The 125,193-nt window shown below is 38.9% G+C and overlaps 2 protein-coding genes and 2 long non-coding RNA genes across 13 annotated transcripts; 1 reads left to right on the top strand and 3 right to left on the bottom strand.

The window, feature by feature from the left end:
• Positions 1-3,687: 3,687 nt before the first annotated feature.
• LOC122822965 lies at positions 3,688-80,727 on the top strand. 5 transcript variants are annotated; one of them, XR_006369253.1, is made up of 6 exons: positions 3,688-3,837; positions 4,129-4,289; positions 4,380-4,582; positions 6,779-6,874; positions 80,066-80,145; positions 80,543-80,727. It is a non-coding gene; the product is annotated as an uncharacterized LOC122822965 (long non-coding RNA). The 5 variants fall into 5 exon arrangements; XR_006369254.1 differs by lacking the exons at positions 80,066-80,145; positions 80,543-80,727 and adding exons at positions 30,154-31,176; positions 31,267-31,332; XR_006369252.1 differs by lacking the exons at positions 80,066-80,145; positions 80,543-80,727 and adding an exon at positions 30,154-31,332.
• On the bottom strand, positions 34,906-108,099 carry LOC122822964 (urotensin-2 receptor). Of its 6 annotated transcripts, none has more exons than XM_044102115.1 (6): positions 107,887-108,099; positions 95,097-95,225; positions 90,963-91,678; positions 87,978-88,356; positions 85,165-85,243; positions 34,906-36,124 (listed from the first exon to the last, which is right to left on the bottom strand). In XM_044102115.1, the coding sequence occupies exons 3-5, from the start codon at positions 91,674-91,676 to the stop codon at positions 85,200-85,202; spliced, it is 1,137 nt and encodes a 378-aa protein (XP_043958050.1). In that variant the 5' UTR covers positions 91,677-91,678; positions 95,097-95,225; positions 107,887-108,099; the 3' UTR covers positions 34,906-36,124; positions 85,165-85,199. The 6 variants fall into 6 exon arrangements, with proteins under 6 accessions (XP_043958050.1, XP_043958051.1, XP_043958049.1 ...); XM_044102116.1 differs by lacking the exon at positions 107,887-108,099 and adding an exon at positions 95,831-95,998; XM_044102114.1 differs by lacking the exon at positions 107,887-108,099 and adding an exon at positions 95,345-95,788.
• Positions 108,100-112,158: 4,059 nt separating this feature from the next.
• LOC122822963 (anionic trypsin-1-like) lies at positions 112,159-114,012 on the bottom strand. Its single transcript, XM_044102113.1, has 6 exons — positions 113,865-114,012; positions 113,391-113,583; positions 113,123-113,308; positions 112,813-112,874; positions 112,590-112,714; positions 112,159-112,501 (listed from the first exon to the last, which is right to left on the bottom strand). Exons 1-6 carry the CDS (start codon positions 113,899-113,901, stop codon positions 112,355-112,357), a joined length of 750 nt encoding a protein of 249 aa, XP_043958048.1. The 5' UTR covers positions 113,902-114,012; the 3' UTR covers positions 112,159-112,354.
• Positions 114,013-120,051: 6,039 nt separating this feature from the next.
• Positions 120,052-123,600, bottom strand: LOC122822962. The gene is made up of 3 exons (XR_006369250.1): positions 122,316-123,600; positions 121,154-121,286; positions 120,052-121,059 (listed from the first exon to the last, which is right to left on the bottom strand). It is a non-coding gene; the product is annotated as an uncharacterized LOC122822962 (long non-coding RNA).
• Positions 123,601-125,193: the final 1,593 nt, after the last annotated feature.

The raw sequence follows: 125,193 nt of genomic DNA, 5'->3' as shown, positions 1-125,193 counted from the left end.
GCCTTCAGAAGTGGTGTAGTTGGAAAACAGTGTCCATGAGTTTCACTTTCAGATATGACTGACAACAAATATTGCACTTTCATGCAATATTCAAATTTTTGAGCTGCACTGGTAAATATTCTCCGAAATGGTCTGATTAACAAGTTGGTTCGAATGTAGAAAATAGACCACTTAATGCTGCCTGCCTGTGGCCTTCGCTCATCAGCTCTTGTTCTTGAATTTTCTGGCTCAGTGTATTGATGTCCTGGTGATTTAAAGCAGCAGAGTTTTTCCTCTTCCCAAACAGCAGCTTTAGTAGACGGGGCTGAAGGCTGACAGACAGCCTAATGATTAGTGTAATAAGTGTCATATCCACAGGCAGGCTGATCAAAGGAAGACTTTAGACGAGCTCAGTGCAGCTTTTATGCTGCTCAGACCGCCACAATTTATATCCAATGAGGTACAAATATGTTATTAGTCAAAGCAGAACTTTATTGGAGCCGAGCTGGGAGCCCATTCGTTTAAGACTTCATAGTCTTATGGACAACGTTAAGTGAAATTGGTCTGCAGTGCCTTTCAAGGGTTTTCATGCCACCAAAAATTTGTCAAATTGTATTCTCAAACTTTATTGAGTCTTTTTGGTATTTGTGTTACGGAGTTCACAAATACCAAGCACAAATACCAAAGTATAGAACAGGTTCAAATTGTAGCTAGCTTTTAAAGCCACATGAATGATGCTGCACCAGAGAGATGTGTAAATGTATCTGGGTCTAGCTGTCAGCAAGGTGCCCACTGAGTCCACTCATGCATTAAGCATCGGTGAACGGAAAGGTTGGCATGAAAGGAGCTTAATGCTCACACGCCTGACTGAATAGCTCACATCGACCCCAGCACTTTGGTTTTTATCTCAGTCTAACATCATGTCACTGATCAGCCCCTAAACCCCAAATCCATCATTCTGCTCACCTGCCTACACTGCTTTCATCAGCTACTCAATCGGAGTCACTTTGATCGATATCCTGCTCGGGCCGTCGGCAAGAATTTTCCACTGAAGTCACTGAAATTCAAGGGCCTTTGTGTTGACGAGAGATGCGTTTCACCCAGTGATGGTTTCAAAAGGACTGTGTAGAGAAAAAATATTTACTCCCTTACAATTTCTTTGTTTCTTAACCGCATGACCTAAGTAAAATATAAAAGAGAGTTTCCAAATGAGTAATGAGGCAATGAGGTCCAAAAAAGTTATAGCCCCCTAAACCTTGTAACATGTTACTGACCAAGAAAGACCTGTAGCAAGAACTGTTGACAACAACCACAAAAAAGTGGTTTGGTTTAATGCTAAACTCTGCCTGACTCCATGTCTGAACTCCAAGATGTCCACCGCTACCAACTCTTATGGACCATAAAGGTCAGCTCCTGTTTGCTCACAGCTGTGTAAATAAGCAAAATAGTGTTGTGGACGCTGTTATTTGAAGAGATGAATAGTTTTCTGGAGAGTTTTAGCCCTGCCATGTCATAACAGACATTTCTGTGGTCTGGTCTCCGTAGCTTTAACCCCCACAGTTAAAGCTACAGCTTTTTTGTACACCGCCACCTAGCATCAGGTTAGCAACAGAAGCCAGCGAATGGCAAAGACAGAAATCATCCAGGAAACTGTCGATAAATTTGCGCCTACCCATAATAGATGCAAATAAAAGCTAGCCAGCTAGCAGGGGTATATTAGCAATAAAGACCTCTGTGTGCAACTCAAACTTTTGCCTGACAGCAAAGTCCCACAAGAAAACAAACAAAACCAAGAATAAATAGTCCTGCCACAACAAAGTTTTAGGCCATTAAAGTATTTAAGACCAACTTTTTATTTTAACTTTAAGGCCTTCATTTTAGATACATTAATTTAAGACTTTTTAAGGAGGGAGGGATTCAGATGAGTATGAAGAATTTACAACGGAGAATTTCATGTTGCCTGCGAGGAATCCGACTCTTGGACCTTCAGACAGGACACTCAGCCCAAACATATCTCAAAGTCCACCAAGAAGCTGGCTTCAGAAGAAACCCTGGAAGACATTAGACCGGCCATCACAGTCGCCTTGTTTGAACCCGACAGAAAATACCAGATTGGGTTTGAAACGGCCAGGATGCAGAACATAAACCCAGTAATATTCATGAAGTAAAGGCTTTCATGAATATGAAGTACGACGTAAATATGAATATGAAGTATTACTCCATGTGAGGAGTGAGCTAGGTAGGATTCCTCAGGAACCCTGCCAGATGCTGGTGTCTGGATATTAAATATGCTTGTAACAGATCATAACAACAAAGTGTGTGTATTTGTAGCTCATACGATATTTCTTGAGACAATCTGTAAAGATTTCTCAGAACAAAAGATCAGAGAGGAAAATCTCAAACTTCTGGCCAAACCTGCTACACAAGCTGTCCTTGAAACATCAACTAAATCACAACTTGTCTTCAATCTATCCTAGAAAGTTAAAGAACATTAATATTCCTCCTGACGTTTTTACCTTTTATGCTATAATGTAAGATTTTATCCCGACGGGAGAAAGTAATTTTCTGACAGGTCGGTTGTTGACCTGAAGCGAAGTCCAGTTTTGATTGATGACCTGCGTTGTTGTGGTTGTTTTTTTTTTTTAATTCACAGTATACTTTAAACCGTCGCCATGATGGATACTGCTCAGCCTCGTCTTAGAGGGCGTTCGGTCAGAACGTCCTCAGAGGAATGGTGCTGCTGCCCGCCGCATGTGTTTATGTCCAGATATTTTAGGTGAAGTTATTGAATGCAGGTAAAGCGGAGGACGGAGGCGCAAAGGTGAACCAGATTTATGGAGGTTCGGCTTCTTTGGGCTTTTAAGCCGCTGATCGTTTTCATGGGTCAGATGTTCAGCGGCTTCTCCGAACACACACACACACGCACACGCACACACACGCACACACACACACACACACACACACACACACGCACACGCACACACACGCACACACACACACACACACACACACCTTGTTTGTCACATTAAAGGCACAAACTTTTAAGTGCTTTATTTGAATTTTATGAGGTAAGGGTCACTTAAAAGCAGTAGAGTAAATCAAAAACGATTCACGGTTTTGAAAGATTTTACATTTGTACTGTCTTTTGATAACCCAGAATATAAAAACAGAAGTTTTTGAAGCAGGTTATATTATAATATAATATCCTAATCATCTCATGCAGCTCTGTTCAGTCCGTCATCTGAAAACAAAAATGTGCGGATCAACTGCAGACCTAGCAGGTCGTCGTCTCCACTGTGACATCAGATGGTAGTTATTTATTTATTTTTTCTATGAAAAATATTTTTTAGCAAAAGCACAAGAAGTAAAAATGCTGCTTCTGAAGACTTTGCAAGACATCTAATAAAAAAAAAAACTATACTGTCTTGTTATTACAGAAAAAAAAACAGTAAAGAAACACGTTGTTTTTTAAGAGTAAAACAAATAAAGAAATATTTTACTGGGAAGAAATAGCATATTTCTTATCAAATCAAAACCTGTTTCACAAAGCACTGTTTAGTGAAACAGCCACTGACTTCATCAGATGAAGTAAAAGTAATTTATTATGATGAGCCACAGATATTAAGGCAACCGTATGTTTAAGGCTCTTATTTTGAAACAACAAAGGAAGTAAATATTTCGTTGCACTGCTAACAATGTTGGCTAACAGAAACTTTCCGTTGGGCTGTACAATAACAAAGTGACAGACAAGACAGAAGTGATTTTTAGCGCAGTGTGAACGCAGCAACTGGCTAACTGTTAGCCACAGATGAAGCTAAATTTAGCATCTGCATCAGCGCTAAGCTAGCAAAGCTAAATGTGAGATGCAAAAATATGAGTTAAAAAACAAGAACAGAGAGGGGAGGTGTATTAGAGCACAATATTTAATTGAGTCTATTTTTGACAGCAGAAAAGTCAGGATGTTTAGATTTCCCAGAAAAATTGTAAATTGCCATGTCTTGTTAATTTTATGTTTAACTGAAAGGATAAAAATAGTGAGGATATTTGTCGTTGTTGGGGTTAAAATACATGTAGCTTTTTGTCACATTGTTGAGCGGGAAAACGTATTCATAACGTTAATCTTAATTCATCTTTGTCTGTTTTATCCAGGTCAGGACCTGCAGCTCAGCGTTTGCTGCTTTTCAGCAGGTGAATTTTATTCTGCTCACTACCCTCAGTGGCGTCTCTGACATTTGCTGTTTGCCATTCGTATTCCCCCGCGCGCTGTGAAACATCTGGTGAGGTTTCAAATTCATCGTGGTCATTAAAAGGTAATGTTACAGATGTGACGCGAATTCATCAGTAATGGTTTTGCATTTAGAAAAGCCATCACAGTTAACTTGTTGTCTTTTTCCTCTCAGGAGAAGTGCATCTCGTGGCAGCATTTTATTGGAACCTGCTGAGCTCCGGCAATTCAGGACTTGTTGGGTCATTACGCGTGGTTTGAGGAAAATATAAAAGATATTTTACTGGCCTGGCCAGAGGCTAGTTGGCACCTGTATCGACCGAAGATCTGATAAAATGGGATCAAGAGTCAGATTCCTGGGCATGGATTCCTAAACAGGTGTGTTCTGCCGCCAGTTTTCTACGCTATACAAATGTATTTTGAAAAATAGATGGTTCCACTTTTGAGACCATCTGGAAAATTATTTTGAAAGTACAAAATCCCATTACTGAGCATTTACTGGTCAAATTCAGGCACATTGAGCTGTGAGTAAAATAAAATAAACCCAACAGAAGTTATACCCGCTAACCAATAGCAGTTTCTGATATGGGTCAAAATCACAAACATTGTCAACTTCCTGTCTAGGGCAGCATGGACTCCAACATTCATGTTAAAAATTGCAACAAATAAAGTCTTTATTGGGCCTCATGAAATACATTTCTTTAAAAAAAATAAAATAACTGGAAGAGGTGTGGCTTGGAATATGCTGGGCTGTTAGCAAACAGGCTAACAAAAGCCTGTTTGCTAGTTGTTAGCCCCTTGCTATGTGAGTCCCTTAATCCCGTCACATTAGTTGGTCCTACATTTTTGAAACTGTGAAAAATCAGCCACTCCACCTTCAATTCTTTTTATTTGTCCATTTAACTAGGCACAATGTGCAAAAAACTTTAATAAAAGGTGCTTTGCACCAGATTTAGCTTAAGCTAATTTCCATTTGTAGTCCCAGAGCAAGTGAGATATTAAAACAGTTATTGTAAAACATACATCGGAAGTAAAAAAATTGCTTCATTGTTTAAGCTACTTAAGCTCTAACGTATCACAGCAAAATAAAAAAGTAAATTTTAATCTGATATCTCTAAATAAAATTTTGTGCAACTAGCTGCTTTCAGAAAAAAACATTATTGTGGCTTAATTTTAGAGTCATTTTCCATCTGTGTACACAAAAAGCCATTTAATTGCTGAAGAAAGTTGGAAGTAGATGCAGGAATGAACTATCTGGCATTTAGTGGGCCTATGTGGAAACTGAAAAAAAAGAGGGGAAGAGGAAATGAGGCAAACTATTTGGGAGTCATCATCACTGCAGGTATTTTAATATTAATTCCCAAAGTGATTACTTTAATTCCCAAAGTGATTACAAAGTGATTACTGCCCCCGTTAGATTAAATAAACTCAGCTCTGGGACGTGAAGTCTATATCTTCTCCATTTTCTCAGAGTGATTGAGGGGTGTGTGCCTCCATGATTTGGTCGTGATGAGGGATTGACGCGGATCAATAACGAGTCGAGAAAAGCTCAGAACCTGAACCACGCCGCCGTGCATTTGCTTTGATAGGAGCGTTCACCGCCGCCATCTGATAAAACAGCAAGCTGTCGCAACAGCGGAGACCTTCCAGCAAGTAATTGCAGAAAACAGCAACAGCACTGTTGACATTTACTTAGCTGACGGCATCAAAACTTCAAACTACCTGGAGCCATCTGGCCAATTACTGCTACTGGCTTTTATGGAAACACCACCGTTCAGCTTAGGGAGCGTTTATGTAGAAAGGTATTTTTCATTTAGGGGCTGTAAATATAAAGTAGTGTGTTTGTAAGTAATTGAGCCAAGTGTTTGCAATACACGGAAAAGTCGTTTATATCACCTTAACTTTGTCTCACTGTTCTTTGCAGAGTTGGATTTTATTTTGGTTTGTTTTGAACACAGGTTTTGTACAAAATGAGTCTGATTATAAAAACAAACTGTAAATTGAAAGCAATAAAAAAATTTATCTACATTTATTTTAGATTCTTGGGAATAATATACACATTTAAGCATCCTAAATGTTAACCTATGCAGGGATTTTTCACACATTTTGGTAAGAAGTTGTTTTGGACTTGAAACTCCACAACAAATTCTCTCTTTTTCATGGTTGAGTTTTGAACAGTGTTAATATTTTTGGTTTAAAATAGGCCTTTTCCTTAAATAACTGAAAACTTGGCTTTGTACTTATTTAGGCTATTTTGATTAAAATTTTAAATTAGTTTAATGAGCTGAAATGCTGCAGCCACAAAAAAGCAAAAGTAAAAGAAATCTGTCTGAGGCGTTGCTGGACTGAAAATTGGGCATTCACGGCCGTTGCCCACTGGGCTTATAGTGGTATCTATCTTTTTCTTTTCCACTTCTGATTTTCACGATTGACTCTGGTCTGTTCCAGGCAAACACTTTTTCTCATCACTGCAGACACGACTCCACCCAGGATAACTTGTAAAACAATTACAGGAGTCAATTTAATCACTGCAAACACTAATTTTTATTCTTTACGTTCTCCTGCTTCCGTCAGGAAGTGTACTCCGTTTTCCGAATCCACTGGAGAGTTAAAAAGGAAAGTCAACCTACAGAGCTGTGGACGTGGATCAGCTGATGGTACGACGGGATGGTGAGTCGTACGTTCACACCAAGTCTGTGGCCAATGCCCATTTGAGCAGAAGTTGCTGTTTTGTCAGCATACTTTTGCTCTTACTCACTTCTGTGTGCTTATGTAATGAACACCTGCTTCGATTTTACATGTTGCTTTTGGCAGACAGACTGAATTTGCAAAGTGTTGCCGGAGACCAACAAAGAGAGGATGTGTTGCTGTCATGTCATTTCTGTTCCATCAGTCTTGCGCTGCAGCTAATGAGGGAAATCTGGAACTCAGACCTCTTTGCACTGAAATCCATCGCAAAGAAACGAATTGAAGGAGCTTGAATTTTTGTGGAATCTTAGAATGTTTCACTGATTAAATTTTTTTTTATATAAGATTCAAATATCTTCACCTTTTATACAAGCCGAGGAATTTAGCTGTCACGTCATTATTCTCGTTTCCATTACATTTTCTCAACAAACATTGTCAACATTTCGTCTAGGTAAAAAAAACAAAAAACAATCACAATTCGCTATTGTTGTGTTTCTCCTTAGTGAAAAAAGCAATTAAAATCACCGTTAGTTACAACCCATAATGTAAAGGCCAAACTGTGGTCGTCACTTCGGCTCTCAGAATTAAGAAATATCAAAGGGATGTATTTATAAAAGCCAGTTTTATTAACTGAACCCCCTGAAATTCTCCCCTTTTTTAGTATTGCATCAAATAAAAATACAAAAATCTTCAAAGCTTATGCTCACCTAAGAAGTGGATGTATTATGCAGGAGGGTTGGGATTATATTAGCAAAAAAAAAAAAAAACCTTTGAAGCTAGAAATTGGCCGGACTCACTGCAGCTGTGATTGAAAAGAGCAGATTATCAGTAAAAGGTGAAATAAGCCCAGCTGCAGTTTTACGTAATGTTCCCCAGATAACCTGGCCTCACACTACACTCAAAACACAATCTACTACCATCAACAGCTACCGGTACCTATTTACCAGAAACTTTTACTCTTTGTATCCTACGTCAGTGAATTCTGTTTAAATACTGCAGCAGTGGTTTTTCTCTCGGTTGCTTTTCAGTTTCTGCCTCCAACAGCAGAGTGAGGATAATAAATTATATTTGATAGATTAGAGATGGGAACTGTTCCTTTATTTGTTTCCAAATGTTGGAAACATTTGTGTACAAATTGTACACTCATGTGACACTCTTCAGAATTTTTTTTAATGATCTTTCACGTCCATCTTGTTTCTCACCAGAGCTCTCATCTTTTTATTTAAGTAAAATAAGAAAGCTTATTTTACTTAAATACGTTTTAGGATTTCTATCGGGACATTGTTCGAAACAGCCAGGTTTGCGTTTTGGACTGTTCTGTCTTTTAATCCCATGTTGCGTTCCCTTAAAAGCTAATTAGTTTTTAAGGGAACTAGCTAGCTTCTTCCTCTGTCCAAAAGAACACATACCTATGTATTTTCTGAATGCACATCTAATAAAAATAAGCATTTAGTAAATATTTCCTTAATTCTTAATTATTCCAATTTAAGCAACAAAAACAATGTGCAGTGTTTAACATTAGCCTGTTTACTTTAGCACCAAAAAGTCTTACGTGAGCCCTTCGTTTATGGGAGACCGAGATGGGTTACTATTTACAATGAACTGGAAGCTAAGGGTTAAAAACGCATGCACGTTCAATAGCATGCTAAAATCACAGTGCCACCTAGTGGCCTGACAGGACAACGACAGCTGACTCAAGGTGTCTCGGTGGAGCCGTCCAAACGTGGAACTTTTTTTCCCCAATCAGCTTTGGAAAATACTGGCAGTTTCCAGGCAACGGGCTCATGTAAACATAGCCTAAGTGACCGACATGCAAAACATTATGTGTGTTAAACATCCCTCTGAAAAATCCCTCCAGTAACCCCACCCTGCAGTCAATCGTCATGACAACGCTGAGGCGAGCAAACCGGGTTCTACAAGGTAAACTTCATTAAAATATATCGATAAAATTGCTAAGTTTGCAGTTGTAACGTGACAAAACGTTTGAAAGATCCAAGGTAGTTATAGTTAACTATAGTTAACTAAAACTAACAAAATAACAAAAAAAAACAAAAAACATTTAAATAAATAAAAACGATAATTAATGTGGAAAATTTGTAACTAAGTGGAACTATGTCACGTGTTTATAAAACAACCTAAAACCTACAAAAATTATAGATAGAGTAGCCTTCATTTTCATGTTTCTGAATATATTTATTAGCCTTTAAATCTGATGTGAAATAGAGCTTTTTATTTTTCTGCACACAAAATTAACAAATTACGACAATCTACCAAAATATGAAAATAAAACTATTACTATAACTAATAAAAACTAACAAACACACCCTAAAAACGATCTAAACCTAACTGAATTAGCCAAACAGAAGTCACAATGAAATAAAACTAAACAATAATGAGAAACCCCAAACTATCATAACCGTAGGAAGTTCAATTGCTAGGATGACTCTGGCAGAGCATTGGAACGAACCTTTTCAGGGATCTGGTTTCTGATCTCAACAGACTTATCAGAGATGCACCAAGGAATCCTGAAGGACGTGCAAATAGTTTAATAAACACCTCTGGCAGTGGCTGCGGTGGTGATCTGTGCCTGCCAGTCAGTCGTTGCCACAGGCTGCATCTACAGCGCTGGGTTATGTATTTGACTGGCTGAGATAATAATCTCCTGTGTTTACTTGTGAACACAACGCTACGGCTGAATCACTGCAGGGTACGTGATTTTCTCTGTCATGGGTGGGACTGCCTGCCTGGAACTGAAAATTAAGAAAGGCCCGTGGTGAAAGACGCCGCTAAAGGGCGAAGAGTGTGATGAATGGAAATTCACCGGTGACTTTGAAGTTGTCCCAAATCATTTGAGCACATGGACTGAAACCCGAGAGATGAAACCAAACTTTATCTACTCCTATTTTGGAGGCGCGACTCCCATTTTTGAAAAAGGGGGAGTGACGCGTTTAACTTGGAAAATCTGATTTTGCTTTGAATTCAGAACTGTTAACAAAACTTTGAAATATCAAAAAAATGCATTTAAATAGCACCTTATAGGCTTATCTATCCAAATAATTCATAAAACGCAGAGCCTGCTTTTGCATGCTGCTACAATCCCCCGTATGGAGTCTTGTGTAAGTCATAATAGAAGGCAGATGGACACTACGCTTCTGCTTTTCACCACCCACAACTCAGCTGGACGCTCAGAAACATTCCCACCATATGGTGGAGACCAGAAATGTAATATTACACATGAATTGTTATTCATAAAACCGTTATGCTTTGGAGGACAACGCTGTGGAGTAGGCGACTTAAATAGTACACAGAGAGGCAATTTATTCACAGCTGAAGAGTTGAACTACTGGAAAGGGGGCATTGCAGATTCCCAAAAAGTTTGGGATGCCCAACACAGAAGGCACTCACAAGAAAGAACACCACAATCAGAAACACAGAGAGTGATGGAGATCCTGAAAAAAAAAAACAACTGATCAAGCTGGAAGGAAAGAGGCTGTAAAGCCTCCACCAAGATGAAAGCAAAGATCCTGGAATACATCCAGGACAGAGATGTCCAACTCCAATCCTCAAGGTCTGGTGTCTTGGTGATGATTGGCTTGTCTTGGATGTGCTCCACCAGAGCACATCTTGGTGCTACATCAGATGGCTGAGTGACCTCCAAACCATCGTGTTCTGCAAGAACATGCTAAGGAATAATTTATTTGATTCAGGCATGTTGAACCAGGGAAACGTCTAAAACAGGAGTCCAATTTTTAATTCACCTTGCACAGCTTTTTATAGCTTTTGTGTCCATGTCAGTGACCTACATACACCCGCCACGCACTTCACCTTCGTTGGTTCCAAACAGCCCATGAAAGAAAGGCCATTGTCTTACATGCATCACAACATTTGGTTCATTGCAAAACCTGGATATTTGAAACCTGAACATGTCCACATAGATGTCATCCTACATTACGCTAATAGCATTTAGCAAACATCAACAACTCACTGGCAGAAGTGAGAGCTCCGAGCAACACAAATAATCATCTAGCCGGCACACAACTCTAAATAGTAAAACATAATTTACTGAAGCCTCAAGGAAGATAATCTGCCTCAAATTTTAATAATTGAGGAACTCAAATCATTAATATTTACAGCACTAAAGCAAACCAAAGCTTCCAATATTGTTTTCTAACTTAACTTAAATCCTGGATGTCTGTTGTGGCCCTCGGTCGTCATAAAACTGTTTCATTAATTAATGGGGGGAAAACTATAACTACATAAAACTAAATCATACTAAAATTATAGGTTTTGCAAAGATTTAAATTTTGCAATTATAAATCTATTGACTGATGTGAAATAGATTTTAAATTTTTTTTCCAACACCAGCAGTTTTCATCAGCCAATTACAGCACTCCATACCCCTCCTGGCGGCGACGCTACAAAATAAAACTAAACCAACATCTGAAAAATCCCAAACTATTCCAACCCAGGGCTGCACTTGATGTTATTTCAGATTCAAAGAAACGGAGCACAAATTCACTGGATTTCATAATGACACTTTTGCACTAAATATGACTTTGCATTTATGACAAAACTGCAGCACTAACAATAGTCAGTGCTGCATCGTTCTGCTTCCCTCGTCAAATTTCTGAGCGAGTGGCAGGGATTAGCAGTTTGAGACGGAGGAGGGAGGTCTCCATGCCCCACTTTCTGCTGCATAACCTTAAACGGCTTGCAGCTGGCTCCGCTGGTGGCGTTTCTTTGTTCTTCAGACATCAGCCAAAGACTCACAGCGATGTCTCCCGTCAAATGAAAAAAAGCCTCAGCGTGCCGCCTTTTGGCTCTGGCTTTGGCTTTGGTTACGGGTTTTGGTCGACCCGGCTGGTTGTTGTTTGGGTTTATATGGAGCGCTGTCACGATCCTGAGGCAGACCTGACTGGTGCGTTCCCAGTCTGTTGTTCTTTCCGTTTTGTGTCGGTGTGGAAACTGAATCACGGCGGTCTTAAAATTAAGAGCGTACAGCAAAGTCCGTGAGATATACATCTCTCTGGGATCAAGTTGGCCTGAGACTGATGAAATCTAAAAATATGAAAGTCGATTAAGCTTAATCAGTGCAGTCGCGGATGTGAACCGCAGAGAAAATTGCAGTACTTGAACTCCTTGCTTGCTGATGAAAAGGAATAAAATAAAATATGAAATGGAAGGCAGATGACACAATGGGGACTTCTGAGTCATAAAACTGTCTGCCAAGTTGATGAATATATAAATGAACACATTACCCTCATTGCTCAGTTGGTAGTTCACAATTTTCAGTATCTGGAAGGTATTTTTTTTCTTCCAAACAAGCGCACAGTTGAAATATGAAAAAATTATATTTCTGCTTCAGGCAGAAATTAATGTTTTAAGCCCAAAGTTTCAAATCTCGGCTTGAATATTTTTGCTTATTTCAATTGTACGCAGTTCTTTAGTTGTCCTAAATATATTTGTCCATTTATCCATAACTGGAACTTTTAATATCTAGTATGTTATTTTGGCAGTTTACCGTCTATTAAAAGCCTCTCAGATTAATTTCAAATTACCGTAATAACCCGATATTGGCTGGAAAGCGCAACGTCTCCCCTTCCAGAAACCATTGGAATTTTCAGGTAGCGTCGCAGAATTACGATCCGATACATTCGGCCTACAAGGCTAAATGAAAAATTAAACACCCCCCTCGCTTATTTAACGTTTGTCCAGCGAATCCTCTGAAGTGCAGGTAAGTCAAATGTTGAGACACAAACGAAAGATGAACACACGGAGGACGTGACTCATCTGAGGGAAGCGGCGTGGCGACTCGTGGCTCTCGGGGCAGAGAGCAGCTGTTGGGGGCAGCACTCGAATCCGCCGGCAGGCTCCACATAATTAAAGCTCAGCTTACACACCTGCAGCCTGCACAAGCCGGAGACGCACGCTACACATCACTTGTAAATTATACGTCGGTGCCGTAAAGCTCCTCCAATCCCTCACAAATTAGATTTGTGATGAAATGTTTTGTTTTTGGATGGAATCCATCCTGCCGCCAATACGAAGGGTTTCTAAATGTCTTCCGGTCCGTTTGGCTTCACTTTGAGAGTAAATACAGGTGGAGGTGGTGGATGCCGCTGAGAGCCAGAGAATAATTAAGATGCATTTTTCAGATTGTTTGGAAGTTGGAAGAGGAAGTGGTGCATAGAAAATCCCACGGCCAGACACCTGACAGAAGATACTGAAAAATTTCAATGTCTTCCTTTGACATTTCTTCCTGTTTTGGCAGCCCAAAAAATGAGGAAAAGTTTCTTCCCAACTCCATCAGAAGCAGCAGAAAATGAGACAGATAGTCTTATAAGGATAGAAACTTTTGGTTTCTGTCCAAAAATAAAAGCTCTACGTTCCACAGATGATTGCTGGGAAGTTTTAGACTCTTCAGTGCCACAAAGTTGTGAAGTATATGAAAGTCATCACCCAAAAACCGTAGCAACTAATGGAGAGTTCAGTTAGACATCTAGGTGACATGGAACAGCAACGGAGAATTGATTCTCCAAGTTTCTTTCTACCTTGTAATAAAAATCGTTTGTTGCAAATCCACAAATATGCCGAGAGTGACACTGTAAAAACAAGAAATCATCTAAACAAAAGCGATACTGAACTAGTACTAACTTTTGGCAGCGGTTTTGACATCCGTTCGGAGGAGTGAAGAGCGAGACGTCACGCTCACGGCGCACTGCCTTGACATTTAGGGTTAGTTTAATAGTGTTAAGTTAAAGGTAGTTTGTTTTGTTTGTTTCATGTTGCCTTGGCTAATTTTGTATTTGTTTGTTTCTTTGTGGTGTTGTGCCTCCCTCGTGTGGCAGATCTAGGTACTGCACCCCTATTAAAATCCTTTTATTGTTCTTTGTTTGGAGGTCAGTTTAGTTTTTGTTCAAACTCAGTTGAGTTGGGCCAAAATCTGTTATTTGACATATTTTTTAAAATTGAAACTTGATGCTTTAACTATTTTTTGGAATTATTGTTTCTAATTTTTGAACACCTTTTGTCCTTTAAGTCTGGTCCCCTGAGTGTTGACTCATATAAAAGCATATTAAAAGGCGAAACTGAAAATAGTAGACCGGATGAATAAAATCATATGGAAAGTTATTTTCATTCGTTATAAAACTTTTAATGAAGAAGTAGCTCTCTTTCTATTTGGCATGAAATGTGTGTTTTTGCAGTCTAACTATATCTGAGTAAACTCCTTTCAGACTCATAGTTCTTTGGTTACGCGTTCTTGGGTCACTTGGGTTGATGCCATTTAATTAGGAGGATTTTCAAGGCAACATAAATAAATAAATAAAAAATAGCACATAGTGGTGATATAACATTGTTAGTCTGTTTTGATCCTCGGCTTCATTTTCCAACATTCTCTGCTCCCCAGAGTCAGACTCAGCCTCTTTTCTGGTGTTTTTTTTTTTTTTTCTTTTTCCCCTGTCTGTCGCCTGTTTTCGATTTGTCCGTCCCTGATGGTTTTTTTTTCTCCACACTAATTCCATTAAATTCCAACTTCATCCTCTGTCCTATCAATTTCTCCTTCTGCTATCCACTCTGGCTCACTCCACAACACATATCTGACCTCTGCAGACCTTTTCGTTTTCCACTGTCACACCTTTTAGACCTTTAAAACCCACCAGTCTCAGATTAACTCCTGCTTTTGCCCTCTAGCTTTCAGTTGAGACTTTAACTTTTGGTAAATTATTGTATGGTTATTCCTTTGTAGGTTTTACTGCCAAGCAGTAATTGTATTTGGATACAACACTTCATTGTAATTCACTTCATATGTAATTTTTTTTTTAAACCTTCAAAAGATAGGGCATCATGTTTTTCTTATGAAAATAAGAAAAACAATAAAAATGCTCATGTGCCTTTTACAATATGTTCCATACAAATAGCAACTGAAACATGAAGTTTCTTAAAAGGTTTCCTTTTAGGAAAGCGCTTGATGGTAGTCTATGAGGAAACTGGTGAGAAAATCACCCAGCCACCTCAACCCCTAGAGAAAACCATAGCTATGCATTCCCCAGGTTACTTTATAGAACATTTTCCACAGGTATTCTATATGTTGCAGCCAAAAGGAAACGCTCCATCTGTCTTTGTTTGCTTCAATGCACTTCCTCTCCTTGGGGTTGTCGAGCCGGTCTGTTGTGATTACGATGTGGGAGTTTAGTGAGCAGCAGCAACCTCAGCCACCGTCTCCCTTCAGATTCCACCTGCTTCCCTGCATGCTATATTTACCTGACGTTGCTGTTCATGAGATGTGACAGCCTGCCGAGCAACTGTACAGTTGTGTGGAACCGCTGTCAAGGAAATTCAGGCTCATTTTTCAAACAGTAGTGGCAAGCAAAGTTAGACTTTTTGCTGCCCTACTGTTTTTTTTGTGTATATATATATATATATATATATAAAAAGCCATTATGAGATTTTTTTAAGCTAGTGGCTTGGAAGAACATTGGCATCCTTACAATTTTGCAAGCTGTTGTGATGTTAAAATAATTTGGATGTCAATGAGACATTTAATATTCTGACGAAATAGAAAATTTAATTAGGACAAAACAAGCTATCAAACCCTTTTTGTCATGAATCGACTTGTAATTAGCCAAATTTTCCGTATTCAGGAGGCCTGAATACGTTTACAAAGAACTAAAGTTTTATAAAGTGCAATGAAAACCTTTTCCTGTAGCACTACTTACCAGCTGTGGTACTCGTCCAACAGAGCAGCTTTATAACTAAACACTCCTGTTGGTGAGGAGGGAATAAAAGTTCTCCATAGCTATAAACTTTGTCAGAAACAACACAGAAGAGAGATTCTTCAAAAATAAGAAATTATAATTAAACTACTTTCTTTTAAAAACATCATTAAAGGATCTTGATTCATTACTACAGCCAAAGCTGGACCATTAAAGTCGCCTTGAGGCACTTTGAAGTGAGTAGAAGCAGCACAGTGTCTGGCGTAGGACCACCATGGTTGGGCTTTATCCCAGCTTAAGAGCTGGCCGCCCACCAAGATATCTATTGACTGTCTGAAGAGATTATAGACAGTCTTGCAGCACTAGGGCTCAGGCTTTAAGAAACCATAACCCTTACAAAATCCTATAGTATCACTTTGGGAATTATGACTGACTTAGAGGGTTTTTTTCCCTCCAACTTGTTTTGAATTTCTCACTAAGCCATACATGTTTAATCAGAAGGAGTGATGTATTTCACAAAGTTCAAAGACTTTCACCTTTAGCTCCGTTTTTGCTGTCGGCCGTTCTTTTCATCTATGGTTTTCCTTTTAAATATACTTTCATATAGAAGTGTAGGCAATATCTTTCTACTTTGTAAAGAGCAAGTGGGGAAAGATTAAAGCGGCGGGGGTGACCTCATCCCTGCAGTTTTCACATAATTCATGCACAGCGTCCAATCACGCTACGGTAAAGACTCAGATGAGGAAATGTGGAGAGGTATCCATCACATTAATAGTTAGTTTTCACCTGCTGAGCATGGGGTGAAGTTTAATGAGCACCGTGTAGCATTGCTGATGGGCAGGAATGTATGCAAGCGGGTTTATTACCAACTAGCATGTTGTGAGAGGAATACCAACTTGGTGAAGTTGGGTATTTCTTGCAAAACAAAGAACTATTGAGGAGAGTTCCACAGTAATGAGTCTAGTTTTGTAATGAGTCCTATCACAAAAGACTTAGGGTCACACCAGCCCCATTTAGTCCGCTTTAATCAAACTCTAGTTAATTTGCCTAGAAAGTCTGGTTCTTACCCCTGAAAGACAAACATTTTTAGGATGTTGTAGGCTGGGAGATAGATTTCTGGGTTTCCTTCCGGCTGCTTATTGGACATACTAATGTTGGTGGATGGATGAATGGTCCACTAGCTACTCTACTCTAACAGGGTTCCTAGGGCCTTTGCTTTAAAAAGTCTGGTTTGTTTGGGAAGGTGTAAAAGTGCAATCGAACTAAAAAATGTAATTGTGGTCTGTCTAAGTCTTGTCTTTTTCAGAGTTTTTTGTGTTGTTCCCTTTCACTAGTTCTTCTTGTTGAACAATCCCAGGCGAGGGGGGTGAACAGGGTTTTCAATCAGTTTGGATTATTTGACACAGTGCAGCGTGAAAGCGAACCGCAGCAGTTGAAAACGTAAGAAAGGTGGTAATTTTGGTCCTCAATCAAACCGAGTCTATCAGTCTCATCTACTCATCTCTGTGTGATTTCTGAAAGGCGAGCAGAAGTCAACCCTCTGAGCCACCATGTGGAGTCATGATGTGTTTTGAGAAAGCTGTTTTTTTTTCCTCCCTCGTCCAACTGCTCCCTCAAGAAAGACTCTCTGGTTGTGAACAGCAGCGCCGTTTGAGTGTTTGAGAGCCACCAAAGGCACATGTGCATTTTGTGACTTAGTGAAGTGCAGAACACTCACTCCACCTGACCTGCCTCCTTCTGTCTGTGCACGCAAAGCATTTGGCTGCTTATTCTGGCTTTGAAATGGAGCACATCGTGTCCAACCTTGTACTGTAGAGCATTTACCTTAAACTCTCTGCGCTTTTAGTGGCTTTTACTTTCCAGAAGCTACATGTTCACCAGAGAGATTTCAATCTTATATGACCGTATTGGCTTTTTTTTGGTCCTTGTTTGATGGATATGACAAGAAGAAACATATGAATATGTAGTTAGGTGATAACTGCTGGAACTTTGAAAAATTGTTGTATGTTATTAGAGTTTCAATTCCTAACTTTGCTGTCCACAAATTTAAGTCAGCTCTCTATTTGGAGTAAAGGTCGGTGGAAATAGTGTAAAAGTTACTACTACAGATATTTCTAATAACTTGTGTATTTTATGATGATAAGTCATCTACTTATCATCATAAAATGATGATTATAATAACTGATCATTCTGTTTATAACATAAATCTCCAAAGAGATCAATACACTACCTGCTTACAAATGAGAAGTCGACTCCGTTTTCTGTGTCTTGTATGCTGGAGGGAATAATGACCAGTGCCAAATTGCTAATGGCTGGATATTTAGTTTGGTCCAGCGATAAAATAAAAAGTCTTGTGAAACAGCGGGATGTTAGTATCAACAGAACAATAAGCTAGTGCTATCATACACCAAGCTGGAGTCATTACCAGCTCTCATCACAGCTGTGTGGGGCAATCAGAGGACCAACAGCATATTAGGCAGAGGTCATGGCGTTTTGGCTCATCAGCATATTTCAATCAGCCTTTTAATGGGCCTGCTTAAGCTATCCGTTTCTGTTTTGGACTGCTGCCATGTCTCTGATGGGGAAGGCAGTCAGGCCACTTATTGCTGCTGTTGGTTTTCCAAAAGCATTTCAAAAGCTCCAAACTCAAGGGTGCTAATGAGCGCCCAGCAGGAGAAGTTACAATACAGGCTGACATAGTTTGATTTAGTTTGTCCCGGTGGGGAGGGAGGACATCACCAGAGAAATGGGAGAAATGAAGAAAGGAAATTGCCCACATTTGGTAGAAGTTTAAAATATTACCAATAATAAATTAGCTTAAATTTCATTAATCCAAAAGCGACATGGCCTAAAATCAATATTATGATAACAGTTCACTTCAGTAACGATAAATGGCTGCAAATTTTTTCTTTCAAATTTACTCCACTCTGCACCTTTTCAATTAATCGTCTCCTTTTAAAAAAGCTGAAGGTTTGAACTTCCTCTGGGATTTCCTTTGCTAACCTCTAATAGTGACTTTGAAGCTCATTTTGTTTGTCTCAGAGGATCGTCTTCAGACAGGAAAAGAAAAAAAAATTCAAAATGAAGGCCTCCAGGGCTTCATCAAAAGATTTTTTTTTCATTAACGCGGTGGAGGCTATTAGTTGTCTGACCTTCATCTTCAATAGGCGTCAATAATCCCACACTTTGTATTGAGTCACAGAATTAACAAAAGCTTTCAGGGAATTCTTGTTCGGTTTTGAAACCCTTTCAGTTTATTAGAGATCTTGAGAGAATGGTTCAGAAAATTACGTTCGGAAAACAATCAAAGGAGCTGAAAATAGTGCATAATCTCTGACTTTGGGATCAGATTTGGTGGCGGGAGGTTGTGTCAGCTCATACGTTTGTACTGATTATATGACGGATATGAAACAAGAAGGCAGGTGACATTTTATTTAAGGACATGTGTTGTAGAAAATCGTCCAGCCCTTTGTGATCCGCTGACCGTCTTATGGAGGATTCTTCCCAGAGGACACTCACAAAATATGAAAAGCTGCTGCTCTAAAAGTAATGACATTTAATGAAGAAACTGTGTTTATATCTTCCAGAGCTATTGTCCTTAAAAAAATGAACAGTTTAATTTAAGGACTTTATGATCTGAGCTTTATGAAGCTAAAACGTACCACAGTGACAGAACAGCTGCTTATTCAATGACGTCTTTTGTAGTCATCTACATTTGGATGTCACTGATAAAATAAATAATGAATCGTAAAATATTTAACATTTGCAGGAAATAAAGTACACCTTTACTTCTTTCATAATCTACACTACAGTCTGGGTTAAAACGTTTGACTGTTCTTCCGCTGACAGTTTACATTGTAGATTATAATTGTAATGATGCTTACAGTAATTTAAACCTCAAACTGAAAAAAAAATAGCTAATTCATTCTATCTTTCCTATTTCTGCTTCTTCAAAATGTTTCAAATCATCAAATAATCAGTCAGGTTTATTCGTATAGCACAATTTAAAAGTGCTTTACATCATGAAAAGATAAAACAATAAGCATAATAAACTAGTCAACAGTTGTGAAAACCAATAACAGATGTTACATTTTGTCAAGTCCCATGTTGGTCAATGCTCCATTTATTATGGCTCAAAGGCAACTCTAAAAGCAACTCTAAACCTGTGGGCTTTCTAGTCTTGATTCAAATGAACTCAGTGTTTCAGCTGTTCTACAGTTTTCTGGAAGTTTGTTGCAGATTTGAGGCTCATAGAAGCTGAATGCTGCCTCTAAGATCACTCTCTAAACAATCATGTTAAGAGCTGCTGAACAGCTGCTTAGCTCAGCAGATTGTGATTGCCGAACTCGTTACAGATCTGGCAGAACGAATATTAACTTTGACGCCCACGGCCATCAGCTGCTCAACGAGGAGAGAATAAAGAGCGAATGGCTCCCCGAGGTGTTCTGAAAGTGGTGACGAAGCAGCTGCATCTAGGTCGTGGTCGTTAGGGATCAGACAGATGTGCAACCGGGCACTCATCAAGGGATTGGAGGGAGCAGTGTTAGCATCGCACCTTGGCCAAACCTCCTCCACCCACAAGCTAAGCATCTGCCGGGATTTAGACGGACTGGATCGCGGCCATACGCTTCACCCACATGCTCATTTTGACTGATGTCTTTTCAAAGTTTACCCAGGCTGTTGGAGGAAATAAAAACAAGAGAGCTTCTGCCATAACCAACGCCTCCTATATACGGTCTAGTTAAGAGTTTCTGCTGGAACTTTGACAGTGCTTTTGTACATCAGCTGTATGATGATCATTTTGTATGATGGCCGCCGTGTCGCCCTGTCATTCCAACAATTTACATGTACAAACACTCAACACTTTGATTTTTAAAAAATTATTTTCATCACATTTCTTTTACTGTACCTCTGTTTCTGTCACATTTTTCTCTTCCTCGGCCATCAGACTGTTCAGGTCGTTTTGACACGAGGCTTTCTGAAGTTACTTTTGTTTCAAAACTCCAATCATCATCACACTGCGTAAATGTTAGTGATGACGGAGGAAGCAGCTAAATTAGTGCACTATTTTTCATATTGGGAAATTATATTATAACTTATTGTATCCATTAAAAAAAATTAATAGGGGCGTCCCGTGGTGGCGTAGGGGATAACGTGACCCATGTTTGGAGGCCTTGACTCCTCATCTCGGCTGTCGTGGGTTCGACTCCCGGACCCAACAATATTTGCCGCATGTCTTCCCCATGCACCCCTTTTCCTGTCAGCCTACTTTCATATAAGGAACACTAGAGCCCACAAAAGACTCCCTGGGGGGGTAAAAAAAATTAAAATTAAAAGTGAAAGTCTTTTTCTCTGCCCTTTTTATGGCGCCCCCAGGCTCCTGGCACCCTTACTGTTAGCCGAAACATTTCTGTCACTTCCATCAAGTTTGGTCCAGACTGATTATCTTTGGATTAATTTATTTAAGGTTTCAGTATTTAATGATTTCTAATGAACAATTTGTGGCCAAAACATCATAACAAATACAGTCAACCTTCAGGTTTAAAGTTTGTTATATGACTAGTCACTCAATAATCTTAACTTTATGGAAAGTAAAATTAAGAATAATAAATAAATATTTCTAACAGAACTGATGAACCGCATTGATGGCAGTGTAACCTGCTTGGACCGATCAGCCTGATAGATGTTTCACATGTCAATAATGGCAAACTTTATTAATTCGTGGCTCACATGAGGAGCTGGGCCAACAGTCAGAGTTTGAGGTCTCCTTTCTGCAGAGCAAATCTGCCGTGGCATCCTCAGACAAACAGCTTTTCTATGTAGTGTGGCTGAATTGCAATGACAAGACACAAAGAAAAAAAAAGAGTGACAGAGGCTTTGAGGCATCCCGAAAACCCTGTGGAGAGAGAAATGGGAAAAAGAAACACCCACACACACACACACACATGTAGCATGAACTTAGCTGTAAGAAAGCGACAGCAGTGCCAGATATACTGAGTAGTACAGTTCAGTGTTTCACAAACCTCAATGCCTCTGGTGAAAACAAAACACACAGAGGACGAAGCGGCTTCAACTTAAATATTAAAAGGCAAATATTTTTTGTTGTCAACAAGCAGCAACAAACTGAACAGAGGGTCTTAATGAAAGCTGTTCTGCCCTCATTCACCTCCACACCAAGGCACTTCATTCAAGTGTTAGTAATATTCCGAAGGGGAAGCGGGTTATGTGTTTGAGAGTGAAACTTAAATTATAAGAAGAGTTACTTGGCCCCCAGTACTCCACTGGGAGCCACTCCAAGGTAATAATGTGAGTAGACAGGTCCAAGGAACAGAGCAGGAAGGCAGGTCACCGTAACATCAGAGTATTTCTCAGAGGGCTGAATGCTATTTGACGATCAGGCCCTGACTGACGACGGTCAGTGTTTCCACTGAGCTCGATGTGTGGTGACCCACACGGCAAAACCAGAACCACAACTTTTGTCCAACTAGAGCATATGTGTCCAACTCAGGCTAAATGTGGTATTTATGTTTGGCCTGCAGGATCAAACGTCTCCGACAACTGGCCTACAGAAAGTCAGTGACCCCTGAATGCTTTAGCATTTCACTTCTAAATGCTCTCCTCATTTAGCAGTGAAATCAGTAATCTGTGCGATATAATGTGATTATTGTTAGGGATACACGATATTATCGGCATGGTAATGCAAGTTTAAAGTATCACATCATTTTCAGCCTTCTTTTTAGCATTTGCATTTGGTAACAGGCTTAATTGACTAAGAGAAAACAGTATTTTAATTCCACAGTAGAGAAAGCCATGTAGTTTCAGTAAGTAAGTATCGGTATCGGTTATCGGCTAAATGAGTTTTAGTATATCCTCACATCGGTTATCGACCAAAAATCCAATATCGTGCATCTCTAATTACTGCTAGAGCTAGAGGTTAACCAGTCCACCACTTTAGCGATGATTACTCCAACGATTACTCCGTCTTGTTTGTTCGAAGCGGTTTGGATGGATTCCACGTCATTTCTCCGAGAATGCGTTGAGCCTGAAAACATTTAGACAAGTTTAAAGTGATTGCTGCGTTTCAGACGGACCTCCTTCGCCCTCAGCTGGGCGTACAGCCGAACATGTCGTTCATTTCCGCCGCTGCCAGCAGAGAACGGTGAGAATGATGAAAGGGAGCCGGAACACCGGCTGGGTCAAGGCGGGTGGCTTTTCGTCTTCCCTTTACTTTTAAACCTTTACTCAAACAGCTCATGTGTCATTTGACAGAAACACTTTCCTTGGCCTTTCCATTTGACACACAGCACCGTTTTTCAAACCACAAATTGAGTTTAGCTTCATTGTTAGCGCTTTAGGTGGTAGATGAACTAACTCTCTCCTACATAAAGGTGTTTAAAAAAAAAAAAAAAAATAGAACTAGAGATAGTTTTATTGTATAGAAATGGCACAGAACAAAAAAAGAAAAAAAGTCAGCTCTTTATCAAACTCCCCCTCTCACCACCACCAGTATTTTGATAAGACAAAAACCTATTTGAACTTTTTAACAGATCCCCAGTTTTAAGACTCTGAACTACAGAACAATTCAAATATATTATTGAAAACTCTGTTATCACAGAGTGAATTAGACCAAAACTGATGTCTTTATTTCACCTAACCACGATTATTTCATGCTAACAACTTATGAAAACATGTTTAAAATGAGAATATTACACCAGATCAATTAAATAAACTACTTTTAAAAATTAGAAGTGTCTTTAATACTTGCTAAAGAGACTCAAATGTATAAATGCTAGTGTAAAATAATGGAACGTGTTCTCTAATTTATTGGACTTGACTATTGCACTTACCAACGTCTAATCCACACTATAAAAGAAATAAACAGTCTAATTTATGCTAAAATACCAGCAGCTGTGATTTTTACGTACACGGCAAAGTTCTGGCAACCACAGTGTCGGTATTTTAAGGTAAAATACAGACGTTCCTGTCTTTAAAGTACAGAAACTGTAGACTTACAGTGTGTGGATTTAACTTTCTTCATAACTTTTGACACAAAACTGATTTAAACCAAATGTTTCTGCTGGTTCACGTCTTATCCTCTTTCAATTTATGCCTGGAAAAAAAAAAAAAAAGCTTTTATCACATTTATCCGTTTGAAGCAGAAAAAGTGTCGTGGCCCTTTCCGCCCTCAGAGTCAGACACAGCAGATCCAACCCTCATGGCTTCAAAGTGAATGTCGGGTCAGATTGTATCAGCGGAGCGCCGGCAGACGGTCTGACAGCCAGCAGATGTCAGCCGCTACGGTTATTTGATCAGATGTTGATACTGAGCTTCTGTCCCGTGAAATCACTGGAAGCGCTTTAAACCTCCACGTTTAAACGCTCAAAGGTCTCTGAATACGACCAAAGGATGTTTAAGAACGAAGCATAAGGACCTTACAGCTGCGAAGCTCCTCTCTTCATGATAATGAACCCATGAAGACCTACTGGATACAAGCAGGAGGCAAAACTAAAAGGCAAACATGAATAAAGATAAGCTTCATTCTGTCAGTTCATAAATGACAAAAACGGATTTCTGTTCTTTCAAATAAACCTTAAAAGTTTCACCTGGAATGCACTAAATGACCTAAGAAAACTGAAATAAAATTATGAGACTAAAGTCGTATGAGAATGTAGTTGGAATATTATGAGGATAGCCGTATTACGAGAATAAAGTTTTAATACTATGAGAATAAATTCGTATGAAAATAGTCATGAAATGACGAGAATGAAGTTTTAATGTTACAATAATAAACTTGAACTAGTTCAAGAATGAAGTCGCAGTGATATGAAAATGATTCCTGTAATTTTTTCCTGAAATTTGGTTTATTTCCTGCTCCTCTGTTTTTATCCTGTTTGCCATGTAATCAGATTAAACTCTTTGATTCTCTTGTAACCTTAAACTAAGAAAACATAACAAATATATTTGTGTTTTATTTCATTTTTCAGCCTTCAGAAAATGTCCATTTGGACATTTATAAAGTTTTCTATCACATTGTTCTCCACCTCACTCTTGTTTACTGTTGAAGTATGACAGAGAAACCAATTGCACTTATTTGTTAACCTGCGAACAAATAAGTGTGTCCAGCACATGCTAACACATGTTTCTAATTCCCAACAGAACTTTGATCTGGTTTTAGCGTGTAAAACATACATTTTGACTTGTTCAACACAGGAAATGCTGTTTCCTGTTGTGGGAGAATCCCAGCAGCTTTTCAGGACAGAAAATCCACTCGATTGTTTTGGGATTCCCTGAAGTCTGAGGTTTCCATTTGGTTCTCATGGAGACTGGATCCTGTCCTGCTTCTGGGAGAAACCGACCCTTCGTGAAAGGACTTAGGAGGAATTATTGAATAGAATTCATTTAGTCGGAACTGAGAAGGATCATGAAATGTTTTGCTTTCTGACCAATCAGAACCAACCGAGCTCTCAGAGTCGTTACTGCATCAAGCTGACAAATCATGCAAAGCTGCCGTATTTTATGTAATGAGAATTTTTTTGTTGTTTTTCATTTCAGTTCAGTTCATTTCAATAAGGAGAGAACTTTTTTTAGTTTTATTATTTTTTTTTTTACTCTGCTGTCGTTGGGAGGAAAAGTGAGGCGGCACTAGGACTTCATTACTTTTCAGCTTACTCACTTCGTTCATGTAGAAGTTTTAGAAAAAAGAAAAAGTTTGAGAATGGAAAACTAAGTGCACCAAAAATATTAAATGATGTCCCTCGGATGAACTTTAACTCACGCAGTACCAGGAGGATGTAGGTGATAAATAATTGCAACCAAATCAAATGTTTTAACACTGCTCCAAAAATAAAGGCTGTTAAAGGAGTTTTTAACCCCCAACACCTCGTGTTATGCAAAGGCTTTTACAAATCTTGAACTACTTCCCAAATTAACATAGCAATTTGGGAAGTAGTAAATTTATTCTTGTAAATTGTCAACATTAAACTCAGGAAACCAAAGAATAACAATAAATAAACCCAGAATTTACCAAAGAAAAAGGAATATTCTGAATATTCTGACCTTTATACCCAGAATTTGGGCTCCAGACGTCCCCTACAGGAAGCCCCTGGGTTTGGTGGTGTTGGTTTTGGGTCGCGCTCTGCAGCGTCTTTAAAGTCGGCGGGAGCCGTTTAGCTTTGGGCTGCATGGAGGAAATGGGCCGACGGCGAAGTTCAGCTGCCAGGAGCCAGAAAGTGGAAAGAGGTAGAAAAGAAAAAAGTGTTTGAGTGTGAAAAAGAATCAAAAAGTGAATTTAGTAACGTCTCAGGACTTCTTCAGATGTCTGTGTGCAAAATTATAATTCAGAGTTCCTTTTCCTCTGCCAGAGCGTTATTAGATTTCCAGCTGCTGTAAGAAAACTGAAAATTTCTCCTGGGAATTTAGAAAAACACAGCAGGTGGAATGATCCGAAGTAAAGCATCACGTTCAGCAGCTGCATTACTTTAGAGCTAATGTTCTAAATTGTTCCAGACATGATCAAATATTTAGCGAAGGCTCTCGTGTGGCTCAGTTTGCCACGTCAGAACCAAGTTTTATGTGCTGGAGCAAAAAGAGGTAACATAGAATTAGAAATTGGAAAGTAAATAAGGGATCATTTTGAACAGATTTTACAGATCTGAAAGCGTGGCATTCATTCATATACAGACATGTTGGTGTTTCTGGATTAGCTTAGTTTTTATAGATATTGGCTTTTGCTCGACATTCTTTGCCAAATATCTTAATCTCATCTGGATTACTACTGAGAGAATCACATTGGAGGGTGAAATTAGCTGCAAATTACAAAAATTGATTTGCTTAATGGAAACACAGAAGTTTTGATGAAACCTCCCCCAAAAAGCTCAGGTTTTTTGTTTTTGATGAAACGTTTTGGGATGAGGCAGGTTTCCAGTCTTATTGAAATGACTGTTTCTGTTGAAACATTCAGTGAAAACGACGGAGACGGCAGGAAGTGGAACGAGGACGACTTATCGTTTTCAATGACTTATCGCGTAAACAAACTTATTCCTGTGATTTTAATCGCATTTCTGATTTAATGGAAGAGCCGCAATCGCAAGACTGTGTTGATTTTTTCAGACAAAGTTTGGAGCACGTCTGTACAGAAAACGCAGCTGCTGTCAGGTTGAGGCATGTTTGTGTCGTCTTCCTTTTTTAAATTTGAATTTCAGGTGTCCCACTTTTCCCTGCTTAACCTGGTGAGCCAATAGGAAGTGAGCAGACCGGCAAAACTAATAAGAGCTGGAAAAGAAAAGGATCATTTTTAAAAACTACATGTTTTCTTTTCTAAACACTGCTCAATTATCCAGAGCTTTACTTTTGTATGTCACATAAACACAAACTAAAGACACTTTTTTTCCACTCCCTCCACAGAAAGCTCAACCACATTGGTTCCCATCGCTTTTTTAATCGCTCCTGTACCATCCGTTCTGCCCGCAGCAAGCAGCCGCAGCGAAACGGATCTGCTGTCTGCAGTTTTCCTAAAGGGTCACTGAGGTTTTCTGAAGCGGCAAACAGCTGACAGATTGATGGGGAGTCCTGCTGGGTCCTGTCGTCGGCTGGTGTACCTCATCATCAGGCCACACGGATACCAGGGAGATTCATTTGTTAGTATGTGGGGGATTGTGTTGGTTTCACCAGTTCTTTATCACTCCAGCACAGCCACCTTGATGTGGCAGGATTATTTCTCTCTGTTATAAATTAAATCCTTGGGATTCCTCCGGAGAAGCTGGAAGAAGTGGCTGGAGAGAGGGAAGTCTGGGCCTCCCTTCTGAAGCTGCTACCCCCGCGATCCGACCCCAGATAAGCAGCAGAAGAAGATGGATGGATGGATGGATGGATAAATTAAACACCTTTCAGAAAGTTGAACCAAGAGCAGAGCTGAGCAGACAGACAGCCGGATTGTTTTTCCATGTTAGCTTTAAGAAATGTCACTTCCCACAATGCAACGGCAGCCTTTAGTGTTTGTTTGTGAAATTGGCTTTTGCACTTTATGTCAGGCCATAACGTTATTCATCAAAAACACACCTGGACTGTTGCGTTGATTCTCTCATGCATCTTTGAGAAATCCTTTAATAATTTCCATGGCAACCATTCAGCTGTGCACATTGCCTGGGTGGACTTGGCTCCACCTCCGAGGATGAAGATCCTCTGTGGATCTTCGTCACAAAATAACAATAAGAAGTTAGGTTCGCCCTCAGCGTCACTGCAGGGTGAGGAAACATTAAAAGTCAAAAGGCATGAACTGAATCCAACCAACTCTCTCCATGTGTCGCTTGAGCATTTCTCCACGGTTACTCTGTTTGCATTACCAGAGTAGATGTTATTCGCCAATTTGTTTTTAAGTGAGGCCGGCTTCCACAGGTGCTAGCACTGGCATCCTAAGGGTTAAAAATAAGAGAACAAAATAACCAACTAAATAAGGTAGAGCTCAGGGAGGAGGACAAAGCAGCAGGGATCAGATACCATTCAGAAACCCAGTGTGGTTTCTTGTTTATTCCTTTAATACCACAGTTTGCCTAAATACCCTGTCCAACACTCAGATCCTGAGCTAACAACACGATGAACATTTTCTGCCTCACCCACTCAGCTCCTTCAGACTAGCCAGCAGCAATTAGCTGCTGCTGGAGCTGAGCATCAGCTGAGCTCATTATACGAGCCATTGCTCACTGAAATGCTGGTAAAAAAAATAATAATTGTTGTTTCAGGGTTAAAAGAGGAGCCAGGTTGTGATGACTTCCTGAAGGTGGAGTTTCAGAAAGAGCGGGAGTTTCTTAAAGAGACAGAGGCCCAATTTCAAACTGAGAAGTAACATTTATTTTAAGTCATGTTTGATATATACAGCATTCTTATAACAACTTTCATTGTGCCACAAAATGTCGCAATATGCAATAAAAAGTATATGATACCTTTTATTATGTACTAATTATGCAATAATTAATATAATTATTAATGATAATTAATAAAAATCCCATGTTGGACTCAGTATTACACATATTGGAACATTTGTTTTTCCCCAATTTAACTGTTCAGTCTAAAAATAAAACAGACTTAACCTAACCAAGCGTGTTCATCTAAATGAACCTTTTGTTTCCACCATCTTTCATCAACTCCAAATTTATACTATTCTCAAATTGCAGCTGCAAACGGCCTTCAGGCCGCACTCAGGACACCACTGGTCCGAAATAACTCGGCTCTAACTTTGGATGATTTGTGTCATAAACACAACGGGGATTAACGTCGTCATTAATGGATGCGGACAAGGGAGGGAACAGCAGAGAGCTCCCTCCAGGCCGGGTTGATGCTTGTGCTCCCGACTGCACCAACCGGTTGCCGGGGGAGATGAGTCACCTTCCAGCAACAACACTGGAGCTAAAATAATAACAGCTTTAAGCCAAATGTCTCCGGCTCCGTCGCTTCGGACTGAATGGGCTTCCGGATGGCTCTTCACATTCAATAATGTCATCGCTTTGGGGAATCCGCCAGAGGAGCCTCAGAATTGTCTGTGTGAAAGTTGAGACAGGAAGACGTGAGGATGGAGCTCTTGAAAGGGAAAATGTGTTTTCCAGCCACACAGAATCACCCTACAGCACAATAAGGTTACTGAGTTACCTTCAGTTTTTGAAAAAACTGAAGGTAATTTTTACGTCATCTATCAAAAATAACTTAAAAGAAATTTGACTTTGAAATTCAACACCTTGAAATTGGGCCTCTGTCTCTTTAAGGAGCTGCTGCTCTTTCTGAAGCTCCGCCTTCAGGCAGTCATCACAACATGGCTCCTCTTAAACGTAATGAAATTTTGTGTCATTGCGATAAGTTTTGTGAATTTATTTTGTGACTTTTGCTTACCGAGCTCTGCTCCTCCAGACTAGTGGCAGCAGCTGTTAGCAGACACCTGGTGGAAATGCATGGCTGATGAGTTCATCACACAAACTACTGCTGCTGCTGGAAACGATGGTTAAAACAGTGTTAAAGGGTCAATATAGAAACGTCATCACGACGTACTGAAGGAAAGAGCAAGACTTTCTTAAAGAGACGGAGGCTCAATTTCAAGGCGTTAAATTGTGAAGTAAAATTTCCTTCAAGTCATGATTGATATGTGTATAGCATTTTTTATAGGAATACATTGGAAACATACTATAAAATGGTTTTGTGTGTCTGGAAAATTCGAAAAGCTTTTAGTGCCACAGTCGTTTTGGTGAAGGATGTGGGACAAAACGTACTCTCTTCTGAACTTTAAAACTTATCACAGCAGTTCATCTTCAGTGTCCCAATTTATTCTGGGATTCTCAATTATTAACTGCAATAAATTAGAATCAAAGGATTCCCCCCCCCCAACACACCATTGAATCTGACTTTGCAAATTTTTCCCCCCTTTCTTCTGCAGTTATCGTTACTGAATAATATCTGAATTTTGAATTTTGATCATCCAAAGTTAGAGCCACATTTTGACTTTCACTCTTACTCGGTTTTTCACTCTGAAGACGACATGGATTATGATGTCTATCTTTTCAACAGAAAGAATACTTCGCTGGATGGACAAATTTCACAGCAAACTGAGTTTCTTTTCCTCAGCTGAGGAAAACTCGGTTTGCTGTCACTCACCAGGCCATTGTGGTGAGTCTGAAGACTCACCATCAGAGAAAAAGGCGTCTGAAGGTAATGGAGATAAGACTGCCCGTTTAGGGAAAAAATTTATCAAACGTTCACGAAGGAGAACGTTTGAAAAGGCAGCAGAGTCTAAAGGCTCAACCTCTGTGCCCAAGGAAGAAACTTCCCCGCCTGGGGAAGTTTCCAGTGAACTGAAACAAACTACAGAGGTTGAGTCCAAAGACTGATCGAACAAAAGCGGCTTTAAAAGAACAGAGCCATAGAAAGACATCTGTTGGAGGGCATAATTACGCCAGTCGTTACAAACATATCAAGCCCACAAGACCTTGGGAAGTTTTACCTGGCTGTGAACTTTGTAACGCAGAGAAAAAATGTCCAGCAGAAAGGAGGAAACATTCACACAGACGAATATCTAAAAAGTTTTGTTGCACCACATTTAGACTTTCACCACATTACATTTGTCACGATCCTCCTGATTTCGTCTTGGTCCAGTCTGTTGTCCAGATGAACACTGAGGTGTTCATATTGTTCAGCAACCATCACTTCTTCTCCCACCTAAAAACTCAACCTCTACTTTAACAAAAGCAGCTTTAGAAGAATGGAGCCATGAAGAGAAATCTGTCCCAGGGATCAATTTCTCTGAGCCCAAAGGAGAAACTTCCCCGGCTGGGAGCGGAGTTACGCCTGTGGCTGTAACTCCGCTCTCGCCCACTCCCACGGATTCTGCTCTCTGCCCCGATCGTGTATGACCTCCGCCCGTCTGACTAGGATTCAGGATCTGGATTTGGTTCGTCTGCTTCCCCCACAAGTTGGCACGCTGCCCTGCATCAGCGCTTCCCTCCCCAGGCACTTCGTCCCGAGCTCTGCGTCAGCGCAGCATCTGCTCCACTCCTTGTTCCTCAGCCGATCCCCACTTTTACAGAACGCCAGGTTAGTGTTTCCCTCTACACATACGCTAACAGACCCCTTTGTTGCTATTTCTCCGGTCATCAACCTCTCCTTTTCGCCCCCCCTTCGCAGTGCTGCAGCTGACGATCCTGTGCCCGGTTTAAGCTGCCTTTTAATAAATATCAGATTTACTGCTCACTCCTGTGTCGTGGCTGAATTTCTGGGTCCCTCTAGTGCACCATTACAAAAAGTAGAGGTTGAGTTTTTAGATGGGAGCAGAAGTGATGGTTTTTGAACAATATGAACACTTCAGTGTTCATCTGGACAACAGACTGGACCAATATGGCTCTTTGGACCTTGGAAGATTTGATGGAAATCTGGTTTGATTAAATCTTGTTCCTCCTGAAATCAGTAATCATCTCCTTTGTTCTCTGTAAACTCAACCTCTGCTTTGTGATTTCTCTGTTGCCTTGCAGCAAATAAGGTCTTGGGTTTGAATCCCGGCCTGGTTCTTTTTCATGGGGTTTGCATGTTCTCCATGTTCTCCATGTGCATTAATGGGTTCTCTCCGGGTGCTCCGGCTTCCTCCCACAGCACAAAAAGATTTTTTGCACACTAGATAATAAATAGATGATGGAATTTTTTTTACTTGTTTATACTAATAATTACTATTAGTAGTAGTAATAATAGCAATATTAATATGAATAAGGATATGTTAGTATGTTAATCAATGTACAATTAATTAGATAAAATATAATTAATATGATACTTAGTAATATAGTAATTATTATATTTCTAAGTACTACACTAAAATGATTCTAATAAACCATAATAATTATTGTTAAGAACAATAATAATTACCAGTATAATAAATGATTAGTATTAATTATATTGATTATTATTACTATTGATAATGACAGTAGTAATAATATAACACAAAGTTATTATAAGTTAATAAATCCAACATGGCCACCTTTAGCAGCTAAAGGGTTTATTTCAACATCTGACTCATTTCAGTCAGTGGAAATGCTGCAGCAGCATTTGGATTTGCACATTTTGGAGATATACAGTAGTTACCTTGCTAATGCCAATGCTAACTCCTGTTAGCTTCAGCAAGATAATTATTATATGTCTCAAAAATTTGCTCACAAGGTATCATTTAAAAATCTATGTGGCTTTCAGCTGACCGTTGGAGCAAAGTTGAGTTATAACCCAAAATTAAAATACCAAATTAAAATAACTTAAAGAAAAAAAAACAACTAATTAGGCTGGGATTCTCTTATTTTTAAGATAATTTTGATCATTTATTTTTAACGTCATGTTGTGTCTCGCAGATGGTTTTTATGGTTTTCAGAAACTTTATTAAGTATTTTCAGAATAATCTTATTTTGTTTCTTAGCTAACAATTTTGTGCTAAATTAAAAGTAGATAATGCAGCTCCATGTAAAGCTGACTTTAAAACAGCGCTACTCAACATTGCCCTGCAAGAAAATAAACTCTTGGATTTGATAAATAAACGGAAATTCAGTGGATTAGCAGATTAACTGGCACTATTTAGTCTTATAAATGTTAACTGAAACTGCAACACGGGCACGAGGGGAAGAACGAAAAACCATATATCAGCTGACACAAAATAATGATGTTTACTTTTCCTAATTAACCAAAAATTCCTTCACACAGAAGCCGCTGTGCTTCTGTTTCCACTGGCTGAGGGGCAAAAATCATCCATTATTCATAACTCGTTCATATATTATTTAAAGTAGGCGCCAAAGTTGCTCCGATCGGAGCTGAATCAATTCAAACACAGGCAGGATGCGCTTCTGGTAGCGACTTCTGTGCTGATTGAGCTCCGATTGGCAATTAAATCCTGCAGACCAACAGTTTCTTTAATCCAAATTTACTTGTTTGTTAAAAAAAGGAAAACAAAATGTGCAGGGCATGCTTAAATGGTAATGTGAAATTTGCACAATGCAAGAAGCAGCACATTTTCTCTGTGACAATGCAGGCGGAAGGAAGCGAGTGAAATTCAGGCACGGCGGATTAAAATCTTGACTTTATTCCTCTGGATCTGGGATCTATATAAAAGTTGCAAAAGAATTCAGAATGCTTGAAAACGTACATTTTCTTTTCTTTTTCAATTTTCATCCATGACCTTGGAGATGCTTTGAGGGATTTTCTGGGGCCTTGTGAAGTGGGAGGGAAACGGTTTTCAAGTTCCCTTTTACAACCAGAAATCTGAAAAGGGTGACATGTTTGCGTGTAGAAAATGCACAATCATAAAAAGTGCGTGTGTGTAATTTCATTTTAGTATAAATTCAGCTTTTCTGTGAAGGACAAGTTTGCACAAGCAGATAGATTTTTCCCCTCCAGTTTATCTCTCATACTGGCAAAACAAAGTTAAAATTTGAGCAAATATGGAAAAAAAAACAAAACAAAAAAAACCTTCTTATGTAAAAGGTGCAGTGTGTAGTTTTAAGAGTTACAGTAAAGTATGACTGAAGGGGCCTAAAACAAACAAATGTTACAACATACCATTTCTCTTCCACCTTACATTTTCACATCACTTTGTGTTGGTTTATTGTGTTATTCTTGCAAAAATGCATTTACGTTTGTGGTTACGGTGACAATTTGTTAAAAAATGTAAATAAAAGCGAGTGAAGAGTTTCTCCAGCGACTCTGTGGCTGTAGGTGTGCAAATAAATCCACTTTATTACATCTGTGCAGCTTTTCTTCCACTTTGAAAGTAGAATCTTGTTCTTTCAAACCCAAGAACAAGATTCCTTCAGAGGATACATCAGGTTAATATGCCTCAGCCCTCCTTTCATTGAGCTGGGAATAAAATCAGTGAAGGTGGAACCGCTCGGCTCTTAGCAACGAACGGTGCTTTCATCCTTTTGTGTTATGAAGACTGAAGCTGCTGACTGAACTGTTTTAATCCCAAAAATTGTGAACATCCTTAACGCTGAGATGGAACAAAATGGCAACCAGATCTGTTGTTACATGATTGGAACGTCGACGTGCTTACAAACCTTAAACTGCGTTAGGGTAACCCTAACCCTAACTGAGTTTTCCTCAGCTGAGGAAAACTCAGTTTGCTGTAATTCACCAGGCCATTGTGGTGAGTCTGAAGACTCAGGAAACCAGGAAACTTCCCCAGCTGGGGAAGTTTCCATTGAAAAGGCAGCAGAGTCTGAAGGCTCAACCTCTGTGGCCAAGGAGGAAACTTCCCCGGCTGGGGAAGTTTCCAGTGAACTAAAACCAACTACAGAGGTTGAGTCCAAAGACTCTGTTAGAAGAAAAGGGGCTTTAAAAAGACGGAGTCAGGGAAAGACATCTGTTGGAGGGCAAAATTACGCCAATCGGTATAAACATATTAAGCCCGCAAGACCATGGGAAGTTTTACCCGGCTGTGATTGTCCAGCAGAAAGGAGGACCCATTCACACACACAACCATCAAAAAAAACCTGTTGCACCACATTTTGACTTTCACCAAATGTGGTGACAGTCAAAATGTGGTGCAACAGGTTTTTTGTCACAATCCTCCTGATTTCGTCTTGGTCCAGTCTGTTGTCCAGATGAACACTGGAACACTGGCTTCTAAAGCTGCTTTAACAAAAGCAGCTTTAGAAGACTGGAGCCATGAAGAGAAATCTGTCCCAGGGATCGATTTCTCTGAGCCCAAAGAAGAAACTTCCCCGACTGGGGAAGTTTCCAGTGAACAGAAACAAACTACAGAGATTGAATCCAAAGACTCTGGCGTAATATGTGAATGTACAGTACATTCACATATTGGAAAATGGCTGGGATTTTTTTTTTTTTTTTAACCAGTCAAAATTAAAATCTACCAATTCACATCATTGGATGATTTTTGGATGGATCTCAAATAAAAGGTATTTAAATAAAAACACATTTTTGTAGACTCATGGAGAGCTTTGTCACATTAAGACAAGTTCAGGAGTTTTCCCAGATATGAGTATTTTTCATCCTATTTATATATCATACATTACAGCACAAAAATCAAGAACATTTGTGTTTGGTTGATCTTCTTTCATCTTTGCTTCTTGGTAATGAACTTTAGCTGTAAAATAATTTGTAGGTTGAGGCGAGTATTTGATCAGATTAGATTTTGACGTCAGTGGCAGTTCTGCAACTCAACTCTCATTAGTCATGTTTCCATCCATCCACAGTTTTGCAAATTTTAAATAAAGATTTGAAAATGCTGACGAAAAGAAGCTGCGGATTAGCTGTGTTCTCAGTTTCTGATTCCAAGCGAAGTGACCAGGTTACGCTAAGACCCGCCTCCTGGCTCTGATTGGTTGCAGATGGCAGTAAGACCACAGGGAGGAAGAAAGGCTTGATCCCCCCCCCCCCTCCCCAGATTATACTGTCATGACATAAGGACGGTTTTAACAAAATGTAAAAAACATTTTTTTTTATTATTAATAAAAGTGAAATTTGACAAGTTTTCCCAACAGCAAAAAAGAAAAAGAAAAATCAACCAAACCCGACCCGTTTTTTTTTTATCCTTATATTATTTTCAACAAGACAAAAAGTACTTCCTAACACACATCTTTATACACAACATGTTCTTTCTTCTTAAAATATAAATTATTAAAAAAATATCCAATAAAATCAATTCTGATTCCTTTACCCGTGCTTCAAACCCAATAATCCAAACTCGATTATAGGAAGAATTTCAAAGAATTCTGCATGCAGGTTGACATAATATAAAACAAGATGAAGGTAGAGTAAAACAGAGAGTCTTTAAAACGTTTCTCTTTTCTTTTTATGCCAGGAAGTTTCAGAGGAGGCCGACGTAGACGTGAAAACCTCTAAAGCGGCAACAGTTTATTGTCATTCAGTCGCTGCGAAAAATAAAACGCCCAAACAGCTTCTGTCATTGTCGTCTTCTCTCGCAAATAACGAAGAGTTTCTGATCTGTTTTCCCTTGATTTTCCCTCCATTTGTTTCCTCTTCTCTTCGTTTCATTCTGTCAGAGAAACAGAAGACAGAGCAACGCGATTAGCACAGAGGCTTTCAGCTCATTCACAATCTCAGCGCTTCACAGCTATTATTGGAAACGGCAAGCAGGTTAAAAATAGCGAGGAAGCTGTTGTCAGTTCCCACGGGAACGTAGTGAGGCTGGCACAGCTAATCACATTTCTTTTAATAAATACGCATACAGAACTCGAGCTGACTATGTTTCACCCGCTCAACTTTAACAGAGGGTGAGATATTTTATGGATTTACAAATACAACTTTTGTTAGGGTTTGGGTTAGAGTTCCCCTAACCCAAACTAGTTTTCCTTTTGGGCCACACCAAGATCATGAGCGTCCTTAAAGGGCTGGTTGCGATAAACGTATTGATAAAATTAAAATGTTAAATCATTTACAAATAGCTGGGCCTGCATTCAATAAGGACTTCTTAATATTAAATAATTTTGAACATTGTTTCACACTGATCAGTCAATCCAGGAGCTCATGACTGGTTTTGTGATTTTTTTGGTTATCAAAAATCACTGATTTTGTGGAGCCAGTTGAAAAACATAAAGAAGCTTTGAGATATTTATGCTTTATGTGTGATGGTAAAATAACTTCACCTTCATGTCATGTCATCTTCAGGTTGATGTGAGCATCACATTAAACCCCAATGATTTTGACCAGTTTTGCGGGAAAAAAAACAAATTTGTAATAAACTCACAATTATGCATTAGTGTGAATAAAAACGCCGGGATCTGTCAAGTTCGCATGAATTTCTGCGAAAATCTAGAGGGACAGTGAGTGGATAAACCCTGCTTTGATATGATTGATAAAATAATCTAGGGGGCCACATGAGGGGCCACAGCGGGCCAAGCCTCAAGTTTGACACGTGTCAGAGTTCATATAAAGCATAGGTAGCATAGTCAGCTCTGCACATTTAGGTGATGATGACTTTTACACCTCTGGGACACTTTGGGACACTTATCTATAAAAGATAAGTAGAGACCAAAAGGCGGGTCAGAAGCTATAGTGAAATTATTAAATTGAAGAAGGTGATTTTTATTTTTCGTTTTAATACGATTCGGAGAAGTCATCTTCGTGCTGCGAGATTTCAAAGAGCCAATTTATGCCGACTAAATTAGCCGTGCCAATCCTGAAAGAAGAAGAAGAAGAAGAAGAAGGAATATTCAAAGACACATTATGATGGCATCTACAATTAAACCTGAGAACTTTTTGTTCTCTTCCTCCTCAAAGATGAGAGGGGGAAGTATTAATTTGAAGTTCCAATCTTATTTGTTCAAAGAAACTTGAATTTGCACTGCAGAGCCTGTAAAGACCAGGAAAGAACTAATAACTGAGCTTTGAATTCATGAGAAGAAGAACTGCAGTTCTGTTCTGGTATTTAACTTCAGAATCTTAATATGCATTTGATTATCTGATGACAATGGGAGATTCGACATTTTCAGAACATTTTTCACAGATATAAGCAACATAATTTGTCTCCAAGGATGATGGAAAATATGCTTTTTGAAGTATTGACTTCTGCTTTCTACCACTTCAAATGAACAAGTAAAAAAAAAAAAAATTAAAACATCTGTAATATGACTGTGATAATTGTCAAATTTTCCATAAAAGAATTTTTACAGACATGAAACTCAACAGAAAAACAAACTGAGTGTATTTTGTGCTCTTCTAGTGAAACCAGCCACATTGAATATCTCCATTACCACCTGGTATTGTTATCGCCAATACCGATAACAATACCGATACTTATCATTAAACGTCTGACCTTTTGTTCCTTTCGTTTTTTTTCTTTTCAATCATTTTGACAGAAACCATCGATAAGCGTCTACAAAATATTTATATTATACATTTTATAATATAATACTTATTATATATTATAGCAACATATTGAGATGAAAATCAGAAACACAAGAAAAACAAAAACAGATTTGTGTGATTGTGTGTTTTTTAAGTACAAAATAAATATTCATTGAGAAGAATCAAATTTTTTCTACCGTAAAGTTGAGAAACTACAATACAAAAACAAAATAAAATTTCGAGAGGGAATCTATGTATGGATCAGGTTTGAGGAATCTTCAGGTTTCCTCTGTGGATTCCAGCAGATTTTCACAACTTTCTGATACGATTCTAACTACAAAACTCAAAATAAGACTGAAAGGAAGCCTTTCTTTCTGCGTGGTGGAAGCAACTCAAAGGACTTATTAATAATATACATGAGGGGAATGTTTGGTGTTAGTCTGGTGTTCATTGATTCATGAGGAACTGGAAACGATTCAACAGTCAGTGACTGTGAAGGACGACGAAGAAGAAAAGAACGGAGAAGATTTTTCTGACAAATTTAAAAACAATCACAAGGCAGAGAAGAGCGTTACCTTGGAAACAAAAGGTTTCCGAGCTTTTTGCTTTTTCTAATTTCAGCCTTTTTCACACTCAAGTAATCTTTTTGATGGGTAAAATTTTAATGTTAAAAAAATTGCCAGATACCAGGGATGACTGACGGTATTTGATTGCATTGATGCCAGTATTATATTTGCACTGCAGAGCCTGTAAAGACCAGGAAAGAACTAATAACTGAGCTTTGAATTCATGAGAAGAAGAACTGCAGTTCTGTTCTGGTATTTAACGATTCCACAACATTCCTCCTTAAAATGGGAATAATTTAATTATTTCAAAATGGTGCTTGTACATTTTCATATAGTCTTTTGGAAGTAACATATTATTTCCAGCTTTTTGAGCTCAACCCACAAAACTTCCTAAAGAACTAAGATCTGGGATTTGTGACGTCCCCTTAGAGAGACGGACTTTTGGTCAACAGTTTGTCTAAGAATTGACTTTTGACAGACAAATGAATCTACAAAAATGGAACTAGGTAAATATTACACAACAACCTTTTTTCCTCTTTTTTTTTATTCCAGCTTTCAGTCGAACCTCTACACAAAACCAAAATTCTTGGTTTTATTTGGTAGCAGGAGTTTTTGTCTAAGGATCTGTTTAGAAGAATATAGTGGAACGTAGAGACGTGTGCAGATGCTTTATTTTAAGAAAACACGAGGGGTGCATGCCTTCGCTCTGTGAAATTCTCAAAAAGTAGCAGTTAAATAGAGAATATATGTACATAAACTTTAGGGCCAACACTGAGCTCCAAACTTCAGATTCCCATCGGAGCAAAACATGGAATATTTATTTTAATATTACAGGCTGAGTATTGAACCCGGGGCCGTCTTTAGGCTTAAAGCTGCTTTCCTGTAGAAAAGCAAAGTCAGCTTTGGAATATTTTAGCAACTCAATATGTTCTTCCTCTCTTCAGTTCGCTACACCTTCAAAAACGTTTCCATGTTGTTCTACATCCATCCTTGTTACTTAAGAAAATGAACTCGGTCAGCGAGACAAACAGCTTTAAAACTCGGACATCTTAAATATGCTTCCTCAGCAAATTGGGCAAATCTCGGCACATTGAAGTGGTTGTAATCCTTCACTTGCAGGTTATTGTCTGAGCATCTGACTCCTCATTTCCCGTCTCCATAGATGCGTGAAACGATGTACGATCAAAGAAAACAAGCACCAGGATCTTTTATTAGCACCAACACTTACCTCACAGCTTGGCAGATCCTCCCTAGTGACTCTTTAGTGTCCTTAATATTTACTTCTTTGCTCTGAAGTAACATTTTTATCATTCCCAGCTTTTTCTTTGGATCTCGTTGCTTTTTACACCTCCTCGGGCAAAACTGATATCAGGAAGGGATCAAACAGGATTTTATGTGATAGATCAACACAGGGAAAAGGTTGGTAGCACAATTCCTTTTAAGAGCCTGTTGTTGCTATTAAAATCAGATTTTGCATAAGAATTTATGGGAGAACTTCTAAAATGACCATTTCTTGTTGCGTTCATGATGGACAACGTTTCCTTTTTGGTTTTGTAATAGCAACAGTGAACGGGTCAACTCCAGAGCTGCAGGCTGCAAACCTCTGGCCTAGTTAAAGTCAAGGCCCAAATTTGCAGCAATACTTGAATATTGACAGATAATTTTTTTTATTCAAGCTGACTGGGTTTGAGTTGCTTTGTTAAGGAAAATGAGATCATCTTTCAGTCTCTGGACGTACAGTAAACTTAAAAAAAAAACTTTCAGCTGGAACTGAAAAATAAAAATCTGAAAATAATATATCATCGTTATGATTTCGACTTCATAAAATCTTCTCGAAACCTCAACAAAACAGGTTAATATTTGTGGCTACAAATAGACACTACGTGAAAACAATGTGTAAATTTGCAAAACACTCCAGATGTGATTATTATTTGATTCCATCTGTGACCATTTCATTTGGCTGTAATTTCATTAAACTTATTTCCATCATATAAAAACCTTTTTGGCTTATTGGTGGTGAAGTAACCATCCAACGCGCATAAAATAATTTCTTTGACTTATTTTCTGTGGTGCTGGCAGACTTCACGTGAAAACCACTTTATCAAAGTAAACAACTTTTCATTCAGCGTCTCTTCTCTCCTTCCCTTCCTTTCAGTTTCTCCATTCAGCTCTGTAAACCATCACTGCTGCATTCTGCACTAATTATGAAGACCATTCCGGCGCTCTGCAGCTGTTATCGCCGTCTCATATTTGCTCCGATGTCTGCGTGACTTTCTGCTCATGGGGAATCTACCTGTAAGTTGAGCTGCTCCTAAGAGGAATCCCTCCATTACACTAGAAACAGCGTCGTATCGAGCCGTTTAATCCGGACCGCCTCCACCTCAATTATGCACTGAAATTATTTTCGGAATGTGGAGAAGCCCAGACTTCAATCAGGGAACATTTTGAAAGCTGATCGGCCCAATCAGCCTTTTACTCTCCTCTAATTAACTTTAATTGATCCGTTTCAGAATAGATGAGTGAAAATGTTAACGACTTATTATTGTCTGGAATTAGAGACAGGCAGCTCAGGACAGCTGTATCTCTTAAATGTGAAATAAATATCTTTATTTTAATCTAAGGTGTTTAAAAAAATGTTGTCATCTGTAGCAAAAAGGAAAATATAGTGTAGAAGCTACTTCAGAGTTAAGATTAAGATCTACAGCTGTTTTTCTAATACCACCTATGCCAAATTTTAGCATAAAATGCTAACGACATTTAGCATAAAAAGTTAGACAGTTGCCTTTTATACCAACTCATTTGTCTGTGTCCAACATTAACAATTTAACTGTTAGTAAACTAAATATTTAGCTCCAATCTTAATATTTAGCTAGCAAACTAAATATTTAGTTACCATGGTAAATATTTAGCTCAGAGATAAGCATTTAGCCAAGGTACAAATTCACTTTTTGATAGTTGCAAGAGGACTTTCAAAATAAAAGCTGGGTTTTGCAAACCTCTAAATAAACTTATCTAAATATTTAGCTCGTTATCTGGTACATTTAGCTATCCTAGCTAGCAAGTTTGAAACTCTGGCATTGATGAATCGATACGGTGAAAATATGAGTTTGATAAATTACCCTCCAGTTTTTTCTGCTATGACAGGCTAAATAATCCAAATGTCATTGTTAATTGTTGTTCATTTTAGGCTTTAACTTTACATTTGGCCCACAGCGTAACCCTGGACAAACTGAAAATTAAAAATACCCTGGAGAAGTTGTGTGTCCTGTTGTGTATCCCGACATAATCACCAGTAGAAAACAGCACAACGCAGGTAGTTTGACTTAACGACATACAATATTGACAATATTCCTAGTTTATGGGCTAAAAGCTGTGTAGTCAGCCAAGAAAACACTTCTGCTATTATGAAGGAGATGCATTTCACACGCTTTACTGCTCAACGGTGGCACAAAGCACTTAACACTGGAGGCAAAGCTATCAGCCAGCACTTATAGCACACCATGTTGGTTCTATTCAGACCGATCATTTGCAACACTTGCCTAAAAAGGGTTCCCATTTAAACCATTTTACAGCGAGTGCTTTCTCACATGTATCATGAAAATGCCTTTGCTACCAATACGGTATTAATAGCCACCGTTGCAAACTAGCAAAAAAAATTCACTGCTCTCGACAGGTCAAAGTAAGACAATAATTGGAGGAATCGGCCAAAAATTTTGAACAGTGCAAACTCAGGATGTCCACGCATCTTGAAAAAGTCTTAAATTATCTCAAATTAAAGTCGTAAAATGTCAAATTCCTTTATCTGAAATTTAAGTCTTAAATGCCTTAAATTCAAAGAACATGTAAGTTGGCCTTAAATAGATTAATCACTGGTCTTAAATGTACTTGTGCCAAAATTATTTAATCTCAAATATTTTATGTAGATCTTTTTTTGCTAGATTTTCTGTTTATCAATAAAGTTTAACTTTTAAGGCTGTTGTAAACAAATATTTTAGTAATCGAGTAATCTATTGATTATTCTTACGATTAATTGAGTAATTGGGATAAAAAAAGCATAAAATAAAACATTGGTAAATCTAACATGATAGCAGTTTTATTATTGCATATCAATAACTCTTCTGTAGTTTAGAAAATTAACCTGTAACAATAATAGCTCGTTTCTAAGTTAACCTGAAGAAAAGTTATACAAAAATCTGATGTTATATTCAATTTAATAATAAAGAGGGAGGATCATAAATATGCTTATAAAAATGTCAACACTCCAGCCTTTTGGTTTATTCATTTGTCTTCAGTCAGTTTGATAGATGAACTCTCACCTTGTTCAAACATTTATAGCTTTTGTGTTCATGTTAGCGACGGGATTTGACACTTTTGTTCGTCACACACAGAAACATCTACCAGCCGCCACTCTGAGCTCTGCCACCCATTTGTTGAGACCGGGATGATATGAAATAAGTTTTCTGTTAATCATCTAATGCAGTGTTCAGTCTATCCGCTCACCTGTATAAATACACCTGCGGCGCTCTGAACCGCCACCAGGCAGCAGGAGAAAGACTCCAGGCATCGCGCCAGTTATTTTAAGGACATTTATTGGTCCCCAAAAAGGACAAAAAACCCAGACATTATCATAAATCAATAAAATCCTCCCAGGCAGAACTTGAAAACATAATCCTTAGTCTGCACACCCCGTCTTCATTACAGCTGAAGATTTGGACTGGAACGGTTTTCATTCTTTTGTCCTTTAGCCATGTCTAAGTTTTGGCTTCTCAGCTTCTATAACACACACACACACACACTCTCTCTCTCTGACCTTTTGCCAAGTCATTGTCACTAAGACTCATCAGACACAAAAGTGAATCTGAGGAAGTGCAGGCTCTCTGTCTGAAAGGTGTTTTCACTGCCATTTCCTGGAAGTCTCCAACTTTTTAGCTTGGTTAACAAAACAAACTGTTGCTGACTGGAAAATGTGAAAAAGTTTGATGGTTCAGTTATTCGAGACTGCGTCCCTCAAGAAGAAAGCTTCTTGAAGAAGCTTTGTTAGGTTCATTCTGAGATTTCTATAAAAAAAACCCCCACACATTTATTCCTCCCTTTCATTCCTTCTTTGAATAATTATTCCCCCCCAACGGCAGATGCTGTGCAGCTACAAGGATTTTTGCTGTTACCTTTTTTGTTATCTTTGTGACAGTTCTGATAGGTAACCATAGCAACAACATGCTTTTATTTATTTTATTCCAGGGTGTCCCCGCAGCCTTAAAAAGTCGCGTATCTAAAATTGAATCTTTAAAATGTCTTAGATTAATTTGAAGAAAAAAAGATATATATATAAAAATTACAGGGTTTAAATTTTACCATGAAGAGAAAATTTTATCTTGCGAGTAGTTTGTTTGTTTTGGGACTAAATGTTTTGCTGCTTGGACGAAAAGAACCCAAAAACAAACAGCTTAACTTACTTTGATTTGAAAGGTGGGCCTTATCTCCTGTTTGCAGAACCTCAAGCCTCGTCGCTCAGAGACGACTGATAATGGACACGAGTTTAAATTCTGTACGAGTGTTTAAACTTTTCATGGAAACCTAAAACCGTCTCATTCGACTCCAATGGACTCTGGAGGACGTGAGAGACTTCAAATGTCAAGACTGGCATTTGTAGAAGTGAAATTCTCCTGCCCCAGGCAAATGTTAACCAATTTTATCTGAATTATTTTTCCCTCTAAATCTTTTTTTTTTTTTTTTTTGCATTCACAGAGGTCGGCAAACTTACTCACACCCCCCATCATATTTTGCTCTTTCCGTAAGTGTTTTAAGTCCTCAGAGGGTTTTCCAGTAAGATCATCTTTTGTAAGCTCAAGAGAAAGCTACCCTATAGTATTCAGGTCCAAACTTTGACTAGGCCACACCACAATCTGTACTATTATTCTCTTGCTGATGTTTTTTGTTATTTGTCCTGCTGCATATCCCAAGAGTGCTTCAGCTTATGCTGGTTTAGCATCTTCTGGTGGAAGGCAGACATTTTAATTCCTTAACTTACAACTACTGTAATTTAATATTAATTATTATTATTATTATTTAGTTTATTGCCTACCGTCAGCAAAGCAGATCCAGATCATCCAACTTCCGACACCATAATTGATTGCTAATATTACGTAACCCCAACCATAAAGTTCCACTTTGGTCTCACGAACCCCCAGAATATGTTCCCTAAAGTCAAGTGGTCAAGATCACTGCATAGAAACAAAATGTTACAATTTTTGGTCTTGTTTCTAAAGCAAATATCTTAATATACTTGAAATTAGACAAAACAAACTTACAAGTAACTTTTGAGCAAGAAACAGGAGCTTGTTTTAAGTAGATAATTCCTTCATATTGATGAAAAGAACAAGACAGCTTTACCATATTATGAGTTATAATACATTTACACTGGATGGCATTAAAACAAAATGTCTCAACTTTTCATTTACTCCTGTATTTCTTTAGATTGGGGCTTTGTGTGTTAATTCTTCATGTTATCTGAATTCTGCAGGTTTTAGTATTCAAACCTGAACGTCTCTAGAAACAAAAGTAAGAAAAATTGCCTTTTGAAAACCTTTTGTTTTTTTACTGGAGTTACATTTGTCTGACATTAACATTCCTTGGACTAAAACAATTAAGCGCAAGAAAACGCAAAAATCTTGCAAATACTCTTTCACAGAACTGCATAACGTCTGTGCTCACACTAAGAGCGTTAATGTGTGTGGAGGGGGGTTGCTGTTGCTGCTGCCAGGTCTCCTTCCTGCAGTGATCACTCCCGACTGGATCCTGGAAGGCTAACTGGTAGATTGCAGAGGCTTCCCAGTGAACCGCGACGAATGCAAGCCGGGGATTTTTGCTTCAGCCGCGTCCGTGGCCGAACACCAAAATGTCTCAAAGCTCTGAGCAGAGCGCTAGGCTGTGGACTCCTACTAAACGGATGAGAGAGCTAACTCATCTGTGGAGAACAGTCACGAAATAATAATTTATGTGTAGAAACGTCTGTTGGAGAGTTAAAGAGTTGAAAACATTCTAGTCGAATGGCTGGGAATCTCATATTCTCTTCCAGAGTTTCCCCCAGAAAACTTGCTAAGCGGTGTCACCCAGAGGTCCGCCATGTTTTTCTGTCAAAAAATGTTAAAAGATGACAGGAAATTTAAAAATATGATTTGGCCAAATGTTATTGGAAGACATTATGAACAACATTTTAACATATAAATATAAATATAGTCTTTACCAAAGACTGTAGGCATTGAATTTCTACTTCTTTATCTTTTTTATGGAGAACAATTAAATCTGATTTAACGGTTTCAGCATAGATTATTAAAATATTTTAAATGGTTTAACATTTAAATTTAACACTTTAAGAAGTTAGCTGGTTTAATTAGTAACAGTGCCAAACAAAATAATCTTGCATAGTCGGATTGTTACGTTACCGTGACTACAATCTGAAGCAGAGTTTAATCTTTGTGCTTGAGCTCTATTTCTTCACAAATACCGCCCAACAAATAACAACCAATTATCACTGATTGCTTTCTAAGGTTCTGAATCTAATCAAAAATAGCAGCTTTTTATAGACAGATAAAGTGGAAAACACAACACAGCTGCCTAGGTTAGCTTTTCTTTTTTCTTTTCCCTCACACCTGCTGAGCAACTGAGCTTCTACCCTCCAGTATCATTCCTGGAAACTCAGGCGTTGGGTTTATTGGTTCCTTCTAATCTTTTTTGTGTGTTTTGTGTCTCCAGTTCTATTCCACTTGGCCATCGATGTGGAGAAATGTGGTTGAATATCTTCAGGTCCATCTGTAACATTTCTCCCACTCCCCAAAAAAACAAAAAACAAAAAAAAACCTAAGAGTGGTGAATTTTTCCAGTAAAGCACCTCAGTTCCTCTGATGTTCGTAGCCGAGCAGCTCAGTGAGGATCTCTGATTCTGTTTCCTCCACTGAACTGATATTGATGAGCTATCGCTCATTAGCTGTGGGGGGAGGAGGAAGTCAGTTGAAGTTTTATGCTATTTTATTAATGTTACCACGAGCAAGATCACATGGGAGACGCTTTTTTTAAAATTCATAATCAGAAATATGCTTTTAATCTGTATGGATTAATCAGTCACGCGTTTCAATCGCTTGTTTTATGCTGCAACACATTTTGAGATCAGACTAATTAGTGGAACGTCTCTAAAGAACCCTCTGTGAAAGCAGTGTTCAGTAAAATCTCATTCTGCTTGAAAAAACCCAGCGGTTTATTCACAAAGGGAATACTTTCTTCCCGTATGATACTGAGTGCAATTTTAATCAGTCTTGAGGACGTTTAGACGTCATTTCCCATGAATCTGCCAAAACTTTCACAGAGATAATCTTTCATCTCCGTTTGTTTCTGCAGCTATGATATCAGCGTTCCTCTGAAGGAACAAAGCTTCCTGCTCTCCACACTTTTTCAAGAGGTAACTGTAACACTGCGCACATATTCTGCATGTGGTAAGAAAAAAAAATAAAAAATGTCAAGATGCCAGAGTACAAAATAGTAATTTTTCCTCTCGTACTTTGTACACATTCTGTCATGTGTTTTATTTGAACTTTAACAACAGACTCCCTTCTTTTAAATCCACCTCAAATAAAAACCAGCCTTGAACATACTTCAGTTAAATCTTGCTTAACCAATTGCCTTCAGAAGTTTCAGAGATCCAAAAAAAGTGTTCACCTCTACAGATCCAACTGTTCTATAAATGTTTGTTAGGGAACATTAGAGAACAAACAGCATCACGAAGACCTGGGTCAGGGATGTGGCTGTAAGGATGTTTATAGTAGCTTCTGTCCAAAGGATAGTCTTGTACTTCACAAGTTTGACCTTTCACCAAACAGTTGTAAAAAGATAATATAGTAGAGCCATTTAATAGAGTCCTTTTTGTCACATAGCAAATTGTGGGAAGAGGTGCTCAACTCATAGAGATCAATTTAGTTTTTGTCCTACATGTAAAGAAAACCCATCAGATGAGACTTGAGTGGAGCTTCAGTAGACGGTTAAAAGCTATTATATTAAGAAACAATTGATGTTAGTTTTTCTTTGTTGATATACCAACCGACCATACATGTCTGGTTTTAGAGCACCAAAGTTTTCACACCACAGACTCTTGAATTTGAACGTGTTTTAATTGCCTACCGTCAGCAGTAGCCTTGTAAAAACCAGTGCGCTGTTCCGTGTTTTGCTTCGTACAGATGGAGTCTGGATGCTCTGCTATTGAGAAACGATTGCTTTCTTGAACTCTGTTTGAGTTGTTGTTACCCAATTCTAAAACAATGGTAAAAACAACATCAACTTCTCCTTCTGTTTGCTGATTGTCCCAGCAGAGATTCTACTGGAGAAATCCTCTTCAATGGGAGAACACACAAACAAAAAATTTAGCTCAGTAGTAAAACAGTCCTGGATGGGAGGCAGAATATGATTTCAGAGATCCGAGTCTTAATCACGTCTGACGAGAATTAGAGAGGGCGGGAGAGTATGATGTATGTAGGATAATATAGAATGTTGCCCCACTAGGTTAAATTGTAGGTCGCCCCAGTCATTGTTGACTCATGGTTGCTAAAAAAAAAAATTATACATGACCAACTGATTTTAGTGACACAGTGGGTGTAAAATATTGAATAAAATGTTGTGCTACAAGAATGGCTTTATTTATATTTAAACTTTATGACACATAAAACTACAAGTGGATCGTCCATATTGTCTCCAAGGGTACTCTGGGTAAAGCCTGTCACCAGCTGTCTACCAACATCATCATCAGTCCCTTGGCAACAGATGGCAAACTAGCTAGAGCATTTTTACGGACTAAGTTAACATGAGTGGAGCTCCATGCAAAGTGAAAAGGATGGAGAAAAGAGACCAAGGAAAAGCCAAAAACTGGACGCATATTTTGTTCCTGGTCTTTTTTGTTAGCAGCGATTCAGACCCGGCAAAACTTCCAGCCCAGCAAAGGAGCCGGAGCAACTCTGACATTATTCACAATGTGTGAGTTAACTGAAGACTGATTGTAAATTGTATCAGCCCAGCCGCCTAGCTTACACCCCTTTTCTCTCTGTCGGTGGTACAGCACTGATGTCAGGGACTGAAGGCTGAGTTACAGTCGCTTTCAACATTTTGGGTTGAGCACGGTTTTGAGCCAAGACCTTTATAATTAATGTTTACCTGGGAGCCGCCTGGAAGAGCATCTCCCAGATCGTCCAGTTTGTGTGAACGGTGGCGCGTGCGATCCGCGCCCAGTTACAGATATCCAGAGGTGCACGAGGTGCTGCGACACATGCCTCTGCAACAATAAACGTTGCTCCAGCAGTTGCTAGCTGCTCCAGGCTCTGAGTTGAAATTGATAAAGTGTCAAAATGATCCGAACCCATCCGTGGTTCTGAACTGATTTGAATTTGTGTTGATTCATCATTAGTGACCAGTAGCCTGATGTTTCTGTTGTTCTCTTGGTTTGTTGTACTTCAGGTCAGATGGATTTCAGAATGACGTAGTCGCTCTCTGTGATGGTGAAACTTGTAAGATCCGCTATTGCGGACATGTTGTGGCATGTCTATGTTGTAAAGTTAAATTATCATGAGCTTTATTATTTGGGTATAAAGGGCCTGGTCATTAGCTCTGCCCCCCCGGCCGACTCTGACTTGTTCCACTAGTGGCGAAAGTTACTGTACTTCCTTACTGGTTTGGTCGACCTCTCTCAGATTCTGAATGTAACAGATACATTTTTCACAGCAGTCTAAACGTTCACAATGATTCTTATTAGGGTATTTAAGTTCCAGGGTGTATTATATAAGTGTGTTTTCTTTTCTTGCTTTTTTTTCCTGTACTTGAAAGTGAACTTTTTAAAATCTTTGTAGCATTCATCTCATAAAACAGTTCACAAATGCATTTGTTAAAAAAAATCATTTGCTGTATAGCTCCCATCGTTTTCCTAAATTAAAATCCACTTTGTCTGTAATCAACATCATTCATCAGCATATTCAGATAACAAAGCAACATTCCCTTTTCCATAATGTCATCAGTGTAATTTTGTACTACGGAATTCCCACTGGGAATGTCGTCAAGTCATTAATCTCAGTCTTAGTTTTCCCCGGTATGTAGAAGACACGGAGTTGCAAACAGCTAGCATTTTGTTATTGCAATGAAAAGGAAAATACATCCTATTACCTCTATCCCGAGGGTCCCGGATCCATTCAGCCCCCTCCCACACACACACACACACACACACACCCTGTAATTACATCTCATTCTGTGGATCTGCCCTCCTGTTTAACTCGACACATGTTGCAGTCACACATGAAGATGGCAGATAAATGAATTGCATCCTCTTGTTTACCACATCCTTCACGAGTCTATAAAAGCCTGCAATTATTAAAGAATGTTTGGGTCTTTTTTTTTTTTTCCTTACTCCAGTTGGTGGAAACTTGTTCCATTATTAAGCGACTCCTTTCGTTAAAACCTGTTTCTGTCTTGATAATAGAGGTGTTTACTCATGAGACGGCCACAAGGTCAGAAATCTGACCTTAATTGTTGCAGAATATCCGTAGTGAAGCTCGTCCATTCTGTTGTGTGTGTGGATGAATTAATGACTAACTGAAGGCATTTCCAATTAATTTGCTCAGCGAGTCGCAGTGTGCGCACAGTGAAACGTACATGTCACATTTCATTCTCAATAATTAATGTTTGTACCAACGACCTTGCTCCAGTCTGTGCCTGCATGTATGCTTGTTACTGTGTCCGGTCCAGTCCAGTGGCCTAAATGGAGTGAACTCTTATTCTGTAAACGTGGAACTTAATGATGGAAATAAAATAAGTGGCCGACGATGGAGCAAACAGCCGCCACAATGTTTTAAACAGGACGGTGAAGGGAAACATCCTGTTTAAAAGGATGTTTCCTTTTAAAATAATGAAAGGGAAAAAGATGAGGTGAGAGGAAAACAGTGGTGAGGAAACCAGTTAATTAAGCCAGCATGACAGAGAGCGGTGTAAAAACAGAACAGTTGTGGTTTAAGAGCAAATGAGAGAAGACTTGGACCTGGAAGCTGCTAGTTTTCCATAGCAACTGAAAGCATAACTAGCTTGTTGTAGCTTAAATTAAGAATGAAGTGGGGATTGTCCATTTATCCTTGTTTAGTCTATGTTTATTTTGGTTATAGCTAACCAAAATAATTCAGTATGTGACTTTTATAAAACTATGTTTTTTGTTTTTTTTTTGCATGTTCAAGCATTCCCCACTCAGCTCCTTCAGACTAGCGGCAGCAGCGATTAGCCAACGCCAGCAGAGGCGTAGCCAGTACCTAGTGTGCCTCTGCTAAGCTTCTCATACAGTTTCATAACCCACCGTTTCTAAATGGCGGTGAAAGGGGCGGGTGGTCACAAAAAACAGAAGCTTCTTAAAGAGACAGAAGCCAATTTCAAGTCGTCACATACTGCTTTGATGCTAGGTTAAGCTACATTTACGTTAGTTTTGATTTTTACACGTTTTCACAATGACTGACAGTTTATTGTGCTAGTAAAATGGTCCAATGTGTCTGGAATATACATAATGATGTTGATATGTATCATTATATCAGTTGATAATCACAACAGAGGTTTTATTTTAAATATCTGAAATACTGCCAAACGGGTGGCCTGACCTTTCCTGTTTTATCCACCATTTCCTCTTGACATGTTGTGCTCATCTTCTCCTTTCACTCCACGTCAGTTTTTATTTTTATTTTTAAGTAGTTACGAGATGCAATGGCAAAACCTGAAACTGCTGTTGCACAAGTTACTCAACAGATTGTTGCTAGGTAACCAAAGTGAGTTAGTTGATGCTTTGCTAGCCATGAGAGGTTGAGCAGCTAAAGTCATTCCTCTGCCCACATCTCGGAGTTTAGTGAAATTATTGACGTATTATCTGTTGATTTTAAGGATGTGTGTATCTCCATATATATTTTTGCTGATTAGCACTAAGTTGTGTTGGTGTATTTTATTTAAAAAGCCTGCTAAAACACATTGGATTTTCTGATTCTACTGTAACAAGTTTTAAAAGATTAAGGTAATTAGTATTTTTATGTCCTCCCCAGCTGTCCAACATTGCTCCAACATTGCATAACCTAATTAAGCAGCCTTGTCCACGTGTGTACCGCCTTCTTCTGGAGCTGCAGTGTAAATAATTGAATCATTTTCAATTCATTTGCACACATTTCTACCAAAGTGAAGCTTTCATGGAACATGTGTGTGGAACATGGTGAACTAAAGCAGAAACCCTAACCCTAACCTCTGTTGTATGTGGACATCTGCAGAAGTTTCTTGTTTGTTAGCCTTTCTTGGAGTTCCCCTCAGGCAATGCAACGTCCCCGCCAGCCTCCTGTGTGACCCGACTGTAATCAGTCGACCATCTGTCAGCCATCACTTAACGCGCTTTCTTCCCATACCTCCCGCTGTGTGCTCGTCCTTCGGCGGGCCGGTCCCGCCCTCCAAACATGCTGCCACGGTGCCTAATTGCCTCGATTAACATTTGAAATGGGATGGGTGTTTACCTTGGCCAGATGAAGACGGGCGAGATGTTTATTAGATTACATCACATCTCGGATGATGACATGAATTCTACCAAACCCGACATGCACACAGCCCGTCTTAAACCAAGTAATCCAAAGTGTCAGAAAGTCTTTGCTCTAATCAGATCACACAAAGATTTCATTTGCCTAAGTTCTGTAAGTTTCAACGGCTGTGCTGAGTCAGGTGTGATAGGCTAACAGGATGTACTTGAAATGACCTTCGGATTAGAAATCACAGCTTGTATTGATCTGTCACGTAATCTGCACCTTCTCACGTAGTCATAACCAAACTTCTTCAGTGATCAAGATGGATCTTATGAAACATATATGCTGCTATGAAGACAGACGTGATGAAATGTAAAAGTTGATAAACGGTTTTAGTCCCGTCTTTCTACATCATATGTGAAACCAGGAGTGTTCATCACGTAAACCAATGAAGCATTAGAGAGGTTTAGTCGGCCAATGCCTGATCCTCGCTGTGCTTCAAACCTGGCATTATCTGCGTCCAGAGCATCTAGTCGGATTACTTCAGTGGTCTTTTGGAGCAGGATGATTAAATATGTGGGTGCTAATCCATTTCAAACGTAAAAGGAAAGTAAAAGAAACATAAAGTCAGTGTGAAACGAGGCAAACAGCCAGCGTACATCTGCTAAAACAGCAGGGATGCGATCAAGTCTTCTTACCTGGGAGAGCCGGAGATTTGAAGAGTGGCTGATCTTGTGGATTTGTTCCGTTTCAACAACTGAATCAAAGAACTGACTCATTTTAAGAAGCCAGGCTCGTGTGATTCATTTTGTTCAAGCAATATTAACGTCTGGGTAGAATTTAGTCCAGAATCATTCACTCCTTAACAACCAGCCAAATTATGTATAATATTGTAAAATAAATTGGAAAAAATTATTTAAATGAAGGACTACAATTTCATTTGCCATTTTAAATGACCTGTACTTGTATAGTAAGTCAAAGGACTCTAAAATCTTACAAATGTTTGCATCTCTGCATATAAAAACAAGACACAAAAGGCTCAGTGCCGGTCAGTACATTTGGTTTATTGATGAACCTTTTGGACTAATGCTAGCAATAAAGATTCGTCACGGCCATTTTATTGGAACTGAGGGAATCCAGTCTAAATATGATGAAGGCATAAATATATTTTGGAGATCTTTAAAAGGATGAAAAGATTCTGCTTTGGCAATTTAGCATAAAACTAGCTATAAAACTACAAACCCACAACAAATGTTATGCTGACAGGGAATTCAAGCTACGCTAAAATGGAAGTTAGCATAGGTTAGCATAGCTTTTGTTTGCTAGCAGATTTTCTTGTTGACCTTACTGGTCCATTTTAGCTTTGGTTTAGTTTGTATAACTATTTTGTTTGTATTTAAGGAGAGGCAGATTTATGCTCATTTCACAAATGTTTTATATATTTTTCAATTTCTTGAAATTCTGTTGCTAACATTAATTTTGAATTATTTGCCAGAACTGCCTTTAAATCCTTCCAGAGTTCCAAAATGGGTCGAGTTGACAGACGGATCACTAATGGCATAAGGGCCTGAGTCTATGTAAAAATATCAGATTTTTTCCAATGAAGCGAATATAAAAGTTGTATGTTTATGTTTAATATAAAGGTAATATGAAAGTGGACACGATGCCTCTCCACCTTAGAAGTGACTACTTTCAGAGGAGAGTGGTGTTACAGCTGCTGAAGGACACAAAAAGGGGTTTGGGGAACTAACATGGAGATTCATAGATAAAAATTCTCTGATAACAGGTCATAACTTCAGAATATGTTTCTCCTATAGTGGTATTGCCTTAGAGGCTTATGACTCTTTATCTTGGATTGTTTTACAACCAGATGTAAGTTATACTTTTGTCCATAGCTCACTTTTTTCTCAATGCCACTTCCCTAAAGGTTATCATACAAGAAGAAAGCTGCTTGGTGGAAGATGAATAAGTAATTCATGTCAGCGAAAGCCAATGAGAGATACCACATAGACTGAACGTTTCTAGACGGTGAAATCTTTAGCTCTTTGAAGCTTCAAGACCTCAGAGAGTAAAAGCATGTCCTTGCTTTGGACCAAATGATTGAGCGTCTGGAGACGGATCAAGGCTAAAACCAACAGGGAACCTTTTTAAACTATGCTAATTAGCATGAAGCAGAAAACTCCAGAGAGCAGTCGCACCCCCTAACGACCAGCAGTCATGCTTGCAAAACAGAAGACAACAATTAAGGTTTCCTCTTCGATTCCTGAAACTTTCAAGCTGCTCATTGTTGCGTTTAGTCTTCCTCGTGTCCTATTTAGTCAAATCCCAATCGGCCCTCTGGACAATTATACTAACCCCATAATAATGGTTACAAAAGAGGACATGACTATTAATTGTCTGCAGTTCTCTAGTCAATGTAGCAAGTTCCATATGTAATAAAACCAGCTAACCCTGGAAAAAAAAAAAAGACTTTCACATACTTTTTTTTTTTTACTTTATAATTAAGTAAATAATTACTAAATTCTGATAAAAAATGTAGTAGAGAGGAACATATCACCTGGACAGGTGTAACGATTCATCGAATGATTCAAATGATTATGAAACTATTTGAGGCAGATTATCTGCCGAGAAGCTTTGTTAAAATATGTTTCACTATTTAGTGTAATGTGTTAAAGCCAGATAATGATTTGTGTTGTGCAACACACTTACTTCAGCCAATGAGTGGTTGACGAATACTAAGCGCTATCAGCATAAAGTAGAGAGACCAAACGTTCTCTTTTCCCCGTACATGTTTGGGTTTTTCGGGACACCACCAGGCGCCTGAGATCCTGTCGCTTAAATGGACACAAAACCTATAAACAGCTGTGGAAAGTGAGAATTCACCTGTTAAAGTCGCTGAAGGTGAATACGGGAACTAAAGACTGACGTGTTATTTTGTTAAGTGTCTGTCAGCCAGCTACTTTATTATTTTCATCATTAAATCAAACATAATTTCAAATTTTTGTGTCATTTTTGCCAAGATTTGACTTAAATAATTTGCTACTTTTGTTACAGATTAATTTTCTAAGCTAAAGTTAAGAAAATTTGGGTCAATACTGATATCTGATATGACCACTGCTGTTGTGGCAGAATTTACCAATATTTTATTCAATCACTTGAGTAGTCATCAGAATAATTGATAGATTATGCTAATGACTACTTTGATAGTAGTTGATGGGATCAACTACTTTTTGATCCCAAAAAGTAGTTGCTTACAACTGGACAAACATGACCGTCCACAATCATAGAAATCCCCGGTAGGGACGCGTCTAAAAATGTGATAGTGCATTTTATTTTCAACTGTATTGATATAAAAACAAAATAGATCAAAACATAAAGCTTGAGAAACCTCTAGAGTACATAGTGAACATCCAGATTACCGGACCTCACAAGGCCTGATGGTGAGCTAGTAATTTACTAGCTTCTGTAAACACGATTCTTAATAAGTCACTTATAATAAATTCAAACATGGAAAATTCTGAAGCATTTTTATCCAGTCAGTTTTATTTGAGGCACAGAGCTCTGGCAGAGGACTGTATCCTGATGCAACAGGCTTCAAGTCTTTCATACACGACCCCAATGATCCATGAACCATGATGAACGCTAACATGAGCACATGGTGTAATCTTGCTGAAGACTTGCATGAATTTACTAATATTCATGTTCCCCCCACCAGGGGGTCTTCTGTGGGCTCTAGTGTCCCTTATTCGAAAGTAGGCTGACAGGAAAGAGGGAAGGAGAGGGGGGAAGACATGCGGCAAATGTCGGCCGGGTCCGGGAATTGAGCCTGTGACCACCGCGTCGAGGACTGAAGGCCTCCAAATGTGGGTCGCGCTATCCCCTACGCCACCACAGCACGCCCCATGTTTGTTTTTTAATGCACTTCCAGAAATTCATCATTTATAAGCACCATATTTTAGTTCTCTTCCCTGAGATATGTGTCATTTTGCATAATAATTATCGTCCAGATAACATGAGAATACACTGCAGTAAGACTCAAATCATTTACAAAGTGAATAAACAGGAAGGGTTTAACTTTCAGCATCCAGCTGCTAGATTTAAAAACACCTTGGATCATCCTTCATGAACTGTTATGTTGGGCGGTTCGGGTTCAAGTGGAGCCATCGTCACTCTGTCTGCTGACTAATAATTTTGGACGTTTGTGCCTGAGGTTGTTTTACAGTCACAGCAGAATGTATAATTGGAACTAGATCATGAAGTATGACCATTTCTCTGCATTCTTCTTCTTAGCCATACAATATACAAATAAACTCCTACGAAGATGTGAATTAAAACTATAACAAAGGAGATGTAATGATTTATAATACGTTTATTCCGATTTTACTCAGATGTTTGTATCCAGTTTTGATTTAATTTCTGGCATGATGTTTTTGTGCTTTGGCATACAGTCGCCCTACTCTACTCCCATCAGTCTCACATCCCAGATGATTTGTACTTGACTCACCCTGCAGGTACAACAAGCGACCAGATGGAGCTGGAAGCAAAAGCTACAAACGGGTGAAGTTGCTCTACGAAGCCAGCAGGGGACAAAGTCAGATCTGGAAGTATGTTAAACCGGTGGCAGGCCTCCATTTAGAGAGCAAAAGTTTTAACAAATATGTAAAAAAGTTACATACTGCACCTTTAATGTCTGGAACACAGTCGTACGTCTCTTTTCATTCATCTCAATCCGTCGCCTCCAAAGTCTCTGAAATCTGTTGTTTTGCATCTTTTCATGACTGCGACGTGACTATCAAAGTTACAAAGTGTCTTTGTAAAAGGATAATTAATTGAAGTCCACTACTGAAAATCCTAAAAGTAAAGACAAGTAAAACTCAAGTGCTGATCCTACAATTTCTTTTAGAAATGTGAATGATTTCTGGGTGGGGTATTTGCATTCTTTCCCACCAAAGCCCAAAACAAATTTAACCCGATTTAAAAATATAACATAAAAATATGAAAAAGTGTCTTACTGAGCCATGAAAGCTTCCTCGTCCTTCAGTAATCTGTCTAGATTATTTCAATTTTTTGCTTGGTTTTCTTTGGCTTCACCACAGAATTTCTGATTAATTTGCGTTCTTTTGGGAATTCTGATTGGTGTTTTCATAGAGCGAGTGCCTCTGAGAAACCCTCTATTTATAATTACAGCCCAGTGTGTCTCAGAGTCAAGAGTTTCATCGTGTTATTAGTCTGTGAGAACCGTTTGTGGGAGAGTTTTAATCCCAGACTCTTTTATTAACCATTGGGATTTGCATTCGTTCCCATTAGAAGAGAATCGTGCACTTTAACATCTCCCTTCTATGAGCGCGTTTTCTACGAACCTTGAAGTGTGTTCATTTATGAGTCCCTTTACCGTTGTGTTTTTCTGTTCCTCGGTTTTCAAGCTAGATGTGTGCTGGTGTGTGATGAGGCTGTAAAGTCTGTCTAAGGGGCAGCGGGTGGCAAAGACAATTTGTTTCCAGCCCCGTTGGATGGAGCCGCATTTATCACAAGCTGCCGTTTTGGAGCCCCCTGATGTCAAAAGCTCCTGAGTGCAAAAGCAGAAAAAAAAGGGAGGTCATGCTCAGGCCTTCTGCTAGAAACATCACAACCTCCAGAGCTTTCCTAATGCATGTTGAGCTTTCCCACAAAGAAAACCCATAATCTACAAAGAAAACCCATAATCTCTTATTTCAAATGTTGAATATAAAGACACACGTCTCCCCCCCCAAATCAAACGTCTCTCGTTTTGGGTGGGTTAGAATGACCAAAATTGTTTCGATTTGCTAAATGCCACAATACTGCGATAGAGAATGTGTCAGAGATTTATTTATTTATTCACGTCTTCAAAATCAGAAGCTGAAGAGCAGCATGACTCGATCGGGTGTTTGAATTGTGAGTCATGTCTGAATATGTTACAATTTTCCTACGAAGCTAAAAGTTGTGACCATGTTTTATTGGATTGTCTAAACAGCCGACAGCATTTTTGCTGTTTTGCGTTTACATCAGAAATATTATTAACAGAACTAATTGTGGATCCCAAGGATAATTTTTGTGGTCATCTCCCTGAACTATTTTGTGAAAATGACAGAAATCTTTAGTTTCTTTTCCTAATTGAAAGTAATACATTGTGTATTTATCGAAGACACAAAACAAATATGACTCATATGTATATGACTCATAGGTTTTTCATCATTAATGATTTAATCACTGTTTCCTACTGAATGTGCCATTCTTCCACTTCTAGTTTTCCCTACAGAGATCATTATGATGATCCCACAGGGAGATATTATGTGATAAGCCAACTTTAACAAACTGAAACAAGAGGAACATTGGCAACAAAAAAAAAACATTAAAAAAAATGACTGGGTGTCATAAACTGAGCTCAAAATGTTGGATTTTTGTAAAATGTGCTTTTTTTCCCCTGCTTCTATTTGCAGCCCCGGTTGAGGAATGCAAAGTATTTGCTATCCTGACAATGAAGGGAAGGGGTTGTTGTGTTCTTGGCTAACCATCATGAATATGACAAAGCATAAACAATGATGTGCATGGACTTATCAAGAACAGATCAGAGATGTGTTGTGCTGGGTGAGTAATAGCGAGCATACAGCTGGAGGCTTGAAATGTTCCCCCAGATGAGCAACAAATCACTTTGGTTGGGTAATGTGAAATCGTCAGATTCTTTGGATTTGCAAAACACAGTTGAAAATATCAATATTGTCCAATATTGTCAACTTTGAAACGATTAATAAGATTTCACCAGCATATTATCAGACTTCATCAAGTCAAAATCTGCCCACTAAATGATCAAAACAAAAAAAAAAGATTCCAATAGAAATGTTCTGCTGTTGCACATATAACACAACCAGGTCATATTTTTCCCTTTTTTCTCCTTTATTTCCAATTCTTACAGTTCCAAAGACTAAAATTTTAATGTTTTAATCCACTTTTCACTGTCTTAAGCTCCTGTGTTCATTCTGTGAAAAAGAGGATGCTCCTTTTTGTAAAATGTCTAGAAAATCTTCAGATATTTAGAAAAAGAAATTGTTTTAAGTATGTTTAAAATGCATCAGAGTTAATGTTAATGTTCACTAATTCCTCATCTTAAATAACTATTCATCACATTCACCACTGGTAGAGTATTGTGATTCGGTCTTGCTTTTCAGTGGCTTCTGAAGGTTCATCGCATAGCGTCATAAAGCTAAATCGTATGTATGAGATCATTAGCTAAGCCGGACGGCCACAGATTTCTTCTGCTCTCAATCTACTACTGAATGTGGGTCAATTCTACTGAATTTTTGGAATTGGTGCTTAAATGTGAAGATTTGCTCATGTCAGCATGCCAAGTGCTTGAAGTGACTCCAGTGGAGGGCAGTCTGACCAATTTTCTGATTCATCTAACTAATAGTTACTTGGCCACTTTGTAGACAGTCATTAGCTGTTTCCATTCAACATATATAATTGTGCAGAAACTCTTTCTTATATAAAGTTTTGGTGTTGGGATCAGGTGATTTTTCAGTCGTATCGATATTGGTGCATTTCAAAAAACTGCAACAGAAACACTTTTTTTTTTGCATCATATGAGTCGTGATCAACAACCGAACGTCGCCACTGGTGCAAACTATGAAGAAGACAACAGGAAGTAGTTGGAGGATGAATATGTGGCATGTTTTTAATAACTTGTTGTATGAACTAGCTTTTTCAGGTGTGATTTTAATTGCGTTAGTTGTTCAACTGAAACACAGCAGTTGCGAACTTGTGACTTTTGACATTAGTAGAATATTGTCAAAGGTTTACATGCATCTGTGATGGAAACACTGCAAACTGTGTATAGAGCCCTAAACTTTCATCCCAAGACAGTCAAATGTTCAATAAGTAGGAGGAAAAAAACATGAGTGTGACAGCATGGTGTAAGTAGCTTACTATATTTGTTTTTAATCTGGTATTCCTAAAAGCGGCCCTACATTCTTTTACATTCCTTACATTAACAGGGCACTCAGACATGTTTTGAAGACATTTTACATCTTTAAAAAACAGCATCATAATTCTAAAAACAATAATGCTGCCAGAGTGTTACTAATTTGCTTCTAATTTTAGCTTCAGGGCCAGAGAAACCACAGAGACGCTCCAAGTTAGATTTACAAAAAGTTCAATTCATGCGCACCCACAAGCCACTCAAACCGTGACATTTAAGGGATTCATGAATGGATTTAAATGAAATTATCCAAACTGCTCGTTTCAGTGCATTCAGGGTAAAGATGTGGCAGGAAACCATCACTTTTAGCAGTAATGCCCATGAATGTGGTTTTCACTGTAGGCAACCTTTTGGGATTTAAATGCTGGGTAGAAAAAGGATGAAGTAGTTGACCTTCAAACCGTTTGCTTTCTATATTTTAAGTTGCTTCTCCAGAGTCTATCAGACCATCAGGTGTGAAAACACAAATACTGGAATCAAATGGTAACTATTTTTCTGTGAGCATTTAAATCCCAAAAGGTTGCCTACAGTGAAAACCACATTCATGGGCATTACTGCTAAAAGATGTGTAAAAAAAATAAATAAATAAAGAATGATTTAATATGAATAACAGCTCCTTCCTCTCTGCTTTTAGGTTTCCACCTTTTAGGAACCTGAGCAGAACTTATGTTCAAATTAAAAACGGTAACAACAGAGGCGTCATAATGAAACATAATGGAAGTTTCCCAGTGCGTGATTAAAGCTTTCACGGCATTTAATCGTTTGCAGAGGTGGATTGAATGTTTGAATTTGATCGATCGCTTGGTCCATTCATTAGCAGAAACAAGAGAACAAAACCAGGGCAGTGTCAAATTATAATTACCCATCTGAGGTGTGAACATAACAGTGATTGTAGGACAGAGATTATTGCAAATAACATCAAGGTGGAGGTGAGAAAGAAGGGAGGAGGACATTTGGAGCAGCAGAGCAAAAACGGAAAGATGAATCTGTTTGCCTTTCATTCTCTCAGAGACAATGACCAAACTTTTGATTTATGGGTGAAAACAGAACACAGAAAGTCTCGTGTTCACTTTCCAACGACTTTGTAAAAGAACAACAGTAATATGAGGATCTACCAGGGAAAGAAAACAGCACAAAGTGGCTCCTGGTGACAGGTGACAGAAGAAACGAGGAGAAGCGGCATTTAGCATCTATGCACCAAAAATCTGGAACAAACTTCCAGAAAACTGTAAAACAGCTGAAACACTGACTTCCTTTAAATCTCAACTAAAAACCCACTTGTTTAGAGTTGTATTCAAAACGTAATCAATTGCAAATTTATTGCTTGAATCTGACTATGTTGTGTTTTTATTGTTGATTCTATGTTGCATTGTATTTTTGTGTTTGATTTGATGTAAAGCACTTTGAAATGCCTTGATGCTGAAATGTGCTATACAAATAAAGTTTGATTGATTGATTGATTGAGGTTGGGATCAAACTACGATAAGGACGAGGTCTGTAAACTGTTAAGATGCTTGAGGAAATTAGCAAAGGGGTACAAAGGTAAACTCAAAATCAAAATAAAGTTCTGCTCTATGATGAGTCAACGTTAAAATCATCTCTGCAAACAGACAGATGGTCTATAAAGACCTTCTGTGAGGTTCAGTTAAAGGTTTCAGCTTTAATTTGTGGAACTTTTCTCCCCTAACCTTGAAGGGTAACTGTGCAACCTTAAAAACCCGAAACTAATCACCTTTCTAATCTAAAGAGCGCTAGGACTACTGAAGAGTTTGAAATCATGGAAACACCAACCAATGGCATTTAGAATCAGCGATTTCCGACTGAAATACTGCTGTGAAAAAGTATTTTTGCCTCTTACAAATGTCTACCGTAATTTCCGGACTATAAGCCGCGACTTTTGTCTCAGGCTTTCGACCCTGCTGCTTATACAACGATGCGGCTTATTTATGACGGCCAGTAGGGGCGCTGGAGCAGAAAAGGTAAGCGTGAGACAGCTGGAATATATCTGTAGAGGAAGACTAATGCAACATCGTGCTTTGTGGATGAATAAAATTAGCTTGAACAGACCCTCATCATGGAGAATGCAAGAAGAAATGCATATGATGCAGCTTTCAAGTTAAAAGCAATCAAGCCGATAAAGAAGGAAACAGACACTGAGGAAGAAGACTTCCATGGTTCCATCAATGATCCCAATCCATGAAGGCAGATCTATTCAGTTTAATTCTATGCTTTGTGGTCTATGTGACGTCTTGCTGTAATATTTATTTTATTTTATATTTAGAATTCCTAGTTGCACTGTCTGAACTATTTAAAAGAAGGGTTGTTGCCGTTTGTTTTTGTCAGTTTTAGTGTATTATTTATTTTGCATCGCCTCTTCTACTCCTAATTCCACTGAACAAATTAAAGGCGTGTTGTTTTCACATGTTCAAACCAAGCTTGTGAAGCTATTGGTGTATTAAATGTGCTGCACTATATTTGTAAAGCGGCACATATCCATGTTTTTAAAAAAAGTTTTTTTTTTAGTCAATTCAGCTGTTTTTTCTGTTTCGGATCGTCTCGGCCGATACTTAACCTCAGATATCGGTGTCGGCAGTGAAAGAAGTGACTCGGTTCATCCCTAATCTTTATACATGTTATTGTTTTGGACAATAAGTTGGTTGGTAGTTCGTTAAAGCTACTTTCTGATTTCTTCTTGCTGTACTCCTCTCCTTGTTTACCAGAGTTCCTGGAGCAACATGTCTTCTTCTCTGCCTTCTCTGTCTCGTTTAGCGTCACGGGGGGAGATGGCGCTCGGCCCAGCAGTCAATAATGATGACACACCATTTGGCCCTGGTCCTAAAGCCGCTCTGCCCTGCATGTTTCAGATGTTTCCCTGCTTTGAAACACCTGATTCAGATCACTGCATTGTGCCTTCAGGACCAGGGTTGGGAAACACTCGAACCAACACAGAGACCAGCAACCTTGTGGTCACTCTACTGTCATTCTGCGATCATTTTACTATCAGCCGTTAAGCTGACATTAATGTTTCTGAACTCTTCGGACTGGGAGGAAGATTGGAATAAATCAAGAGAGTGTGTTATACCTGGTAAAGGAAACCTTTAAACATTTTCACATTTGGTCTTGTTACAAACAGGAAATGGGAGCAAGTGGGAAAATGCCTTAATTAGTTAAAAACAACTCAAAGTATGAAATGCTGCAAACTCACTCCACAAGACAAGTCATCCAGATCACAGGGGGAGTCGAGTGACAAATCATTTGGTACCAGACTCTCAGTAAAGACTGTAAATGTATATGTGTCTATAGCGGTGGTTTTCAAAGTGTGAGGCGCGCCTCCCCTAGGGGGCGCCAGAGCACTTTAGGGGAGGCGCAGTGCGAAGGAAAAAATAAACCAGAAAAGAAGCTATCTGGTTGCTGTCTACTGATGTGAGAGAAACGTCTTTTACGCACACGATCAACTCTGTGGATTTAGGAAAAAGTTGGAACTGTGGGGTGAGTGTGTGGAGCGGGGATCAGTGGAAATGTTTCCCACCTTAGAGGATGTTTTGGCCAGAGCGGGGCTGAAGGTGGAGTTTTTACAACTGAGCTGTGACATGGAGCTCATTTCACAGTTCACCGGGGCGCAGCAGCCATTGTGAGGCATTGTGCTCCTTGGAGGGGGGCTCACCCTTTCATACTTTGAAAACCCCTGGTCTATAGCAAAGACAGGATGATTTAAAGGGGAAGTCCAGAAGGTAGGAAGGAAAAAAAAGAGGAAGTCCGGATGGATGGAAGTGTGTACTTCATGTTTTTATGAAACACACAGTCTTCGATAATGTTATTGAACATCAGAATATTTACACAGGCAATATTACTTATTCTAGACTCCCCCTAGTGGCCTGGAGAACTTCTGTTTGTGGAGCAAGTTTGCAGCTTCCCATAGTTACAGTAGTTTTTGCTAATTGCAGTATTTTCTCTTTTGTTTGTATTTTTTTGTGGTCGCAACATTTTTCATTGGATATGATTTGTTAATAGTAGGTTTTTGCTTCTATTTTTATGACTGCAACATTTTTTATGCAGCGTTTTTCTGTTGGATTTGTCTGTTTTTTAGCGTGTCTGTTGCCCATTTTCACCAGTTTGTGACGCATTTCGCTGCTGGTTGTGCGCTTGTACTTGTCGGCCAAAGTACCAAGAACATTACAAAGTCGGTAACCTTTGTCATTAGTAAAAGTCCAAACGCATGAAGAAGGTTCTAAAGGTCTTTTAGAAGCAAACAGCAGATTAGAAAATGTTGTGTGGAAGTAAACTAAAACTGGAAATCAAAAAGTGTCTTGTCTATGTAGAGAAACATCTCTAAAGGTGACTCTAAATCAGGGGTGGGCAATTAATTTCTTCAGGGGGCCGCATGAAAAATCTGAAATATGTTGGAGGGCCGATCCAGCAATGACTCAAATTTAATCTTGACTCATTATTCATTTTCTCATACCTTTTGTTGTAATAAAATATTTAAATCATATTCTTTTGTTAAGAAGAATATTCAGTAAATATTAATAAAAATTAATTTGTGGTTTGGCTGAAGTGAGAATTAATACTATCAAATTAATAGTTTAAAAAAATATCACATGTGAATTTATTTTTAACTTTTTAATCTCTCCACAATTGAAATGGTGTGTGTTATATTAATCAACTGATCAACTGCATATATGAGCAATAAATGGTTTTAAGTGTTGGAAAAAGCCTGACGAACCTGCAGTGCTGCAACTTGAAGGACTAACACAAAAGTACCTCCAATCAGATGCAAATGAATGGGAAAACAAGTACCACAAAGTACTTTAAATGCAGCAGAAACTTAAAGAGGTACACACACAAAACTAATATCACTTTAGGTAACATTAAAATAACTCATTACAAAATGTAATTACAAAATGAAACTGTAATGACTTGAAAACTTGTAAGAACCAAAACTGAAATACTACAAGGAATAGACAGCTTCAAGTATCTTTGTCCTGGATTCTCTTTAATAAACCAACTTTTTTTCCTGTGAGATTTGGACACCCATCTGTTGTCACGCCCACCAGTTTGTCCCAGTTCAGACCCAAGCTTTCCAGACACGCATTTACCTCTACTAAGAGCTCACTCCCTGTTGTTGTCCCTTTCATTGACCGCATGCCTGCCAGCTCCTCCGTGATGCTAAATTCTGCATTGATCCCGAAGATGAGCAGCTGGGCAGTGTCCCGTATGTCACAGCTCTCATCCAAAGCCAGGGAAAAATACCGGTACTCAAAATCATTCACGCTGTCTTTCAGTTGCAGCACCAGGTTGTCGCGATGTCCTCAATCCTTCTCGTTACGTTTGCGGCGGGAGAGGGAGATGTTTTCAAAAGCGTCTTTATTCTCAGGACATATTAGCACTGCTTAATATACTCTCCGTCAGAGAAAGGTTTGCTCTTCCTGACAAACTTGCCTTGACTGCAGCTCCTCTAGATGCCAGGCGTTTTGTAAAAGTGTTTGTTGAGCTTGCAACTTGGCTACGAGTACAGACGACTCAGTGACGTGCTCTTTCTGAAAAGTTCTTGTATCTCTTCTGTGTTTGGTCACAGTGACGGTGGATATTATATTAACACAGCCATAACTAAACACACGGCCTTGCCTTTGACTTCAATAAAGAAATATTTCGCTGTCCATGCCTTGTTAAAATGCAGAATTCGAATCAACTTTTCTTTTTTACCGTGAGATGACATTTTGTGGGGATCGTGTATTTGCTAGCATCACCTGTTGCTGTGCGTTAGCATTTACGACGCATTTCATAAACGGTCCAAGCCCTTTCAAAATAAAAGACGTCTTTTATGCACACGAAAACAGCAGATGTTTTGTTTTGACTGGGGGAAGTAAACTGACAGGATCAAAAAGGCCATATCTTGTCTTAAAATGCCCAGGTCTGCTCTAAATGGTGCTTGACTTGAATACAAATGTGTGCAACAGTTTTTAGATTAGCATTTGCTTCCACATCACAATTATCCACTGCTCTCTGTTAGATGATCACTTCAAATCCCGATAAAATACGTAACGAAACATTGAAAGACCAAGAGGTATAAATAGTTTGACTTGGAAGGTGAGAGACGAGATAAGGGGTAACTATGTGTGTTTCCGTGGCAACTGCGCAATTAGCTGGAGGAAAACACCGGCATAGCTGAACCCACAGCTCTCCTTTTCCTCTCGGATCAAACTGAACAGGAAATCCCCAGAGGAAAACACGGTCGGACGTGGAGGAAAAGGTCAAACAGTCATGTCAGACGGCATTCTTCTCTTCTCCTCTTTGGTCGCATCACAAACACTTTTACCTCGACAAAGGGAGTCGCCTCTTAAATGACGAGTTCTCTCATTCCAGATTTTATTCCCACTCTAATGATTTGGAGCCAAACAGAAGAAAAGTTCAGATCCAGGAGAAAAGAATCTCCATTTAGGATGTTGATGCATTCCTTCAGTCCAGAGATGAGATTCTATCTGAAAACCTTACATGCCAAAAAAAGAGAAATAACTCAATCTTTTAGAACTACAGAAAACTTATCAAATATTAATATTATTATGTAAAAATAAAGTCTCTCTTTAAGCTCTTTGCTACCCAGTTATCAATCGGCTAATCTAAAAACATGCATAGAGAAAGCAGAAAGGGCAGAGCTTTTTACATGACAAGAAAATGTTTATTTTTTTTCACTTAAGTCATTTATTTAACTGGGATCTTTTAATGTATTTCTAATATTGCATAAAAAAGACTTAAATGGAAAATTTGCAGAGTGAGGGAATTTCTTATATGATTAATCATCAGAATAATTGATTAATCAATAACTAAAGAAAATGTTAATTGCAGCTTTAACTGTTACAGAAAATGAGAATCCTATATTGTTTACCTTCCCATGAATACTCTTTGTTGGTCCATCACATAAAGTTCTGAAAAAGTTGCAGAAAACTTTAGCAAGGCACCAAAAACGCCTTCGCTGTCGCCAAGACTCAAAGGTGCATTCACTGTCCTCATGGAAAGAGTTGAAGAAATATAAAGCTGCAGAGCCGCATTATACATCCAGACGTCCTGTTGATGTCATCTGCTCTTCATGGGCGCTACATGACTCTGATTTATTGCACCAGATCAACTCCTGCAGAGTGTGAATCCCCAAGCAAACAACCCTTTACTATCACAATGTAGAGTTTTGACGAAGACCTCGTCGTTTCCTTGGATACCGTATCTAAACTGTTTGCTGTTCACAACCTGTGAAGACAATTGGAAGAGGGAGCGCTTTGTTTCAGAACGTGTTTAAATAAATCATCGCCAGTCTTCCAGGTCCAGTGAAGGTATCAGGTCTTAACCCTGAGTGGCCAAAGGGAGGTTATTACTGATGAATGCAGCAGATTCAGATGAATTCCTTCTCCTGCATAAATAACACATGAACAGAGATATTTCAGAGAAACTCTGAAATCAGAGTCCGGAGCCAAGAGTCCGATATCTCAGGGACGGGAAGCCGATACTGGGACGTTTCTCTTCTGGGAGCATCTATAGCACTTCTTATCTTCAAGGACAAAACACACTGCTTTGTTGACACTGCTGCTGGTGGAGATGGGGAAATTAAAGAAGTCAATCAAATCCAGTATCCCAACGTCGCCGCATGTTGACACATCATTAACATCTGCTTTCTTTGCCATCGACATTTCTGCCATAAAATTGGCTAAACCCTCTCAGAGTTTTTCTCTCCCCTCTTTCAAACAAGATTGGTTGTAAATTTATTCCCATTGTTTGTGTTTTGGATTTAGTTGTCATTTGTCTCTACCTGCTCTCTTTCCGAGCTGCACCCGCTCGCCTGTGATTAGCTCTTTTGGTTCCTTTTGTCGTTTCCACCTCTCCTTAAGCATCTCTCTCTAATTCTGCACTTGGTCACTACATGGTTTCCACTCTCAGTTCTGTTCTCTTGCTTCTTTGTTTTCTGTTCATCATTAAAGAGACCTGTTCAACATGATCCCAATCAGCTTCTGCCTCCTAACTCGTCATACACAATGTTACCCGAGGTTATCTGGTCAAGTAAGGATTGGTGGACGGAAAAAACAAAAAAGAGAACTAAGTTTAGTGCAAAGTTTAGGATATAAATTAAAGTTTGTTAGTTTTAAAAATACTTGTGATGACCTCTTAGAGAAATGACCTCTTGAAGATAAGAAACAGAAGAAGGGAGAAGAAACAAGGTTGTAAGATCCAGCCATGCTTTCAAAGAGAGGGAGGTTGGAAATGCCAGAACATGAGCTGAACAAAAACAAAAAAACACTCAAGCTTTCATGTTTTTAAATGTCAAATATGTGAGATTCTTTGCTTTGCTCTTGACATTTTTTATTTTTTTTTTTAAATAAAATGACAGGTAAATACTCCCAATGCCTCACAAAAGCACTCGTAGTGCTGCTGGACGACAGGACTGTTATTTGTGAAAGTTAAATTACCATCATTAGACGTGGAACTGTTTGGCTGTTTTTTGTTTGTATTTCACTCACTGTATAATTTCAACTTTTTTGGGGGGGGGTCCGATAATTATAGTTACAGTGGAGAAAGTGGAAGTCTGAATAAACATTTCAAAAGCAGAATGTAGAAGAAATATATACAGCCCTAGATTTGAAGTGGTGCTCAAACATGACCAATCACAGCGACTGAAGCTGAAAGTGTTGAGAGTCTTCACGGTCCAATGGGCAATTTCTATCTTGAGACCGGAAAAAAAAATAAATAAATAAAAGAAACCCTATAATCTGTTGAGATGCAAAATGTATTTTAAAGCTTCTGAAGTAGAAACCATTTGTGTTGAAATCTCTTCAGAATCCCCCAATGAAGCTGCAGGATGCGACAGAATGAGACGCTCCAGTCCGGAGTGCAACAGCAATGACTTCAGGAGGATGGGGTGGTTTTTTTTAATGCCCTGGTTTTAACTGCCTGTGGGTTCAATGCCAGATTGTGTGCAGACAGCAGACACTCTGACACTGGGTCAGTGGATAAGTATTTACAAGCATGTGTTCAGATGAGAACGATAAACGCACACAGCTGTCCCGAGTCGGCGCAACAACACAAGCATAAATATTCTAAGTGGCGTTTCTCTGAGAATTTCATTCTATCGATTTCTCCCCCCAAACGTACCTTCAGCATCACTTTTTAATGACGTGAGGAGTGCTGCTTTTCTACCGTCTGACACAACCTCACCTTTACATTTATCTCTTTCCCCTCAGTTTGCCTGCAGAGGTTGGAAGCCTGTTCAAGGACTTAAAGTCATGCAGCCATATGACACTTTCAGATAAAGTCGCTGTGCCTTAATGTTTCCCAAATCACATGTCTGTTTTTCAAACGGTTGTAGCTTCAATCGTTGTGCTGTGGCAGCTGTAAAGGAAGCACACTGAGTCTTAGAAGTCATATTCTCAAGGAAATCTTTTGGATTACATGAGCCAGGCTTTGAAAATGTGTCGTCGCCTGATGTCCTTGAGCCTTGAAACGTATTCATATCTTTCTAACCTTTTTAAATGTTGTCATGTTACAACAAGGACCAATACTTGAATTGAAATTAAATAGATTTTAACACGTAAAAACCTTTTAACGCAATTAATCAAAATGTTTTTTGGTTTTTTTCATGCAAAAAGTCCCATGTTGGAACCTTTGCATTTGCACGTTTCTGGTACATCCCAAAATCTGACGCACATCTGCAAACAGTGTGCCAGTGGGCGTCTCTTGGCCCACTAGGGTTTAATTTTTGCTTCAATAAACGATCTGATTGGACGCTGGAAAAGATTACTGTTGTTTTCATGTTGCAGTTGAAGCAACTAGCTTATTAATAAAACTATTCAAGCATAAAATAGCCTGGCAAAGCTAAACATGAAGCAGCAACACAGACATCCCCAATGCTAACGTCAGCATCCACAGTCCACATTTCTAAAGAAGCTACATCAGGGGATCCTGGTGTAGCTTCATTCAAGGCTCAATAAGTGTAGTAGCACCTTTCACCAACCTCATGGTTGAAAAAACAGATTAAAAATATCATTTTTGTTGAACTTCTATGTCTATGCATTCAATATTTCAGCAGCAAAAAGAATTGACAATGTAGCTAATTTTGTCTACATATAGTTTGACTGAAATGTGATTAATTGCGATAAATTAATCACAGACCCTGCAATTAACATTTTAAACCAGTCCCACCACTAGACATCATGGTGTTTATCAGGCAAAACCAGGAAGTGGGAAAAAAAATTCATAAAACACTTTTTTTTTTTTTTTTATAATTAGAAATTAAAAACTTAGAGGGACCAGGGCAGAGAGGACCCACAACCGCCTGGCCTGGTAAGCCAACCATGGGAGGTCAGGAAGGATGGATGCCTGCAAGAGCCCAGCACAGCCTGATACGTCACCAGAAGCCATGGGCTTCCACACAAACATGACACAAACTGATTGTAAGATAGATCCCATACAAATCCAGAAACTCTTATGCTTAAACTTAAAACTTGTCCTCTAACTTTTGAAAGCACTCACTCTATGTCAGACATTGGAGCTTGTGTAACTCCTTATGGTCCGTCATGGGTGTAGGGACACCATGACGCTCAAGTACTGAAGTTTATGAGCCTCAATAAAACCAGATTGTGACCCCAAAAAGGATAGGAAAGTGTGTATGTTGTATATAAATGCTTCAGATCATAAGTGGAACCCACGTTTCAATGTTTTAAGACTTAAGTTTAAAGCAGGGTCAGAAGATTAACATGAACCAAGATAAAGAGGCACTCAATCCCCTTTCATCTCCGTAGGATCTTGTTTGACAGTAGAGGAGGGTGAGTTGGTACATTTATCGATTACAGGCGGTAGTTTCCGAGACAACACTTTCTGCAGCTATCGCCGGCAAAGCTTCAGATTTGCTACAATTAAAAAAGATCACCAATTCTCATATGCATTTCCCAAAAAGGAGTCGAATCAATGCAATCTCTGGGAAGGAGATCGATAGTTCTTGCTCTGTCTTGAGTAAGCAAGAAAGAATCAGTGAGAAACTGTCAGAATGACCTGCAGAAAGGGAACCTGAGCTTGAATCTGTCATGCACTGACCTTCAAACTACTTTTATTGGTAGATATTTGAAACAAAACATTGATTCTTTTCTGAATCAATGTTTCAACAAACTGATGCGACTTATATTCATAAATTCTAGAAATGTGACGCTTATTTTGTCTGCCGGAGAGACTCGATCACCCACTATTCTTGTTTGACGATGTTTCCAATAAAGCACAGAAAATTATCCTTCTGGTTGTTTTCATAAATAAAATAGAAGTTTTTTTGAACGTCAAACCTTTTTCTAAAGAGTCAGTGAAGAACAGTGTTAGGTAGTGCGGGAAAGACTTTCCCTTCTTAAAGATTTTTTGTGTTTTGACTTTTTGGTTTCAGATCAATGAACTGAAAAAAGAATGACCTGAATAAAGGCGGGAAAAATAGTTTTCAAAGGATAAAATTTTGAGAAAAGAAACAAAACTGGTCCCAATGTAAGAAAGTGATTGTGTTAAATTACAATTCAGCTGTGACTAATCACATTGTTTGGAAAGTAGAGTTCAAATTCTCTAGTGATAGCAAAGTCTGATTACTGCCGGTGTTCTATCAGATAGCCATACATGTCAGAATAGCATACATATGGTAAGAGCACATGCGCACGCATGCGCATTCTGCAGGAGGTCCGCGATATTGAGAGGAGTCGTCAGCTTGTCATACGCGAGAAGAGACACAATAAAAAGTAAGTAAATAAATTTAATTTAATAAGTAAACTACAAAACACGCCCTGTTTAAATTCACGTCCCCCAGTTCCTTAATATTTTTGGGTTGGATAACATGTCTGCTAACTTGGATAGCATGTCGTGTATGTGATATGTTAACCTGAAAAGCCTTCATGTTCCGGAGTAAGACAGGGAAGTATACTGTCCTCTCACCTTTTTAACATCTACATAGATTAACTTAATGTTGGCATCCACCGTTACCAACATTAAATGAATCAGACGTATGAAAACGCAATTTTTACCCACACTGAAACTGGGGCAAAACCAGTGTTTCACTTTTGAAACAAATCCTTATCTTCATTAATGTATATGAAAAGCGTTCATGTTAATTTTGTTTTTATATGTGCTTTACATTTACACATATTTAGTTTATGCAAATTGAGGTTGTTTTTGGAACATGAAGGCTTTTCAGGTTAACAGATCACATACACGAGTACAGCCACCTGGGTTATGTATTAGTCACTGTCAGTGTGACTTTTGCCTCAATTAATAAAAGACAGGAGATGTTCTTGAGTCACTTGAAGTCCCTGTGTTCACCAGGCGTTGCCAGGAAGGACATGGCATCCACCAGTGTTGTCAATAAAAAATTGGGATCTCTCAATTGCATTTAAACTCGCTGTTGTGTTTTCTGCAGTATTTCAAGAATTGCATTGTTGGATGCACATGCATAAATATGTTGATTACAAGGTTTTTTTGTATTAAATCGGAATAAGAAAGGATGGATATGAAGAAGCTTTCACTACAAACTTTTTGTTATTTATTTTAATTTTGTATTTCTTGTCCTAAGATCTGATATTTCACAGAAATGTCATATTATTGCAGCACCAGTTGGCGTGTTTAGTAGCAGGAGTAGGTGTGTTCTGTTGTGTACGCAGCTGCAGCAGGGTATTATTATATATTTGAACAATTTGCAGTGTCTAATGAATTGTCTTGTTTAAATGCTTGTTGATGCAATTTACATGTTTTCTTGTGTCATTTATAGCAAACATGGAGTGCAAATGGGGGGAAGTCTTCAGTTTTATTTCTGAAGGCTCCTACCCATTGACACTCAACAGAGGGAAGAGGCAAACTTTAAGAAAGTATGCCGAAAAATTTACCATCCATGGTAAGGTTTTTATATCTTAAATAAACATAACATCTTTAATTACAATATTGACATAATATGGTCATTGTTTTAATACAGCTGGTGACCTATTCTACGGAGCCTTACCCGAAAGAAGGGCCATACGGTCCAAAGAAGAGGCCTGGAACCTCTTCAAGGAGTTTCATGCATCCCCCTTGGGAGGACACACTGGCATTGTCAAAACACGCATTGCCATGTGTTCCCGATTCTATTGGCCTGGTATGACAGCAGACATTGAGAAATGGGTATGTAACAACATAGTTAGCAAAATCTTTATGGTCCAAAATGTCGTAAAACCTATAAACTGTAATGTTGTAAAGGTGTCTCAATGTGACCGGTGCCAAAGAGTTGGACCTCCCCTCCAAGTTGTCAGAGAACTTCAGTGCATAAAGGTAACCATCCACAGCAATTCATGAAGTTTACCACCTCTAGGACATTGTTGCTGATAACATTGTTGTCATCCCCAACAGGTGTCAGGGGTGTGGGAGCTGATCGGAATTGATCTGACAGGTCCCATGCCCCTGACATCTTGTGGCAATCAGTATATCCTGACAGCTACAGATTACTTCTCTAAATGGGTGGAGGCTTTCCCTCTCAAGACTAAGACCGCTGAGGAAGTCTGCCAAAAATTATGTTCTATATTTTACCGGCACGGCTGTCCTCAGCGTATTCTCACTGACCAGGGGCGAGAATTTGTGAACACAGTAAGCCGCATTTAATACTACATATATTTTTGTGAAGCCTCGGTATATGTAAAAGGTTATAATAATGTGCTTCGTTGTTGTTTTAGATGAACAGTAGACTCTGTGATCTACTTTCAATTCAAAGAAGCATCACTGCCGCCTATCATCCTCAAACCAACGGCTTGGATGAAAAGACAAATGACAACATTAAGCGGTAAGAAAGTTATTAGAAAACTTACATGTCTTTTTGTTTTGTTTTATATCTCTTAATACTTTCTTTTCATTGCAACATCTTTCTGTAGGCTTGTATCAATATACAGCTTCTTACAGCTATGACATACCATAAAAAATGCAACACATAAGCAACTTTTACAAATTGGAGTATGTTCTTAGAACATGTATGAAACTGTTCTTCTAGGGCACTGAGAAAACTAGTCAACAACAAGCAAGATGACTGGGACATGTTCCTTGAGGCCACTTTGTTGTCCTTAAGGTCGAAAACCCACACCACCACAAAATACTCGCCATTTTTTCTGATGTATGGCAGAGAGGCTAGGTTTCCTTCGGAAGTTCCTGTTGACATGCCGGTACGATTCTGTTACATTACATGGGTTTGTACTGTTTTTGCATGGAAATCCGAGTGTATTAAGGTTTTAAGTTTGTACATCATGTTAAAATTTCAGTACTTCCTCAAAAACATACCTGCATTAGCCAACACAAACACTACAGTCTTCCAGATTAGTAGGAATGAGTAATCTGAAAATAACAGGTGAGACTGAGTTTCTTTTAATTTCAGTTTTTTAACTTAACACCATTTTTATAACTACAGAGGCATTGGTGATTTTGGCTGGTAATTGCACTGTGTACCTGGAAAATACTTAATTCCTCCTGTACATCAGACATTCTGAACTTTCTTAATACAAAGTTTGATGTCTTGTTAGTTATATTTTGAATGTAAATGTGTTTGTGTTTTTACAATACAGTTGTCTTCTGTAGTCCTACCAGAGGACTACAGCCAAATTATTAAAGACAGAGACAACAGACAGGGGGACACAAAGATCCAGGTGGAAGAGAATGTCGAACTGGCTCAAAAAAAAATGAAAAAAGCTTTTGCTGGCTGAATGTTCGGAGATTTATAGCTTTGGACAGCTATGATTCTAAGACGTTTTTGGTCAGAACACATGAAATTTTATTAATGTTGGGTATTAAGAACCAGTTCCACTGTTCTGGGAACTGTGGAAGTCTGTGTGAAACCTGTTGATCTGTTTTGTTAATATTCTAACAATCAAAAACACAAGATGGCTTAGGAGCATATCAACGAATTTTTCATTCCAAACGGAACAAATTTTCCCTTAGGCTATACCGGAACAGTCCAAAGCATTAAAAAAATCCAAATATATATGACATACTAAATTGCAGTATTTTCTGTTATGTACTAGTATAACATGATGGCTTGTCAACAGAATATAAAGAGGTAGTACTTGACTATTTTTGGTAAAGTACACTCTAAATGCCTTTATTTGTTCCCAGACAAGGTGGAAGAGTACTGTGTGGAATACAATATGCTTCACTGTAATGCTTCAGAGAACATCATTGACATGGTAAACAACTAAACTGTACAACTTAACGCTTCAAACACATTACACTTGCTAACTCATAACTGTTTTCTTTTTCTGTCCACTTCACAGATACAGTGTGACTGCTGCTCAAGGTGGACACACAAAGAATGTGCCACAGACATGGGTGACATGTTCAAATGTAAAAAGTGTAACTTAAATTAAACAGTTTTACCCCACCAGTGACAGTGTGGATTATTAAAAATACAGAAGTAAAATGTTCTACATTAAATATAGTACATCATACAACTGATGTCATTGGCATTAATCAGGAAGTACATCATACAACTGATGTCATTGGCATTAATCAGGAAGTCATACAGTGGCTAATAAAGTGTTATTACATTAGCAGCTTTATGACGATCTAACACCGTTTTAATAAAGATGATTAAATATAAAATATGGTGAAATTGCCGTTGTTCTGTCAGATAGCCATACGCTGTCAGGATAGCACACATGCAGTCAGTACGCATGCCCGCGCATGCGCATTAAGAAGTCCGACCGTCAGTGGAGTTGCCAGTTCAGCATACGCAACAAGTTATGACGAAAATAAGTCATTAAATTGTTTATAATATGACACAATATGATAACTAGATAAATATACATGCGTTGTCATGGTTTCAAAGTGTATTTAAAGCAGGTCTGGCTGCAGCTGCAGTCAATTACAACACAGGCCCGTGTAAAACTCATTAACCTACTTAACCGCTAAGTCAGGATGCCATATAACTGTTAATAACAAAGTGTATGATGATCTACGTCATGATTCTATGTTGCTGATTAAATAAAATCATATGGTAATGACTAACGTATACATGTCTGAGCTAAGCGTATGATGATCTGACAACGCATGGCTATCTGACAGAACACCAGACCTGTTGGGAAAAAGAGAACCGATCTCACAACAGGAATCCAAAATCCTAAGAATCCAAAGATAAACACATTATGAACTAATATAAATAACATTAACAGCTAACAAAACGTCACTGACATTTATTAGAGATCTACCTCTCAATAGTTAAAAGAAGAAAAAAATCAGAGACGCTGGACTAAAATCTGATTGGCATTTAACTGGCCAGTCATTCTTCCAGCCTCTTAAATGTGGCTGAGTTAGAACAACCAAGCATTCCTCTGCAGCAATGTGAAAGTCTCATTACCATTTATCAAATGCTTCATGGCAGTTGTTGACACCAAGTGGGGGACGTCCAGTAATTAGATTTAAGAGGCAATTGCATAAAATATTTAATTAGAAACTGGTTTGTGTAAGATTATGTGTTTACTGTGGATCTAAAATGTATTTAACAATCTAAAACAGATTAAGTAACTGAATGCGGTTGCATGAGACCAGGAATGTTGTCTCGTTCTAATAAGCAGTGATCTCATGTCAATAAAAACATCTTTAGGAGTTTTACAAAGTTGCATATATGCAGTGAGGAAAAATGTCAAGTCTAAAGCTTAAAACAGATCATTGTTCCTCTGAACAACGAATCCTCCCGGTTCAGCTCTGTGTGAATATCTCCACTGAAGAACGGACGCAGTGAGAGACTCTCAACCAGCTACACATGAATGGAAAAACCAGCAGAGCCAAACCACAAGCTGCTTTAATATGGGCAATGGAGGACCAGAGGCTTGTTATGAAGAAGGGGGCATTTTACTGTGTTGTGGGGAGCAATGGTGGTAAAATGTTTCCCTTTGGGATAAATATTAATTTAATGAGGTCATCTTATTGCTTATTCTGTCAAAACCAATAAACTTTACATACTCATTTAGATTTTTTGTGCATTTAGCACACTGTATACATATATATGCTCTCATTTTGCTTGTTGCCTTTGGCTCTTAGAACTAAATAATGTTAACAGCAAACACACTTGGGTACATGCCAGCTCAAGGGGAACACTAATTACTGCTAAGGTTTTAAATTTTACCCAAACGCTAATGTTCGCCCGTGACGTGTGTAGCGCGCTGGTTTGATGCTATGAAGCTTACAGGACAATGCCTGCCCTGTAAACAACCATCGTCCATTGCCAAGAGGAAGTGCTGAGCCGAGCAAGATGGCTGTTAATGTAAATTCAACACCTGGCCAACGCGGACGGACCGAACGGCTTCATTCACTTCCTTTACTGCCGTTGCTGAAACTACAGGCAGACTGCAATTCTACAACAAAATCGAAAATCCCATGATTTTCTCAATGGGAGAAAGCCCAGACGGATCAATGAAGGGAGATGAGAATCGAGTGGATTTAGTTAAGATAGGAATAGAGGCTACCTAACCAATGAAATGGACTGACACAAGACTGAATCCAAACTAATGACATCATGCTTAAATGCAAAAAATATCACATTTTGGACACTCCGACTAGATACAAACATTTTTTCATTTATTTCAGTTTTATTTCATAGGGCAACACAACATACAGCATAATTGCCTGTCATCAACAGCGAAGTGGAATCCAGGTTGTGCACCAAGTCTATAAATAGAAACTCGTGTCAGAATGGAAGCATACCAGTCGTGACAGTACTTCACATGCTGACAAGCCACAGAAATATGGCTCTGTAATTGGAGCATTTTACTTTGAAAAACAAATGCACTCAGAACAGAGAAGCAATATTATTATATAGAAGTTTCTACCAGCTGAATTTGGTAGTTTACAGAGTTGCAGTTATTGAGTTGTAAAAAAGAGAAGCTGTATGCTGTCATTAGGAGGGAGCTCCCAATGTGTCAGTGAGAAGCTGGAAAATCAGAGTTCTTGAACCTGCTTGAGGCAAAAGCCTTCAGGCAAAACCGGCAGCAACCAGCATGACAAACTCAAATTACTGACAGAAGTGGAGGCTGTCAAAGTCCACTCCTACTATGGGCAACAGGCTTTGACGAAGAAAGAAAAGCATAAATCTGCTTCTGCTGCAGTGATGTTTGTGCTTTCACTAACTGAAGTCAGCAGCAGTTATTGGGGTAAAAAGTTTTTTATCCTTCCAAAAACACATTTGTTATAAACCTTTTTCCAGAAACAAAACTAAAACCCAGTCACCCACAAGGAGACATCTACTGGTCAAAAGGAAAGATTCTGTATTAAGGGGAAGGAGTTAGTTCAAATAACAACTCTGATAATGTCTTTGAAATTTGTAATTTCATATCTGAACAGAAACTAAATCTTTACATGACTGAGTGAAGACAAGATGCCTGAAACTCAATATCAATATTGTTTTCCTGACTACAGGAGAACCAAATCCCACAGTAAGATGCTTTTTATTACTATGCTTATCTTTTGAGGCAATGGCTGTAGTCATTTTTTCTGTAATCGATAGGTTGCTGGTTCAGACACCCGCTCCGTCTGTCTCTGTCATTATGTCTGTGAGTAAGACACATCATTCGCCTTGCCTGCTGTTGGTGGTGGTCAGAGGGCCTGGCAGTGCTGGTATATGGCAGACTACAATGTGGTAGCTTGCCACCATCAGGGTGTGAATGTGTGCGTGAATGATTGAATGAAGTATGGCACTTTGGGGTTCTCTAGACCTGATAAACTAGTACAGCCATTTACCATTTATCTAAACTACAAAGTCAATGAGAACAAGTAAAGAGTTAAGTATTAGTTTAAGGCCAGTGACCTTATTCATGGAATAGAAAAATGATCAATCCATTCATGATTGGGTTCTACGTGACAGGGAGGGAAATCCAGATGTCCTTCCTCCTAGGGTTAGGGTTAGCTAACATAGGTTTATGGGTAGTTGGATTCTCCAGTTTGGTTAGGGCAGTGTTTCCCAATTCCAGTCCTCGGTTCCCCCTGCTCTGCATGTTTTAGATGTGTCTCTATACCAGAACAGCTGATTCAAATGATTGCATGACATCTTCTGCAGCCACCAAGTACTGCAGGAGCCTGTAAATCACCCAAAGATTCAATCCAGGTGTGTGGCAGAAGGGAAACACCTAAAACATGCAGGCAAGGGGGCCTGAGGACTGGAATTGGGAAACACTGGGTTAGGGCAGTGTTTCCCAACCCTGGTCCTCAAGGCACACTGTCCTACATGTTTTAGAGGTTTCCCTGCTTTAATGTGCCTGATTCAACTGATTGCAGTTCAACAAACGCCTGTTAATCAGTCATCAATTGAAATCAGCTGCACTGAAACAAGGAAATACCTAAAACATGCAGGGCAGTGTGCCTTGAGGACCAGGGTTGGGAGACACTGGGTTAGGGGATACCAGGACAGTCCTGGTCCACAAGGGATCGGTTCCTTCAACAAATTGTGAATCTGTGCTTGAGTCCTCGCAGTTTGAAATCCCTGAAAGACCTTTAAAGAGAGGCTTTCAGGATGTATCTTGATTAGATGCTGTTAAAATCGTAAAAACAAGTCATTTTGGGGTGGGGAGTGGGATAGTCTGACACAGAACACAATGTGTCATTAACCCAGAAGTTACATTAACAAACTGAGGTTATAGGTGGTGACGCAACCCCAGCAACAACGCAAGATAAGATAATAACAGGGCAGAAAGGAAGATAGCAAAAGAGAGGTTTGACCACTTCTGAAAGGGCATTTGCACAATAAAGGGGATTGTAAGGCTTAAGCATTGATTGATTCTTCTTATAATCAATCATTGTATTATTGTTCCATGTCACCCATTGTGTAAAACATGTATGCATTGTTTGATTGTTGCTTTTCTCCCTGTGGGATGCTGTGAGTGCAGCAAGTTGAACAACGGGAACGTCCTTGCATAACAGAGCCTTGAGTCATTAGTAAATCATCAATGGAGAAAAATAGTTTTGTGATTTATTGCCACATGAACACAAACTCTGTTTATTTTTGGTTTTGTTTTTTAACTCAACAGCACCCAAAGCACCTCGGCTGAGGAACGACAGATCTAAACAGAGCTTCCCTGGACAGAGCTCCAGACGTCTATCCCTAAAGGTTTGTAGCTCCGTCTCTATTCACCAACCTACAGCAAACAGCCCATTACATTTGCCTGGGACCAGGATCTTGTTCTTTCAGTCGAGATACATACCTCATGGTCATATGTAAAAGTATGAAAATAAAAATGATTAAGGCAAAGATTAGCTCTATCTACGCATCTCTTGCTCCACCCTACCATCACAAGATGCCTACTGTAGTTTAACTACACCACTTTAGGTAAAGACTTACTCCCAATATGAAAGGATAAATCTGCATGTTCTACTATTACTACTGAAATGATCTATCAGTAAAAAAAGAACCACAAAACTACATTGTTTAACTGAATAATTTTTTACAGAATTAAATTAAGAATATTTTGTTGTCCTTCCCCTCAAATGTATGGTATTCCATCCAGAACCAGCTGAGCAGAGATACGTCTGGAAAGTTGAAACCGGAACTGCTTGAATCTTTATTCAATGGCGCCCAAATCAAGTCCTGGAGAGGTACCATGCTTCTTCAACTCTTCAACAGACCTGAATCAAATATCTGAATTCCCTCTGCAGCAGTCATCAGGCTCCAGGGAGGCCTGGTATTCATTTGATTCAAGTGAGTTATTGAAGGGAAGCATCTTAAGATAGTAGTTCTTGATAACCGGACTTGGGAACCCCTGGTTTACGCTAAAGAGTAAAACAAAAAAAGAATTATATTTACATAACTGTACAAAAAATTCTTAGATATATGTAAATGTCATCTTTAATAGAGTAACCAGTAATCAACTTTACCACTCCCAGAGCAAAACAAACAAAGAAATATTTCAAACTGTGTTGTTTAGGTTCATCTTCTGATTTCTCATTTGCTTTTTCTTACCAGCTCACAGGAATCTGACCTTTCCCCGAGAGGGAAGCTCCACATTTACGACTGTAAAAATTACAGAAGCACTCTGCTGTTAATGAATAATGCATACGAGTAGAACAAATGCACTGCAATAAGTCTGTATGTCTTCATTTATCTACTTTCCCCTGCCAAGAGGGAACAGAGAAAAGTTCATTTGACACGTTATGCCGATGATTCCGTTATGCTTTCTTGAAAATCCCCCCTTGGCTTTGCTGATTTATTTCCTCATTTTATCTACCAGGAAAGAGACAAGCGATCCAACTTGCCAGAGCAACAATGAATATGCGATATCTATAGCTGTATTTTTAGAACGGGTCGAGAGAAGGAACTTATCAGAACCATGCTCCCTGCACAGAGAGAATGTAATCTTATGTCTGTTCCTCATGGATATAATATGGTAGACAGATTTTGCCCACTTTTTGGGTGAGGTTTTTATTTTACAACATGAACACGGCACAAAGACTTGACTGAAACAATGTCCACATTCCGCCACATGCCCAGTAGCTTCCTGGGACACTTTGTCAAAGACCAGAATAAATGTCGCAGTGTATTGGGAATATGAATGTTTTATATGAATGGAACAACTCCACTAGTCAAAGAGGTTATTTATGTCTTTTGCCACTGTGGCAAAATATATACTCTGCTTAGAGTTAACACGTCAATACATGCTTTCCAAAACATAAAAAAAAAATAAATCCCTGGATCCTACAATGCCTTATTTCTCTCTCCAAGTTTCAGTCTTCCATCATAAATGTCAGTGTGCATTAGGTAACTAGCGTGTTCCCTTCCAAGCAGTTGGCAATGCAGTTAACATTTTATGCGCTTCTACAAAATAAAATGGCCTGCACTCTAAAAATTTAAGAATGTAGTCAAAGTTGTGCAGTGCCAAGCAACAGAACTCACCATTCAACTGTCTCACATTTTTCCACATTACTTAAATACATTCTTAGACATTCTTCAGGGATATTACATAATAGACATTATGAAAACTCAATGTAATGAATGAATGATGGAGTAACAAATGACAGAGTATTTTTCAACATTTTTCTTGTTGGAAAAAAAAGTAGCTAGTTTTGGGCATCGGCAACTACACTGCCAGCGTCTCACGGGACAAAGTTAGTTGCATTAACTCTGAAGAACTAATCACTAACATTAGTTTGACTAATGCAAAAACACTATACCAAAAAGCAGTTTGATTGATTTGTTGGACAGACCTGTGAAGACGCTGTTGCAGTAATCAATGCGACTGAAGATAAACGCATGGATGAGTTTCTCTAGATCTGGCTGAGACATTAGTCCTTTAATCCTGGAAATGTTCTTCAGGTGATAGGATGCCGTCTTTGTGACTGTCTTTATGTGGCTCTGAAGGTTCAGGTCAGAGTCTATCACTACTCCCAGGTTTTGGGCCTGATCGCTGGTTTTTAGTTGTAATAACTGAAGCTGTGCACTGACTCTAGATCGTTCCTCTTTAGGTCCAAAAATAATAACTTCAGTTTTGTTTTTGTACAGCTGGAGAAAGTTTTGGCACATCCACACATTTATCTGTTCTAAGCATCTGTTCAGTGATTGGATGGGTTCAGAGTCACCTGGTGAAACTGTGTGCTACAGCGATGCATTCTGGGTACAGAATGAACATCATTTGCTGCACCGTATCACGGGTGGAGAACGTGAGGAGAGGAAACGGATCATAAACAGTTTTCTCCCACTTCAAAATAGGAGCATGTATGCAAGTGAAAACAGTCGATACCCAAAGCTTCAACACAAATGCCGAACTTTAGTCAACTGAAAGTTCACAAAATGATCAAGTGAATTAATCTGGAAAAATCCATTTACGGGAAGCTAAGTGAGCTAAATGTTTTCAAAGTTAGCAAAAGCGCTAAAGTGCTATTGGAGGATTAGCGGAAGTGTACCAGTACTCTTTCCAGTTGATTACCAATGTAGCTGCTCCGTTGTATTGGTGTGTCCTGTGAGATGCTGGCATTTGAGGCTATTGTGTAGTAGTGCCGCACTTTGTAGTGCGGCACTACAAAGTGTAGTGTGCACTTTTGTAGCTGCTGCTACAAAGTGCCACCCCAAATATCTGTCTCAATCCCACTTTGTTCTTGGCGTCCTCTTCTGTGTCAATGACCTTCTGCACAATCTTCCTGAATTAATCTTTCTGATCCTCCCACTTTCTTCCTCCCATGCACCCCTCCTTAGCAGAACATATCTACTATCTCGAGTCTGCACATGTCCAACTCATCTAACCTAGATATCTTACACTTCATCTCGAACTGCTAAACCAGAGCTGTCTCTCTAATTTTCTCATTTCTAATCCTGTCCATTTTGGACACTTCCTGTGATAATTTAGTCATCTTTTTAGCTCCTCCGCCTCCAGGGAAGCTAACCCATCTCCAGAGCAGATGTCACTGCAGATAACACCACCATGTAGTTACCCTTTCCTATTTATTGTCGCAGCCATCATTCTGTCTCAAATCCTCCCTAACAAGCATCACTTCTGCTCTCTTCTTCATCTCTCTTGTTCTTTGGGAGCTAGATGAGTTCCTCTACCTTCAGAAAACCTCCGCATTTTCCTCAAAGCATTCATCACGTTCACTTCCATCCACATATTCTGACTTTCCTCTGGTGCCTTTTCTCATCTTTGACCTAGAGCATACCTCAACATCTCCCGGCTCCCTTCCAATGTCTCTCTACTCTCACTACAGACCTGACCCGTTCGGTGAGCCTGTCCATCACCACGGCAAACGAGACGAGGTTCACATTTGACCCTTCACCCCATACCCGCAGTGTGTGAAAAGCCTTCAAAAGTTGTTTGCTAAATTGTGGTAGAATAATGTTACAAAAGTAAAAGAAAAAAAACATATTTCTTTAACTTATAACTTGAGGTTATTACAACCTGTATGGACCTTACCAAGCTCCGCCCACAACTGACCCAGGTGACCGTAAGTCTCACAAGCAAAGCCTGGCGGCGCGTTGTGTCTATGTCAACATGACTGGATTAGTGCATCATTTCTACCGGATTTTCACGATATATCAGCTACTACAATGGACAGAGGAAATAAGTTCATGTCATCATCTGGGAGGAGGTTACTGGTTTTTCAGTCACAAGCTGGTTGCAAATCTGAGGCCAGCAGGTGTCAGTCAGTTATGGTAGATCTGAAATTTGGTTTGATGACCTCAATATAAGAAGTTACAGACTGATAAGAGGAACCAAAGAGCTCTGTTACGGTAAAGAAGCCATTTGTTTGTTACACCACATCTTACAGTGGAAATAAGAGATTTTTCCTCATTTTAATCTTGTTTCATGTTAGGCTCACCTGGGGTAGTTGTGGTCAAAAGACTAAATCTTAATTAACAGCTTAAAACACAACCCTATGATACTGACATGCCTTCCTGCTGCAGGACGGATCAATACAAATATATAAATAATATCAATACCAAATTAGTATTGATCTCGATATTTAAGTTTCGGATTCCATATTTAAATTTGATTTTATTTTTGTAATGAAGTTTCTCAACTCAACCGTATAAAAATATTCTTTGTACTTCATTTAGAAAAATTGCACACCAACCACGTTAATATGTTATTAAAAGTATTTTGTAGACATCTATAAACTTCTGTCAAAATGGTCAACAAAATAATTCAAAGGGAAAACCACAAAAACTCCTAATGTTCAGAAGTTTGTATCGGTTCACTAACCAAAACATGCAGTATCATACACCTGTAGGAGGGAAGACGTAAATCCAAGAGCAGAGTGGTTCAGGAGGAGCAAAGAAACTGTTGACTGTTTGACAAACCAGTGTAGGCATGAGTCAGCTTCTTTGCTTCTCCCCAACCCAACCCATAATCACAGATGTATTGTCTGGATTTTATTAAACCAACAAACCTCGGAACGCCATTCATACTTTGGAAGATCTCCACTTGCATAAACAGAGTGTGTGTTTTATTAGCTGCTAAAACTAAGGGTGGCGTGAAGTATACGAGGTGTTTTACAAGGAAAACCATGGTAAAGTTGAGGCAAGACACAAAAAAACAAGAAACAGTAAAAATACTTAAGCTGCTATTAAATGGATTGTCTCTTTATAATATTGCACCACATATTGGAGGAAAAGCAAATGACGAAAACGCGCCCGCTTACTGACCATTAACGTACGTGGTGACTGCTGATGATGTAACTTTATGTCCATCTCACAGGAACAGACAATACAGCGCGTTGCGTTTCTGAGAACAAGACGAGCAACGGAAACGTTTCACAATTAGTTTCAAATAATGTAGAAGTGCAGAACATTTAATTCTGTCTTGGTGGAAATGCACATCTACTGAGCTCATTATATGAACCACTTCTCAGTGAAATGCTGGTGAAAACGTTAAACACTTGATAGAGGAATGTTGTGATGACTTGATGAAGGTGGAGTGTCAGAGCAGGAGCTTCTTAAAGGGGCAGTGTTATGTGAAGTCGACTTTCTTGACATTTACATCATGTTATCATGTTATTCCCACATCGAAAACATACGTGGAATGTTGCCTTGATTCTTTCATGCATGTTTGAGAAATCTTAATCTCCCGTGGCAACCATTCAGCCGTGTAAAACGCCTGGGTGGACCTAGCTCCGCCTTTGAGGACAAAGCTCCTCCCCTGAGCTGCAGTTTGTGAACTTCTGCCACACAGAAGAGCCCTCCCCCAGTCAGTTCCTTCAGACTAGCTCACACCAATTAGCCATCACCTGGTGGAACTGTACATCAGATGAACTCATTATAGGAGCTACTTCTCAGTAGCAGGTAAAAACTTTGCTAAAGGGTTAATAGAGTAGCCATGTTGTGATGACTTCCTGAAGACGGAGCTTCAGAAAGAGGAGTTTTTAAAGGTTTCAATGCGATAAATTGCTAAGTCAAATTTTAGAAAGTCATGTTAGATATAGACAACATTTTTATAACTGAACACAACAATTACTTGATTGTGCCATAAAAATGACACTATGTACTTGTAAAATACATAATACTGCCCCCTTAAATTTGTTCCATCTCTGCAGTGAGTGCAGCCTTTCTGTGTCGTCCTCCAAGCTCTTGTGAGTTATGGTTGGTGTGACTTATTGAATTCCTGACTGTAAATAAAACCGGCAGCATGGGCAGAAACTACAGCAAACAAAGTTAACAAAGATCTGATTGCAAGCTTTGGATTTGTTCTTCTGTCTGCCTTCCTGTGTGACGGGAGAGCTGTAATATTCTGCTTTTTCCATTGGGACGTAGTTCTGATCAAACTTTTTTTTTTTTTTTCTGATTAAACTTCTGAGTTGATATTTCACTACCTATATGGCACATATTACCTGCAGCGGATTCAAATCAGACCCTGCGCTGAACTGCAGCTGCTTTTTTTCTTCTTCTTTCCTCTGTTTGTCAGCTCCACCTGTACAGACATTACTTTGTGTTCCCTCCATTTCCCATCATTCTGCTCTTCGTCACCCTTCTTTCCCTGTAGGGAACCTTTGTGCCCTACATCTAAAGCCCTTTAATGCAAGCGTGACTCATAACCGGCAGGCACATGAACAAATATAGAAAAGTGTTTTTCCAACCCTGGAAGTGAGGCACCTAGAGTTTAAAAAAAAAGCTAAAATAAGCCTTCATCTTTGGAAAAAGGTAGTCCCAAAATGCCCCATGTTGGTAACTGTCTAGAATCTCACCAACACACTAACTTTGTAAAGACAGTAGCGTAAAGAAATATGTCTTTTTTTTTTCTTTCAAGGAGTTTTCATGTAGTCATAGATAGTATCATAACTGTGTCTGCCAGCAGTCAAAACGATACAAGCTGGGAAAATTCAGAACAAATTACAACAGGGGAGTTTAGCAACACAATCTCAAACTTTTACTAAGGAAATAATATATTTGTTTTCAGTTTTTTTCTCCATTTCTTTAATCAAATGACGTGAACACTGTTTACAGCCGAGCAGTTTACGCTGCGACACTGCACGCAGTCATAAAAAAGTAAAAATAGATAAATAAATCGATCTTTGTGCTGGACGTTTGCTGTGAGATTGTCTTGAGTTCCTCGAACTGAAATACGCCTGAATATGGGAGACTTTACCGTGAACTGAGACTTTTTATTGGATGTTGCAGACATGAAGCACAAATATTCATTTTCATTTGGAACATCCAAATGACAATAAAAGAAACTTGACAATTACTTTTGTCCTACATCTGTTTTCATGGTGCGCTGTTACTCCTCTCCTGAGCTGTCTGTCACTTCTACATGGTAACGTGAACAATGCATGTCTAATTTCATTAGTGTAAGGTTAAACATAATGGTTTCTTGTAATTTAATTAAGTCACCAGAATCAAATCCAATAAGCTTCTGGATTGTGAAAGTTTTGTCTTGATCTATGAAGTGTTCATTCTGTGAAATAGTCTTAAGATGATGCAAGTGTTTAGTCGCCAGAGTCTCTCAGTCTTCAAATGGACTATGCATGACATTCTCATAGGATGAGCTCCACAAATCTGCAATTTTGATTGCAAAAGACCACAAAGGCAAAATCCTGGATGGACTGATCAGTGGGAAAAAATGTTCAATATTATTTAATTTTAACAAGCAGCTATTTACTGATGTTTTTAACAGTTTTACCAATACATTCTGGAACAACCGGCTCATCAAGAACATTCAGATTATTGGTCTGGCCCAAAATGAAAACGAGTTTGACAACCCCTAGACCAGGGCATCTCGCATTTTTTCAGACGGGGTGCCGGCTTGCTGCGGGCCGGTTCTAATAATAAATCAAGATCATCCCAGGGGCCGTAGAAAATCTTCTCGCGGGCCGGATGTGGCCCGCGGGCCTTGACTCTGACATATGTGCCCTAGACTAAAGCATCAGGTTGCTGCCAGGGTTTCATTGTTGACAGATGTTGATGTTGAAAGGGGAGATACACACACATTACACTACTTCAAGCCGGAAGACGGCTGCTCCTACCGCACAGGCTGCTGTTGTGAGCACGCAGGGAAGCCGTGTGTGTGAGCATGAAGCTCTCGGTGCATTGCTGACTGCTGGCGGACGGCGACCTGCGGGGCGACCGCTGAAAACGGTTCCGTCTGTTGAAGTAGCTCCCGGCCGACCACGACCTCTTGTGCTTCCTCAGGTACTCCTTGTAGTTCTTGGTGAGCAGCGTGTAGAGGAACGGGTTGATGCAGCTGTTGGAGTACGTCAGGCATGTGGTCAGGTAGTTGATGTTGCGTTTGACTTTGGTGGAGAGGGGCAAGGAGGGGCAGAACTGGCTGAGCAGCTGCCAGATCCAAAAGGGCAAGAAGCACGCCCAGAAGAGGAGCACGATGGTGAAGATCAGGTACAGCACCTAGAGGAACGTGGGAAAAGGAAGATTTCAGAAATCCGTTCAACCACAATGTTATAATGTGATGTACTCTTGAAAAGTAAAATCTTTATAGCTGTTGATTATTTCCCGCTTCACTCAAACCAAGTGGTGGGAGACAGAAAGATTATGACCAGAAATAGACTGGGGCTACAAAGAAGCCCTGGAAATTAGCTGCAATTACATGGTCCATTAACTATATAATTGCGCAATTTGAGATTTCTAAAATAAATTCACTTCATGGAAACACGGCAAAAAAAAAAGTTTGGTGAACAATATATTATGGCCGTCATCAAAATTGGTTTACTTTGCAAACATACACATTCATTGGCAAGCATAATGCACAGTGTTCTTCACAGTATTTGGGCCACTCTGTTCTTTGTGTTTAAGCGTTAGAAATACTGTCCTTTTAAAAGGGTGGCAAGAAAATAAACCCCTCAGTTTCTGTGGGGAAACAGAAAATCAGCCAAGGTTGATCTGTGATTCCTGCATCAACGACAGATCTTAAGGCAATTGTGGATAGAAAAAGAAAGTTGTGGTACATTTCCTCCATAAAGATTATTCTCAGGGAAAAGAAATCTAGAAAAAACTTGGACATTTCTGAGTTTCAAAAGTAAAAAAATTCTCAACTTTTTAAAACTCAGAAATTTCCCCCTTATTTTTTAAGAAGACTTCGGAGTTTTTGAACGAACTGTACTTCTTTTTTCTATCTACAATGGCCCTTGTATGTCGTTGTTAGTACGTGTCTGTTCCTGCTCACCATTCTGTCCCCCATCATCCCAGGTGGCTGCACCTCCGTCCGGCTCACACTTGCCCCGGCCTCCCGCTCTTCTCCTCACTCCGTTCTTGTTTCTAACGTCAATGTAAACTTGTGCCGAATTGCTGCTGTTGGGTTTGTTGCTGAATATTTTTCGTCAGTTACGGGTTTCAACTTCTAAATGTTACATTCTCCCCTCTCGCCTTATCGCCACAACCTTTGGATTTTTGCACCATTATTATAATTTCCCCACGGTCTTTCAAGCCCTACCAGAAACTAGTCATTCTTTTCTACAATGGCGTCTTTGCTGCTACTTCTTCTTCTTTTCAAACAGCTCGTGAAAAGAAGGGCGGCTGCCAGCTGGTATCTAACTTATAAGAGAGATTGTCGCCACCTACTGGACTGGAGTGTGAACTCCCAACAAACCCTCACTTCTTGTCAGTTTTTAAGCACAATTTTAATTATTTTTAAAATATTTTATTTATTGTATCAACATAAAGATTGAGATTAAAAGAAAAAAATTGTTTAAGGGAGTCCTGGCCAAGAGGCAGCAACAAAAACAACATAAAATGTAACAGTTTAAAGAAAATGACAACCAATTAAAAACAAAACAACAACAACAAAACAGATAAATGTAATTAAATCTGCCTCAAGAACTTGTAGCTTGGATGTAAAAGCACTAAACGAGAGAGATTCAGTCAATCTCAAAGTTTCTTGCAGTAAGTTCAATGAAAAGAGAGCAGAGTGAATGAAAGCCTTGGTAACCAGTTGCGAGCAAAAAAGTACAGCAGCTTGCAGAACTAATTTATCCATGCACATCTTGACTATTCTTCACTACATTAGCGTACAGATGTACTGAGTTGCACATTCCTTCTAATGTAAGTATGTTACACACTTACATTTTAAGAACTGAAAAAACACCATTAGGCTCTTGGCAGCTTCCCTTAATGCTCTTCTCGCTTCCTGCTTAAACTACCTGCTCATTTGAGTTGCATGCCTTGGTAGCTCTGCAGTTGTACCACTCTCCTGTCATTTTATGGTTTTCGTTTCATAACCAGAGCTTGCCTTAAAGCGTCACAACCGTCCGCCGGGTTTCTCAATCGTCTTCATGCTGGTTGTTCACTAATGTCCTCTAACAAACCTTGAGGACTTCATTTTGTTTAAAGGCATCGGATTATAAAAGGGATGAATTAAAAGTATGCCAAACTTTTAAGATTGTTCACTATTTATAATGTACCACGGAGTATTAGAGAAACTTGAAGGAAAAGAAAATGACTAGAATAAAGTCATAGTATTACAAGAATTCAAATTCAGTTCAAATTCAAAAATGGTTTATTGATGCCAAAGGAGAATTAAATGTTGTTATAACCCATATTAACTCAAATTCTTCAGCGTTACTGTAGAGAGTGACAGGTGTTGGCAGAAAAGATCTCATGTATCAGTCATGTAAGTCAAAGAAAAATAAAATAAAGTCACATAAGAAAAAGCATTTTGTGATTGAACTCATAGCATTACAAGAATGCAGTTCTATTGCAACTTAATTCACATAATCCCATGACTTTATTCTTAAAATGTTATGAATTTATTCTCATATGAGTCTATTCTCGTAAAAATATTACTAGCGCAAATGTTTGATTTTATTCTTGGAATGTGATTTTTGTATTTTTAAGTTGTTCTTAGTATGGCTCTGATATCCAGTCATAATATGGTGTTCTGTCACCATAAATCAAAAAAAAATATGTAAAAGTTTGGTGTAAGTTGTAGTTAGGCAAGATGTGGAAAAAGTTAATGCTTTTGCAAAGCACTCCAGACAGATCATTTACCAAGTACTAACCTTTTGATTAGGTAGTTTCTTGGTCTGCTTGAAGCTTCTTGTTTGCGATATCCAGTAAGTCCGTGCTAGCTGGATGTAGAGATACCCAATGATCAGTCCCGGAGCAACGATACTTGTGCAAAACAGAAAAGAGATGTAAATCTTGTAAGACTGCTGGGATAAAGTGGGCAGGCACATTGCCTTCTTCCCGACTGTCGTAAGCTGAATGGTCACAATCATAGGCAAGGTGAGGATTAGAGAGGCTACCCAGACCAGCACCGCGATAGCCTTCCGGTAACTTTTAGACCGCTTGACTGTGTCCAGGGGCTTGAGCACCGCAAAGTATCGCTCCGTGCTCATGATGGTCAGCGTGAAAATGCTGGCGTGCATGGTCAGGAAATCCATGCTGATCAGTATCCGACAGCCCGGGTCTCCGAAGTACCAGCCCTTCAGGAAGTGTGTGCACACCACGAAGGGGATGGTGAGAAGGTACAGCAGATCTGCCAGAGCCAGGTTGATGATGTAGATGTACATGGACGCCGCGGTCCTCATGGAGTGGCACATGACCACCAGGGTGTAAATGTTCCCCGAGACGCCGACGAAGCACATGATGGAGAGGATGGTGCCGATGGTGACGGTAGCGGCGGCGTCCTGGTGAGAGCTCACGGGTGGGACGGTGGCGTTGGCGCCCCTTTCCACCAAGATTCCTACAGGCTCCATGGTCGCCGTCGTCATTCCTGGATGTGGGGAGAACAGTGAAGAATCATATTTAAGCTGCATTGTACAAGAAAGTCAAGGTAACCTGTTTCTCTTCACTGTCTGAGATTAAATCAGACTCAGCAGTTCTTGTTTTAGATCAGCTAGCATCGGTGAAATGATTTCTGTTTTCCAAACGGCTGGATAATGAGGACAGTATCTAAAGTGTTTGACTTTGATCAAATATTTTCGGGCATCCCTTCCACAAACGCCTCATGATTGTTTGCTGAAATTTTGGCCAATTCTTCCTGACAGAGCTGCTATTACCGAAGGTTAGGCTTGTTTTACTTTGGAAAGACCCAAAGCTATCATAAACTATCACAAGCTGCATTTCCACTACAAAAGTGTGCAAATCTTCGTCTGTATTCTGCTAGTGTCCTAAAAACACAATTTTGCGATTTCAGTGTTTTCATTAAACAAGAAATGGAATTAAAATCATACGTGAATAAGCTTGTTCACGCAATAAGACATGAAATAAAAATCATGGCAGCGACAGATGTAAAAGGTTACATGAGATTATATTCATAATTCAGTCATGGTGCTAGAGCTCATCAACTATCCGCCAACAGAGGAGATGTTGGAGTCTAATGTTGGAGAGACAAGCCCCTTATACTTAAGTCTGGCTTTGTATGTGGTGTTTTGGGGAAATTGTAGATGACAGTTTTACAGAAGTGTTATGGATTCAACACATTCATCTGACACGCAGCTTTTGATGAACAGTGTAGTACTGTAAGAGCCAGGGTGGAGCCAGATGCATGCGATTAAAAAAAACGATAAACCCTCATCCAAACCAGGTTTGACTCTGGACTGTGGAAGATTGTTTTCATATTTGAAGAGATGGAATATGCACCAAAAGATGAGCCAGACTTGTACATGTCTGCAGTTGTCTTCCAGACGTTTTGGTTAAGTTTGCCATGATGTCACACTAGGATGTGAAGTCTTTGATTAGTTGCCTTTAAGTATTCACACACGTGCCTCCAATAGAGACAAATACTGCGGATGAACCAGATCAGAAGTGTACATTCTGAAACGACATCAGTCTATATAGCCAGTCAATTCTGCCCCTGATAAATTTGGCATTTACTAAATATAGCAACTTTTGGTCCTCTTAGTTTTTCCTACAACAGAAAAAGTTGAGTCTGATTCACTGGCAGACAGTGACAGCATACATATACATCTGGTTTCAATACTCAGTGCCTCTTAGTTATCTTACATAAATAGTGGAGAACATCATTTGCAAATATTCTGACAGCCCTGTTCTCTATTTTGGGACAGAAAAAGCCATTAGGCATTGAATAGATAAACTTGCTTTATATGCAAAACATCTTGTCCGCACTCCGTTTTTTACTTCTCATGTAGTTATCTTTATCTTTCATTTCAGAGAACTTGGAGCTAAACCCCCCCCCCCCCCCCCCAAGTTTTCTCCTCTGCTTGCATTTCCGTTGTGCAATTATAAATTAAGAAGCAAAAATAGCACACAATTCATTACAGTTTGCTTGACACTTATTTAAATGTTTAAAAAATATATATTTTTGAATGTTCCAGATTAAAAAAAGGAGCCCGTCCTTGAAACGCTGACATGACTAATTAAGTGAGATTTTGAAAGAGTGTGGCCTGAATATCTGTCGTATCCTTACTGGGACCCAAAGGAAGTGAAGTTTATGTTCTTTAATTGAACAATTTGTATGTGTTTAATATTTATCTAACAGCTGTATTCATGGCACTGTTTTGTCAAACCAGTGCAGAAGTCTGCACAACCGCGTTGAACTACCAGGATTTTATGACGTAAACAAAGACACTTCTCAAAAAACCTGCTATTTATGAAATGATAGAGACTTAAGAGGTTTCCAGGTGTAGAAAAGAAGGAACTCCAGGAATTTGTCTTCTACATGTGGCAACAATGACCTGTTGTCTCTGAAATTCTCCAAGTTTAACCACAAACGCCATTTGTACAAAGAATTCTTCCATGTTTGATGAAATTCTGGCCACAATTCCAAAAGTTTGGTTGGCACAAAAACAACACAGCACACAAAGGGAACTACAGTTGTGGGAACATCATGGTTTAGGAATAGTTTTTCTTCAGACGAACTAGACTTTTAGTCAAGGTAGGCCACGTTTCCGTTTCTGTCAGTTCAGGCCCAAAGGAGATTTTGGGTCAAAGTCCAAACCTTCATCTAACAGAGGAATGATTTAACTAGACCAGGTTCATTAAATCTAATTAGTGGTCTTTACGTTTTAAACTATGAGGGGTTTTTTTGTTGTCTTTTTTTACATATATTTCTACAAATGTCAACATCCCACAGAAAAAAATCTATTATTTTTCTACACTTTTTTAAAAACCCAAAAACATTATTTCTTTAACAATAACAACAAAATTCCTTCCAATTTATCTTTTTTCCCCAAAAAGGTTAAAGGTCCATTTGTGGCTCTCAACAGCTTTTCTTTCACTGGACCGGGAGCCAAATCGGATCTTTGGATTGTGTCCAGAGGGCCACATTAAAGCTTGTGGCAGGCCGGATTTGGCCCCCGAACCGCGAGTTTGAAACATGTGATGTAGTTGTTCTGTAAGCTCTTGACTTTTATATATATCTTTCCATAAACACCTTTTGAATTTCCTCCACTTACTGCTGCATTTATGCCCACCGAACAGCAGCAGAGCACTAGAACGCTACAGCTAACAGGCTAACAAACCAACGCACCGTTTCACAGGACAGCTGTGGCACGCTGCTATTTACCAGCTTCTTTTCTTAACTTGAGCTGAAGATTTTTTAAATCTGATTTTGAGTGTCAAACCTTTAGCAACAGACGTGCTGCTCCAGAGCCTCCGTGTTGTCTCTGTTTCTGGATGACTGGCTCTAATTGCAATGTGTCAGAGTACCACAACCCTAAAGACTGAATCGCAACTTTTTTACTTCCTTTCAGTTGCGTTTTGAGATCCTTTAGCCTACTTCATGTTGTCAGACAGGTTCTTTTTAAGAGATTTGAATCTCCAGGCTCAGCACTAATCACGTCTGGTTGTGGATAAAGAAACTGAACTGGGATATGGTTAGCATCAGTTCATTCATGACCGTGCTTTTTCACACAAGTTGGTTTGGATAGAACATTTCCTCGAAACGTCATCTTTTGACAACCAGTTATTGTATTTATCTGATCTTATACCTACCCTCACATTTTAACATTTAAATGCGACAAAAGCATTAAAAAAAAATTAGAAGAACCCTGAAGAGGAACAAATACATTCAGTTCTCTTTGTGACTGAAACGGGAGCAGAAAGCAGTCAGTATGGCTTCACATCACTGTGTAATAGACTTATCATGTTCCCCCTACTTCATGCTTATATAGATGTTAAACAGGACAACCCGTCTGCAAAGTGACAAAGCAACATTAATTTCTCATTACCTGGACTGAATTGGAGGAAGAGCTTCAGTAGGCAGCTGCAGTTCCATCAGCCATGCCGCGTCCCAAACTTTCCACTTGCTGGAAAAAATCTCCAGCCGCGAAAATGCCCGTACCTCCCGTCAGAAACGGCTGAAAAATTAAACACAAAGGTAAATCTTTCTCAAAACAAACACTCCTCCTCTGGTGACATAAGTGTTACGCTGATTGCAGGGGGGAAAGTTGTCTCCCAATTGCTCTGTCCTTCGCACCTCTGTTGCGTCCAGACGCCTAATGTCACCTCAGCAGCTGTGAAATCCAGCTCAGAGGAAAAATATAGGGGGGCAAAAAAAAAAAAAAGAAAGTGCTTGAAGAGAAAAAACGTCAATGAAATGATGCTTAGTGGGAAATACGGAAAGCGTCAGCTGCTTTCGGAGACTCCTGTCTTTGAGTGAGGAAGAGAAAAGGGAGAGAGAGAGAGAGTGTGTGTCAGAGGTAGAGAGGCGAGAGAGAAGAGCAAGCTTTTAGCGCAGCGCTCTCACTCACAAGCCCCAAGTGGGGGAGAGGAGGGAGAGAAGGCAACAGAGGGGAGGTATGCAGGAAATGCACTCTGCTCCCAGCTGCAGCCCCAGTGCCGTCTATCTCCACGCAGCAGCGGACCGCCGAGCCACTAGCCGGGATTTAACGCTGACAGAGCAGCCCTGGGGACACCTGCAGTAATTTATATCTATATAAATAATGCTAAAAAAAATATCAACCTGCAGTGTCAGTTATTGTAAACGCAGGGTGGCAGGGTCAATGTCACCTTCCAGTACAGTTGTAATCAAACACTGCGTGCTGCAAAGACCAGCACGTCGTGTTTTGCCTTTCTTTTCTTTCTTTGCCGTGAATTACAACGACTTTTAAAAGCGTATTCACCAAAACCATTAAAAGGGGACCTGTTACGCTAAATTTATGTTTTGTGCTTTTTTTTTTTTTTTTTGTACTTCCGTTTGGGTCTCTCGAAAAAACACCCAAAGCACTTAAAAACAAAAACAAACACACACACACGTTTTTTCTGGAATAAGTTCTTTTTTTTTGGTGCCTGGAAAACGAGCCGTTTCAAAAACAGACTGTGACATTACAAACGAGGCTGTCCTGTAACGCTAAGGAAAACTGAAATTCAGAAAACATTTTAGTTAACTGAAATAAATTGAAACGGGGCAAAACTAGAACTTACTGGAAATGCATCCTATGTTTATCAAACTAACAAATGAAAACATACAGCATCATCAACATGTAGAGCTTAAATTTTGTATGGGAGACAAAACACAAATTTGCATACTTTTTCTTATTTGTTTTATTCTAATTGTTCTTTCGTACATTTTACTTTTACGGACAATGCATTGGAAGGTGACTGAATTTCTTCACATTTGACACAAAGACTTTAACTGCGCCTCGAAAATGAACTGATCACAGAAACATGCAGGGAACACTTTGAGTTCCCGAAGCCGAATTCGATGCAGTAGAGCCCAGGTAAAACGGATAAATCACCTCTCACTGGAGGAGCAAAACTAGAACTTCTTCGGCCTGAAGCTCAGCTGGCTTGGTGAGAAACGGCTGGGAGGAACTGGCACCATTTCTAAGAAATATTAAAACGACTGATGATTTATTCAATCAAAGGGTTTCAAGAAGCAAACCGGAGTGCAGACTGCACCTGATAGAAATATGAGACAGTTTGCGGTCATTTGTCAGGTTTCTACAAAGGTTTATGTGTTTCCCATTTACATTTACATTTGTTTTTCTTCCAAAGTTTATTTATGCTTTTACATGATGTACAATGTAAAGGCAGAGGAATAGTTATATAGTTAATAGTGTACCAATAACATACAAACATAATCAGGCTAAAACACACCCAATCGTACACACCTACATACACCTACATGAAACACATGAAATGGACAAAGTCAGAATAAACATATAAAAACAGATACATCAATAAATAATATAAATAAGATAATCCCATTTACATTTCCATGACAACGCCATTCAGTTAGAGCGAAAAGCTTAAACGACATCTTCATACGCAGGTTGTTGGGGTTTTTTTCAGTGTCCTGTTTTGGGAGTTTTTAAACAGTGGGTCCTTTTTCCTGGACGGTCTAATTGCAGATATGTTTATGGGAGTTACCGTCACAGTTCGGTGGTAATGTACGTCCCAGTCAACAGATATTTTAATGGTTTTTGCCAACGTGTTCTGAGACAGGCTCTTGGAGTTCTGCTGTTTCACATAACAGGGCCTAGTAAACAATGTGTTGGTGTTTACTAGGTTTTAATGTATATATATTTTTATTTTAATTGACAACAATTACAATTGTTGTAAATTTTCAAGAACAGGCTTTCAGTGCGGCTTAATAATATTTGTATTGACAACCCAAACCCAACTAGAGCTGTTTTTCAGTCTTGTATTTCCTACTGCGTTTTTAGGGCCGATGTAGATAGAAAAGCAAACATAAATAACAGGATTTTTGTAGAAGAAAACCCAAAAAACAGGGAAATTTCAAGAGTTTGAAAGGTCAAAGGTTTGCTGGAAAAAAAATATCTGGAGTTTTCTAGAAAAATGCAACATTTCTGAGTTTTTTAAGCTGAAAATTTTGAGTTTTTAAACCCCCAAATTTCCTTTTAGTTATTTTTTTTTATTCAAAGAAAATTTCTAAGTTTTACCTAATAAATGTTCGACTTTTCAAACTAAGATTAGTCCAAAAATGTTTGAGTTTTATGCCAGAAAAAGAAAGAAAGTATGTACCGTAGGATTGGTTTTGCAGTGTGGGCACCATCTCGATTTATTTACTTTTTTATGATTAAAGATCATTACAAGCTAAAGTAATCAGAAAGTTTTTCTTTTTCTATTCAATTTTATTTACATAGTGACAATTCACAACTAAAGACCAACTGAGGACACATTTAAATGATTTCAGAAGCTTGTAATGTGAAAAACACTAAAGTTAAACCAGGATGAACGTTCGACTCCAGGTCAAATTGTTGGTTTAAATGCAGCAGCTTAAAAGAGAAATTGAAGAGCAAAACTCATTACTGGTCCTCTGAACATTTCACTTCCAGCACTACAAGTTAGACGTGATTTTTAGTTGCCAATTCAGTGGAGAGCGTGAATTTTACCAGCAAGACGGAACTGGTAAAAACCACCTTTTAAAGGAGAGAGAGAAAATAAAAAAAGCATATTTCAAACCGAGTTCTTGTGCTAAAGTCGGAGCAAAGAGCAATAAAACGAAGTGCTAGGCGACAACTCAGACAGCAGGAATGGAAGTTTTTCAGAAAAATAAATGCATTATGCTCTGGGAGCACAGTCTCTAACGCTAAAGACAAAATCCTGTAATTTCACAGAGCAAAAATTTGAGCAAGGTCACACCAATTTCGATGAACAAGAAGAACAAATGGCAAGATGAATTTCTTGTTTCTTCTAAACGACAAAACAAAACCATGCAATGTTGCCAATGTCTTCATAAAATTGTCACATTACTATGGCAACAGACGAAACTGAAGTGTTCACAGGCCACGTTTTCTCACGTTTCAACATATTGTAATGTAATAAATTCCGATTTAATGTGATAAACCAACAAAACGCAGAGCAGAATCATGAAGCTTAAGTGAGATGATACGTGTTTTAAGTGCAGTGGTTGATGAAAACTTTCAGAACTCCAGTCAAACTGGATTTCTGGTCACCTAATATCCCACACAACTGTAGTAAATGTTTAGGTGGAGAGGAACAACTGCAACACGATCACCAGCTTGTTTTATAATATCAGGAAAATTACATGAATATTATGTGTATATATATATATATATATATATATATATATATATATATATATATATATATATATATATATATATATATATATATATATATATATAAAATAAGAATCTTAAGTGTTGCATGCATTTGTATTAAGTCACATTTACTCTGATATTTCTAATGAAATTCCAGGTCAACCAATTATCTTGCTAATGCATCTAATTATTAGCCAAAGTCCAGCTGTATTTACACATGTTTTTTATGTGGAACCAAGCGCATAATTATTTGTGGGAGATTTGCCTATTTACAGATTCTTTTTCGTAGAATGTATCTAAAATCTGTGAATTTAAAAAATGCAGCTGGGACATTGGCTTTCATTGCTGCTGGCTGGCGGTTCTCCGAAGAAAGGAGAGAAGGATTGTGAATGTTAGCTTCTCCGGTCGTAACGAGACGGTTTCCACTGAGCACATTAATGCTTTCTGAGGTATATTTTGTGTTTGAACTATCAAAACAGAGAGTTATAAATTCCTCTTGTAAAGTCACTTGTAATCAAATCTATCCGTTTGCGTGATTGACATGTTAACGGGCTCTTTGGGTGAGAGAGATGGTTAGTATTCAATGTGCTGGGTCTGAGGCATTGATTGACCCCGTTTCCCTGAGTAAGTGAAGTATAAACAGTTCTGACTTTTTCCATTTTTGTGGAAATCTTCCATTTTGTTACGCATGGAGACATTTGATTGTTCATTGCTACGTATCCTTCGCCTTGAAATGGCGTTCAGATTTCTGAGGTTTTTGACACGACAAAATGTGAAAATGTCAAACATCTGCTGGGGAAGTTGCAGAGTATTTTAATGTTTTGCACCACAGAAACTAGCCTACTTATTGGCAAATTATTAAGTATCGCGATGCGAATCGTGACCCTAATAATCTGAATTGAATCACAAGACATTGAAAGGTTTGCATTGCTGGATTTTTAATAGGAAACTTAGAAAGGAACCTTTTTTTTAATTACACTTTTAAAATGTTTATTTGTAATGAATTCTGTAAAAAAAAAAAAAAGTTTGGATTGACTTTATAATTATTCCTTACTTTGTGACCTGAGTGAAGCTGGGCCCCTAAAACTGTTTGTGCAGCAAAGATCTTAGTTTGTGCCGCTATCATTTTAAAGATACTAAGAAATGTTTCCAGAGGTCAGGAAAGGTCAACCATCCTCCCACCTTCTTCAAATGAGACACAAGTAGTGCCAATCAACAATGCTACGTTTGTGCTGGTTTGTGCAGCAAAAAAAAAAAAAAAAAAAAATCAGTTTGACCTGCTTTTGTTCTGAAGATATTAACAAAAGTTTAAAGGTCAAAAGGTCAGCTCCATAATACGTAGATCAAACAAAATCGATGTCAAATGTTTGTGCTACATTTGTGCAGCAAAGAATTTCATTTGTGCTGCTATCATATTAAAGATATTAATGAAAAGTCTCCCGAGGTCATTGAAGGTCAACCAGCGCCCCCCTCCCACTTACAAAATCTAACAAATTTGATGTCAATCAACTCGGCTGCGTTTGTGCAGCAAACACTTCTGATGACAACCTCTGGAAACGTCTTTATTAATATCTTTAAAATGATACTGGCACAAACAAAACACTTTGCTGCACAGACCAGCACAAATGTTTGACACCAATTTTGTTAGATTTGAAGAAGGTGGAGGAGCCACTGTTACTTTGTGCTGCTCTGTCACATCGACTCCCAATGATGTTCGCTGCAGTTTGTGGCTGCACCATATTCTGCCATTTGCCATTTACTTCAACACAAATGCCCTTGAAACACACACTCACACACACTCATCTTGTTTTTGTTTGGTTCTTCACAGTTGATGGACTCTTCACACTCACATGTTTACAGCTCTGACCTTTTCACCCGACTGGCTGCATTTCCACTTATAGCCATGGAGTAAGGTGCAGGTCACTGTGCTCAGGAACTTCAAACTCTAAAATAACCAGCTTTGTTTCTGGCCATCAAAGGAAAGGTTGAGTTGCTGAAATAACTAAATGAAATTATAATAGGACCTGCAAAGTCACTCTCCATTTACCAATATTTCTAGTAAGTTAGGAGAGTTTAAGATCATCAAAAGTGGTGTCTTAAACGCATTGGTTTCACAATCCTTGTAAGTAACCTGACAAATTGGTTTTTGTAAACCACTGAGTGAGAGTCCCAGAAGGTCATGTGTCACGTAGCTGAAGGATCTTATCGCAGTGTGGGGTAAATACCGTCTGCACTGTGTGTGTGTGCGTGTGTGTGTGTGTGTGTGTGCGTGTGTGTGTGTGTGTTTAGAGGTCACCCTCATAGATAAAATACAGTCTGTTGAGAGGTTAAGGGAGCTCTGATGAGTGGCTATTAAAGGACGATCAGGGCTGCGGATCAAGACTGGTTACACAGCAAATGATGCGGCGCCACGCCCAGTCGCACATTTCTATCGTCAGAATGCATATTGACATTGCAGCAAACTACACATTACCTCAAAGAGGTAAAAGGAAGGAAAGGACGTTCCAAATGGAATCAAAATGGTGACAACAGTAACTTAGATATGCCTTGGGATTTAATATGACGAACCGACGCAAAGTAGTGCATAAACTGTGAAGTGGAAGGGACATAAAATGTTTGCTTTGTTTGTTTCTCAAGTAAAATCTTAGAAGTGTCATTTACCTGCTTGTATCGTACCTGTGCTCAGGTACTCCAGAATAAAAATTTAACCCATTTCAATTAAAAGTCATCTAATTTGGTAGTTAGAGCCCACCTGTCTACATTTTGACCTCAGCAACAACACAAAATCTTACCAAGGATTTTTGGTCTAGTTTCTAGTGCAAATATTTTAGTGCACTTTAAAACAAAAATAACTTATAAGTCATTCTTCAGCCAAAAGAGTACTAGTTCCACTGGCAGATTATTTCACTTCTAACATGTTTTAAGTGAAAACTGAAAGTTGGGACTTCCGGTGACGCCATGAAAGGAGAAGTAGCCTGATTACCTTACTCCGAGGAAAATCTCCTAAAAACTAGCCTATTTGACGATACAACATAAAATTTATAACAACTCGACGAATTACAAGAATGTCTACTCTCAGGAAAGAAGCGGATAAGAAAAATAAAACGACTGCGCGAAAAGAAACCTGCCAACTTCCAGAAACTACGATGGCCGTAAGTGAACAGAAAGACAACATGGAGACTGTGCTTGCAGAGCTAATACAACTGAGGAAGGAACACACGGATGCTTCGCACGATACTAAAGTCACTTTATCAAGGGTTGAAGCATCACTGAAAGACGTGCTTGAGCGAACGACAAAACTGGAGCAGCAAATTACAGACACCAACCAAAGAATGAGCGACGCTGAGGACCAGCTGCTCCGCCATGACCGCGTGCTACGCTACATGCTACAAAGAGAAGCTAATCTCTCAGCTAAGTGTGAAGACCTCGAGTCAAGAGAGAGACGCAATAATCTACGCATCTATGGGATACCTGAAGGAGAAGAAAAGAACGACATGATCTCCTTCGTGACTGATTTGATGCACACTTCACTCAAATTACCACAAGATATGAATCTTAATATAGAGAGGGCCCACCGGTCGCTTGGTACGAAACCTATGGGCTCCGCTCCTCCACGATCAATCATCGTCAGGTTTTCTAACTACAGAGTGAAAGAAAAAGTAATACAGACGGCATGGAGTAGACGTGATGTCACCCACCATGGCAAAAAGATATACTTCGACCAAGATTACACCGCAAACATACAGAAAAAGCGCAAACAGGTCCGAGAAGTTATCAAGCAACTTAAAAATAAAAACGTGAGAGCGGTGTCACCTTTTCCTGCTCAGCTGAAAATACACTTGGATTCCGGTGTGAAGACCTTCGCTACACTTGCAAGAGCAGCCTCAACACTGGAGAAGATGGGAATTCATGTCAAGATAGATGAGCGTGAGAGATACCGAGAGGAACTGCTGGGTGGATCCTGGACCACAGTGCCCGGAAAAGCAGGAGAGGAGATGCTGAGGGTGGCGGACATGCGGGCGCTTTTACAAGGTGATAATTAAATCAAGGATTTGAGAGTGATATATGGACGATTAAATTTGATCTCAAAATTTCATATTTGAGATAAAATGACTTGAAAGAAGGCTAGTTTAGTGAAATATGATACTGTTCTGAATACCAGGGATTTTCCTCACCACGGAACGGTAGGATGATTTATTTGTTTTATTTTATTTTATGCACACTTGTTTTTGGAAAGGCAAGCCCGGGATCAGACTTATGTTGTCGGACTGCTATAACACGGAGTGTCCAGACGAAGGGACGCTGTCACATTCCCTTCGTTGCCATGGAGACCGGTTTTAAGGTCGTATCGATATTTAGTTCAACGTTTGGAAGTCTGTTCACTATAAAGTTCGATTTTGTTCTAATGTTTGTAAACTTTATTTTGACAAATTTAACAAATGTGCAATCACATCGTATAAAATACATATTTCACAATAACATCGACACTTACAGGAATAGTAATATAAAAAAGATGCTCATAATTAAAAGGTACTTATGGAAAAATTAACAATCGTATCATATAATGTCCATGGCCTAAACCACCCAATAAAGAGGAAGAAAATTCTTAGTCAACTAAAAAAGATGCAATGTTCCATTGCCCTACCATTTAAACGAGTTAGAACATAAAAAACTAAGACGGGACTGGGTAAATCAAACATATAGTGCGTCATATGGAAGCAGGAGAGGAGTCTCTATTTTATTTAACAGATCATTGGCCTTTTCCGCAGAAAAAGTCATTCAGGACAGGATGGGGAGATATGTCTTGGTGCGGGGTCAGATGTGGGAGGAGGAGATATCCGTTTTAAATCTTTATGCTCCTAATGAATGTGACGAATCCTTCTTTAAAGAAATTGCTAATATAATTGCAGAGAACGCTAAAGGTATAGTAATAGTTGGAGGAGACTTTAACGCAGTACAGGATGGCAAAATGGATAGGATACCAGCAGAAACGGGGGGACAAAGCAGGAAAACAAAAATACTCAAAAATATGATAACTGAACTGGGACTAGGGGATCCATGGAGATCTAAAAATCCAAGCAAAAAGGACTTTACTTTCTTCTCAAAAATTCATAATAGCTATTCAAGGATAGACTTCTTCTGCATACCTCAAAAATACTTTTATAAAGTAATTGACTGTAGTATTGAATCAATTACTCTGAGTGACCATGCTCCAGTTACCCTACAATTAAACTTAAGTAAAGATACCCCCTTTAGATACTGGAGACTAAATGTTTCATTGCTCACTAACACATCAGTGATTCAGGAACTGAAACAACATTTTATTGAATATTTAGAAATAAATGATAATGGATCAGTAACTCCACCTATGATGTGGAGTGGAGCTAAGGCAGTATTAAGAAACAACGCATGGAAGAGCAAACAAGACTTGAAAATAGAATAAAACAACTAGAAATTGAACATAAACATAAAGGAGGAGATGACATTCTAAAGGAACTAAAAGAGACTAGAAAAGAGCTTGATAAAATTCTTACATACAAAGCGGAGGGAGCATTGAGGTTCTCCAAACAAAAGTTCTATGAGATGGGAAATAGAGCCAGCAGATTGTTATCCTTCCAGCTTCAAAAAGTACAATCAGACAGAACAATACACAAAATAATGGATCCCTTACTTAAAACAACCTTATCACGCCCGATAGAAATTGCCAACGCCTTTGCATCCTTCTATAAAAACTTATACCAGGAACCAAACCAATTCAACAATGAAGTAGAACATCAAATTGTGATATATCTTACTAAGCTAACTCTTCCTGCTCTATCTGAAGAGGAAGCGGCTGATATGATTTCAGATATAAGAGAAACAGAAGTACAAGAAGCAATTAACAAATTGAAAAATAATAAATCTCCAGGGACTGATGGACTCCCGGGGGAATTCTATAAATGCTTCAAAAACATCCTATCACCAATACTAACAAAAATTTTTAACTATGCACTTAAAAAAGGTGAAATCCCAAATTCCTGGTCTGAGGCCATCATCTCAGTTATTCATAAGGAAGGGAAAGACGCAACAATTTGTGAGGGTTACAGACCAATTAGCCTGTTATGCACAGATCTAAAACTACTAACTAGTATTCTAAGTAAAAGGATACAGAAATATATTAAAAAACTAATCCACCCAGATCAGACGGGTTTCATTCCAAACCGACATAATGTTAATAACATAAGAAGAACCCTGAATATTATAACACAAACCAAAGAAACCAACCAAGAATCCATGCTAATTAGCTTTGATGCACAAAAAGCATTTGATACAGTTAACTGGCAATTCCTATATAACACATTGTTAATTATGGGTTTTCACCCACAATTCGTGGACTGGATTAAAATACTTTATACAAATCCTAAATCACGTGTTAGAGTTAATGGATTTTGTTCTGATTTTTTTATGCTTGAAAGAGGAGTTCGTCAAGGAGATTGCCTTAGTCCCCTACTCTTTGCACTAAATATTGAACCCCTGGCGGCAGCGATTAGAAGGAACAAGCTTATTAAAGGCATTAGAGATAAAAATAATACAGAACACAAGATTTCACTTTTTGCAGATGATATTTTGACCTACATAAGCGATCCGGCGAACTCTATACCCCCACTCATGGAGGTCATAGAAGAATATGGTAAACTTTCGGGTTACCAAATCAATCAATCCAAATCTGAAGCGATGGTATTACACGGTCAACTACCCGCAAATTTAACTGATAGATTTAAACCTAAAATATCTAATCAGGGATTTAGATACTTAGGAATTTTCATAACTCCTCAAACTTCACAACTTTTTAAAACTAACTATGGAAAACTAATGGATGAGATCAAGACAGACCTTATGAGGTGGAACATTCTACCCCTTTCACTAGTAGGAAGGGTTGAAACCATTAGAATGAACATCCTCCCAAGACTCCTCTTCCTGTTTCAAACATTACCTATAAAAATACCCATGTCCATATTTAATACTCTGAATAAATGGCTCTCTAAATTTATCTGGCAAAACAAACGCCCCAGAATTAGATTGAAAACTCTTATGTGCTCTAAAGAACTCGGGGGACTAAACGTACCAAACCTTAAAAAATACTACTGGGCCGCACAAACTAGATCAATAATAACCTGGATATGCCAAGATGAAGATTCAATTTGGTATAAGATGGAACAAGGTGACTCCCAGGACTTGCTTCTTGATACTGTTCCATTTGTTAATCAAAACACATGGTCAAAAAATAAAATTAATAACGAATGGGTTAAGTTTACTCTATTGACATGGGCAAAGATTAAAAAGATACTAAATCTACCCAATTCCTTGTGTAGACTTATAAGGCTCGACCATAATTCTGAATTTCTTCCTACATCTGGACTACAAAATTGGGTTGAAAAAGGATTGATTCTAATAAATCAAATGTTCGAAGGTGGAAGTCTATTGTCCTTTCAGCAACTTCAACAAAAATATGATCTTCCAACCCATGACTTGTATAAATATTTACAAATGAGACACTACTTGCAAAAACATAAGGAATGGGAAAACATACAAATGCCCCCTTCAAATATAGAAAGTTTCTTTCTTTCTGTAATAAAAGGAAATATAACCACCAAATTCATATCCTATATTTATAAAATATTGCAAGAGGAAGTAATAACAGATACAAAAGATATCAAAGGGAAATGGGAACTGGAAATGAATACCATAATTAATGATGAGGATTGGGAAAAAATGTTTAAGGAAGGTCATAGAATATCAAATAGCCCAACGTTAAGAGAATTTGAATGGAAAATCAAAATGAGATTTTTTAGGACTCCTCTTCTTATATCTAGATTTAACAACACCTCTGATAAATGTTGGAGAGGTTGTGGACTAGTTGGAGACTTCACTCATATATTTTGGGACTGTCCAAAATTATCAACATATTGGAAAGGAATACAAAAGGAAATTAACAACTGCCTGGGCATTACAATCCCCCTAGAACCATCCTTTATAATACTAGGTATTTTCCAGAATAAAATCCAAGATCACAGTAAGATTTACATTTTAAAGATCTTACTTGTCCTCGCAAAGAAGATGATTACGGTCTCATGGCTGAAGCCTCAACCCCCAACGATTTCCCAATGGAAGAATAGAGTGAGGGAGGTGTACCATATGGAACAAATTACGGCAAAACTTCAGATGAAAAGTGACATCTTTATAGAAAAATGGTCTTCAATTCAAGCATTCATTTCAAACCCAACTGATGGAAATTACGATTAATGAATGGGAGATTCCTCTGTATTTTCATTTTATTTATTTTTTTTTATTTACTTATTTTTTCTTTTCTCATATATTTATTTATTTATTTATTTTTCTCTTGTTTTTTCTTTAAGACCCTGGACAAACAAAACCTTTTTAAAAAAAGATAACATGTATTTGTACATGTAACCTGTAAGACGTGTGAGATGTGACATGCACTGGAAAATCTGAATAAAAAAGTAAAAAAAAAAACAAAAAAACTGAAAGTTGGATGTGTAGATCGTTCTATTAGTTCTATTCTATGTAGCAAACAGAAAATGTTTCGAAAGCAAGCAGAGAGTTTTGGACCATCCCACCGCCCTGTCATGACAGAACCTCTTCATGGCGGCTGGACACCATCGGGTTCGGATGAGGAGGACAGCGTTGTAACCACTGGCTGAGGACGTCACCCCCACTTCCTCAACGCCAGCAAGAGATCCTCCAGCTCTTCTAGGGCCACCACCTCTGCACCCCCTCCCCCCGCTCTTCCTCCTCCCCAACCTGAGATGGCACCAGACCCTGCCACTGATGCCACTCAGCTCATCCAGGAGGAGGCGAGCAAATACCGGTCTGGAGCTGCCATCTCTCCTCCTCTCTCCCAGACCTTTGGTTCTTCACGGCTCTCACTGAGGCCCAGATTGGCTCCACTTCACCGCAGACTGCAGGTTAGCACACAGCGGCGACTCACCTTCAACGCCAGAATGAAGACATCAGCTCTAGCGGCAGCCTCCTCCGCCAGCGGGTCCACTGCTCCACCACCTACCCAGGTAACTGTTGCGGCAAGACAGGTGGGGACCCTGAATAAAACAAGGAACTGGTCCCTGGACCTAAATAAAAAATATGTGATCCTGGGTGACTCAATTGTGGCCCATTGAATAGCCCGGAGTTGCAGGTGGACAGTGGAGACACCTGACCCACTTCTTCGAGGAAGCACCGGCATTTGAGAACGTGGAACAGCTGATCCTCTCCCTGGGCATCAACCGCAGGGCCCAGAGGGACAAAAGAGCGGCTGTGAAGGAGATGAGAGCAGGATCAAGTGCCCAAATGCAGAGATTTTTGTCTCCCTGCTGCTGCCCCTCCGTGAACAGGTGACCCTCACTCACATGAACATTCACATCGCGCAGCTCAGCCGCTTCATCCTGGCACTTGAGAGACGGGCCTTCACGGTTACCAGGGACGACGACCACTGGTCCAAAACCAAAAAAAAAGCAGACACGTTCTGAGCTCGAGGAGAAGATTTTACAGCTCAAGCATTACTAGTTTTGAGAAGAAAGACACAAAGTCCTGCTTTCAGACTGAAAATGTGTGCTCACAAATGGTGGCAGAAAGATTCCCCCATAAGCTACAGTCCTGAACTGCGAAGAGAGAAGAGTGGATGTTGATGTTAATTTAGTAATTGGAGGTGTGGCCAACACGAACTGAGTGGCCATTATTGCCATTATTACTGTAGTTTTAGCAATTCTCAAACAGCACAGAGAAACAGAACATCGTTCCCAACTGCACTGATGCCAAGAGGTGTTTGGAAATAACTTGGAAATATAAAAATAAGTTTGCTTAATGGACACACCCCAATTTTGAAAAAAATAAAATAAAATAAAGTTTTTGATATAAGGTTTTCGTTCTGTGACTAAGGTGTTTCTCGGCTGTATGAAAATTTCTTTTCCAACACTGCAATGGAAACGCTTCTCTTGCATCCGACGACAGAGGCAGAAAAGACAAAGACGGCGGCCGATAGAGGTAGAAGGCTGTTTTTTAATTCATTATTCTGCGAACAAACTTATTCATGTGTGATTTTAATTTAGTTTCTTATTTAATGGAAACGTCACAATTTCAAAATTGTGTTTTTTCGACATTAGCGGGATATCGACAAAGTTTGGCACACATTTGCAATGGAAACGTAGCGAACACGTTTGCTTTCGTCCGCCAGGTTACGAAAGCCTCAGTCGAGTCTCAGATTGAATTAAATATCTTTTATGGTCATCAGTGTCAATTAGCGACAAAGAATATTGCAATAATAATAATAGAAAAAAAAATCTACAATGCAATCCAGTCACTTGTCTGTTTAAAACCTCCCAAAACACACTTGTTGGCCTTGAGTGCACACATGCTAAATTACAGGTGTACACAGTTCTGTGTGCAGCATGATCCTGCATGAGTGCACAGCACGTTTAATGCTTTAGCATTCTAAAGTGCAGAGCCCCCATGTCACAGTGGCAGCTTCCTCCGGCTCATTAGTTCTGTGCATTAAACAAAATAGAACGACATACTGCAGAGGACGACAAGAGAAAGACAACGAAGGACGGAAATGTTGCAAAGCTCAAATATAAACTCATGAGAGAATAACAAGTACAGAAGGGAAGTGAACGACTTTCTTAAACGCTACATCAATAAAGTGGGCAACTGTCCACTGGAAGAGAGAAGCAATGGAGGAAACAAGAAGTGAAATTATTCAATGGTTTGTTCTTCTGCATCACTCTTCATTCATAAATTCTCTCAATAGTCAGTCTTTAAAAAGACTAAGATTCAATGTTAAGTACACATCTGTTGATGTATGGTTGTCATTTAAAGGAGCGCAGACATTATTTCTGCCATGATGTGTTCAGGTTCCAGTCAGGAACAAACTGTTTTGTTCTCTGGTGGTTTGTCTGCTACCACCATGCGGTTCATTCATTTTCTCTTTAAATTAGCGGAAAGCCCGTTTCAAACGGGAAGTCAGCCAAAATCAAAATCACCTTTCTTTTTATTTTTACTTTTTTCATCAGAGATTCCAGAAACCAATTCTAAGTCTTCATGTTCGTTGTCAAAAGAAACAGCATGTGGAGCTTATTGCTATCAGAGCTTCCAACTGGTTTTTCTATCAGTGATGAGATCAAAAAATGAAACACAGCTAGAAATAAATGCTGCGTCTGGAGATGCATGTTAGAAATGATTCACGAAATCTAATCTGAGAAGACAAACTGCATGATTCCCTCATCTTTATCTGTGTTTAAAAAAAAAAAAAATCTGTTCCAGATGGAACAAGGACTCAAGGCTGAGATAAAGGATGGATTGATTTTTACGGTGCCTAAGCAATCTGTCGATCTACCTTTTATTTTTATTTTTTTTAAATTGTAGCAATACTTTCTGTGTCCTGAAATTCGACTTCATTTCAGCGATTTGATTACTGACGAAAATGTGTGAGTAAGGCTGAAGATACCAGTCAGAAAAGATGTTATTGCAACGGCTTCCATCCGAGCAATGTGAAAAGAAGTCTAGTGTAAATATTTTTAGTAATATCTACAGTGGCAGAGCCTTCATTTTTACAGACTGGAGTTTATCGTTCAGTGGGTTTTCTGCTGCTTTTCTGCTTGTTTTTCAGCAGAGAACAAATGTATTGATATTTTGAATCGTTTCTCCCTTTATATATATTTAAAAAATGGCTCAGCTCTGACATCCATCCACGATTTCGAACTGCGAGACTGCAATGCATTTAGAAACACAATAGGTCCTGACAGTTCCAGTTAACTTTGCTCCTGTGTTTCCCACTAATGCAATGTAACAGAGTAATCAGTGGATGTCTGAAGCACTTCGTTACAACTGAACAACGGCCACAGGTTGTTTTACTGTTCTTGGGAAAATGGTGAAACCATCTGATGACTGCTCATTGGTAAGAGAACAGCTATTTCACATAACCTGAACGACTCATGAAAAACATCCTCGTATGGGTCCAAAAATTGAGTCATCTTCATCAGAGTGGCAGGATCTTCCTTTTCCGTCTTTCTCTTCTCCAACACTACTCTTATCTGATGTTTGAGAGAAGTGAAGGCGACTGCCTCTCTGCGAATAAAACAACGCCACGCAATCAATGAGGGACAACTTCAGACCTTTGGACGAAGTCTGCGGCGGCCTTAACTTACTTGTTGAAAGTTGCCGTACTCAAGAGTTTATCTGCCTTGACCAAACATTCAGCTACTTTTAAGATTACTGACAAAACTTTGGAGAAGTAGAAGTATGAATTATGTACTAACATTTCAAAAGGATTTTCTCAACTGAGCAGCAAAGCTTGAGCCGTTTTCTTGGCCAAGTGCAGGTCATTACAAAAACAGACTCACAGAAGGGATCCTTCACTCTCTCGCTCAGTTACGTTTGCCCTCAGGCTCACCTCCACTGATGTCTCTTCCAATAGAGATACACTGCTGCCTAAAAAAGCCCCATAAAGACGCCTTTATGTAAAAATGAAGCAGTTGTATTGTCAGAGTGGATTCCATGTTTTTTAGCACTAACCTTGTAAGTGCTAACCACTGTTCCTCTATGCTAGGCATCTAGTGCCAGAAATAAACCTCCTAATAAAAAATCGCCTCCTATTTCCTGGCGCGTCTTCAGCTGACTGTCAAGACTCGACACGATTACGTCGTCGACCGCCTGATACGCCATGAAAGACGGCGTCCATCCAGCAGCACAGACCAAGGTTTTACAAATGTCTTTTGAAAACTTTCTGGCTCAGACTAGGAATCCATCTCTGCTGGGTTTCGTATCGCTCTCCCTCAACTTTGGCCCAGATGTTATCGACAAATCGTTCTTGTGTTTCTTTCAGGTAGCTGAGAAATTTTCAATTATCAAGCGTATTTCCTTTGCATCTTTATTAAAAATTTGATGATTTTTATTGTTTGTAAACTTTTAGGATTTCATTATTTGTTAATTGTTGCATTATGTGACTTCTGTTTTATTATTTTTGCGTAGAGCTCTTTGATGTTGTTGGAGTTTAAAGTTAACTAAATCTGGAATAGTAACTCTAGAGCTGCAGAGTTTAGATGCTGCATGTTTATTGCTGCTGCAAAACAAAGACAAAAACTGAGTAAATAAATAACTTGTTGTGTTCCTCTTCATGCGATTTAAAACTCGTGTCACGTCTTTAGACTCGGGGAAAATTTAAACTGAACAAACTGAACCATGAGAGTAAAGACAATCAGCCAGGAAATGATTCTTTTTCATTCATTTATTGATTTATTTTCCATTTCTGAGAAAGCTTCGTTAGGGAGATCAAGGTCAGGTGAGGGAAAAAACAAAACTATTCATTTATCCTAATTCTACAAACTGATGAAGATACAACTATCTATAAAAAAATGACATCTGAGGGGGAATTTGATGAGAATTTTAATTTCAGGAGAGTTTATGTTTTATTTAAGCCCAGTTGTTTTTACTATCCAATCCATGTATTCACACACGTCAGTGTGTATAGCTGGTATCTGAAATGCATCTCTTCCACATCCAGAAATCAAACCGTAAATCATGTCGTTGAACACCACTGCTGCCCCCGAGTCGCCCTGCAGAACCATTTATGTCAATATATTTATGTTGTAAAACAGCAAGTCTTCTAATCACTTTAGAGAGATATTAAAGAAACAAACTTACATGACATACGTCCTTGTTTGGTGCTGCAGTGTGGAACGTGTGCCCAAGTGTCTGCATGAGCTGGGAAACAGCAACAACTTTCATGTCGACACACTGAAGACGCAATGAGATTGGACTGTAGGTTACTGTAGAGAAAAGAATCATAGACGTGTTTTTCACTCAACCTTTGTCCGTAAAGACAGAAACAAAGATTTTATTCTTATAACTTCAATATTTCTCTCACATCGCCGATTATTGGGGCCGGTTCTCATTTGTCCCTCTCCGGCCAACTGAACAGTGTCGCCTCTAAAACACAATAAGAATAAAATGTAAAAAAACAAGATGACAATGTAGAAAATTTATTGTGATTAAGAGCGATGAAAGAACAGAAGATAAATCCAGGAGTGTCCACCTCCGGTCCTCAGTGACTGAGTCCTTTACATCCAACACACCTGAGCTAAACAGGTTCTGGTTCTGCTGAAGCAGAGGCAGCAGCACCGGAGGAGTGGAGACAGAAAACCTGATGTCAAGTTCCTGATCAGAGAAAGACTTACACTTTAAGACGATTGGCGCAATTTGGTAGCCGGGCAGGAGGGACATCTGTTACTGGTTTCTGGAGCTTCAGCAACATGATGTCATGCCGCTGGCCGTGGTCAGTGTAAGTCACAGGATTGTTTTGGATCACCAAATTCTGCTGGTTAGCAGTCAGTGGATGAACTTTTAACATTGCTATGTTTCTCCTGCAGAAAAGGTTAGATTATAATGAACACATAGAAAACCTGATCATCTCCAGATAAAACTGTCTTAGCGTCTCTTCCCTACCAGCCTGGCTCCGACATCCAGCAGTGAGCTGTAGTCAGGATCCACTCAGGGTGGATCAGAGATCCTCCACACACGTGGTGTTCTTTACCATCTCTGCCCATGATCCGAACATAATAAAGACGCTGCTGGTTATCACAGTCATAACCTCCAATGATTCTCTTCTGCAGAGAAACGTCCGAGTTCACTGAGACGCCTGAAGAAGAAAAAGGAGGATTTTACTCCGAATTCAGGCGCAAACTTGGTTGCTGGAGAAGAAAAAGGATAAAGAGTTAAAAATTAAGAAGCATCACAATTTATATGCAAAGAAGTTTCAGTCTGAAACAGAATCAGAGGGAAGTTTGAGAGTCTGCGAGAGCAGCAGCCTCCATGGAACCAGTGGACGTGTGTCCAGTGTGTCCAGTGTGTGTCCAGTGTGTGTCCAGTGTGTCCAGTGTGTCCAGTGTGTCCAGTGTGTGTCCAGTGTGTCCGACTCACCCAGCAGCAGTAGCAGCAGAACCTTCAGCAGAGCCATTGCTGGTCCAGCTTCCTGTGAATGCCTGCAGTCCTGCAGCAGCTTTTAAACTCTGTTCACAACTTCCTGCTGGACAGGAAGCCACCAATCACAGGACAGACACCGACCTGCGCTGTCATCTGCATACAGAGGAACTTTAACAACTCATCATTTAAAGAAACTTGAAAAAAAGTTCTTGTTCCATTGACAGATTACTTCACTAATAATAATAATTCACTAATGTCTCCCTCTTATAGCTTAGCCTTGAAATAAAGACGATAGTCGGTGATTTGACTAAATAGAGATGTGATTACATATTGTCCTGCTAATTGAAAGAAAAAAAACATCCGTTTTATGCGGCTAAAAGTTAGTTTGGTGTAAAGTGGATCTGATGTGCTAACAAAGATCAAGTCAAGTACAAACATAAATACAAAAAAACTGAAAAAATTCCCTGATGCTACATTGTGAAAAACAAAATGACTAATGAAACTAAAATGTCCTTCGCTAAAGAAACTATGAATCTTACAGAGAAGAAATGTTACAATAAATTGATAAAGAACACTCTGTAATGGACAAAAGGACTCTTTGTCTTTTCTCTGTTTTATCTGGCTGCAGACTCACATAACCACAACATTTAAGACTGGTGACAGTTACACAAAAACAAAAACTGATCAAGAAGGCCAACACCTTAGAGAAAATGAAGTTAAATTGTTCTACAATCTTTGCTTCACTTGGTGAGTGGAGTCCAGCGCTGGACGGTGAATGTCTCTCTGTATCTGTTCCAATTGTATGACTTGTAACATTTGATCATTTTCTGCATGAAAGCCTGTTTTATATTTAACCAAAGCTCATTATTTCTCCAGGTAATGCCACTGAGGTTTTAGTCGGATCCCGAAACTGGTAATCGGACCTGGATGGAGCACATACAAAACACTACAAAAACTCTGACACCAAGTTTCTTCCCCTCTACCTCTAAACATTTGTTTAAAAATTATGATATCTAAAGAAAATGAGAACAAAATAGCTTTCTATTCCACTCCCACAAAAGAATGTAAGATATTACTCTCATAATTATTATAAAACAGTTGGATTTCTAACAGAGGATGAAAAGTTAAATTATATTGTTGGAGTTTATCCTTTCTCCAGCTTGGTTGGTAATGTATGAAGTTCTAGTTGTAATCATTAATCCCTTTTATTAAGACCAAAATGCAGAACACGGTCCATCGCCTTGTTTCTTTATGGGACAACACAGCAAAATAGTATCTAACAGTTTCTGATTCCTTTTATAAGTTTTTATCTAAGCTACGCCCTAAAGAGGGCATTCCCTAATGTGTCATTTCCTTTATCGCTATATGTGTGTGTGTGTGTGCGTGTGTGTGTGTGTGTACATAAGCATGCAAGCAGGTAACACGGCGTTCTGTGGCCCCCCCACGTGTCTCCAGTAACGGCCTGCAGCCCTCAGTGGTGCAAACCGCTGGACTCAAGTCACAAACTAAGATAATGTGATATTAAGATTGAAGTAATTAAACATGATCAGATCAGGACAGCAAAATGAGCATCTAAAATAATATGTAAGATTAATTCATCGTCGTCTTCTGCCCTGGTGTCCCAGCTTTGGCTCTGGGCCGTCAACATCATCCCATCATGACCATGCTGGACAGACATCAAGTTAAGGACAAACAGAAAAAAAGCCCTAATAAAAATAACTAATGAAACTAAAATGACCTTTGTAGTAGCAACTATGAATCTTGTGATTTTACAGACAAGAAGTGTTACAAGAAATTCATAAAGAACACTCTGTTACAGACAAAAGGACTCTTTGTCTTTTTGTCAATTTCAATTTCATGTTTTTGGAAAGATTTTCAAAAGTGGATACTGAACAACAGACCAATTCCATCTTTAAGTTTTAATACAATAAAATTTGGTCTTCTAACGGGATGAAGAGTTAAATTATATTGTTGAAGATTATCCTTTCTCATGGCAACAGTGCAAGGCAATGCAAACATGTCTGTTGGGTGGAAACACCTACAAAAGAGGAAATGGTTCCTTCAAGCAGATTCAAGCCAAGATCGGGATGGAAAAAAGATGACTTCTCTCATCAGCTGGGTTTAGACCCCAAAGCCAAAGAACAAAGAACAAAGGCAAAGAAGAGGAACTGGGTCCTTCCTTCTGTGTGGTCGCTTACACTTCAACAGACCAAAAAGGCTTTGAACAAGCTGAAGGAAGCTAGCAGGTTGGCAGGCTGCAAATTTAGTGGATTTCATTAGAACGTTTTTAAATTGCCTCCTTTTTCAGAGTTTGTACATCCATGCAAAATTATACTGGCTGCTGCTGCTGGCTGAATCAGTTTTGATTAGCTGCAGATCATTGGTTTAAATATAAATGGCTCAACGTATAGACTTTTGCATCAGGCTATCAGTGCAGTAGCATCAACGTTAGCTTCTTCTTGGATGTGTGGATATGTCATAAAGCTGGGATAAAATTCATGAAAAGCAGCATCCAGCTGTTTTTGAAACACTAGTGGTTAAAAAAAGCAATGTTTGTTCAAAAACATATTTCGACTCCATTTTAAACGTACATTATATTTAAACGTACACTAACGGTAGGTGCAATGTTCAAAATTTTAACTTCAAATTAATTCAACATATCTTAAAAAAAAAATCAAATTGTGCATGCATTAAAGGGGCAGTACTATGAGCTTTACATTGTGTCATAATGTTATTTCCTCATCAAAAACATTCCTGGAGTGTCGCTTTGATTATTTTATGCATGTTTGAAAAATCCTTTAATCTCCCGTGGCAACCATTCAGCTGGGCAAAACTCCTGCGCCGCCTTTGAGAACGAAGCTTTCCCTTCAGACTAGCAGTTAGCAAACACCTGCTGGAACTGAGCATCTGCTAACCTCATTTTACCAGCAACTTCTCAGTGCAACGTTTGTAAAAACGTTGCCAAAGAGTTAATAGTTGAGCAATATCGGGACGACTTCCTGAAGGCGGAGTTTCAGAACAGAAGCACAATTTCAAGGAGTTAAATTACAAGGCTAATTTTTTTTTAAGTCATATTTGATATACTTATCATTTTTACAATGTCTTAAGGTAACAGTCACTTGATTGTGCCATAAAATGGCACCATGTGACTGGAAAACACATAATACTGCCCTTTAAGAAAGTTATAGAAAACAAAAAATATACTGTAAGAAAGTACTTCTACAACTCTGAATACAAATGACCTGCAGCTTGTTATTAAGCAGGTAAATGTCCGACTAGATTAATGAGACAAACTGCAAATCCATTTGCAAGGTTTTCCTTAACTACCAGAAGTTGGTGACCTCTATTTCTATTTGCCCTGAGGCACATGTAGCTCTTCATCCTTCTGAGAGCTGAAGGACTCACCATCTGTTGGTCCAGTTCCCTGGGCAGCCCAGGTTTGACCTTTACTGTACACAGAGGCCTTTCACTGCTGCGCTGCCACGTCTTCCTCATCTAACTTTGATGGTGTCCTTGTGGAAGCTGATGCATTTATTTCCTTCTAGTTTTCTGACTATTTGTTCTTTTCTTTCCAAGGCACTTTCGATTTGACTTTACACAGTGGACTCCTTCGCTTTCTCTTTCCATTCATGTTCTGCTCATGACTCTTCAACCGAGACCATTGAATTAAACACGTTTCTTTTGATTTTCCAAACCATGCCTCTGTTTCTCATCCTTTTGAACTGAGGTTTTATTTGCCTTTCTGAGTTGTAATCAATTCTTTTATACTGAGTCAATGAATAGAAAATATCAGCAATCAGGTTTTGGAATAAATATTACAAGATGGAAGATGGAAAAACCAGCCCATGCGTGAACACATATACATGCTTTGAGAAATGGGCCAAAAAGAATATTATGAGAACATGTCTGCTTTTGTTTCTACATTGAAGGAAAGCTAAGCATGAAAGCTAACAAGATTTTACAGATTTCACCTGCAAGGCTGTAATAACTACAGGCAAATTATATATATATATATATATATATATATATATATATATATATATATATATATATATATATATATATATATATATATATATATATATATATATAAATGTGAGGAAAGGTGTTTAAAGTTTCAACGTGTATGATTTTTTTTTTCTAGCTTTACTTTATTTTAAATTTAGTAGCATCTTACCTCAGCTGGTTGCAGTATCTTGTATCATTTTCTTGAAATCCAAACATCCAAATTTAAATCTGGCACCGGAGCGACAGAAATGTCCCTGACGTAAGGAATGCTGTGGCGAGAAAGTGGAAACAGACATTTCTTCTGGGGGAAAGAAAGAAAAAACAGAAATAAGTTGAGCTGAAATCAGGCAAGCGCCTCATCAATGAGGAAAGGAAAACGCTGCAACACGAACACGAATCTCCTCGTTTTGATAAAGATTCCCAGACGTGAAAACATTACGTGTCAACTCTTTAATCCAAACAAAGGTGCGGGTTAAATTAATTTCTAATTTTATTAAAGAGATTAATTTCATTAATCAAAAATTAATCTTTACTCTCTCAAAATGTTTCCTTTAACATGTAGCTAAAAACAAACGGACCTCAGGAGGTTAGCTGCCTCTGTTTTGCTGTTATAATCCGTCTCGTTTGACGGTAATGAGGAGGTTCCAGTCTGAAGGGACAGAAGAGATAAAAATCCTTCAACATTTCCCACTGTGCACCTCTCTCTGCTTATTATATAATCATAGAGAACCTGTTAATTAAAACAGCTAGCATTTAGCAACACCATTATTTGTGCCAGGATTAATGTGTCAATAGCAGCGTTGTAGCGACATGCGCTTTTTCAGAAGAGAAAGAAATAAAACCAAGATGTTCGTAATATTTTTGGAAAAACTTTAAAGGTGAAACCAAAAGTTTACATACGCCACTAATTGAAACAATGACAAAATTGACCCAAACTCTTGTGAGCAAAAAACCTTAAAAAGCTCTTCCAGTTGCATCCATTTTCAAATACAACGTAGTGAAATTTCCATCGTTTCTTAAAACTTTTCCTTCATTTAATTACAAAGTATTACCATCTGTTTACTCATTAAATATTCATTCCCCTCCAGATTGGTTTATCATATCAATGCCTCACAATCGTTTCCTTTCTTGCTGGGTCAAATTGTTTATGCATGTTTTAAATAAATGATAATGTGTCTGACATTAACAATATTCTTTAAGTACTTTAAAGTGACAAGGGAGACAATTTTGCAATTCACAATTAATTTGATGAAACAGCTTCATGTAAATAATTCATTATATTATGAATATACATCCAAAGCAGAGATGTGACTCAGGTTATATAATAATAATAATAAAAAATCAATCAAACTACTTGTACTTAATCACTAGTTAGTTTGGAGTCTAATGATACTATAGTGATCTAAAACTCTAAATTTTTATTAATCAGCTATGATAAAGAATAAAGTGTTCAAAGAAATGTGGCACCAGTCAAAACTGAGTTAAAAACGGAAACAATGCAACGCCGTAGATAACGCCGCAGAACCACAGCATCAGAATCTGATCGGTTCTATCCAACAACTCTTGAAGGGCTTTAAGCAAAGCTGCATGATGGTTTCACTTAATCCGATTAATGCGTGTAGCCACACAAAAACCTTCTGGGGTTCAAATGGATGCCAAAGAATGAATCTGTGGCGTCTGTGTGTTGTAATCCTGTATTATCTATGCACTGGTGACTCCTTGCAGCACCACTGGAATCTGAGCAAAGCTGTAGACGTCACACACCAACAGTGGACAGGCCGTTCTAGCTAGTAGCAGAGGAAACACAAGTTCAACGAATTAAACAAACCATGACTTCGTTGGAAGGCTTTAGTTCAGCCTAATGCAGGGGAAACGTGACCTGGACAACATCCTGTCTGCAAATAAGTACTTCTGATTCCTATTCTGCCACGAAAATGTTAGCATAAGCTGGAGGAAACTAATCACCCATTGCCGTACGTTTGATTTGTAGAAAGAACTGGCCATCGAATTCAAACTCATTTCTTCTTAAGTGAGTGTCCAGCTGTGGAGAAGTTCCTTTTATTGTTGGGATATTTAATAAGTAGTTTTTTTCCCCCCTAGAATCAATACCTTCATTTATATTTAAGTTTGGATATAAGCTATTTATATCCATGGTAAATAAAATTGACTCCTCAGTTAAGATTTAATTTTATCTACAAAATCATATGTATCTTTAATATAACTGCTATGTCATGGAGATAATCAATAAATTCTGCTGTCTGATGTATTTCACTGCTACTATCAGAGACAGAAGTGAGAATAACAATATCAAATGTCTGTTGTGTTTCACAGTGGATGTTTCAGGCCCTGCCTGTTAATGTCAATCAATCATCCAGTTTCAGGGCTGTCATGGAGGACACAGGGCAGCGGCCATTTTGAAATGGGGCAGTTAAACAGCTTTTGTGCTGTTTAGTACCTGGGAATGATTTGAGCTTTTGACATTGGTTTTTTTCGTGCTGCATGTTTTTTGTGGTCACTAAACGATGCCTCCAAACAAATGTTGATATCTTGGATTTCATTCACCCGCCGTTTTTATCAGAAGGAAGAGGGAAAAGTTTCTGTCTTTTTACAAGAGTTTTTTTTACATTGCATAAAATATATTACTGTAACGCAACATGCAAGTGGAAGCCTGGATGCAACCATTAGCATTCCAGCTACTTTTAGCCTTTCATATAATTTTACCTTATAAACTGCGGAGGCCCTACGGTTTAGGTTAGGAACCACTGTTATCCAGCAATTTCTAATATTGTTTGGGTGGAATTTTTCCATTATTCAAAAGCTTTTACTCCTCTTCAACAGCTTTTCTGTTACAATAATCCCATTCAGGCACTTTGCAGGATTATAATTTGTTCTGGTGCGTCTGCCTATTTCTTGCATTTCTGGACGTCTTCAGCAGTCGACTTCAAACGTTTTGGCATCTTCAACAAAAAGCATTCAGCATTCACACTTACATTTTTGGAGGAAATGCACACTTTCTAGTTACAGTAGAACTTTATCTGTTGGTTTAATCACAATATGTTTGTTTTCCATGAGTTCTTTTAATGCTTTGGTGCCAGGATTTTCATTTCAGAGTCTCTACCGGCCAGTGGCTCCTACGCCGGGTCTCCTTTGGCTTCTGCTCTGTCTGACAACTGTGGATTTGATCCTGTATAACAACAATATAACTACTTATCGTTATACCTGCAATATAAACATGATTTGTATGATTTCGGACACTTACCTCTTTTGCTCCTACTTACATTTTGAGCGTTCGACGCCGTGTCCAGCGTGTCCGTCGCTTGAGTTGCAAAATCTGGAAAATCGGACCGCCAAACATTCAGAGAGATTCCTGGCGTTGGGGTTCTGCCAGGAACGTTTGTTGCGCCTGATAAGCTGGGAGATTAAAAATTTCACCAGAAGTAATTGTGAAACTCTAGGACGTAAAGCACTTCATAACTTTATGAGATATTAATTAAGAAACACTGAAAACATGTGAAATATTTCAACTGTTAGTTTCGACTAAGAATGATGAGAAAGCCTGGTGCTGAGTGAGACCCCATCATCCTCTAATTAGAGGACTTAATATTCCTTCTGATTGAGCTACAGGTGTTATGGAAACTCAGCCGGCGTTCCGCTCTGTTGTAGCTGTGAGCAAAGAAAGCGTCGGTGTTCATTTTTTGGGTAATTGCTTGTTCACAGGAAATGGAGCCACATGGCAGGGGGAAGAAAACTTCTGAAGGAAAATTGGCTTTGAAAAATGTCCAAACAGCATCGTTATATTATAAACATGTAGTATTCACAATATTCTGCAATGTTTTTTTATGATCTTCTGGTGCAGTGACTCATTTCCGAGGGACATCTGTGCCTTTGTCTGGAGTTTCTCAGTTTAACTGGGGTTAGGTAGATCCACTGTGTTTTTCTGCAATGTCTTTGAGATGTTAAATCTATATTTTTTGATGGTCACACTGGGCTCTTAAATAGTTTGTAACATTGTGGAACATAATCGTAGGAGAGAAATGGAAAAAGGCATTAAAGTATTTAAAAATATTTTTTCCTATCACATTGTCTAAATATTGTCTCCTTCCCTTTGTTATTCCATTTGTCCTGTCATCCTGGTATTCTTACCTTCCTTGTTTTCTGTGACAAAGTGGTTAATTTTTTTGTATTTATTTACAAGTTATATAAACATTTATGGTTCATTTAATCTTTTAATAGTTGGTCACCATGCTTTAAATGAAACATTGCTGTTGCAACTTTGCTTCACTCACTACGCCGGGTTTGTTTGTGGCAACATCGTGTTGCAGTCTGAGTCCAGGCGAATGTTTTGTGTAAAGCGACGATTTCTAAACCGTTAGATAATTACAAATGTTTATTTTGTCTCCATGTGCATTTCTAGTAAATAGTCTTTTTCTTTGTACTCACCATGGTTTTGTCCCTTGAGATGCTGATGCCTGATCATCTGTATAGGAGGGGCCAGCCCAGCGTTTCCTGGGCTGGCATCAGTGTATGATGTCACTGATTGCATCACTGGGTTATACCAAATGGTGTTTTGAGTGTGTGGCACCGCTGAGCTGGTTACGTAGCCGTGGACACCGAAGAGACGATGGAGTACGACAAAGTAAAAACTGCGGTTATTGAAAGATTTGAGATAAGCACTGAGACGTACCGAATGAGTTTCTGGGCCACGACGGTGAAGGATGACGAGACGCACAAAGAGCTGCGAGCACTTCCTCAAGACGTGTCTGAAAAGTGGATGATGTCATTGTTGAATGAAGTTTACGGAATATAGAAGAATTTAACATGTTTTTTACGACATTTTGACAAGATCGTGAATGATTTCATTTCCCTCTCGGTGGCATTTTTTAAATCTTGATGTCAGCTGACAACAACCCAAAAAGAATACGATTAGACGCGGGTAGAACCACGTTCTAACAATGCTGCATTTCCTGTTCCACTTGTCAAAAAGCCCCTACTTCCTGCATGTTTGAGATGTCCTCAAAGTGGCTTAAGACTGAGGGTGCGTTCACACCAACCCTGTTTGGGGCACTTTAATCTAACTCTGATGTGGACCTGTTACAACCCGGCTCGTAAGGAGCAGGGAGACACGGACTTCAACAATGATTGGGCTCTTCATTGACCATCAAACAGGAAGTAAAGGTAGAAAACTAAACCAAATAAGCAGCCGGCCCCTGTCATTCCTTCTTGGCTGATTCAGGAGTTGTTGAATTCTCCTCCACTCACAATCTGATTGAAGACCATAAGAGATCTCTAGTCTTTTTACTCCTGCTTCCTCATACGTTCACATTTTAAATTGTGCCATCCTTGTAAAATGTAAGATCCTTTAATTCTACTTAAACAATTTCTAAGTGCCAAGTAACCCAAAGAAATGTCCAAGCCGAATTAGTTAAGCTCTTTTGCTATTTTCATTTGTTTCCTTCTAATACTTGTTTTCCTGTGCACAGCTGAATCGGTTTCAGAAGAACGATTGCTGAGGAAACACAACAACTACAGATGGTCCTTTTTCTCTCAGAGTCGGTGGGAAATACCAAACCTGCAGCTGAGATTGCTGTTGATTGTGATCTTGCCCTTCCTCCTCCTCAGCGTAATTTGTCTATTTACTGTTTGCCTCCTGGACACTTAACGGATTTATGTGAGCCGGGAGCACCGCTCTGTGCTCAAACCACTAAGATGAGCTTGAACGAGTTTGTAAAACTATTTGCACCTCTAGAACATTTTTCTTATTTTGTCTCTTACAACAACAAACTTTAGTGAATGTCATCTAGACTTCATGTGACTGACCAACATACAGCAGTGCATCGCTTTGAAATGTACAAAATAACGTATGATTTATTTATTTACAAATGATCTGAAAACAAAGTGTGGTATGACTATGTTCTCAGCTAATTTACACCTAAATGAAAATATAATCAATTACCTGAAGTATAAACATCGATTTTAATTCAGCTGGCCTGTGAAGATCTCAGAACATTAGTGAACAAACAGCAGTCAGCTTCACACATCTCACCGAAAACAACATTCAAATGTGGAAACTACGCAGACATCGCAGTCGACCTGAGCTGACAGCAGGCGATGCTTGAAGCTGTAATACGTCAAAAAATATCTACAGGAAAATCATTGCAAAATATAAAAAAAAGAAAAGTTATCCAATGAAAAAGGTAAAAATCTGGGATAGTGTTTAGCTTTACTTCAATTTCCAGAAGTGTAGTTGTCTGAAAGGTGTGTGTTTAAAACAAAAGTGAGGCCTGGCACCACAGAGCTAGATTGGAGCTAATACTTTAGCACTGGGAAGAGGAGATTACAGAGGTTTCCCACAGTCAGGCTTTCAGGGACATGAAGACTTCCTCTGGTCCAGTGGACCTCAGGATCAAAAGCTTCCACAAACTTCCTCTCATCAGAAGTCTTGCCCCTCGCTGTGATGCTGGCATCCAGAAAAACAAGAATCAAAAAACATACAGCTATATGTGCATAGTTATCATCGGCAAGTAAACAAACAGCTGTAGAATATAACGTGACTGAGTTCAAACCAGACGTCAAGGAAATGATGGAGTTTGACGAGGCGGATTTCAGCAAGTTTCCAGCTCTTGCAACAGTTCCCCGTCGAGTCGAACCCCCCCGGTGATCCTTAGAGACGGAGCGGATTTATCAGATTTAAATCCAGCGAGGAGGACTTTGAGAGGACTTCTCAGCAGATCTCGGTGGGAACGATTTCACAGGGTGTGAGTTTATCGGCTTAAATTCAATCAAAGGCGGGGAAAACAAGACGAGTTTTGAAGAGGGCACAAATAAGAGATGTAGGTTTCCTGGCTTACAACTCACATCTACTGCTGGGAGCTTAATAATTTAAAGACATGTAGGTGTTTACTGTCTGCTTCTGGAAGTAGAAAAAAGAAATATGTGCAGCTTTGTTTATTTAGGAGGGTGAGTCTGCTGGGTTTGGCATATGATCCTATCAAGTTCAACAAAAACATTTCTGCACAAAGTCTTTTTTTTTTTTTTTAGATTCATATCATCCTATGACGTCGTTCTCTCATCGAAAACATGCTCTGACTCATTCACGCACATCTGAGGAACACTTGAATCTCCCGTGGCAACCGTCAGCAGCAATTAGCAAACTCCTGGTGGAGCTCATCATGTGAACTACAACACTTCTAAGAACGGTTAGAAGTGTTGCTTCTCCGTGATGTAAGCGACATCACGGAGAAGCATGGTTGTCACGACGCGCTGAAGGCAGAGAAAAGGGTGGGGTAGGAGCTTCTTAAAGAGACAGAGACAAATTTGA

Source organism: Gambusia affinis, linkage group LG20 (genome assembly GCF_019740435.1).
Source record: "Gambusia affinis linkage group LG20, SWU_Gaff_1.0, whole genome shotgun sequence".
In the NCBI taxonomy this organism is placed as follows: domain Eukaryota; kingdom Metazoa; phylum Chordata; class Actinopteri; order Cyprinodontiformes; family Poeciliidae; genus Gambusia; species Gambusia affinis.
This window is presented reverse-complemented; position numbering and strand designations above follow the sequence as displayed.

Excerpts from the sequence above, each read along its gene's own strand:
- LOC122822964 (XM_044102115.1), bottom strand. The coding sequence starts at position 91,676 with ATGACGACGGCGACCATGGAGCCTGTAGGAATCTTGGTGGAAAGGGGC. Across the intron at positions 88,357-90,962 it reads AGAAACTACCTAATCAAAAG|GTGCTGTACCTGATCTTCAC; the intron begins GTTAGTACTTGG and ends ACGTTCCTCTAG. Across the intron at positions 85,244-87,977 it reads TCACAACAGCAGCCTGTGCG|AAACGCAACGCGCTGTATTG; the intron begins GTAGGAGCAGCC and ends TCTTGTTCTCAG.
- LOC122822963 (XM_044102113.1), bottom strand. The coding sequence starts at position 113,901 with ATGGCTCTGCTGAAGGTTCTGCTGCTACTGCTGCTGG. Across the intron at positions 113,309-113,390 it reads TGGATGTCGGAGCCAGGCTG|GAGAAACATAGCAATGTTAA; the intron begins GTAGGGAAGAGA and ends CCTTTTCTGCAG. Across the intron at positions 112,502-112,589 it reads CAAACAAGGACGTATGTCAT|GGCGACTCGGGGGCAGCAGT; the intron begins GTAAGTTTGTTT and ends ATGGTTCTGCAG.